Here is a 123,742-nt window from a genome sequence, read left to right on the forward strand (position 1 = left end):
CCAGCTGTCCCCTGGAAAACCCCAGCCTGGGGACAGAAGCATTCCAGACAAAGGCAGGGAGCACGGAGGGGCCGGGGGGAGGCGGGATGATGGATGCACAGGCCGGGGCTGGGGAATCATCTCCGTTGCACGATCGTGTCTCACACTCCATTGCTTGGCAGCGGCGAGAGCAGAACAGGCTCCTGTCAGAGCCCCAGAGATCCCCAGCAACGGCTCCAAATATTACAGCTATAAATTCAGCTCATTTTTCTAACTGCTAAGAGCTGCCAGGGGCTTTGCCTCCATCCATCTCTCCCCAGCCTTCGTGCCAGACCCCGCAGGCTCCCGTCCCTCCGCGGCTCCTCGCCCGGGTCCTGCATCCCAGATCCTGTCTGTCCACGTCCTGCCCCTGCCCTGGGCACCATCCCACCCCACCCAGCTTCCAGCTGTGCTTTCCCACACCTGGACAACCTCAGGCCCCCCAGTCTGCCCTTGGACATCGCCCTCCTGCCGAGTTACCCCCTTTCTCCCACTTTTGCAGCACTTTTGGGGCTACTCAGGGGGCAGTGGCCAGTCCCCAACTCTTTCTGCCTCCCTCACTCTCGCCACAAAACCAAAACCCACCAGCTCTGCCCGGCTTCCTTTCCCCTTTGGAGCCAAATGCTCCATTTTCTCACCTCAACCTCCTTCAAGGAACAAAGATCCCACGGGAAACGTTCCCTTCCCTCCTCCAGAAACACCAGGTGGGGTTTTCCTCTTCTCTTCTTACCCCTCCCCTGAGCTGGGTTATTTCCCTCTCCCACTGGTCATTCCCAAGCATCCAGCCTGCCCAGGGGGTCTCCCAGCCCTCTGCCCTCCCCTGGAGCAGGATGCACAGCGTGTGCAGGGAAGAGTTAACTCCTCCTCACAGGCCCTGCACACGGGTCACTGCTGGAGCAGGGAAGTGTTAGATTTCCCAACCTATTCCAGGAGGTCCTCCAAGGGCTGTATCCTCACACCCCTCTCCCCATAAACACCTCCCTTCCACCTCGGCAGAGAGCAGGGCTGTAATAACCTGGGATCATCCCCAGGCTGGGCAGAGCTGGGAATCATCCAGAACATGGACTCATCCCCCAGCCCTTCCCCTGCCTTTGTCTGGCTGCTCATCACCCAAATATTTGAGGCTCCCTCGGGCAAAGGGGTGGGGAGGAGTCTGCTCAGCCACTGGGGAGGGAGCCCCCAGTTTCCCCTGGATGGGGGTTCAGCCCCTCCTGCGTGGGAGCAGCAGCTCCAGGAGTGTCACCTTCAGGTCTGGAACGCTGGGGCTCACTGGGAAAGCGGGAAGAGATGCTGGATAATATCCCCCAATTCCCTTTATTCAGCCCCTGGAAATGGGGCAGCACCTTCAGGGGGAGAGAATTTGGCCAAGCACCCCGAGACCCCCCCAGCTCCCACCCCAGGGAGCCAAGTGCTGCAAAGACCATCGAGTGTGGGTGAAATCTCATCCCTAAAAACAGCCTCCATTTCCCATTAAGGACTTTGCTGAAGGTAAAAATAGGATTGAAATGTTTTGATTGTATTAAAAAAAAAAAAAAATGTTGCCTTCAACTCCAAAAGAGATTTTTCCAATGGTTCTGTTTCACAGGAAATGTCTTGATTTTGTTTTTGTATTATTCTGGAGTGGAAAAAAAAGCAGAATATGGGGCCTTTCCAGTGAAACTGAAACCCCAGGTCCTGTCCAGCAACAGTCACCCTCCTCTCTCAGAGATCATCCAGTGCCCAGGAATGGAAAAGGCAGGACACAGAGGCTGCTCTGACGGGGTTTCTGCCCCTCCTGGCAGAGCAGGAAATCGCAGATTGGAAGTTGTCCTGGTGAAAATCCCAGCTCGGTCTAAACAAAGTCCAGAGCCCCGACAGCCCGGATTGTCCAGCCCAGGTCGGGCTCCAGGTTTGTTTTGGGGATGGTTTTGCTCCAGCCTCTGTGTGGAGCTGGTCCAGTCCCTGCACAGGCTCAAGGTAAACTCTTGACAAGCCATGATGGAAAGTGGAAGGAAAGGAGATGAAGGGACACAGCAAATAAATCAAACTCCTCCCGTATTTTCCACCTCTGCGAGCTCCATCCCTTGTTGCCCATCTGCCCCCAGCCCTTTCCAGCCATTCCCTGGCACTGCTCCCTGGGCACAGCCTTCATGCTGCCTCCTGACTCCTGGTTCCCCTCCTTTGCTGGAATATCCTTCTCCTCTTTCCTTTCCTGCTTTTCCCAGGTGATCTGGGGTGAGAGGGAGCAGCGAGTTCCTGACACTGGTGTCCCTCGGGACCTGCCCTTGGAACAGGGGTGGCTGTGGATCCAATGTCCACCAGCATCTTGGGCTCTTTCCCATCACTCCAGGGCAGGTTCACTGAGCAGCAGCTCAGACACTCTCCAACCAAGTAGCTCCACTCAGCAGCAACCTGCTTCCAATTATTCCCCCAGACGGGTGTAAGAGAACAACCCCGAGCCTGGGAGAGTTTAACCCCTGGGAGGAGGGAGAGCAGGGAAGGATGAAGGTGTCTGGAGGCTGCAGCTGAGCCCTCCATCCCCAGTGGGGACGGGGATGTGGAAGGTGAAGCTGGGGCGGGGTTAAAACAGGATTTTTTTTGAGTTTTCATGGAGAATCTGGGAATGCAGAGCCCCCAACAGCCTCTTGGTCACCCACTGGAGTTATCCACCTCCCGAGGATGTGGGGAGGGAGGAGAGGGGGCAAGCAAAGCACCTTTGTAGGATTTGGGATCCGATGCTGCAGGTGGCTGGAAGGGATGGATCTCATCCCTCCAGCTCTTCACTCCTGGGGTCCCCATAAAAACCCACCGTGCCCTCCAAAGCCTGGGACCCTTCCTCACCTCGAAGGGCTGGGCAGCCCCTGTCACACTTGCCATGGACGAGGAGCTGGAGCAGCCTCCCTGCATCCCTCCAGTCTGCCAGCACAGCCCGGGAGCCAGGGGTTAAATCCCGGGGCTGGTGAGTCAGAAAATCTTTGATGCAGCCAGAAGGAGCTGAGTAATTTGTGTTTCTGCAGAGGTCACATTGCCTCCTCTCTTCTTATGCCTCTTACTCATTCTGCTCCTTCCCACTCTCCCTCCACAGCCTGGACTCTGCTCTCCTCTCTTCTCTCACCAGCTCTTTTTAATACCGTTGCTATTAATTATTGCCATTAATTATTGCAGCTCCTGGCAGCAGCTGCCCATCCCACCGGGTGCCAGTTCCCATCCAAGGAACCCTCCCAGCCAGAGCTTGCTCTGCTCTTCCCAGGACATCCATCCCTCCCTGCTCTGTGGTTGCAGCTCAGGCCCCCAGATTGCAGCATTTCCCACGGGAGAAACCCGGAGTTCATCTCCCACAAAGTCACGTTGTCCCTGAGCTCCGTGTCACGCCGGGCAGAGGCACAGCCTCCTGCACCCCTGGCTCCCAGCCCGGCACCTTGGCATCCAGGCACCTGCCTGCAGCTCCCCACAAGTGACAAACAAACGAGGCTCATGGCAATTCAAGTGACAAACAAACAATGCTCGTGGCAACCAACCCCCACACAGCCAGCACCGAGTCATCGAGGAGCAGCAGCTCCCAAATACCAGCATGGATATTCCCAGGTTGCTACAAGGCACCAGGGCAGGCAGAACAACTTCCCTGCCTTTAATCAAATCACTTCATTAGGCTGTTTAATAAGCAAGGGAGCTCTGGGAACGCCGGGGTTTCACTGAGCTCGGAGAAGGAATTTATGGCAGACCCATTAAGGGCCAGACAACCTGCCTTTAATCCTCCTGCAGCCCCCTTAAAGCTTCCCACTGACCCCCTTAAAGCTCCCCCCTTTGCCCCCGTTGACCCTTGGCCACCCCATGCAAGGGGACACATCCCAGGAGACGCCAAAATGGATGGGGATGGTCCAGGAAAACCATCAGAGCATCCCCACCACCAGCATCCCCCCGGCTCTCCCAGGCCAGGGGGTTCCTGCACACCAACTGGGGACTCTGTAGCACACGAGGGGTTGTGGAGGGGGGTGCTGAGCCCTGCTGGGTTTGTGGGGCAGAGGGAAGGGTGGCACAGCCCCGAGGGGCTCCTGCCAGCACCTCTCTGCAGAGAGCTCGGCGCTCCCCGAGCCACAGGCACTGCCAAAACCCTGGCTGCTCCCTCAGCCGGGAGCTGAGCCCTTTGGACGAGCTGGGATTAGCACTGACAGAGCCCCTCCGAGCCCCTCTGGCCCCCTGCCCAAAGAGGGGGACACTGAGCAGGCACCCCCCGACCCCTCGCCCGAGGATCTCCCAGCATTCCCGATGTGCCGCTGCCATTCCCTGTTCTCCTCCAGATGGATTTGCTTTGCATTTTCCAAACTGGGCCTTTGTGTTTCCTGTCGATTTTTCTAACCCCTCTGTCCTCTCTGGTATTTGCAAATCCTCCCAGTTCTGCATCCTTGGAGGATTTTGTGCGTGTGTTATTTCCTCCCTCATCCCGGAGCCCAGTAAACAGCCGGTCCCACAGGCCACCACCAGACCTGCACTTTCCATCTTCCCTGACTTGCAGAGCCCTGAAAATCCTCAGATGAAGACGCAAACATTTCCACAGCAAATTCCAGCCCATGAACCCCAAACATCTGCCAGCCACGACATGAAGGCTCCACGCAAGACACAAACCTTACCTGGGGCCGTTCTCTGCTGTCCTGCCTGTCCCCTGCTCCCAGCAAAGCACCAACACCCAGCCTGGGGTGAGGACCTTCCCTGGTTCGTCCCCCAGTGCCTCACCAGTTCCCCCAAGCTTGGAAACTGGCTGCAATCACTGGCTGAAGGAGCTGAGCTGTGCCAGCTCAGGCCATTTATAACCTCCCAGCCAACACCATGACCCACCCTCAGTGGCTGCAGCTGCTTCTCATCCCAATCCTGGGAAGACCCGGGGTCAGGTGTTTGATGTGCCTCGCCTTGGATGTCTCCAACCTCAGCCAGACCTGCTGGCAGGTCACATCCCCCTTCCCAGCCCCTGCTCCCCTCCTTAGCCCCTTCTCTCCCAGCATCCCCAAGCCCCATCCGCTGCGAGTTTGCTCCTGTGGCCTTCAGCCTCCAAAGGAAACCATGGGAAGTTTTCAAAGCAACACTCCTCAGCCTCATCTCATGCCTTCTCTTTCTTTTTCCCTTCTCAAGGGACAGTCCCAGGAGCTGGGCACAGGCAGGAGCTGCCAGGAGGCACTTGCTGTGTCCTGGAGTGCTCCGGGGCTGGGAGCTGCAGCCACAGAGCTCTGCCAGCCCTTCCACCCCGACAAGCAACAACATTTCATCATAAATCCATAGCTCCAGGCTGGAAAATAAACATCTTTCTGTGTCTCTCTGCCTGGGGAGTTCAGCTCCAATACTTCAATATTGCACATTTGCTGTGATGGAAGGGGAAGTGGAGGGACAGCTGAGCTGAGCTGCCAACGCCATAAAATCCACTGTCAGGACCCTCCCCAGGAGCTGCTGTCCTCTGGCCCTGCCCAGCACCGTGTTTTCCACAGGCTGGAGTGGAGCCAGAGGGGCAGAGAGCCAGGAGGGCAGAGCTGTGCCCTGGGGGGCATCACCCCCCCCAGTCTCACCCCAAAAACCTGCCATCTGTTCCCAACAGGGGGATGCTGAATTGCAGCGTGGCCTAAAAGGAGATTAACCCCAAACGGTGACAATCTGCAGGCCTGGGGGTCTCTGGGGGGGCTGAGCTGCAGCCCATGAGGGGATGAGCCCGATGGCATCACCCTGGGGTGTTTGGGCACGGGGAAGGAGGTCGGGATGTGCTCCAGCCCCAGCAGCTCAGCTCTGCCCCTGCACAAAGCATTCACCCCTACCCAGAGCCCCCTCCCACGGGTGGCACAGCCCACGGTGCCCATCAGAGCCTCCAGAAAAGGGTGTTGAGCACCCACCAGCTCAGAGCACCCGCAGAGCCCGTCCCCAGCTGCATCCCAGGCTCCAGACAACCCGCCCAGGTCCGGTCCGGGATAAACAGCCGGTTCCCCGGGCAACAGCAGGGGCGGCTCCTGTCCAGGCTGTCCCGGAGCCAGCGCTGCCCAGCGTCCCCTCCCGCCCCCCGGACCACGAGCTGCCTCTGGGATGGCTCCACTTCAGAGGATCTGGGAGCTCCAGGGAGCTCCGTGGCTCTGCTTTCCCAAATGTCAGGTGGAGGTGGAGGCAGAGGAAGTGTTTTCATCCCGAAGGCATCTGTGCCGCTGCTTCCAGCCGGGGCAGATGCTCCGGGAGCTGCTCCCGTGGCCTCCGAGGAGCTGCCTCTCCTGCCTGGGGATGCTGGGACACTGAGAGGGCTCCAGGCCCCTTCCTGCAGCTCCCAGCACCTTCCCAGCATGGCAAGGGGACAGAACAGCCTGAAAAGGTGTCGCTGTTTCCTTCTCCTTTAGCTGCCATCAAACCTGCCTGAAACAAGGAAGGTTCTGGAAGGGAAGGGGAGGCTCCAGCAATGACCAGGGATGTCTGAGTCCATGTGCCCCTGGAGAGGGGATCCAGCATCCCCCCAGCAGGGTCAAGGAGCAGGGAGAGGAGAGGAGAGGGGTGAAGGCAGCCTGTCCCCCAGAGCCTGTTTATTTTTCAGTGCAGGCCGGGGCTTTGCTGGAGCTGGAGGAATTCATCTCGCTGAAAAAGGCCTTGTTTTTCACGGAGGAAATGAGACAGCGCGCTTTTAATAGGAAATAAAAACACATAAAACGAAGAGAAACTGAGACACAGGCCTGGAAAAAAGCAGAGCCATCCAGCTGTGTCTCGCCAGCAGCCTGGACACTGCCAGCAGCCCCGGCGGCTGCAGCGACACTGCCACGGCCACGCCACGGTCACCCCCGGCCCCCTCACCCTTCCTCAGCACCCAGCACGTGCAGCCACCACATCTCCATCCTCTCCTCGTGGATCCATCTCCCCCTGCCCACGTGGGGTAGCAGAGCCTGCTGGGGGGCAATGGATGGATGGATGGTTGGAGTGATAGATGGGATGGATGGATGGATGGATGGATGGATGGATGGATGGATGGATGGATGGAGTGGTTTCCTCCAAGGAAAAACATTGATGCTTCACAACCAACTTCCCTGACATTTCCAACAAGGAACCATTCCACAACCACCACCACCCCCCCCCCCCACCGAGCGTTGGCTCTGGAAAAAGTCCCACCAGGGTTCAGTGGGTTCCATGCAGGACTGGAAATTAATATTGATACAGCCCTGAAGGGAAAGCTGGGGGTGTTCGAGCCGTCCTGGCATAGGAATCAAACCCCTTATGGAGCCACTGGAGCAAAAGTTGGGATGTTCCCATGCTGGGCTGGCTCCAGCCCCTCCTGGTTGTCCCTGGGCTCCAGCCATGCACAAGGAGGTGGTGGCTTTGCTGATCCTGACCTGGCATTCCCTAAAAACCTGGGGACAGCAGTGCCTTGGGCTGTGCCATCCCCTGGCTCTGCCTGTTCCCAGTCCCACCGGCTGCCTCCATCCACCCTGGAGCTGCAGCAGCTCCCGGCAGCGGCGCGGATTCGGGATCAGAGAGTGGATGAAGCCTTTGAAAGTGCTCCTCAGAGGAGACCTGCTGGGATTTCTGAAGCTGCAGACGCTCCGAGGACAACCTCGCTCGGAAACGTTTAATTGGGAGGGCCGGGAGGGAGGGGGAGGGAGCCCAGGGGGGGAAAGCTGGGAAGGAACTGGCAGTGCAGGGGTTTGGGCTCCAGCGGTTTCCCCGGCCAAGGGGGATTCTCCAGAGCCATGAGGGGCAGCACTGTAAATCCCCCAGGCCCGTGTTCGGGAGGGGCTGGGAGGAGGGAGGCAGGAAGGGAAGTCTGGAAGGAGATTTCAAACGAGTCCTGCAGCCGCTGCCCCACAAAAAGCCCCTTCAGCCGGAGCGGCCGCCCCGCGCGTGTGGCCAAGGGCAACATTTGTGCATGTGGAGCTCTACGGAAACGTGTTTATTTTCCAGCACATTCCCTGACCCGCTGCGTGCTCCGGGAGGGGAGGGGGGAGGAGGCAGCGACCGGGGGCTCCGGGGCTGCTGGGAGGGGGCAGAGCTTTCCCTGGATCAGTGGGACCAGTGCCAGCTCACACCCGCCCCAAAACCCACCCCGGCGCCCCTGGGTGATCCCCGCGACACCCACATCCCTTCCTAATGCTTGGACCCGATGATCTTAGAGGTGTTTTCCAACCTAAATCGTCCCGGGATTCTTTCTCCCCGCAGCGACAGCTGCGTGTGAAGAGACCAATCCTTCCACAGCCGAGAGCAGGGATGGGGGCAGCCAAAAATCCCACGGCACATCGCTCCCGGGAGCACCCGGAGTGGGGAGACGAGTGGGGGCCCCCACTTTTACCTACTCACCCGCGGGCCGTGTCCACTAGAGGGAGAGTGTGGCGGCTGCTTCCCACCTCCGGCACCGCGCAGAGCCCCGGCAGAGCTGGGGCGGGGGGTCCCTGCAGCCCCCCGGAGCTGGGGTCCCCCCCACGCAGCCCCCCGGCTCCAGCTACACCCTCCCAGCCGCCCCGGGGCCCCGCGGAGCGCGGCAGTGGGTGCTGGCCCCGCGGGATGCGGGTGCTGAGCCGGGGGGGCTGCCGGAGGGCAGGGGGGGCCCCCCATGTACCGGCCACGTCACTCGGCAGCTGCTTCCTGGCCGAGGGTGCGTGTAATTACTACCAGACCTCGTTATGCTGCTCGCTAATTAACCCCGCGCTGCTGCGGTTTTCCCTGCGCCCCCCCCCCCCTTTCCTCCGCCGTCGATGAATTTTGGGGGGCAGTGCCAAGGCAGCTGCTGGAAAACCCCCCTCCACGTCCCCCGGGAGTGAGAGGAGCGGTGGGCAGGGAGCAAACAGCCCCGCGGGGTCAAAGTAACGCCATCCCCGGCGCCATCCACCGGGTCAAACTTTTATTGAGTTTAAAAACAAGGAAACGCTTTCCCACCCCTCCCGAGTGGCAGCTGGAGGGAAGAAACCCCGCTGGGATCGAGGCCATTTTCGGGGCTGAATCCCATTCAAATGCTTGGGGGTCTCCTGGAGATCGCACCAGCGGTGACAGTGTTTGCTCACGGGTTCCTGTTAAACACACCTGAATGGAGACATTTACTCAGGATTTCACGTTATTAACAGCCACAGCAGGAAAAGGTCGGGGAAAGCAAAAGCCGATGTTATTTCCCAGAGGAAACGCTCGGGGAAAGGATCCTGCCGGGGGTTCCTCCAGCAGCTGCAGAGCAAAGGGAAATTTTCCTCTTTAAAACACCCGGATTAAAAAGCAGGAAAAAAAAATTCCTAGAGGGAACCCCCCTCAGGGTGAGCGGGATGTGTTGCCGAGAAGGGAATGCCCCGGAGCCATCGCTGGGATCGGGATGCTCCGGAACATCGCCGGGTGCCGCTGGCACCATCCCCATCCATCCCCGGCCCTCGGGGGTGTTACGGGAGAGGATTAATTACATTTTACACACAGAGCTCAGCGCAGGGCTGGGTGTGATCATGCATTATTCATGCGTTCAATAACACAGCTGATTTATTAATGAAAAGGTCAGACTCCCTGCAAGCGGAGGCTTGTCGGAAAATTGCTTTGGGATGGGATGTTTCGGAGGAGCCGCCGGAGCGAAGCCGGCTCCGGGCTCGGCAGTGCCGGGGCTGCACCCGCTGCCGGCAGGGACAGGGCTGAGGCGGTGGGAGCTGCCCTGTTCCTTGCAGCCCAGTAATCCCAGCGCTGCTCTGGAGACGCACGTTCCCGCTCCACACAGCGGTGGAAATGTGTGTGCAGGAGCCGGGAGCAATATGGGAGCGCCTAAAGGGGCGGCTGCCTCCTCCCGGAGCCGCCGAGCCGGCCATGGAGAACCTGGGGAGCCAAGGAGACCCAGAGCTTACACATCAGCATCTCGGGCTCGCAGGGAGCAGGGAGAAAGCCGCAGGCAGCCAACCCCTCCCTCCAGCGCGGCGCCGGCCGGGAGGGAGAGCGGGAGCTGCAGCGCGCTCCAGAATAAAACTGGGAAGGAAGGAAATCCTCAGAGCGGGAGCTGTTTTCCCTGAGGTTACTCCTGGGGACTCACAGCCCACCTGCCTCTCAGCCCCGTGTTTATCTTGGTCGCGGTCCGGGCACCCCCTTCCCTCTCCTCAGCTCCCCGGGAGGGAGCAAACACGGCCCTTGGGGCTAAGCCACAGCCAGCCTGGCCCTTCCCGGGAAATACAGGAACATCTCCAGTGTTTTCACACCCCGGGGCTGTCCCGTGTCCCTGACACGGAGCGTGTGACAGCTGAGGGGACAGGTACCTGCAGACAGCAAAGGGGGCAGTGGGGGCAGCACAGAGAGCATCCCAAATCCAGACCAATTTCTCAGGATCAGCCCTTCCCTCCATTCCCGAGGCAGCTGAGGCCAGGTGTCCGGCTCAGCTCCGCAGTGGATTCCCTCTCTCTTTGAAGGAAGAGATAAAACTGAGCCCAAGAGCCAGGGAGAGGTCCAGGATGTGCTCCACTGTGCAATTCCAAAGGGAAGAATGGAGAGAACGGGGGAGACAAACCCCAGGGGGCTCTGGGAACGGAAACAAGGCAGGAATTAATCAAAGCCCACAGAGCATGGCCTCTCCCAAGCTGGAGAATCAGGCAAGGGCACAGGAGCAGAGGTCTGCCCACCTCTGGCTCGAGGGCAGGGGGTCAGTGCCAGCTCCAGCGGGGATATCCAGTTGGGATAACCCGGGCAGAGCCTGTGGCAGGGACACGGGTGAGCGGGGGGTGCAGGAGGGGCCGGATCCCAGGCTGGGGTGGGTCACACTGCTCAGCCTGCTCCAGCCCTGAGGAGCTTCCAGATTTCCCAGCTCCCTCTTCTCAGAGAGGAGGGATGCCAGGACTGAGGCCTGGACACTGCCAGGCTGGGAGCAGAGCCCCCCACGCCTGTGACCCACACAGAGCTCTGCCCCATGGCGACACTCACCCCCAGCCCCCCGGAATCCCCCCACCGGTGCTGGGGGTCCTGGGAGCGGCTCAGACTCGCCCGCCGACGGGAGCGGGCGTTGTTCCCTCCCTGCCAGCAGCCGGGAGATTTCCAAGCATCCGTATTCAGGGCTGTCGGGAAGGAGCCGCTTTGATCATCGCTAATTATTGCTCGCGGGCTGACAGCACCCGCCGGGGCTCGGCGGCTCCCTGCCCACCCCCAGCTCGGCTGAGCCTGCCCACGGCCCCCCGCAGCCCGGCCCCGCTGCACGGGGGAACATCCACGGCCCCCATCCAGGGGGGAGAGGTGACCAGGGCACCAGGGCTGCGCCCCAAACCCCGGGCCGTGGCAGAGAGGGACTCACGACCCCAAACCCAGGGGGTCAGGTCCATCCAACGCCACCCCCTTCTAGATGCTCTTTTTGTTTCCCTAAATCGCTGCCAGGACCCCAAGTCTCCCCCAGACGAGAGGACTCAATTCAGCTGCACAGCAGCGGCAGCAGCGCCCGCCCACGCTCCGCTTCTCGCTCCTGTTTATCTCCAAAGCCTTTTTTTTCCCGTAAAAAAACCTCCCAAACTCCTCTGCCTTTAATCTGGAGGAGTTCTGCAGCTCAGAAGAAGCCGGAGCAGCGAGGGCAGAGGTTTTTCTGGAGTGGCCCTGGCAGGGCTCAGCTCTGCTCCGGGCAGTGGGATGGTTTGGGAAGCCAGGTGGCAGGAGCAGGCAGGAATGCTGATGGCTTTCCCAGGCAGCTGATGTTCCTCTTTTCTCTTTTTTTTTTTTTTTTCATAGTTTAGATGCTTTAGAGAGAAAAACAGCCCATCTGGGAGGGGAAATCAGTGCCATGACCTTCCCGGATCCTGGGGGCAACCAGGAGGCACCAGGGAAGGGCTGAGCAAGCCATGGGACAGCTGGGATCGGGTGCCCATCGGGCTGTGGGGATGTAACCAGCTGGGACAGGATCTCCCCCTCTCCTGCCAGCTCTGTGCCCCCGCTCCAGAGCTCCCCACTCCCAGGGGAGTGGATTTGGGGCTCTGTACGTTTGCAGAGCATCAGCAGTGACAGATAAAGGCACCCTGGGACAGGGGACATTCAGCCTGCTCCTTTCTGATGGTCCTTGCAGAGCCAGGAGGGCCCCCCAGAGTTTGACTGTGCCCCAGGGCCCTGCCCCTGTTTGCTGCCCAGTGCAGCTCACACTGCTGAGTGATCATTTATTAACCTCTGTATGGATTGAAATTTGTCCTGTGTGGATTTATGTTTGGCTCCCAGTGTGGCTGCAGCCCTGTTTGCAGAGAGCTTTGGGTACCAAACTCACTGAGGAGGACAAAGAGGAAGAGGAGGGGGAGGTTTCCACTAAGCCCTCAAGGCTGGAGAGGAGAGACCTGAGGTTTGGGAACAGGGCTGGGGACACTTTTGGGGACAGCACTTTGCAGGAGGGCTCTGGGGGCTCCCTGCTCATGGGAAACATGACGTGAGATTTTTCCCCATCCAGGAGCCTCAGCCAGGGCTGGAATGAACCTGCTCCCTCCTGCTGTTTGTTCGGGAGAGCTGGGAGGCTTCGCAGAGGAGCCGATCGTTCAAAGGGCCTTTGAAAACATGAATTGAGGGCTCGGAGCAAGGAAACGCTGCGTTTTTTCCTTCTGCTCCCTGGACAGCTGCAGGCAGCACCTGGATGCCTTCAGAGCCTGGATGCCGTGGAGAGGAGGAGGGAGAGGGAGCCGGGACCTTGCTCAGCCTCGGATCACAGAGCCACCATCCCAGCTCTGGAGCTTCCCGTGCCCTTGTCCCCTCCCAGGGTCCAGCAAGGGCCCCATCCTGGGCTGGCTGAGTACAGGGCTCTGGGTGTGCACATCCATCCCCCTGGGGAGCAGGGTGCCAGGCTGGGACTGTCAGCATCCTGCTGGGATTGGTCCTGGCACCACGTGGCACCCACGAGCAGGAGAACAGAGCGATGCCCACCCAGCCCTGGGCACAGACCTGTGTCACAACCCCAATAAACCCAGTTACAGGCAGTAACCCACGGCAGGCTGGGACACCCGATGGCACTTGGGGACCTGGCAGCTCCCTCCTGCCCTCCCGGGGGGATTTGCACTTGGATAATGTCATGGAACCTCTCCTGGCAGCTCTGCAGACCCCAGGGCTCCCGGGCTGTGTCACTGTGTGCTCCAGGCAGGCTCTGCTGGCCAGGGAGGTGTCAGCAGAGCTCAGCACAGGGCCAGGGCCAGGCGAGGGAGCGACGGGAGGAGGAAACGCTTCAGAGTTTCCAGCTCTGTTCCAAATCAAACACTTAACCTTTTCAAACACATTTTACAGCGGCTCTAATGAGCTCTGACCCCCTTTGTGCTGAGCCATCCTCTCCCAGCACGGCCTAGGGCACCAGCCATGCTGTGAGGGGAGAGGCACCAGGGCCTTGGATTTGCAGGGAGGGGGATGAGAGCCCACATGCTGGACCTTAAGAGATCCAGTGCCTTGGATTTGCAGGGAGGGGGATGAGAGCCCACATGCTGAGGCCGTTGGGTATCCAGAGCCACGTCCAGGGGCTTGGGAGCTGTGGAATGGGCTGCAGGGACATTCCTGGGGCTGGGCACTGTGAGGGTTGAGCCCACCCCATAATAATTCCCAGACCCCCAGAGAGCAGGGAGTGATTACTGGAGGCTCCAGAGTGCCAGGGGCAGTCTGTAATTACAGTGGAATGGGGCAAAGGCTTCCCCAGCCTGCTTTGGCTCCCAGCAGTCCCAGTGCCCGCAGCCAAGTCCCAGCTGGGCAGGGGAAGGGGCAGTGGGGGCTTTGCTCTCCCTCCCTCGGCCTGGTCTCAGCCCTCGCAGCTTGTTGCATGCAAGGGAAGTTGTGGAGCACCTCCCCTGGAAATGTGGCGATCCCGGGAGCGCCGGGAGCAGCCGGGGCTGGCCCCTGGGACCCGGGGCCAGAGCATCGCCCGCAGAACCCCGTCAGAGTTTCCAGCAGAGCTCCAGGGCTCGCTCGGCTGTTGCTCCGTCTCCGAGTGACCGACTCCCTCCAGATTCCCTCAAATCTCGGTCCAAGAATGTTGTTTGGGCTGAAGAATGTATTGCTGTAAAAGAAAAAAGGGAACAGGGAGGCCGGGGTGAGCGGGGAGGTCGAGGGAGGGTTCGCTCGGCTCTTCCTCCCTGACCCTTCCCGTCCGGGGAGCGGAGCCGCAGCCGCTGCCGCAGCCGTTTGCCAGATGCTGAGGCTGCTCCCCCCACCCAGCTCAGCTGAGGCTGAGCCCAAAGGCACCCAGCGATCCCTGCACCCCCCCACTGCCTGCACCCCCTCAGGACTCCGTTTCCCTGCCCATCTTTCCTCTGCCTGCTTGTGTTGCAGCCGTGGGGGCTTCCAGGAGAGCTTTTTCCAGCACAGCCCTTTGAGCAGGAGCAGCAGAGCCCTGTGGGGGGGGGGTGTCTGAGGTGATAAAAAGCCACAGGGATGCTCCCCCAGGCACAGGGAATCCCAAGCTGCCCTGTGGACACCAGTGTTCCCAGGGGTTGAACACAGGGCTGCTTGTGCCCTGCCCTGGCTGGTCCTGCAGGTCCCCTCCTGGACCTTGTTCTTTAAAGGCAGATCCCTGGAGGGCGAAGGTCCCAACTGCTCTTTTAGGGGACTCCAGTGACCAGAGTCCAAATAGGAGCCAAGGAATCCATTGGCACCTCCAGCCTTGCTCAGACAGAGCGGGTGGAATAGTTTGGGGCATCACCTGCAGAACGTGCAGGATGGAGGGACTGGGAAGCCACAATCCAGAGCCCTGTGGGACTGGTGACCCCCTCCCAGGACAGGGAAATCAGAGGAAAATAGTGGGAGTGGGGGGACAGAGCAGCCAACAGCTCCAGCAAAGCTGAAACTTCTTGGAACCATGGAAGAGGCAGGAATAACTTTTCCATGAGTAAAAAGGGAAGCTGCCGGAGTAGCCGTGTTTGTGACAGTTGCTGTTGTTGGATGCTCCTGGTGGGTTTAATCCTCCCTTCATCCAGGCAGAACAAGCTCCAGCCTTAGCAGGAGCATCAGAGCAATGTTTTGGTTCTTTGTTATGCCGTGAAGCATCCAGCCCCCGTGCCAAAAGCATCCTGATAAATCCATGTCCATCCACAGGGAAGCCAGTGCTCCCGGCTCCCAGATTTGCAGATTAAAGGCAAACTCGGGCCAGATTCAGTGGTTTCAGCTAAAAAGCTCCAAAGCATTTGATCAAAACAACTGGAACAAACTCAACCAAAATAGTCCTTGTTCACATCAGTTTGGGCTGGAAAACCAAAGCAAAGCAATAGAGGCAGTGATGAGACCCAGACTGGGATCACTGGAATAACCACACCGGATGGGATTATGTGCTGATAAGGACCACTGGCTTCCAGTGAGCAGGACAGCATGTTCCCAGCTCCTGTCACCAGTTCAGGGCTTCCTTTGAACCATCAGCAAAGGGGAATTGGTGTTTACGGGGAAAGATGTCCAAAAAGCTCTGTGGAATCCCTTGGAAGGCGAGAGGAGCTGGTTTGTGCCGGGCTGAAATGAGCAGGAGCATCGAGGTCCCATCAACACCCACCACGTGCCAGGTGAGGGAGCTGTGCCAGCAGCCTGGGAGATGGGGGATAAGTGGAGCATGAGATCCCAAGGCTGGATGGAGAAAAAAGCCAAGACATATGTTGTCCCTCCAACAGCAAGTTTTCACTTCCCTGAGATAGTTCTAATCTGGTCAGAGTGAGACTGAACAGCACGTCCTGGGGACTGCAGGGGACGCACAGACTGAGCTCAAGCACACTGTTATTTCCTGGTTTGGGCTGGGAAGGGGGGATGTGACCTTGGGGAATGGCCCCATTCAGGGCCAGCTCCTGCAGGGAGGGCTCCTCAGCATCCCCCAGGGACCACCAGCCCCTGGCACCCAGGGCAGGTGCCTCCTCTGAGGGGAGCATGTCCTGGATCAGGAATACTTTAAACTTCCAGAAGCTGGGGAGGCCCTGCTCCTGTTCTAACCGAGCTGGGGACTGTCTGCTTTTCCAGAAGAACATCGAGGCCCTGAAAGCCTCGGGGCTGTTGGTCACTGGGACCCCTCGAGCTGCCAGAGGTGTGATGGTGGTTGATACCATCTGAGTGCTGAGCAGCAGAAGGGCCTGGCTGCCACTGCCCTCACACCATTTTCCCTGGAATTCAGCTCCCTGGCAGTGGGAACAAACCCCTCCAAGCAGGGTCAGTCTCCACATCACCTCAAAGCCTCGAGCCCCTCCTTGCCATGGTGAGATCCCTCCTGCAGCTGCCCCACACCACTGCAGCTGCCACGGCAAGGTTTGGAGGGCACAAAGAGTTGCTTCCAAAAAAGCCCCATTTTCCCGGGGTTTTCCTCCCTGGCCTCTTTTCCCACTGTAAGGCATGGCTTCCTCCAGATCCTCTCTCCCTGCAGATCCCGGCACAGTGAGCTGTGCTTTCCAGGCACACTCTTCCTTCCCAAAAAGACAGGATTTCTGGCAAAGTCCCCACTGTACAGTGTGTCCCTCCAGCCCGGCCACCAAGCAGCCTGCACATCCCTCCTCCCTGCACATCCCTCCTCCCTGCACATCCCTCCTCCCTGCACATCCCTCCTCCTCCTCCCAGCAGGGCCTGGGGACTGATAAGGATCTCTGCAAGGCTCCCCAGGGGAACGGGATGTTTTGGCTGGGAAATCTCTGTGGAAATCGAGGAGAGAGCAAGCCCGGAGGGAGCTGGCACCTGCTGAGCCCCACTAAGTAATTCCAGGCTCCTGGGAGGACCCGGGCGTGCTGCTGGAGCCGGGCAGGGGACGGCGATGGGCGGTTTGGGCTCCTCCTTTCCTTTCCTTGTGGGAGGAAATGCTTGGAGAGCCCTGGAAGAGCTGTCTCCAAAGTGCACCGGGAGCCAGGGTGGGGACTGGGGGGGGCTGTGACAGCACCCGCTGAGCCCCCACTTTGCAGGAATCCCCTCAGGGCAAGGCTGGCACTGGGATGAGCCTTGTGGCACAGAGAGCCCCAAACCCTCTGGCCAACCACGGGTCACCCTCAGGACACTCTCCCCTGTCCCATCCCACCACCCCCAGCTCAGCCTCGGGGGGATGGATGAGACCCCTCATCCCTGGGGGGTGGGCACAGCCTGCTGAAATGCCAGCTTGGCATCTCTGTCCTGCCAAGCTGGAGACAAATTCCTGCTGTCACAGTGGCTCTTTGGTAGGCAATTTATTTACCTTGGATGCTGCAGCCTTATCGTTCATGGAAATGTTTATCCCAAATATTTAATAGCGGGACTGCATAAACTGAGGCTTCCTGCAGAGGCAGCCCAGGCTGCCATCGGAGCAGCACTAACGTCTCTTCTCCTGGTACTGTAAAAGTTAAGGATAATTCCTTGTCTCTCCCAAAGAATCCCATCCTCAGCACCTCAAAATCCGATATTTTTTAATCTGGCCAGAGGCCTCCTCATCACTCCCTGATGAGAAACACAGGAGACCTGACAACAGCCCTTTTAAAAACAACATCCCAATTCCACTAAGTCGTTAAACAGAGAGAGCCTGAAAAGTGCCAACACTCCTATGAGAAAAGACGGGAGAGAGAGAGAGAGAGAGAGAGAGGGGGAGAGGGAGGAAAGAAAAAGCAGGTTATTTATAACGCCAGGCAGCATTAGGGTCTCTCCAGTCTCTCCTGCAAACTGGCTGCTGCTGGGAGGTCACTCCCCAAAAACCCTGGCGAGCCCGTGACCTGCAAGCACAATATTTGCTCTGGGATCTGGGGCGGGCACCAGGCTCTGCGGCTCGGGATTCACTCCATGCTGCTTGACACACGGGCGAGCCCGGAGCAGCACAGCCAGGCTTTGGAGAGGAGGATCTCACCTTGGTAAGTCCGGCTCTGTATATATTTATTAGGATTTTTTTTTTTTATTATTACTATTTTTTTTGAAGCCTGATTTCCGTACCTGCGCCTCGGCCGGCGCGGCTGCCACGGGGAGCACACGCCAGCGACACGGGTGGCACAGCTGGGAGAGCCAGAGCTCCCACACCTCTGGGAAAGCCCTTCCCTCCTGCCCACCTCTCCCGCTGCCCACCTCCCATCCCACCCACCGCCCCTCCTGCCCATCTCCCAACCCACCCATCTCTCCTCCTGCCCACTTCTCCTGCTGCCCATCTCCCCTCCTGTCCACCTCCCATCCCACCCACCTCCCCTCCTGCCCCTCTGGCAGCTCCATGCCCGCTCGCCTGGGAGCTGGACACCTTCACCCATGCACACCCAGGGTTGGCAGTGCCTCCCTACCCATCCCATCCCCAGGGAAAGGGGGAGCTGGTTTCGTGCCTGGCACAGCAGCAACGGGCCGAGTCCATGGATGGCCACAGTCCATAAAAGCCCCTTACTCCAAAACCCACTCCTTCTTGGAATGAGGAGCTGACCCCCTTAGCTCAGCAGCCCCTGGCACAGAGCAGGGACACCAGGAGGTGACATAGATCTCAAGGCTGGAACATTCAGGTCAGATCCCACCCCAAAACCAGGGATGAAGCCCACCAGGGAGGGGAGAAGCCACCCATGAATGAAGAGAGGGTCAGTGGTGTCTGCTGGGGACAGGCTTGGGGTCACCAGCAGGTTGAAGGGGGGCACTAGGAAAGGTGGAGGGACTGCATGGCTGGGTCCTGCCCCAGAGGGGCCCCTGGGAAGGGGCTGCCAAGTGGCTCTGCATGGGTGGAGAAGCCGGAGGCTCTGGTATGTCAGCAGGCACAGTGCCCTGGAGCAGCGGGAGGAGGAGGAGGAGGAACTCCTCTGCCACTGCCAAGCTCCCCCGTGGCACACAGCATCCCCAAGGATCACGTCTGCTCTGCTTCCACACAGAGGGGGAAGGAGGGAGAGGAGGAGAAAGCCAGGGAGCCATGTCTGCCCACCACCAGCTCAGTCCCTCTTTTCTTCCCGTGCCAGGGTGGCCACTGCCTCCTGCACACTGTGCCCGCTTTGTCTGCCAGGCCAGACACCCCCTCTGTGCTGCGGGTTGGGGACACGGTGAGGGGTCACCAGGTGACCCCACGGCCACCCCTGGCACGGCGAGGGGGGACACTGGTCCCTGCTCAGCCCTCGCCCGGCCTGCGGCTGCCGGAGCCGAGCTGGCAGGGATGAGCTCCCAGCCACGTATGTAGGAGCCACAGGAGGGAGCGACTCCTCTCCCGCTCCCAACAGCATTTCCTGGAGGGATTTCAAGCTGCCTGGCTCCAGGACACTCCGTGTGCTCATTCAGCCCGGGATGAGCAGCCGTGGCTGGAGTCCCTCCTGCTGCAGCCCCGCCGTGCCCTGGGCATGGCAGGGGGTGGCTGCAAAGCCCACACCAAGCCACGGGGGTCAGGGATGGCTTTGCCTTGCTCCCAGCTCCCAGCCCTGCTCTCCTCTGGATCCCAGCCCTCGTGGCTGGATGTCACAAGCAGAGCCCATCGCCAGGTCTGGTGACACTCCCTGTCCCTGGTCACACCGAGGGCCCGGCGGGTGCTGCCCCTTCTCCTGTCGGGGCTGAGCTGGGGGAATCTCAGCTCGGGAGTGGTTTCATTTCAAAAATAAGGCAGAACTTGTTTACCAGGATTTACATCAGTCCCGAGCATCCTGCGTTTCCGTGGGGGAAGGGAGAGCTGGATGGAACCCACAGCGAGTTGTGTCACCTGCGAGTGTGGCATAAATAGAGCTCCATGAAAGATGCCTTGAGCTCCATCAAAACATGCCTTGAGCTCTCAAATCAACCTGAGCTGGCAGCTTTCCCTCTCGTTCACTCAGCTGGAGAGCTTTCAAGTCCCTTCTCCTCCCTCCATGCAGAGCCAAGCCCAGGGCACCTCGGAGCAAACCTCGTGTGACCTTACACAAATCCAGACCGTGGGTCCTCTATCTCCATCCTCTACTCACTCCTAGCAGAAATATCCATAAACCAGGATTTTGCAGGTAAATCTCCACTGGGGTGGAGGTTTCTCACAGGCTTGAGGTGAAAAGGGGGAAGATCAGGTAACTGCACACAGGAGCTGTCAGCAGCTGTGGGTTTTTTGGGTAGGATTCACTCAGGTTCTCCAGCTCTGCTGCCAAGTACCACCAGGCCCATCCAGCACATCCCACCCCGCTGGATTCCCAGGCAGTGCAAAACCAGACCTGACCCTGCTGACGGTTTCCTCCCCACCTCTCTCTCCCTTGGCAGGTCCCTCCGGCGCCATGTGTTGGGTCACCATCACCATCCTCACCGTGGCCGGGCTCTGCGGGGCCTCGCTGGGCCAGTACAATGAGGAGGAGGACCTGGCCTGGCTGCAGTACTACCTGAGGCAGTCCCGCGTGGCCTCCTACAACTACGTGCCCTACTACGAGGACGAGAGCCCCCCGTACGCGTACTCCTACCCCGCAGCTCCCGACACGGAGCCGGAGCCCGGCCCGGAACCCCAGCAGGCCCCTTCCTGGCAGTGCCCCCAGGAGTGTGACTGTCCCCCCAACTTCTCCTCGGCCATGTACTGCGACACCCGCAACCTGAGGTACCTGCCCTTCGTGCCCTCCCGCATGAAGTACGTCTACTTCCAGAACAACCTCATCACCTCCATCCAGGAGGGCGCCTTTGACAACGCCACGGAGCTGGAGTGGCTGGCGCTGCACAACAACCAGATCAGCAGCGACAGGATGGGCAAGAGGGTCTTCGGGAAGCTCAAGAACCTGGAGAGGCTGTACATGAACAACAACAACCTGACCAAGCTGCCCAGCCCCCTGCCCCGCTCCCTGAGAGAGCTCCACCTGTCTTACAACCAGATCTCCAAGGTGCCCTCCAACGCTCTGGAGGGTCTGGAGAACCTCACGGCCCTGTACCTCAGCCACAACTTCATTTTTGAGATGGGGGCTTCCCTCAAAGGGCTCAAGTCTTTGATCCTTGCTGATCTGAGCTACAACCACCTCAGAAAAGTCCCTGACGGGCTCCCGGTGTCCTTGGAACAGCTTTACCTCGAGTACAACTACATCAACGCCATCCCTGATGACTATTTCCAGGTGTCTCCCAGGCTGCTCTATGTCCGGATGTCCCACAACAGCCTGACAAACCAAGGCCTCTCCTCCAACACGTTCAACAGCAGCAGCATCCTCGAGCTGGACCTCTCCTACAACCGGCTCCAGAAGATCCCCCGGGTCAACACCAACCTGGAGAACCTCTACCTGCAGGGGAACCAGATCAATGGTGAGCAGGAACGTGCCCCCCCAGGCGTGGTGGAGAGGGGTTGGTGGCGCAGGGGATGGATGGAGGTGCAGGAGGGGATGAGGAGATGGGGATGCAGAACATGTGGGAGACCACCTGGGGTAACGGTTTGAGCAGGAAGGTGGAATTTGGGAGACTTGCAGGTGGCCCTGAGCAAGGCAGCAATGGGACCTGTGGCATCCCAACACACACGGAGCCCAGAATGCTGCGGTGTGATCCAGGGGGTCATTGCATTGGTTTTTCTGGCTGTTTATCAGAAGCCTGAACATCTTCTGGTTGGAGATGCCAGAAAGCAGGTGAGGCACCACCTGGGGAGGGGTTTGTGGTTCCAGTCCAGCAGTGCTCACGGGTGGAGGGCTCAGCAGCAGTGGACAGAGGTGGGGTGTCCCCTCTGCCACGGTCACTGCACGTGGGAACACACGTCACCCTGGGCAGCACTAACTCAGGGGTCAGGGATTCCCCTGCAGTGCCCAGGGCCAGCACAGCCCCCTCTGCCCACCTTCCAGGGCCCCACCACAGGCCATGGACCCATCCATGGTCCCAAAGCCCCCCAGGGGTCCCAGCCTGCAGCCCAGGGGCTCGTCCTTGCCAGGGCTGGGCCAGACGGGAGCTCTCAGTGATCAGAGCCCTCCACGCAGCCTCTCCTGCCAGGACTGAAATCCACTCCGCTTAATACACAAATAAATAACAGGAACAGATTGTTCTGGGGCTGCTATTTATAAAAATAAGCTAGAAAAATAAACCCCCAAGCAACCTCCTGGAAAAATCCAGCCTTGCCCCCTCACCTGCCAGACCCCGAGGGCAGGACCCTCCCGGAGCAGCGCTGGAGCCCCCGGGGGTTGGAGTCCCAGGGCTGGGACGGGGATGTGTCAGTGTTGCAGAGAAAACACACAACCCCGCACCGGGGAACTGACAGAAACACAGAAACAAGAACAGATTCCCGAATGTTTGCTTTCAAAATCTGTAGCTGTTGCCGTCTGCCCACAAATGCCACGGAGCCACCGCGGAGCCGCTCGGGCTTGGCAGCAGCTTCTCCTCCCGCTGCACCTTCTGCCACCGACCCTCGCGGCACCCCCGGGTCCAGCTGTGCAGCACCAACCCCTGGGGGTGCCCCCGGGCCGGGGCCGTGCCCCTCCAGCCCCCCAGTCCGTGCGCTCGGGGGTCCCCCCGCATCCCCCCGCCTTCCCCAGCAGCATCCCGGCCTGGAGCTTTGCTGCCCTCTAGTCCCAAATCCTGCACAGAAAAATGTACGTTGGGGTTTGTTCCATCTCCTCCTTCCAAACCCAGTCTGGGCTGGGCTGGAATTTCCCTGCCTGGCGCTGGCAGCATTCGAACGGAGAGGGGATGTCTGGATGGGGACAGGGACATCCTTCCTCCTGGACATGCTGCCTGGGGGTCCCATGGTGGCCAGGGAGGGTCAGGGGATGGAGACTGCAGCCTGTGAAGCCTCCAAAAGGAGCTACAGAGGCAATTCCTGATGAAAGGCGATGTTTTCCATCCTACTCCACCCTATGAGCTCCACCCCGGCTGGGCAATGGAGCCAAGGACCTGCTTCCAAACCCTTGGATAGGCACAAACCTGCCTGCTCCTTCTGCCTGCAGCCAGGGGCATCAGGAACCCTTTCAGTTTAAGAGAGGAGCGTGTTGAGTCTGAATTCACAGCGATTTGGGGTGGCTCTGTTTTGTTCCTTGCCCACCTAAACATAAAGCAGCTCTCAAAGGTTGATACCTCTGACCCAGCAGCCCCTTTGCCATTTCTGACATCAGCCCCCAAAAACCAGCCCCATCAGGGAGGCTGGAGGGGGCTGAAGCCTGTGCTCAGCTCCACCCTCTGTCCTCCACAGAGTTCTCCATCAGCAGTTTCTGCTCCGTGGTGGACGTCATGAACTACTCCCGGCTCCAGGTCCTGCGGCTCGACGGGAACGAGATCAAGCGGAACGCGGTGCCCCCCGACGCCCCCCTGTGCCTGCGCCGGGCCACCGTCATCGAGATCTGACCCGGCCCCTCCCACCCTCAGGACTTGGCTCCCCCGACCCTGGGGAGACCCTCACCCCGTTCCAGTGCAGCTTCTCAGCCTGACTCGGCTTCGCAGTAGTGCAATCAGGGGGCTCCGGCAGCCGGAGCCTCTCGACCCCAAACTCTTTGTCTTCCCAGAATTCTTCCTCTTCCTGACTCTCCAGCCACGCAGGGTGGGATGGATCCCAGCACCGACCCCCCTCTGACCCCACCACAGCCAGCCCCCCCACACCTTCTCCCCCGGCCTGGGGGGGATGCAGCGGGGACGGGGCTCATCCCACCTCTCAAACCTGGCCCTGAGCATCCGACCCCCGGGGGGGGTTCAGGTGGGGGGTCCTGCAGAACCAGCAGCTCTGAACCCCCTGGCCACAGGAGAAGCATCCAGGAGGTTGGGAGCTGCAGCAGTAAAGGGTTAAAATATCAGTCTGAAGCATCCCTCGGTCTGGGATGAGGAAGAGCAAATCCACTCCTTCCCCTCCATTTCCCCCCCCTTCCATCAGCCTCCTGCTCCAGAATTAAAGGAGAGAAACCTTTCCTGCTGCTGGAGTCAGAGAGAAACCCCCTGAGGAACAGCCTGGTTACAGGTCTCAAATCTTCCTCCCAGCCCAGTGGATCAGGGCAGGACGGGGTTGAGGGATGTGGGAATTCCTGGTGCTGTCACTCTCAGCTGCCTGGGCACCCCCCAGCTTGGCTCTGAGCTCCCTCCCTGCCCAGGCAGCCGAGGTACCTCAATTAAAAACCAAAAAAAAATAAAATTCCCGCAGCACCGCGTGCTCCCACAGCACGTTTGAATCCGCCAAAAGCCAAAACCACCCAAGTCGGACCCTTGGGCAGTTCAGTCCGAGGACCAAAAGGGGCAGCTGAGCTTTGGGGATGACCTGCAGGGGTCACCCCGACCCTCCGCGTTGTACCTGCATGCGAAGAGCAAAAACCCCCCCGAGACCCCTGTACCCTCCCGGCATGAACTGTAGGCACCAAACCCGCCAATAAAGCCCTTCCCAAACTGCACCGAGCGCGTCTGAGGAGCCCCTGCCCGGGGCTGCTCCGAGCACCGCAGCCTCCCCTCTCTCAGGCCAGCTCTTTTTCCAGCCACAATCCAGGCTGGAATTGCCGACTAGTGGCTGTCCCAGGCATGGCATGTGCGCACGGAGCCTTCCCCGCGCCGCGGAGCTGCCGCTCCACCGCATCCCGGCGGGGTCCCTGCAAGGACGTTCAGAGGAGGGAAAACACACCTGGAAAAGTGTCAGCGGAGAGAGGGAGGGAGGGCGGCACCGCTGGCTGCTGTTTTCCGGGGGTTCTCCGGGCTTCAGCCCCGCCGGTTTTCAACAGCTGAGCTGGAGGATTTTTAAAAATGGTAATTTCACACGGAGGGGACTAGAAAGTTCCATTTCCCAGCCTATGGGCTCCTCTGGCTCCAGGCTGGGAGCAGCTGGGGAGGCAGAGGCTGCGGGCACTCTGTGGGATGCAGGAGCTGGGCTCCCCAAAAATCCCTGGTCCCTGGCTGGGGGCAGCCCCCCAGCTCCAGCCAAGGCTCCTGCAGGAGCCAGGCAGAAGTGGAGGCCAGAAGATCCCTTGGGCCACCCCTTCCCCATCCCCTCCCACATCCCAGGGCAGCACAGGGACACCCACATCCATCCTCATCACAACCTCCCACAGCCAAAACCCATTCCCTGCAGAGATCCAAATCCTCCTGGAGGCACCAGGACTGGGAACTCCTCCTTTGGGGTCCCACCACGTGCCCAGCTGGCCAAGGACCTGGGGAATGTCACTGGATGTTGGCATTGCCTGTCACAAGGGGTCCTCTCCAGGCTGGAAGGGTCGCTCTGGCTTTCCCTCCCCACAGTCACATCCCCAGGGAGCAGCATCCAGGTTTGGGAGCTGCCCAGCACCCAGGGGTGCCCAGCACGGGCAGGATTTGCTGAAACCCACCTCCTCTTGGTCCTAAGGTCAGGTCTGTGCCCCAGGGCATCCACACTCCTTCCCAAAACACAGCCTGCAGGAGCCAAAGGGGTGGGGGGCGAGCTGGGGGGGGTTGTGGGGTGGCCAAGCTCATCAGCTCAGGAGGGACATGGGAAGAAGTCTGGGGGGAAGGAGGATCTGGGGGGAGCAAACAAAACCCGGGAGAAGCAGCTCCAGTGCTCCTCCAGCAGCTGCTTCCTCCAGGCAGGGCCATGGGATTGCTGATTTACACCAGCTGGGGGGAGGTGAGGGGGCAGAGGGTCAGGGCAGCCCCCTGCCCTGCTTCTCCCCCTCCCCAAAAGAAAGGGAGAGACCCCATTGGTCCTGGGCGAGCCCACAGGCACCCAATCTCTGCCTTGTTGGGGTGGGAATGGCAGGGAAGGGGGCTTGGCCCCCCTCCTCATCCCCTTTCTCCTCCTCCTCCTGTTGCTGGGAAGAGGTGTGGGGTCCGGGGGGCCCCAGCAGCCTGAATCCCACCGGGAAGGAGGGAGGGGAGTGCAGGGTTTTGTCTGGATCCACAGAGCAGGATAAAGAAGGGGGAAACCCCAAACTGACCCAAACCCATCTTCCCCAGCCCCCCTGAAGGTGAGCCCTGAACACGGGGGCTTTGGGGGCTGCTGCAGGGGGGAGCAGCAGCTGCAGCCCCTCAAGGTCTCATTTGGACTGTGGGGTTCTCCCGAGGCCTCTCTCCATCCCCCATGTCCACAGAGGGGCTCGGACCTGGGCACCCACCTTGGGGCTGTCCTTGCACGAGACACCAAAAAGCAGCAGCTCCCACTGGGTGCCCTCCACGGGGTCAGGCAGGATTTCTCCAGAGCTCCCCTGCAGCCCCCAGACTCCACCTCCACTTCTTTCCACCTTTTTTCTCTAATTCTAATTCCTCCCCTTGCTTTTTTCTTTTTCCCCCCTTTGCATCATCCCTCAGCTCCAACACTTCCCAGACTGTTTGTAAACATCCCTTTAGGATGTTTCCTCAGGAAGCGCAAATTTCTGTTTAAAAACAACCCCTCAAAAATATTTTCCTTTGGAGAAACACACACACACACAAAAGCAGCAGGGAGGCAGCAGGTTCCGGGTTTGCCCCAACGCTGCCAGAGGGGCCCAGGGTGGGGCAGAAACCCCCTCACCCACCCAAGGGACACGAGCTCTGGACACGTCCCCGTGCCCCAAACTGAGCGTGGGAGTGTTTGCAGTCCCGGCCCAGGGAAGTGTCACGTCCTCCAGTGCTTCCCTTTGCTCAATTCTTCTCGGATTTAACCCAAACGCTCTGCTGTCGGGGGGAGTCTCGGGGACAAAGGGACGGGCGGGCGGGTCCCGGTGCCGCCGCCACCCCGGGCCATGTGCAGCCGTGCCGGGGCCGGCAATAAAAGTTGATTATTAATAAGCTGCCGGGCTCCGGCCGCAGCAGCTGCCACGTTGCTGGGAAGAGATAAGAAAACTGTGGAGGCAGCGGGAAAAGAGGCCGGGGAGGGGCCCGGGCACAGGGACACCCCCCACCCCCATTGCACAGAGGAACAGGCTGAGCCCTGGGGGAATGAGGGGGTCCTGCTCTCACAGCCCCACATCAGGAGTAAAGAGAGCTGGGAGTTTGGCATTTGGGGTCTCAGGATTTTTCTCTCCACCCACTCCGGGAGGATGAGTAGCTTGGGGTCTTAGAGCATGTGGGGGCCCGGCCCCCTGAAGGGACTGAACATTTTTTGGGGACCACTGGGGAAAGGTGTCCTTGTTCCCCACACGTCCCCAGAAGCGTCTGGGCACAGGGGAGAGGTTTGGGCAGGAAATTCCCAATCTGTTCAGCTCCCATTCTTGCCTCCCCTTTTGTTCCCCGGCCATCTGTCCCCAGCCCCGCTCACCCCACGCTCCCGCCCCCGCCGCACGTGCCATAAATATCAAGCCGGGCTTTGTCTCTGCTCCAAAAGGCAGCGTGGCCCCCACAGCCCAGCCCTGCACGGCCCCTAAAGCTGCTGGGGGCTGGCACAGCCCCGGGGGCTCACGGGGTGGGTCTGGGTTTGGGGGGCACAGGTTCAGCATCGCTCCTCTCCCTCCTCCTGCCCCAGCAGGATTTCGGGTTGGCACTGGGAGGGGGGGTGTTGATCTGCCACCACAACCATCCATGGGATCCATGAGCACGGCCTTGGAGATGGAGATGGACCCCATCACCAAACTCATTCCAAAGGGGGAAAGGAAGGAAAAGGAATTCTCAGCCCGGCAGAGCTCAGACCCCTGGCAGGCTCCCCATCTCTGGGCTGCCCCCCAAAATCATACCCTGGTCTGTGCTGACCACCCAGAGGGGAACCTGCTGGGGCAGATCTCAGCCAGACCCTCTGTGGAATCCCCCCGTGGGGGCTGGGGTGGGGGGACAAGCTTTGAGGGAGCCCCCCAGCCATGTCCCATCCCAATCCAGCCTTTTAATGACAACAAAGCAGCGCCCGAGTCAGCCGGGGCAGCTGCTCCCTCAGCCCTTCCCCTTCCCGGTTTTATCCGGTGCTATAATAGGCACAAACTCCCTGGTAAAAGGGCATTGTCAGAGGGAAGAGGGGCCTCGCCCTTCGTCTGGCAGCTGGGAATGCTGGGATTGGGGGCTCAGGGAGATTGTTTACTCCAACTGGTTCCCAGTAACATCTCCTGGAGGTTCCCCAAAGGAGCGGGTGTCGCGTTCACGGGGGTGTTGTGTCCCCCCAGCAGTGACACCGAGAGCTGCCCCATCCCTGTGGAGCGGGACACTGCTGTGCCAGGCACAGGGATACCCTCAGGGATACCCTCAGGGATGAGTGGCCCTTGCAGAGGGGATGGGGCAGGTACCAGCCTGGATGTTGGGATGTTTGGATGCCCCAAAACATCCCTACACGAGCTGGCAGGTCCTGGGGCACAGATCCCTTAAATCCTTCCCCGTCTGCCTTGTCAGAGCCAGCCAAGACTGGCAGGGATTCTCCATAGCTTTGGTATCCAGGGGAAGAGGGGAGATGCACAAGGGACACGCAGCACCTCACACAGCACCTGTGGGGTTTGGATGCAGCCTGTGGGACACTCCTGGGGTGACTCCTGGAGATGTGGCAGAGGGGGGAGCCCCACGAGCCCCCTGGTGCTCCCGGGAGCTGGGAACATGTTCCCCCAGACAGGCAGGGCCCATCCCAGCCATCAGCTCCAGGCTGGGCCCAGGGACGTGGCCCAGCAGGAAGCAGATGCCGAGCAAAGCAGGGACTCAAAGCCCTGAACAAACCCCGGCAGCTGCTGAGACTCACACAGGGCTGGGACCTGCCCCGGGCTCTGCCTTCCCATCCCAGACACGGCTCCAGGGGAAGGAAAACTGCCCTGAGGAAGTGAATGCAGGCTCTGGCTGCTCCCACCATCCTGCTGCCTGTGCCCTGCCCTCTCCTCACTGCCACTGCCAGGGATGGGGACAGGGGCGTGGTGTTCCTCGGGAATGGGGGCACAGCATCCCTTGGGCATGAGGGCACAGCACTCCTCAGGGATGCCAGGGCACAGCTGTCACTCCAAGACCACCCAGCCTGGGGTCCCCAAGGGCTGCACCCACCCGCACCAGCAGCAGTGGGTTCTGCCCGCTGTGGCACTGAACACGTCAGGACACCTCTCTCCCAGGGTGTGGCACAGGGCTGGGGTGGAGGGGGCTCAGCACCGCGTTGCCCGACCCCGGCAGACCCCTCGAACCACAGTAATTACTGTGACAATCCAGAATAGGAGTCGTACACAACCCTCCCGGCGGGCAGAGCGAGCTCTGCCCTGACCCGTGCGGCGCTGAGGCCTCTTTTCTCCCGGCTCTCAGCCCTTCTCTGGGAAACAAAAGGTGCAAAGTTTAGTGGTGCATGAAAGGAGAAACAAAACCGCGGCCCCGGCTCGGCCCCGGCCCCGCCGGCCCCCCCCGCCCCAGCAGACAGATGGCAACAGTTGGCCCCGCACACCAGTTGCTGCTGCCGCCAACAAGCCCCTTTTATCCCCACCAGGTCATAAATGGGAGCGTTGGAAGCGGCCCCAGCGCCGGGAGCAGCCGCTGAGGAGGGGCCGGGATGGGGATGGAGTGGGGATGGGAATGGGGTGGGGATGGAGTGGGGATGGGAATGGGGATGGGGATGGGGATGGGGATGGGATGGGGATGGGAATGGGGCTGGGGCTGGGGTGGGAATGGGGTTGGCTCTCCCCACGGGATGCTCAGTGGAAAAAAAAAGCAGCTCAAGTGGCTCCTCTCCCCCTGCCCAACTGGCCCCTCACCCAGGCGCTCACAGCAGGGGAGTGGCTGGGATGAGTTGGTCCCCGGGACCCCCAAACCCTTCAGTGACAGCCGGGGAGTGGGGAGGTGTGGGGACCCACTGCAGGGCCAGAGAGAGCCGTCCCTCCCCAGACCCCACTTCTGTCCCATTCCAGCTGCCCACCTCGAGGGGGGATGGCACGGGAGGCAGGGAGCAGGCAGGGAACGGAGCCAAGGCTGGGGCTGGAGCTGCCGACAGGTTTTGTGGTTGTTTGGGGGGAGGTTTCTTTGTTTCAGGCCGGCATTAGGCACGGCCACCGCCCGCCCCATCTGCCGCTGGAGCCCCTCCAAGCGCAGCCGTCGCGGGGGAGGCGAGTGGGCGACGGCGGCTGCGACACACCCGCATCTGCCCGTGACCTCTGGGGAGGAAGAAGGGGGGTTTTCCATCAGGTGGCTCAGTTTTTAGCAAGGATTAGGAAGGCAGAGTGGTTGGTGCCTTTTCCTCGGTGCTGGTTTGGGGGTCCCGGGGGGGTGTGAGGCTGTTGGGGTGCTCGGGGGCGGATGAGATGGGTCGTGGCCTTGGAGAGCTCCAGGTCTGGCCACGGCCACTGTGCAGGGGCAAAGGGGGGCCAGAGAGCTGGGCCAGGGAAGAGGAGGGAGAGGAAGGTCTGTCAGGAGGAAGGGCAGACAGGGAGGGCAGTCCCCAGCCGGGAATCGCTCCGACATCCCAGCCAAGGGACAGAATCCACCAGGAGCCCATGTGCCAACACCGATCCTGACCCGGTGCCTGGCCATGCCCCGGGGGCTGGAGAAGGGCTTGGCTCAACCCTGTGGGGTGCAGGGCTGGTGTGGGGGCTCCACTGTGGCAGCAAACACTGGGAATGCCGGAGTTTGGTGGTGCCAGAGGCTGCTGGCACAGGCAGCAGCGATGCCGGAACGCACTGGAAGTGCCCCAGCCCAAAACGCTGCGGGCTTGGCACAGCACCAACCCCTCCAAACCCCACAAATCACCTCCCCGTTGCCAGGCCACGTGCTCGCAGAGTTCCTACGGCTCTGGTGGATCCTGGGTAGCTCATCCAGGCTCTGGAGCAGCGCAGGTGAGGAGGGAGCACCCCCGAGCCTGCACCTCCTCCCCCCGTTCCCAGGGTGGGTCTGGGCGCTGCCGGCTCTGTCTGCCCAGATACAGCGAGTGTGGCTGCGCCCAGGGAGTGCCGGATTGGCCTCGGCAGGGCTGAGAGAGCCCGTCCTTCCCATGCCCTGCCGGCAGATAACGAGGGCAGGAAGCACCTGGCAGAGCCCGTGGGCGCGGGGGGGAGGCTCAGGGCGCCCGGTTTCGCTTCTGGTCCCCCTCCAGCTGCAGCAGGGAAAACCCAGAGCCGCGGTGCTGCCCCGTCCCCTCTCGCCTTCCTCCCTTCTGAGCAGCCTGGAAGGGACCTGGCTCCCTTCCCTGCTCCATGGTGGGCAGGGGGAAGCGCTTCGAGGCAGGGGTGGTGACAAGAGGACTGGTGGGGGACGAGGTGTGGGTCCTGTGGGAAGAGCAGAAATAACCCCCACGAGCGCTTTCACATCCTAAATGCTGATGTCGCTCCTGTGGTAACTCAGAACTGAGAAACGCCCAATTTCTGCTCAAGGGACCCCGGGGAAGGGAACACACAAACACCCACAAAGCACCCAAACACATGGCCATGTGGGCAGGCAGGTGTGCCGGGCAAAGGGCTGAGCTCTCACCCAGGGCACAGCAAAGGCAAACCCTCGTTTGTGCAACACACGGGTCTCTGATTACAGCGTCTGACCCCGGCTCCTGGGATCGGACACCTCCCTGCCCTGTCTGGATAAAAAAAATCCCAACAGAAACCCAGCAGCAGAAAATGAGCCAAGATTCCAATAGGTGGAGGTGCGTGGATTTAGCTGCTTTCAGTCTTTTCCGGAGCTGCTCCAAGCAGTTTGGGGGCATCCGTGTCCCCAGCTGAGACTCCACATTCCCTGTGTCAGTCCTGGGAGGTGCTCAAGGGTCTCGGAAGGCCTAGAAAGGGCTTTGAGGAGCAGATACAGATGCACAACACTAACCCAGCTTGCACCTGAGGTATCCAGATCCTACCAGAACAAAAATGACGAGCGAGATAAAAATAGCAGCTACGTCAGGGATGCACAGGCTGGGGGGGTCTGGCCGTGCCAAGCGCTGACTCCTCACTCCGATCCATGGCGTAAGAGCTGTATTTTTATCTTGGCTGGGGGCAGCCCAAATTTCAGCTGATCTTGGCCCTGCCTGCTGGCCCAAATGCCAGGCACAGGTCACAGCACGCCGGGCTGGCCACGGCACGGACTGCACCAGCCTGGGAACGGGCCTGGAGCCCGGGATCATGTCCTGGCAGCCCACACTGGTTTGGGCAAGCCAGAGGGAGGAAGGCCACCATCACCTGACTTCCCCAAGCCTTTGAACCCGGGTGACTCCCCAGCTAATCAGCAGCCGAGCCGCCCGTCCCTCCCCACCAGCCCTGTTTCACAAGCAGCAGCAATTGGGGTGTGTTTATGCAAACTAATGAAGGGATGAGCTCAAACGGGAGCGGCTTTGACCCGGCACCCAAATCTGCCCACAAATTGTTTCCCTCTGGGAGGTGGCACGTTGTGACCCAAGCAGGAGGGGAGGAGCTGCTTTGCCCTCTCCAGGGAGAGTGGTGGGACCAGGGCCATGCCCCCCCTTGGCATCCCCACCCCGGGAGGGCAGAGGGAGCAGCCTGGGCTGGGTCAGAGGGACACTCAAGCCCTCCTGAGCTCCATAAAAATGGAGCTTTGGATCAAAAGCAGCACAAGCTGATTTAGCCAGGTCTGCTCCTGGAGGGGGGTCCCTGTCCCGGGGATCAGGGTCACAGCTCCGTGCTGAGGTCACTGACACAGCCAAAACAGGATCTGCCTTGACTCAGCCCCAGGTGCCTTTATCGTGACAGGCCCAGAGCATCGCCCACATGCCTCAGTGCAATCCAGTGATCCCTCACCCTTCCTCCTCTGCTGGCTCAGTCACCGCTGGAAGGACAGTGGGGGCAGGGAGGCTTCACCAGGAACTGCCCCCTGGCTCCCTCAGACCATTAATCCCTTCTTTCCCAGACTCCATTTAAGCTGTTCCTAGGACTGGGTCCATCACACCTTCCCGCCCTGGCAGGACATGGGATTTCCACAATCCAGCGTGGAATTAATCCCCTGCTGCCCAAGCCAGAACCCAGCACAGGGAAGGAGAAGGGCAGGACACCCACAGCCCAGCATTAGTCACCAGACCAATTCCCAGCCTTAATTCCTGCAGTTTAGAGGGTCAGGTTTGGAGTCAGCACGTTGACTAAGCAGCTTTTTGTTAAACCTCCTCCGTGACGCAGCCGGATATTCGCAGTCACCCACACTCCAACCGAGCCCGTGGCATTCCCAGGGTGGGATCTGGGCTGCAATCCCAACCCTCACCCCCTCCACCAGCACAGGGCAGCTCCCAGGAAGAACACAGGCCTTGGTTATAATGCTACATTTTTATTAAAGTAACAAAAGCATCGGTCTGTCAAAGGATCTGTACACTCTGGATATAAAATACTACTGTACATTAGTAACCACCCCACTCCCTCCTCCAAGTCCTTACAGACTTTCTACCATTTTCAACCAAATACAAAAAGCAGGTCCCGTTCAACAGTCCAGCTTGGTTAAAAAAAAAAAAAAAAAAAAAAAAAGACAGAAAACCCCTCAAATACACTGTCTCAAACTCCACAGCACTCGGCTCTGCAGGTGAACATCAGGCTTGTAGGCAGAAGGCAACAGAGCACACGAATTCACAGCTTTTACGTGTAACCAGCTACAAGAGAAAGGGATTATACCCAAATTTGGTTGGTTTTGAAGCTACAAACAGACACCTTTAACATTAGGCTCCTCCACACCAGGGACAACAAGAATGAGGCTATTTTGGGTCTGGAGGTGGGGGCACGTTAGGAGCAGTTATAGTGTATTCCTTTGGTGGGGGCTGTTGTTCCTGGAAAACTCTTCTGGGAAGAGGGAGGGAATAGAGTTAAAAAGGGGGTGTAAATCTTAAGACTGCTTTGATCCTGACAAATTGCAGCCCAAGGAAGTACCAGCCTTCAGGAGCCTCCACAGCCAGCCCAGGAGCCCAGCAAAGCTCCTGCTGGGTGAGGGTCTCATCGTGGGCTTCCCACGCAAGCAGGTCAAGGGAGGACTCCAAAAAGCACCGAGATCCCTTTTCCCTGAAAAGGGAATTTGCTTTTTTGGAAGTTTCCAAGCGCTCCCCTCTCGGTGAGGTCACCTATTGCACAAGTTCACCATGGGAAAAGCCCCAGTGCTTTGTTTCAACTTCTGCTTTGCTGACGTGAGAGATTTTGGTGGCGCAGAGGGAAGTGATGCAACTCCAGGGCCACACTCTGCTCTTACTGCTCAGGGACAAACAACCACTTGACATTTAAAAAGCATTTTAGAGTCGAGGCTGATTTTCCAGTTCTGGAATTGATGATTTGAAGCTTACAAAAGTCAGAACTTTTCCATGTTAGTAGTCAGAGTTGGGAAGCTGTGCTGAATTATTTAATATATTAAAGACCAAGCTAAGAACTGTGGCAGATGGGAGCTTCCTTCCTCTCCCAGAGAGCCCAAGATTTGGAAATATATTGCACAAATGTTTGAGAACTTGAGTCATCATAGGCTGGGCAGGAACAACCCTGTTTTTGCCAGTTAGCTGCCAGGTCAGGAGAGAGGAAGGTTAAGAGTAGGCTGAGAGACAAATCTGGGAAGTTTTGCTACAACCAACCATGTCAATGCCCTTTGCTCCAATCCCTTCTCCTGGGATCAATGGAGGAGCACCAGTGGGTTGGTAAAAAGGCCAAGGACATCCAAATATCCCAGTAAAGGCTCCTTCCCAACAGGCAGGTGAAGTTTGGGGCAGCCCTTTAGCTCCCACCCCATTTGTAGTTTGAAGGCCAAATCCTGAACAACATCTGGGCAGTCTCCCTGAACACAGGTTCCACTGGGACTGCAAAAGGAGCTTTGCTGGAACAGGCAGAGCACAGGACCAGGCATTAATTGTGCAAAAGTTATGTTCCACGAGATCAGAACCAAACCATGCCCTTTACCACGGGGTCATTGGAGACAGGTCCCAGGGACAGGAGAGGAGGAGAGGGAAGTGCTGTGACTTTAAATGCAAAGTTAGGACACCAAAGCATCTGAGCATCCCACACACAGGGGGAAGAGCCCCCCAATACTTCTGATTTTAAGAAATAGGGCAGCAAAGGGGTTCTCACACACTAACCTCTACAGCACAGGGAGAGTTGCTTCAGCTCTTCTGGAGAAGTGACAATCAGGAGCGCTGGACTGGGCAACTTGTGCAGGCAGGAGGCCAAGCCCACGCCCGGGAGCACTGGGAGGCCACACAAGAGCAGGTCTGGGCTGATGTTTGAGCCACACAGAGCAGAGAGGCTTTGTAATTCCCAGCTGTTCCGTGCTGGTCTCGGGCTCTGGAGCGCCCGGCTCCGTGTGCAGCGTGGGAGACAGCCAGGGACTGGGAGCACCAGGGAAAACAGTCCTCCAGTGCCACCACAGCAGCTGCACGAGTCATCCTGGGCACAGCTCTGCATCCCCAGTGCAGCACCTCTGCCTTGCTCCACTTCCAGCGTGGCCCTTCCAGCCCAGCAGTGGACAGGGAAGGTGGAGGGGCTGGAGGCAGGGCAAGCTCCCCTCGCTGTGCTGGGAGTGGGGCAGAGCAGAGCTGCAACACGCACCGAGCAGGTCCAGGAGAAGTGTGAGAGCAAAGGAGAGGGATCCCAGGGTCCCCAGCATCACCCAGCCCCGAGGCAAGGCTCCCCCAGAACTATATCCAGGCCCCAGAGAGATCAAACCAGCTGGGGAGTGAAGCAGTGAAGGGAAGGCAGCACCTCCTTCCCCCCTTCTCAGCAGTATTGCAACACCTGGTGCTACAGCAATAGTGCTGGGAACCAGGACGGGGAGAAGGTGACACATCTCCCACCACCAGCCACACTTCCCAGCCTGGCTCTTCCCCCTCATCCTCCATTCCAAGCTGCCCAAGTGAGCGAGCCAGCCCAAAATTGCCATCCAACACTAATTAGGTAGATATCGGCTTCATAAGAAACACTCACAAGCTTGCAACAGCTTTAAAAAAGGCACCTGGAGCCCCGCCTCTGTTCAGAGCGGCGCCCGATATTTTAATTTTGGATTTTCTTGGATTTTTTTAAAAAATATAAATAGCTCTTCATCTTAAAAATAGATCCTCGGGTGAGGTATTACAGTAGCCTGTGTCTTGGCAGTGTAAGGACAAGAGGAGTATTTAGCTGGAGACAGTCATGATGTAGTTTTTGGAAGGACTGGTGCGGCCCAGCATCATCTGGTTCTTGCAGGTGAGCATCCCGTAGGAGCTGGGGGGCTTCGAGGCCTCGTACAAGACGCAGATGGAGCCGTCCTCGCCGATGCGATAGGACACCTCGTAGGGGTCCACCCAGAGCGTCAGCTCGCTGGGCAGGAGCTGGTAGAGCTGCGGGAGGCTCAGTCCGATCTGGCTCGCTGCCTTGCTGATAATGGGGTCCATTTTGTGGTTGATCCGGATGCAGCGGTACCCGGAGCCTTTGAAGGGTTTCTCGGGGAACCAGTGGTGTTTGTAGTGCTCTGCAAGGGAAGCGACAGGAGCGGTGAGCAGGCGTGGAGGGGGTCTGTGTCCCGCCGTCGTCCCGAGGGCTCCCACGTCTCCTGGAGGGAGCTCGGGGCTCCTCGGGAGTGCTCCTCAGGCTGCCTCCGGAGCCGAGTGCTCGATTCTTTGGTCACTGCTTGTTCCAAGGTGCGGCTCCTTCAAACCCCCGGAGGGCAGTGCAGGGACCCCAAGGCTGCCGGGGTGGCCGGGGCAGATACCCTATCACCCACCCCAAAGCACCGCGGCCCGGGAGCAACATCCAGGTCATTCTCTAAGTTCAGGAGCGCTTTGCTACCTCTTATCTGAGCACAGCAACAAACAAACCATCCCTCCTTCGGGGCGATAACACCCGGCTGTGCCGGGCTGGGAGGGGACCCCTGAACCACCCAGTTCGTGCCGAGCCCAGACGTGCCCGTGGGGAGGGGAGTGCCAGACTCTGCTGACACAGGGAGGGGGCACAGACTGGCTTGGGATCGTCTGTATCCACCCTCAGCAAGGAGGGCTCCAAAAGGGAGCACAAAGCCCTCGGAGGCCGGGCAGGGGATCTGCTCGCTCCCAGGATGAGGCAGTTTCACTCAGGACCCCACAGGGACACAGGTGGGTGCCCTGGGGTCACACGGGTGGGCACCCAGGCAAAGGCACGAAGAGGATCCGGCGTCAAGGACGTCACAGCCGGGTGTCAGGGAAAGGCATCGATGCGTGCCCGACCCCAGGGGACACAGGTGGGCATCCAAAGAGGGACACCGGTTCTGGGAGCAACACAGGGGGGCACCCGGAGGACACCCGGTCTTATCCCAGGTCCTGGGAGCCACATGGGCGAGGGCATCCGGAGAAAGACAACCAGTTCTGGGAGCACCGAGGAAGGACACCAGCGGGCGCCCGGCCCCGAGGGGGACAGGAGGAGCCCGGACACGAGCGGGCTTCTCTCGCCGCACTCACCTGCGAGCGCCTCCCGCAGCGCCCCGCTGAAGACCTGGAGCTGCTGCTCGCTGACGCAGCCCCGCGTGCGCAGCAGGCTGGACACGAAGCCGACGGCGGCGGCGATCTCGGGCACCATGTCAGCGCGGGGCCCGCGGCGGGGGCCGTGGCGGTGGCTCATCCCGGCGCTGGGATCGGGGGTTCCCGCTGGGATCGGGGGGTTCCCGTTCCGAGGGCTCCGCTCCGCCCGTTCTGCGCCGGCGGCGCCGCGCGCGCCTTATGCCCGGCCGGGGAGGGGCGGGGCCACGGCGACGGCGCGCCCCCATTGGCTGAGGCGCTATGCAAACGAAGAGTATGCAAATCGCGGTATGCTAATAGCGCGTGAGCTCAGCGCGCGAGGAGCGGTGACGTCACAGCGCGGGGGGGGCGGTTACGGGGCAGATTCGGGGTGACCCGGGGGGGGGGACAAGGGACAAGGACGGGACAGGGACAAGGACGGGACAGGGACAGGGACGGGACAGGGACACGGACAGGGACACGGACAGGGACACGCTCCCCCCTCGACCCGCGGCACGGCCCCCGTGCGCTCCGGGGGTCGCGGGATTGCGGCTCCTTGGCAGTCACCCACGGCAGAGCTGCCCCGAGCAGTGGAATCATCGAGTCATCGGATGGGTTGGAAGGGACACTAAAGATCATTTCGTTCCAACCCCCCTGCCATGAGCAGGGACACTCTCCACTAGACCAGGTTGCTCCAAGCCCCGTCCTGGCCTTGGACGCTTCCAGGGATGGGGCAGCCACAGCTTCTCTGGGAAATCCATTCCAGTGCCTCACCACCCTCACAGTAAAGAAGTTTTTCCTAATATCCAATCTAGAACTATTTTCTGTCATTTTGAAGCCATCCCCCCTTGTCCTGTCACTCCAGGTCCTTGTCCCAAGCCCCTCTCCAGCTCTCTTGGAGCCCCTTTGAAGAGGCTCTAAGGTCTCCCTTCCAAAACACTCCTCCAGATGCCAGAGCAGCCCAGGTGCCCTTTGTGACCCTAGAGAAACCCCCCTACGGGGGGTCTTTTCTCCCCAGCAATGTTTCCATCACCAAATTTCCTTCCCCAATACACACTCACAGATCCTTGTCTCCCAGACAAGTCCAAACCCTTTCCAGAGATCCCCGAGGAGTGCAGGGAGAACTTGCCATTGCCTGCACTGTCCCAGGCAGGTGAGGGAGATGAGGGGGAGCACTGCCATGACCACCTTCCTCTTGCTGCCTGAGGAGGGTTTGGGGTGAGGGGTGAGGACAGACACCCCGGGACTTGGTGCCTCCTGCCAGCCGAAAGCCAGGCTGGAGGAAGAGCGGGACACAGGAGGACGTGTCCCATCACGGAGCAGGGAGAACAAGCCAAGGCAGGCACGGAGCAGAATGTCCTCGGGTGCCTCCTCCAGCCCAGCAGGAGGGGAGAGCAGAAGCAGCACAAGCCCTGATGCTGTGGGAGATGAAGGAGCACCTTAAAGCCACGACAATGCCGGGAGCTGGCCCAGCTGGCCCAGCTGCCCAGCCACGCTGCCCAGCAGAAACACTGGCCCAGCTCCTGCTGAAACTGGCCCGGAGCTAAAGAACAGTGGGAGGCCAAGCTCTTTGCTTGCCTTTGCTTTGATCAACCATGAGAGAGTTAGTATCAAACCAGGACGGGACTGTGAATGAATATTCCCTGGCAGAGGACCGGGATTGTTCCAGGCCATTGTCTCCCAGCCCCAGATGCCTCCTCAGCGTGCACCGGGGGAGGATCTGAAGCCACAGCTCTGATGTGATCCCCAGCGAGATCTCTTTCTCCTCCCGTGGCTGGGGCCTCATTTGGCATCTCCACAAGCAGTGGGTGCAGCTGGAGCAGATGGGGCAGGGAAGGAGCTCCTGTGGATTTGCCTGTGCCCGTGGAGCAGCGTTCCCACAGTGCTGCTCCTGTCGCTTATCAGGTGCTCCCTGATAAGGATGAGCCTGGGGCTGCTCAGCCCCAGCACATCCCACATCAGTGGGGCTCTCCCCGAGCCCCTCGGGGTCCTGTCCTATGTGGGCACCACGCTTGGCAAGGGGCAGTGAGAGCATCACCCACCCGTGCCCCTCAAAAGGGGGGATGTCACAGACAGGATGGGAGCCTTTCCAGCACCTCTTCACACAACTCTCAAACTCCAATTGTTTCCCATGGCTCCAGGGTCTAATAGGATTTTTTGAGGCCTTTTGCTTGCAGTCTGCAGCTCGTTTTACTCACACCCCTGTCACTCCTGGGCACACACACTGCACACAGGGTGTCACACCCACAGGACGAGCCGGTGGCTGCGCAGCAAAGTGTGACCATCGAGCCAGAGCTGAGGAAGAAAATGGCTTTTGAAGCCATAGAAGAGGTGGATATAACAGATCCTGGCCAAGCAGGGCTCTGTGCTGACCCCGTTTCGTGCTCTGTGCAGCTCGAAGGCAAGTGCAGCAGGCACAGGGTGGGGTCAAGCTTGCAAGGAGATAGAGCCAAGGGTTCCCCGAGTCCTCCCCTCCCTGCTCCATCTGCCGCTCCATTCATCCACAGAGCAGAAGAAATCAAGCAAATCTCTTGCTATAAACCAGATTTGCCTTTGTAAGCTTTGAAATAAACCCAAGGATTAAAGTCTAAGGACTTTTTTTTTTTTTTTCCCCTTAAGTCAGCAACACACATGAAAGAGCCCGTGGGGGCCTGTGAAACCCGGAGCCCAGCACGCTGCAGGGGGTTGGTTATCCTGCAGCCAGAGGCCCCTGGATGAGGCTGGATAAACACCCAGCCCCAGCCTGTCCACGCAGAGCCCCAGTGCTTTAAACACACCTGTGCTGTGAGCCAGCCACGCTCCCAGCGCGTGGGCACAGCCACCGTCAGCACAAACCCAGGGAGCAGGGGAACCATCCCAGGGGAGATGCCTTTGTGCAAAGACAGCAGGAAAAGCCACGGCGAAAATAAACCCTCAACTTTTATTTCTTTTTTTTTTTGGCTCTCCCAAACCCACGGGAGAGGCCTGGGCTGAGCTCTCCATCCAACCAGACCAGCTGGGAACGGGGAGAAGGGCTGGTTTCTCCCATCCAAAAGGAATACTTGGATGGTATCAACCAGTCCTGAGTCACTGGACAGTAGTTGTAGCAAGTCTGTCCTCCAACCTGCCAAGAATAGCACTCATAGCCAGGGCTATTTATTTGCCATTAGGGGTAACTGTGCTCATTAAGTGCTGCTGATGAGCCACCCTGGGCCGGCAGGTTCCCCTGGTCCCCCCTGCTCTGCCAGGGATGGAGTAAGTGGTGGCACCATTCTCCAAATTCAGATCTTCCATTTATCCTTAGTCACCACCTTTCCACAGGCTCCCAGTGCCCAGCTCAGGGCCTTTGTCTGGTGTGTGTTCATCTGGTGGGACACAGGCCCTGGGCTCCCAAATCTGATTGTCTCTGCTAAGCCCTTCCAATAGGAGATTTCCTGTGGAGCTCAAGGACCTCTAAGCGGGTTATGTGCTCATAATTTCTGGCCCTGTTACAAGGCTGCAGTCTTAAAGACAGGGCATGAGGCTTAATGCACGCTTTCAAACTGCTTTGAGGAGTTACAGAGCAAACAAACAATTAGAAAATAAAATTCATTTTAAGAAGAGAAGTTAGAGCTGGGTTTAATGCTGTTCTGGCTGGATTAGTTTCCGCCCTGTGTTTAGCTGGAAATGGCTGAGAGCATTTAGATTTCAACTTAAAAAAAACCAACCCAAACCCAATAAACTTCTCCCCAGCGATTGGCCAGGCTGGGTCTGTAACTGGTTTGACAGGAATCAGGAGTTCGGATAGGCTTTCAAACACTCTGGGCCTGTTTATCCAAATGAGGCTCAAAACCAGTCGAGCTGGAAATTTTACAATAAAAGGGGAACATTTGGCTTTCAATCAAGGGTTAAAACTCGGCAGGGACAGCCCAGGCTGCTCACGGGGACTGAGGCTTTGCAAGTCAGCAACTCGTGGTGTTTTATGTTCACCTAAAAGGCAACAGTTCCCACGCTGCACTCGGGCTCGTTATGCTTTTTTGGGGGTGACGACACCCTTAATTCTGCTGGGCTCAAGTTTATAAGGCATGAGACACAAACCCCAATTTCAAGCCGTCCTGGAACACCATCAGAGCTGTCACATGGCCACAGTGGGAGTCTGCACCCCCTGTTACAGGCAGGAAAACAGTTCCACAGAATCAAGAATTAAGATCCAAATCCTCCTCGTTAGACGTGTCCCCCAGATCACTAAATGAGCTGTCACTTCCCCCAGCCGGGTCCCTCCCAGTCCCCCCAGCCTTTGGGAAGGGTTTGGAGGTTATCTGTGGAGATTTGAGGAGCCAAGGGCTGGCTTTCTTTAAGTTAAGGATGGGGGGGGAACCTCTGGGAACAGTCCAGAACTGTAAAAATAATAGATGTATTGGACCGGCTCAAATCTCATTACGTGGCTGTGCCGGAGGAGGCACAGACAACTGTGCCTGCAGTGCCAGCAGCCACCTGGTTGCTAACACCAGTTAAGCACAATCACTGGGAATTTAAGGGGAAAAAAGCCCAGGGGTAAGCTGGGCTAATATGTTTAATCACAGCTGTAATTGGTAACCCGGGTCTGACCCCAGAAACAGGCCTAGCAGGCAGGGTAAACAATAAAGCAAGACTCTAAAGCCCAGCCTACACTTATAGCTAATAAGTCCTTTCAAAACACACAGTTGTGAAATAAGGCCGTGACTGAACCGTGTGAAATGCGACTGGGGGGAGAGGGAGGGCAGGGGCAGGAAACAAACCCCCTTTAACCCACGAGCTGCTCCCTCAGCCCATGTTCTCCAGCACGTCCCCATTCCCGGCAGTCCAGACCAAGGTCAGGCAGACCAGGCTCCTCAAAGCTTATCTCCCCCCTGGCTCCAGGGCACTGGGCTCTGCTCAGCACCTCGTCACCTATTCTGGTGCCTGGATGTCTTTTGTCAGCTCGACCCTTTGTTTGCTCTTTGTCGCCTGTAACCGGATCCCACTCCTGGGACCTCGGGATGTGCGGACGGGACATGTCAGGACACATTCTGGGCATGTCCAGGCAGTTCCATTTGTCCTACCAAGGACCTTTAAATACTCCCCTCTGCTTCTGTGTGGATGGGAGCTGGATTTCCCCACAGCATTTGCACGCAGTGGCTTTTGCAGCCCAAGCCCAGGGCTGCAGCAGGGGACCAGAGTGTTCCTCAGAGCCCTCTTTCACAGAACACCCTCCCTCTGTTCCACTTCCCTTGCTGCCTGCCTTGTTCCCTCATGGAAAACAACCTATCTGACCCTGTCATATCTGTTCAGAGGTATTTTGGGAAGCAAACATTGCTGTACTCAAGGGAGTAACAGCAGAAAGCGTTGCTTTCCTTCACACTCCTTAGGACTTTGGACCTAGTTTTCCACTGGTGCTGAGCTCCAGCTGCCACAGGGCTTTTCTCCTTGGTCTCACCAGATTTCTGCTGGACCATGTTGATGGTTCAAGAGGACGTTTGTTCAAAGCTCAGTATCATCAAGCAGAGATGAAGCCTCAGAGTTTGGCTCCTCACGAAGCCGCCTCGGTGGGGAAGGTGTGGATTTGACCTCACGCTGATTTCTGAGGTGGTTTCCTGTTCTTTGCATTTGGTTATTGTTTTTTTTCCACGTCCTCTCTGCAGGATGCAACGGCCTCCACCCACCTCTGTCCCTGTGAGGGGGTAGAAAGGGGACCCTGGCACAGGGCCAGGGGACCTGGGGCATGGTGGGGATGGAGCTGTTTGCACAGTCAGGGCCAGGGAAAGTTGTCAGCTGTGAAGCCTGGGTCAGGCTTGTTGGTTTATGAGATAAAACGAGTCCAGAGCCCTGGTTCTCTCTCGGAAACAAGGAGCAGCAGAGCTCCAGGATAAGGCACTGCAGTGAGACGTGCCCTGGACACCCCCTGGTCCTGCTCCACCCCTCTGCCCTTCAGCAGCCCTTGGCGATAACATCTGCCCCCAGTCCTGCTCCAGCCCAGGGTAAACAGCACGTGTGGGACACAGCTGGGCCGCAGAGGCCATTGCCCCTCGCTAATTGTCCCTTATCGCAGCACCCTGGGGTGTGGCCACCTATCCCTGCTCTTTCCCCTCTGGAAACTCCCAGAATAAATCCTGACTCCAGTCAAAACACCATTTCCCCCCCACACACACCTGGGACCAGGTGAACCCAGCACTAACTGTGGTGGCAAACCCAGGGATAACTCGGGACACGGGCGCCAAATCCTCCTCAGCACCGCAAAGGCACCCCCAGACAACCATCCTCGAGGGGGTCTGGGGTCTGACGTGGGAGAGGCACAGCCAGCACAACTGAAAACTGAGCCTGAGAGATGCCAGGTCTTGTTTCCAGGCCAGAGATGCCGTGTCTTGTTCCAAGCCACAAAGCCCAGGCAGGACACAGGGAGCTGTGCCGGTGCTGCTGCCCGCTGGGATAATGGGATAAGGGGCCAGCATTCCTCCCCTTTCCCGGTGTTTTTCGGGCAAACCTTCCTCCTTGGGTCTCTCTCACACCTTTCCTTCTAAGGGAGGCTGGAGGGAGGGATATATTTAGGGATTTCACACTTCACTGACACACAGCCATGCTACGAAAAAGGAATTTTTTTTCTTTTCTTAGAAACAAGAAGTTAAAAAAAACCCAAACCAACGAACCCCTCTGGCTGAAACCACAGGACGGGATTTTTTTTTTAGGTGGTGAGAATGTGACTCGGCTGCCAAACTCCAGCTCAGCCAGGCTGTGAGGAGCTGCCAAGGCAGCACATTGCCGAAATCTGCGTTTATTGCTTATAAAGCATTAACCCAGGGGAACGTTGGTGCAGCTCCATGGCAACCCCAATCACCGGCACAAAAACAAGGGCAGGAGCACCAAAGGCTCTGTGGCTGGAGCAGCTGGTAAGTGAATTTACTGACCCTGTTCAGAGCCGCCCCGAGTCTCTGCTGGGCTTGAATGTGTTTTCTGAAAGGCTGTGAAAAGCAGGTTATTTACTCCCAGTTCGGAGGGGAAGAGCAGGAGACGGTCACAGATTAAAGCGATTTCCATTGTGGCACCACAGACCTGAGCTGCCACCACGGAGCCCTTTGCTCGAGGGTTTTGTGTGACTCAGTGTCAACCAGAAAACGGGACCTTTCTGGGAAGTTCTGTGCTTTCCCACCAGGCTGAAGGGATCCAGTCAGTCCCAGCAGACTTCAAAGACTCGGCGTAGCAGGTGCTGCTTAGCAGAAGAGAGGACAAGTAGGTTTAGAGCTTCAGATCTGGGCCTGCTCTAGTTCATGGCACGCTGACCTGGTCAGGGCTGGCTCCAGATCTCATTCCCCTCACAGACTGTGGATCTGGCCAGATGGATCCGGCTTCCCCTCCTCTCCCTCCCCACCAGCCCACTTCTTAGTCCGCAGCTCAACTGCCCAGCCTGGATTATGTCAGGAATAATCTACAGCTAAAGCTCTGCCCAACCCACCCCTCTCCCTGTGCCCAGACTGCAAATCCAGGGTGGACTTCTGTGCTCCAGCCAGCGAGAGCTGCTGCTGGCCCAGGCCCCAGCGTGGGAGAGCAGGGACAGTGGGAGAAGGTCCTTGGGGTGCTTCTCAGGCTACACCCACAAATATGAAAGAGGCCATTGCTTCCCAGGGCCCAGCAAAGATCCCAGTCCCTGCAAACAGCAATTAGGGCACAAAGAGGCCAAGATAAAGCAGGGCAACACCCTGCCAGAGCTTAGGTCTGGGTGGTGCCTTTTCCCAAGCTGATCCCAGCTTGGAGAGATACCTCCTGGGGAGCAGGTGGACTCTTGCAGGACTGCTCCAGGCTGTTCCCAAGGGTTCCTCGCCCGCCCTGGCGAAGGTGGCTAATTGGTTTTGGTGGGGTGCTGCACCTGGGCAGGGGGAGGCAGGGGCAGGGTGTCCCACAGGGACTCACCCTCCGGGGCTTTGCAAACCTCCCCACCATCCACGAGTCCCCCCCGGCCGGCGTGTTCTCCCAAACCACAGCCCGGCTGCTCCGCAGGGAACACCGAGGGCCAGCTGAGCATCAGAGCACGGGCAGGCTCAGTATCAGCCTTCACACGTCTCTGTCTGTCTGTCTGGCAGCCTCCGAGGAGGAAGCAGATGTGGTTTTCTCCACCCTGCCTGTTGCGAAGTCCCACAGAACGTTCTGTTACTCCAGAAAGCCCGGGAGGCCGGAGCCGAGCTGGGATGTGGGCTCGGAGCTGGAGCTGGCCCTGCACTGCTGGGGGTGGGAGCTGTTCAAGTAGGGGTCATGTACTCAAAAGCCTGGGTTTGGATTGCACACAGAGTTCAGCTGCGTTTGGACCCCAAATTTTGGGTTAGAGCCACGTCTGTTACTCACAGGAGCAGCTCATAAGCTCCCCCTTCATATTTTGGCATTCGAGCAACAGGCAAGGCTTTGGCAGAGGCTCTGGGGGCATTTTTCCACTCAGGAAATGAAGAGAGTCATGATTTTATCTGTGCACAGCTGAGGGGAGGAGGTGGGAGCTGGATTCCTGAGCCATTTTCAGGTCAGGTCTTGGTGCCTGTCCAAGGTTTTGATGTGTTGCTCAGTGTCTGCTCAGGACTTTGGTCTCACTTTACAAAAACCCAAGAGCTCCGAGTGGAAGCAGGTTGGGAACGAACCAGGGACACTTAAACCTGCTTGAGCTAAACATAACTTCAGTATCCTGGCAATAGTCCCCAGGAGGCTGCCCTGAGGTGTGCCAGGGATGTGATGGCCCCAAGGACATCGCAAGGGCAGAGGTGACCACGAGGGACCAGCCACCGGCCCAGGCTGCTCCATCCACTGCTGCCGAGCAGCGTTCCCAAAAATCCTTGGAGTGGTTGTCCTGCACCACTATCTCACACTGTAATTAGTGCTTTGGGGAGCCCAGTCATACCCCAGCCCTGCCCCTCCCCACCCAGCAGTAATGGCAGGGACAGTCCCACTCCCACCCCAGACAGCTCTGTCCCTGTCTCCACAGGGAGGGCAGCGAAGCCGTCTGGGATCTCTCGGCACCTCTGGAATTTGAGCAGGCACCGAGACACAAACAGGGTGGCTCAGCTGTGCCAAGAACAACTGGAAATTCAGCCTATGGACACTGTTCCCCACCAGGAAAAGGCTGTGCAAAGGAGAGCAGAAGGCTCTGGGTGCAGGGGGGGGGTGAGCTGTATCACAACGGGAGGAGCTCCCCGGCTGCAGAAGAAACAACATCGTGGCTGACACAGCTCCCTGTTGGGCACAGCAGCCCCAGGGAGGGCCTGTCGTCACAGCAGGACTCTCCAGAGCCTTTGGCAGCAGGGATTTGCAGCCACATTCCTTAGAAAACAAAAGGATTGGAAAAAAACAGTGAGGACAATAACTCACTTTTCCCTTCCCTTCCTGTAATTCCCTCACGCCGAGGGAATTACACACAGTGCTCTGGAGAAACCTTCCTGACAGCTGGGAAAGCACAGTTGGGGCTGTGGGCAGAGACAGGGCACAGGGACAGAGGTGCCAGGCAGGGACTGACCCCTTTGCTTGAGCAGGATGTGTCCTGCTGCTTCCCTTCCCAGCCAGCCCCGTCCTGGCTGGACACAGAGGGCTCAGCAGCTCCCCCTGACCTGCACAGGGCACCCCAAGGCCTGCACACCTGAAGTGTCCTCAACCCAGCTACCCCCAAAACCAGCCCACAAAGTCAGATGCTGTTTCTCCCCCCGATTCCCAGGAGGTCAGCTGAGTCCCAGGAGAGCAGAACGCCCTGCCTGGGGCAGGCCAGTGGTTTGTGAAGGAGCCAGAGGTTGAAGTGGGATGTCTCCCCAAAACTGGGATTCCAAACCACCCAGTCACACACTCCCAGCAGCTCCAGTACCGATGGGCTCCTGTGTCAGGGCTAGGACCTGCCCACACCGTGTCTGCTCTCCCTGAGCAGGCTCGGGTCTGGATGCAAAATCCTGTTGGTAACCCATGATTTGGAAGCCAAGAATATGGTTAAATTGCTGCCCAAAGGGGTGGATCACCAGCATTTGGGAAATCTGGATCTCAGAACTGGGGATACCATGGCAGGGTCCAACAGGAATTCCAGCTCACGGGCTTTTGTGACCTCCAGGACAGGGTTCTGGGGACATCCATCGAGGTTTTCCACTCTGGAGGATCAAAAACAAACCAGATCCCTGCTACCCATCCCAAGGTGTGCAGCCAGCTGAAATCCCTTGTGTCCCCATCCCATTCCTCCCAGCTGGCTGGAACACTCTCCATAGGGCTGATCCTGCTGCTCCCACCCGCCCGCTCCTGGTTTGCTCCAGCTCGCTGTTCCTCAGTTTCCTGCTGCACAGGGAGGTTCACTTCCCGTTCTGGAAGCACCTGGAGACTTGTGAGCCTGGAAAGGTGCATTGCCAATGAGGGGAAGGAGCTGGGAATGTTGCTGTGAGGCAGCTCCTGCCAGAAAGAGGATGGATGCTGGGAAGATCTCCCCGCAGCAAACATTGCACAGGAGGGGAAGGGAGGGGAAAATCACCTTCCAGCTTCCCTGGAGCAACAGCCAGAAGAAAACACAGAGCCCAGGACTGTTCTTCTGGTCCCTGCAGAGGGGCCTTTCTCAGCCTGGATCATGAACACTCGGGATGGAAATGGCCCAGTGGAGCAGGGAGACATTCCCATGTGCCCCATTAGTCGTGGCTGACAGGGCTCCTGGGATCTCCACTCCCTCCTGTGCCTGCAGCTCTCCCCGAGATAACCAGTTCAGATTGGCCTCCTGCACATGCCCTTGAAACCTGCGGAGGCTGGAAGAGTAAACAGACCTTAAAAGGGTCTCAAATTCCAGCCTTCCACTCCCTCTTCTCAGGAGTGCTCCTGAGGGGAGCAGCTTTCGCAGAGACCAGGCAGCCGGAGGCCTCTTGGTCACACAAAGCAGCTAAGAATAACTGCCAGCCCTGAGCCTGCCTGCTCCAGAGCCCAGGAGGGCCCTTCCTTGGCGTCTGTCCACACTTGTCAGCCATAAATGGCTGTTTTCCCTCTTTCTAGCAAGGCCACATTGTGCTCCCACTGTTGTGCTCCCCCACTAGAAATTCCAGCTCGGAGCTGCCAGCGCTTGAGATCTCGGCACAAGTCTCCTCATGTTTGAGGCTTTTCTTGCTCTCCTGCAAGGGGTGAGACTTTAATTAAAGAAAGGTTATTGCTGAGCAGAAAACTGAAAACAGGAACTGGCTCTGCAGATCCACGCTCGGGTCTGAAACACAGGAGTCAGCTGGAGAACAGACAGATCCTTCCACTGCAAACCAAGTTTTTTCACATCAGCACCGTTTTGTTGGGAAGGTTTCTCAGAACCAGGCTGGAATTTCTCCCCAAACAGCAAGGGAGGAAGGCAGCAAGTGAGCCTCTGCCTAGAGTCACCTGTGGGGTGACAGCTCTCCATGTCAAGTCCCTTCTTCTGGTGTGTCCCACCTGGACCTGGATCACTCCCACCCAGAATCTCAGGTTCTGTCTCCTTCAGAACTAAAAAACTCCTCTTTTTTTTTTTTTTTTTTTTTTTTTTTTTGCAAGAAGGAAGAAAATAAAAAGAGTTCTTCTCCAGCCAGCTTTTTCCCAGCAGGAGCAGAACAAGGGTGTCCACTTCAAAGGTGTCACCTGAGACACACCTAAGCTGAGGCCTTTAGAGGCATCTGAGTGCTTCAGAGACATGTAAGCAAGTAAATCATCTGAAGGGCCACCTTGGACTCTATAAATGCCCCTGGGTATGCGAAAAATTGGCCACAATTACTCTGTGGGGTGCTTACCTTACATGATTGTCTTAATTACACGGGGCTGCCTAATGACACTTTATGCAGCTTTAACTATGCAAAGAAAGGCATCACACGTGGGACAGAAAAGGTTCTGACCACACCAGGGCCAACGTGAGAAAACCAGCAGCCTTCCTGATGGACCCACTTTGCCTCCTGCTCTCTGACCCTGCTCAGCAGGTTCCCAGATAAGATGAAAGCCCTGGGTGTGATCCCAGTGATGGCAACACACGCCTGGATCGGGCTCGGGATACGGGGACTTTCCAGCTGAGCAGCACCGTGACTGTCCTTAGCTGGGGCTCTTTGTGCCGGGGTGGGATCTGTTCCCAGGTGACTCCCTCCTCCTCCTCCCAGCCCTGGAACCTTGGGAGCTGGATTTTTTCCCCCCGTTTCTTTGGGTTTTTTTTGAGGGATGCCACATAGGCCCAGAGCAGAGCGTGTGTCTTATCTCACAGCCACCCACATGAAAGGAGGAACTCTGCAGCCACGTCAGAGCTGCAGGGGAGGCAGGGAGAGCCCAGCCCTGCCGGGCAGGTAGGACGTGTGTGCCGGGGAAAGGTGCCTTGCCAGGGATTCTGCGTCTGGCTTGGGGTTTTCCCAGGAGCTGAGGAGCAGTCAGGTGGGGGTTTGACTTCAGCCTGTCTTAAAGACTTGCTGTAAACTGCTCTCCAAACACCTGAGCAAATATATAACCTGCTCTGAATAACACACCACTGTCAGCATGCTCTGATTTGATGCCCCCTTTTTTTTTTAATCCCCCTTTTCCAGGCATTTCGAAGCCCCAGACTGAAGGTGTGTTATGAAGTGGTTCTGCTTTGCTACCCCAGCTCTTTTTTCTCCACACACAGAGCCTGCTGGATCCCCCAAAAGTGCCCCAGTTTAGGCTCTGCCTCGGGACACGGACCTCCCAAGTTTTGTGGAGGGCAAACGACCCTTTCCACTTCCAAAAAACGACCCAATTGCCTTAGAGAGGGTGGGATGGGGGAGCACCATTGGAGAAGCAAATCCAAATATAACCCTGGAAAAGCATTCCACTCCAATTAATTATTAGCAGCGAAACAACGTTTTTAAAAGAGAAAGGAAAATATTGTGCTGAGCTGAGGAAAAAAAAAAAAAAAGAGGGAGGTCTGCCAGCCCTGGAGTGTGTTTATCCCGGGGGTTGTTTAAGCCCTTAGTGCTGAGTTACTGACAGAACCCAGCTGTTCCCGAATCTCAGCCCTCCCCTGTGCTCTCCAGTGGACTCTGCTCTCGTCTGCACCCAAAAAAGGGCCGCGTTTCCCTTCCCGGCCCTGCCTGACGTGGCTGTTCCCTGCACGTCAGCAGGCCCAGCTCCTCAGCAGGAAGCTGGCGAGAGCTTCTGCAAAACAAGTGACGTAGGAGCAGCCACAGAGCACAGCAAAAGCCTCCCACGAGGGCAGGGGGAGCGGGGCTGGGGAGCAGAGCCGCTTCCAAAGATGGACATCCCTCCGTGGCCGGGGCGCTGGAGCCCCGGGAGCTCCAGGGGTGCTGCTGAGGGGGGGCACAGGCTGGTTTTCCAGTTTTTATGGAGATTGCATGGGAACAAATGGCTCCGAGTGGGAAGCACGTTCAGGGTGCCAGGATGCCTGGAAGAGGGAATGCGTCCAGCCTGGAAGGGAGGAAGGAAGGGAAGGGAGGCACAGAGGGCAGCTCCGTGTGGGGCATCCCAGTCCAGGGCACCTTTCCTCAGGGATAATGGGGATTGTCGGGGTGGGATGGGTGGGGAAAACAGGTCATGTTCCATGTCCCAGCCACGGATGGGACAAGAGGGTGTTCACTCCCCTGCAGGTGAAATAAAGGGTCAGCAAACTGAGGGGGGGCCCTTCCCACCCTCATCCCCGGGTCTGTCCCGTGAGGAGGAATTACGGCTGCTACAAGAAATTATAACATGAACGCTTTTACTTCCGCTTCCCTCTCTCCCCCCCAAGCCCTGGCAGCCTCTCAGGGCTCTCTCAGCCCCGGGCCAGCCTCGGGAGAGTCCCCACAGTGACAGCCAGGAATACAGGATCAAACCCAGGGCAGTGCCCCCAGTGCAGCTTCCCCACTCCCCCGTCAGCCGAACTGGGTTCACACGCTGTTCCCAGTGTTCCCTCCCCGCAGCACAGCCCTGGGCCAGCAGTAATTGGGAGCTTCTTTGATGAATTTCCCTTTTGTTGCTTTCAAGTTCAGAGCAGTTCTCAGCCTAAACGGGTTTTCTCCCATGTCTGCAATATTCAGAATTATTGGCTGAATCCGCTCGGAGTGACACATCAGACCACACACTGGTTTGGGGTGGAAGGGACCTGAAAGATCATCAGCTTGTTCCAACCCCCTGTCCCAGGACAGGAACCTCCTGTATCCAGGAGCTCGTGGAAGGAAAGGCTCTTTCAAAGGTGCTGCTGTACCTTCCCCAGCTCCATTCCCATCTCTGGATATGCTCCAGCACCTCAATGTCTTTCTTGGAGCGAGGGGCCCAGAGCTGGACACAGGATTCAAAGTGTGGAATTTCGTGGCCCCATAAACTCCACACCCTTAAACTCCACATAATCTGCCAACCCTCTCCCTGGATCTTGAGACACACTCAAATATTCTCAATTTCTGAGTTCATTCCTGAGGCTCCTTCGTTTCCATGAAGGTTTTTAGGCTTCCCCCTTCTGCTGCACTAACCTGAGGGAATGGGATATACTGGCAAAGGATCTTGTTCCCTTACTGCCCCAGAAACTCTGAATGGGAAAAAGGGTGGAGGTGCTTGGGGAGATAAACCCCATCCAGCAAGATTGGGAAACAAAACTGTTCTTGCAAAACCAGGCCAGTGGCTGCTGAAGTGTGGGGACAGAGATAACGTCTCTGCTTAGAATTGAGGCCACGTTTCACCCCGTTCAGGAAAGCTGCACTGGGGGTCAGCCTGACTTCTGGGCTATTTTAAGCCCTGTGGGTTGAAGGGCACCTGGAGCTGCTGCTTCAGGACCGAATGTTTAATTTAAAGGCTATTTGGTTGCTCGGGTTTCCAGGGCCTGAAATGCTATTGAATTATTTTAAAAACCTTTATTGTGATGGAGCAAGGGCGTTCGTGGGTGTAAGTGAGAGGAGCTCGTGCCCTGGGGAGGGGGTGTGAGGGTCCACATCTGTTTTCAGACCCCTAAATTTTGTTTTCCTGGTCCCCTGGCACGGTGGCCGCTGGAGGCACAGGATCAGCTGCTCCCACTCCCTGCCTGGGTTGTCTCAGCAACAGTTGCCTCAGTACTCCTGTTGTGTCCTGTAAATGTTTAATGGGAAGCTTATCTCTCTTACCTCCCCAGATGGCTCAGGTTATTGAGCTTGTGAACACGGATTAATTGGAAATGGGCAGATGTTGGCTAACCAGAAAAAGAGCTTAGTAAGTAATTAGATGAGCTGGGATGGTGGTGTGGGGGCAGAGCATCCTCTGAAGGGTTCAGAGGGAAAAGGACGGGGCTGAAAGGAAGTTCCTGTTCCCTGCTCTGAGGTCCTGGCAAGGAGCAGAGCTCCTGAGCACTGGATGAGATGCAGGACAGTGTCCCAACATCCATGTCCAGCCCAGTGGCAGCCACAGTTCAGTGAAGGATTAGTCCCCAGCACTCCCAGCTTGTCTCAGCTCCCAATCCAGGGCATCTGGTTCTTTCCTGATAATGGGGATTGTCGGGGTGGGATGGATGGGGCAAACAGGTCATGTTCCATGGCTGAACCTGCCCCTTGGAACCCTGACTGCAGGGAGTTGGAGATCTGTGTGCTCAGGGCTGACATTTTCCTGAGTAATAGATTATATTAGTTCAGGCTGTAATATGCGTTACCAATCTTAAGTGGATTTTTGAAGATTAAATGCTTTAATAAATCCAATTTTTGAAAGATCAGACTATGAAAAAAATTTCACGGAACGTAAGGTCCACAAAAATAACGAACCATCCAGAGCAGCTGAAAGGAAGCTCCAGTTATCCATGTGATATTTCCTGAGCTGCAATAACACCCCTGTGCAGTCCATCCATGCACATCCAACCTTTCTGCAGCCCCTTGTGCCCACCTGCACCCACCTGTGCTGGGGCACAGACGTTCACGTGCGGGATTTGTGGATCTGTCTCAGGTGAACGCAGGAGCCTTTCCAAGGCCTGTTCTCACCTGCCAACAGACCAGGCAATAACGGAGGGACTAACACTTGGATACAGGACTAGGTGGGAGGATCTGCAGCCCATTCCCAGGCAGACAGAGCACCCTGATCCCTGGGGTTCACCACCACAGGGAGCTGGGGGACGCGTTGCCTCCACCCCGAGCACCAGGGAACGTCAGGGAGATGCCTGCAGTGCAGAGTCAAGGTCTATTTGGGGAACAGGATGGTCAGAAATCGAGTTTGAGTGTTTCACAACATCAGAGAAGCTTGAGATTCGTTTACAGAGCCTAATTATAGCAGTTTAGTGCCAAGAGAGAAAGAGGAAAGATGAAAGATGTGCTGCGAGGGAAGAATATACAATGGGCAATTGCAGCACTGCATCAAATCCTCATGAAAAAAACTCTTCTAAATCCCTATAAAATATCCCTGGGGACAAGAGGTGAGCTAACTACACTCTAGAAGTAGAGGGGTGGGAAATGGCTGCAGCATTTCGTAATCAGAGTGAGTCAGATGGTATTTCTGGGAATGTGCATGCAGGAGGCAGGAATCTCCCTGGGGAGCAGGGAATGGTTGGTATCTGAAAATCAGCACTTCTTTAGTTCCACTCAATGAGCTGTGGAGAGAAGGGAAACCAAATGCCAGAGGAAGACAGTGTGAAGCAGAGCAGATCCAGCCGTTGGAACAAGGAGTTGGGACTGGGGAAAACAGCTTAAAAATAGAGACCTTTCAACAAAGGACCTGATGTCATGAGAATCAGAGAGAGATGAGTCCCTCCTGGCTGCCCTGAACGGTGTCTGCGTGGAGCCTCCTGGCCAAGACCCGTTGTCTTCAGGAGGAGGGAATTTGAGGAGCTTTAAGGCTTTCTTGCCATGAATCTGAACGAAACCAGATGCCAGAGATTTGCTGGATGGAACGTGTTGGTGGTGGAGTCCCCACCCCTGGAGGTGTCCAGGGAACGACTGGACGTGGCCCTCAGTGCTCTGGGCTGGGTGACAAGGTGGGCATCGGGCACAGGGGGGATTCCATGGCCTCGGAGGTCTTTTCCAGCCTGAATGATTCCATGTCTCTGTGTTACACGGTGCTGGATCTTCAGCCAGGGCTTCCCACGGGATGGATCCCACGGCAGCTGCAGCCTGTGCCCTGCAGGCACACCAAATGATCTGTTTGGGAGGAACAGAGAGAAATTTGGCCCAGGCCAGCTCCCAAACCCCTCTGAAAGCCCTCCACGAGGCAGCTGAGCAGATGCCAGCCCTGCTGGTGTTCCAGCCACCTCCCTGCACAGCTCCTGTTACACCATCAGCTCCATCAGCTCCATGTGCTGATGGACACGTGTGGGGGTTCCATGACTGGGAGGTGGGAGAGAGCCTTTTCCTGACTCCATTTACAGGCACTGGGTTGTAGTGGCAGCAGCTCCAGCGAGTGCACACAGACCAGGCTGGATGTGGGCCAGCTCTGCACATATTTGGCCACTGACACTGTGGTTGTATTTCCCTCGTTCTGTCACACTCCTGGAGAGGGGACAGTTTATCTAAGAAGGTCAGTAGTCCCCAAGTACAGCTCAGTTATTAAAAGCTGTTAAGCCATTGAGAGACTGGCAATATCACCACAGGAGGCCCAGACAGGCCTCTTTAACCAGGCTCCATGATTAAATGATGCTCCATGCATCCCTAATCAAGTTTTGGCTTGCATGGCCTATTCCTTCCCCTGCATGTCCCGCTCAGCTCCAATTGGTTTCTATCTTTAAACTGACCCCTCAAGCCCATTTTCCTGCAGTAAATGTTTATTGTGCTGGTAAGGAAAGGCAGAAGAGACAGAAACTGAGCTTAAATTCTTGGTTAGATAGATAAGCAGGTGACTTAAACACTTGAGATGGCCAAAAAGAATGGATTTATCAAAGTGCTCCATTTCTACATGAAGGTGCTAAAAAATTCCTCTTAATCCCAGATCTCTGTTTGAGATTAAACAAAGAGGAATAAGAACTGAGCTTTCTGCCCCACAATCACATTTCCTCTGGAAATGTTAGCAGAAGACTCCTAGAAAATCGCTCCATCCACAGGGCTGGGAAGAGCGGGCAACATTGACACCTGCTGTTGGCGTTTTTAATTGCTGCTGTTCCCAGGCACAGCCCACAGGATTGTTGGGAAGCCGAGAGCATGGAAATAGTCAGGATGAGTTAAAACAGGGAGAATTGTTGCTTTTGCAGAAAGCTTTATTTAATCACTCTTATTGTGTGCAATTAGCTCAGAGGGGTCTGTTGGTTGGAACAGGACTGGAATCTTCATGGCAAGTCCCCTGAATTGCTGCTTCCATGTTTAGGAGCTTGCAGGGACTTGAGGACTGGACTGTTCACAGGTCTTGCAGCCTGAAAAGAAAGCAGGAAGCAGATTGCCTTTGGGAAGGGATACTGTTTGGAAGGGCCCCTCCTCCCTGCCCTCTCTCCATGGCCCCAGGGTGCTCCGAGCACCCCCTGCCCTTTGGAGCTGCTGGAGGGACACCAAGGCCGTGTTCCTGCCGGGACTCACCGCTGGTCACAGACCAAGGCCCTTCTTCAGGGTGGAGATCAGGGGGTATTTGCCTTCATGGCAGAAAGTGCCAGTGAAGTCATCCAGGTCGATGGTCCAAACCATGGCCCCTCCAAAGTTGTTCTGCTTCAGCCAGTCGACCTGTTTGGGGCCGGGCAGAAATCCCGATCAGCCCCGGGAGCTGCTCCTGCAGGAGCCTCCTGCCTCCTTCCCAGCACAGCCCCACGTCCCACCAGACCTTTGCACTGAAGCTCTTTGTGTTGTCGTAGCCAATCCACTCGTTGCCCTTGTAGGCATAGGGCACGTCCTCAGGGGCATCCCAAGACTGGGTGGCTCCGGTGTTCAGGAACGAGCAGATCTAGGAAAGAAGGGCAGAGCGGGACAAGTCAGCGAGTGACCTGCCAAAAAGGGCCTGTGCAATGTTGCCTGGGGTCAGAACTCTTGGCTGGGAAGGCAGAGGATGGTTTGTGCTGCTCTGGGTGTCTGGAGGTGAGGGCCACACGTACCTCGTAGTAAGCCAGAAGCCCGGCCTCCCTGGTGTAAGGTCCTGCTGGCCCAGGGCCCGAGGTTGGGGCCCCAATCCCAGTGTTGGAGGGGTTTTGCAGGGTGAAGGTCTTTCCGTAGGTTGGGAAGCCAACCAGGAGCTTCTGAGCTGGGGCACCATTGTTCTTCCAGTAGTTCATAGCGTATTCCTGTAAAAATCCCACGGTTCAAGTGAGTGCCAGGCTTTGTTGGCAGGAAGGGGAGTTCAGTGACAGAGACTCCCAAAATGTCCTCACCACACTGAAGGTGCTGCCGCTGCTGAACAGGGGGCTGTTCTCGCCAGTGGAGCCGTCCCAGGGGCTGTGGAAGTCGTAGGTCATCACGTGGATGTAGTCCAGGTACCTGTGGAGAGCATTGGCTGTGCCCTGACCCGCTCAGGCACCAGAGCTGACGGTTCCTCCAGCGCTGGCCAGTCACCCCCTGTCCCAGCCCGGCCACGGCCCCACTTCCTGCACATCTGGGTCCCTCAGGGGCTCTTTGCAGCTTTGACTGCAGTGCTTGCAGGACACCAGTGCAGTCCCACAAGTGATCCCAGGCTTTGCTACTCACTTGCCCAGCTCAGCAATCTCGTAGCCGGCCTGGATGGTGGAAAGTCCTCCAGCCACAGCCGCGGTGACCAGGAGACGGGGCTGGTTGGTCTGTTTGGCTTCCTGCTCAAAGGCTGCCAGCAATTCCTGAGGGATGCCAAGGAACAGGGCTCAGCCGGGGGCTCTGGGCTCAGGCTTTGCCTCTGCCTGGGCCTCAGGCCAGAGCTGTGCCAAGCAGAGGCCTTGAGCAAACCCACCTTAACTAGGACAGTGAAGAGCCCCTTGTCCTGGGCTGGGCTGCCCCTGGAGCCGGGGTATTCCCAGTCCAGGTCCAGCCCATCGAATCCATACTGGCGCAGGAATCTGACAACGGAATTGATGAAAGTCTGGCGGTTCTGGGGGGTGGAAACCATCGTAGTGAACCTGGGCAAGCAGAGCAGGAGAGAGTTTCGGTTAGACTGGGGCCTCCTTCCATTCTCCCTCCCTTTCCAGGGCACCATTATTGGAAAGAGACAGTTTGAACTTTACTTTTCTGTGCCAAAATTCCATCCTCCAATGGCCAGCAGGGTCTTCAGGTTTCTGTTCCTGCAAAGGAAGGGACAGCAACCTGTGTTACTGCAAGGCTTTGGTGGAGCTGTGGCCTTTCCAGGCCCTGTCCTTTAGGTGGGAAGCTTGAACAGCAGGTCCCCAACACTCTGAGCCACTGTCCCCGTGCTCAGAGGAGCGGGGCTGTCCCCTTCTCTGCCCTGGCCCAGAGGGAGAACAAGCCCTGCCCTCTGCTCCCAGCACATACTGGTTCTTCAGGCCGTTGAAGGATTTGTAGAGGGTCTCGTCGTTCCATTCATAAGTGGTGATCTCGTTGTTGTTCATCCCGGCGAAGGCGTAGATCAGGTGGCTGCACAGGTTGGGGTCGATGTTCTCGGGTGTGTATTTGCCCAGGCCAGGCCTGTACTGGGCCCAGTTGGTGAAGTAACATGTCAGCACGTAAGCAGTGCCTGTGGGGAGACACAGGAGCTGGGGGGGCTGCCTGCTGCTCCTCAGACACCAGTGGCTTCACACAGAGCATCAGGAGCAGATCTGCTGGGAAGGACTGGGCAGAGTTCCCTTCTGGGGTCAGGAGTTCAGGGCAAGGGCAGTGGGGTTGCTCCTCCCTCACACACTGCCCAGCTCTCCGGGACACCAATGGATTTGTTTCCTTCCTCCTCTGTCTCGGGGGACGGGTCGGCCTCGGGGCCTCTGGTGCCCCAAAACTCACGACTTGGGGTCTCTCCCCCAGGCTGAGCCCCTGTGCTGTGCTGCCCCGGGAGGCAGGAGGGAGGCAGGAGGGCTGGCTGCAGAAGGGCCAGCTTGGTGGGAGGCTCTTGGTGTTGGCTGTGCCGCCTGTTTGCCCTGTCTGGGAGTGCTGGGGCTGGGAAGGGTTGGCAGCAGTTGTTTTAGGGAAGGAAGCACCTACCGAGGTGGGCGTTGAGCAGCAGGGCCAGACCTGGGAGGGCAAAGGGAAGAACAAACCTGTCAGTGTTTGCACTCAGAAACACAAAGTTCTTGTGCAGGACTCTGTATTCCTAAGCTGAGGCACATGAGGGTTTCTAGGGAAGATGGTAAAATTTCTGGAATGATTTCAGGTAAAAGCACAGAAAAGAGAGCAAACAAGCAGTAGTTTGAATGTTAGATTTTTGTTCCAAAGCACATCTCAGTTTCCAAGTGCAATGAACTCTATTCATGTTCAAAGCAGAACAGATCCCCAGCAGCAGCACTAAAGAACAGAACTCTCCCTCCTTAAAGGAGGTTGCGAAATCTCTCATGAAAAGAGGGAGCAGCAGTTTTATACCCCCAAGGCCCTGTGCAGGCACAGTGGGACAGTGACAGAGCCCCAGCACTTGTCAGAAAGGCAGAGAGCCCCGGGCTGAGGCGGCACTTACCGGTGAGCAGAGTGAGCTTGGCCATCTTGGACCAGAACTGATGTGCTGCACAAAGTCTCTGCTTTTATACCCTTCTCCCCTCTGCTGCCAATCTTGGATCAACACGGGTGGGCAAACATTGCGAGACTTGGCAAAGATCAGAATCACCTCAGCTGGTACCCGGACAATGGGCCTGAACACTCCAGCTGGAGACATCACTGGTGGTGGGTCGTGCCATGTGCTGGTGTTGCAAGAGCAGCTGAAGAGCCAGATTAGATTTCTGTCATTGTTTGGAAGTTCGTTCCCAGCCACAGGTTTGTGTCCCCGCTGGGGACGGGGCAGTGACCGGTGGCTGAAGGGTTTGACCTTGTGCTGTCCTTGAGTCCTCCCCTGCCAACAAAAGGGTTGTGCTTTACAAGGGTTTGGTCTCCTTGGTGGGACCAAGTGAAGGCAAAAGTGAGCAGGACTTCAGTCCCCAGCACTGGGCATTTTGGAGGACATGGGAATGGGGCTCACTCCCTGTAGGCACAGTGTCTGTCAGGATAGAGGGGCTTTTGGGTCTGAGTAGGCTCTTGCCCTGGTGTGGTCACCTCAGGGAAGCCCAGGGTATCCCATCACCAAAGGAAAACCAAGTCAGTGTCTGCTGAGTCATTCTCCTCCTTATGAAGAGAATATTCTTCTCAGAGAAGCATTATTTCTTGTCACCCCTGTGATCTAATTGCACACAATAAGAAGGAACCATTCTGAAAGGAACAACTTGAATATCAGGGGCTCCATTCCGTGACCCATCAGAAAAGAGCCCAGGCAGCTGAAGGACAGACAGACTTATTCCAGCACAGCCACAGAATCAGCAGAACGACAATTTTAGTTGGTGTGTGGAGGGAAACTACAGCAGAAACAACCCAGAGTGGTGGATCTCTGCAATCCAACACTTCAGCTGCTGGAATAGTGTGGGAGGTCCCCTTCTGCAGACTTGACCCTTTTTTAACTTGAATCCTTTTATCAGGAACCAATTCTCCTGCCCTTAATTACCTACTGCCATTCCCAGGGAGCCCATGGAAAAACACCTTTCTTTAGACAGAAAGAAGGCAGGGAACGTCCTGAAGGAAAACTCCAGGACTTGACCAACTGCCATTTCTTACCACCACATGCAAATTAGTGTCCTTGAGCTTGCCTTTCCACACGAAAACAGACCTGAAAAGGCTCCAGAGGTTGCTGAGGGTGGGATTTCCCAAATCTATTCCAATTTAATTTATACTATGTTACTTTATCAACCAAGAAACACACTGGAAAAATACCCCTTGGAGGTGGTTGTCTTGTTATCGGTCGCATGACACCCAGTGCCTGCACGAAACCCAAAGGGTCAGGCCAACACACTTTAATCTGCAGGTCATCCAACATGTGACGTGGGCAACTCTGAGGCTGTTTTCCAGGCTCCCATTCAGCCAAGCCTGGGTGACCTACTGGGAAGTCACCTTCATGTCACCTGAACAGGAATAAAGGAACATCTCGGAGCAGGGCCACTGGCCATGTGCCTGCTGTGTGATGGGCTTCCCTGAGGTGACCACACCAGGGCAAGAGCCTACTCAGACCCAAAAGCCCCTCTATCCTGACAGACACTGTGTCTACAGGGAGTGAGCCCCATTCCCATGTCCTCCAAAATGCCCAGTGCTGGGGACTGAAGTCCTGCTCACTTTTGCCTTCACTTGGTCCCACCAAGGAGACCAAACCCTTGTAAAGCACAACCCTTTTGTTGGCAGGGGAGGACTCAAGGACAGCACAAGGTCAAACCCTTCAGCCACCGGTCACTGCCCCGTCCCCAGCGGGGACACAAACCTGTGGCTGGGAACGAACTTCCAAACAATGACAGAAATCTAATCTGGCTCTTCAGCTGCTCTTGCAACACCAGCACATGGCACGACCCACCACCAGTGATGTCTCCAGCTGGAGTGTTCAGGCCCATTGTCCGGGTACCAGCTGAGGTGATTCTGATCTTTGCCAAGTCTCGCAATGTTTGCCCATCCGTGTTGATCCAAGATTGGCAGCAGAGGGGAGAAGGGTATAAAAGCAGAGACTTTGTGCAGCACATCAGTTCTGGTCCAAGATGGCCAAGCTCACTCTGCTCACCGGTAAGTGCCGCCTCAGCCCGGGGCTCTCTGCCTTTCTGACAAGTGCTGGGGCTCTGTCACTGTCCCACTGTGCCTGCACAGGGCCTTGGGGGTATAAAACTGCTGCTCCCTCTTTTCATGAGAGATTTCGCAACCTCCTTTAAGGAGGGAGAGTTCTGTTCTTTAGTGCTGCTGCTGGGGATCTGTTCTGCTTTGAACATGAATAGAGTTCATTGCACTTGGAAACTGAGATGTGCTTTGGAACAAAAATCTAACATTCAGACTACTGCTTGTTTGCTCTCTTTTCTGTGCTTTTACCTGAAATCATTTGACAAATGTTACCCAGGCTGAGGTGCCTCAGCCTGGGAATGCGCAGAGTGTGGTGTGTTTGCTGTAGAACACAGAGGTGACAGGGTAAGGTTATTCTGGGTTCAGCCCAGTCTTGCACAAGAACTTTGTGTTTCTGAGTGCAAACACTGACAGGTTTGTTTTTCCCTTTGCCCTCCCAGGTCTGGCCCTGCTGCTCAACGCCCACCTCGGTAGGTGCTTCCTTCCCTAAAACAACTCCTGCCAACCCTTCCCAGCCCCAGCACTCCCAGACAGGGCAAACAGGCGGCACAGCCAACACCAAGAGCCTCCCACCAAGCTGGCCCTTCTGCAGCCAGCCCTCCTGCCTCCCTCCTGCCTCCCGGGGCAGCACAGCACAGGGGCTCAGCCTGGGGGAGAGACCCCAAGTCGTGAGTTTTGGGGCACCAGAGGCCCCGAGGCCGACCTGTCCCCCGAGACAGAGGAGGAAGGAAACAAATCCATTGGTGTCCCGGAGAGCTGGGCAGTGTGTGAGGGAGGAGCAACCCCACTGCCCTTGCCCTGAACTCCTGACCCCAGAAGGGAACTCTGCCCAGTCCTTCCCAGCAGATCTGCTCCTGATGCTCTGCGTGAAGCCACTGGTGTCTGAGGAGCAGCAGGCAGCCCCCCCAGCTCCTGTGTCTCCCCACAGGCACTGCCTACGTGCTGACATGCTACTTCACCAACTGGGCCCAGTACAGGCCTGGCCTGGGCAAATACACACCTGAAAATATCGATCCCTGCCTGTGCAACCACCTGATCTACGCCTTCGCCGGGATGAACAACAACGAGATCACCACTTATGAATGGAACGACGAGACCCTCTACAAATCCTTCAACGGCCTGAAGAACCAGTATGTGCTGGGAGCAGAGGGCAGGGCTTGTTCTCCCTCTCAGGTCCTGCCTTGTTGTTCACCCTCTGCTCTCTGCACAGCCCTGGGCGAGGGATGCTGAGAGAGAAGGCAGAGATGGGCAGGGCAGGGCAGGGCAGGGTGACAGCCCCGCTCCTCTGACCACAGTGACAGTGGCTCAGGGTACTGTGGACTTGCAGTAACTCTGGTACCTGTCCTTCCTTTGCAGGAACAAGGATCTGAAGACACTCCTGGCCATTGGAGGATGGAATTTTGGCACAGCCAAGTAAGTTCAAACCATGTCCTGCCCATAAAAGCACCCTGGAAAGGAAGGAGAGGAGGAAGATGCTCCAAACAAAGCCCAACACTCTCCTGCTCTGCTTGCCCAGGTTCACTACAATGGTTTCCTCTGCTGAGAACCGCCAGACCTTCATCACGTCTGTCATCAAATTCCTGCGCCAGTACCAGTTTGATGGGTTGGACCTGGACTGGGAATACCCCGGCTCCAGGGGCAGCCCAGCCCAGGACAAGGGGCTCTTCACCGTCCTGGTTAAGGTGAGTTTTGCTCTGCTCAGCACTGCTCTGGCCAGAGCCCTGGGCAGATGTAAAGTCTGAGCCCTGTTCCTTGGCATCCCTCAGGAATTGCTGGCAGCCTTTGAGCAGGAAGCCAAACAGACCAACCAGCCCCGTCTCCTGGTCACCGCGGCTGTGGCTGGAGGACTTTCCACCATCCAGGCCGGCTACGAGATTGCTGAGCTGGGCAAGTGAGTAGCAAAGCCTGGGATCACTTGTGGGACTGCACTGGTGTCCTGCAAGCGCTGCAGTCAAAGCTGCAAAGAGCCCCTGAGGGACCCAGATGTGCAGGAAGTGGGGCCGTGGCCGGGCTGGGACAGGGGGTGACTGGCCAGCGCTGGAGGAACCGTCAGCTCTGGTGCCTGAGCGGGTCAGGGCACAGCCAATGCTCTCCACAGGTACCTGGACTACATCCACGTGATGACCTATGACTTCCACGGCTCCTGGGAGAGAAACACTGGCGAGAACAGCCCCCTGTTCACAGGCCCAGCTGACACTGGGGACTACAAGTACTTCAACGTCGTAAGTGTTTGTGAGACAGAACCCCAGGCCTCAGCTCTGTGATTGCACCACTGAGGAGATATTGAGGAATTCATCATCCTGCCTGCAAACCAGGGCAAAGACTTCAACAGGAGTGTTTTCTTACAGGAATATGCTATGAATTACTGGAAGGATAATGGTGCCCCAGCTGAGAAGCTCCTTGTTGGCTTCCCAACCTACGGAAAAAGCTTCACCCTGCAAAACCCATCTGACACCTCTGTTGGGGCTCCAGCATCAGGCCCTGGACCAGCTGGACCTTACACCAGGGAGGCTGGGACACTGGCTTACTATGAGGTACGTCTGTCTAATCACATTCCTGGTTCAAATCATTTGAAGGAATGTATAAGGAAGGCGCCCATGGAGCTTTCTGAATGGCTGCCTCAGACACAAAACTGTCCATAGAATTGCTAAGAAAAAGTTACTTATTTTCAGGGACCAGACAAGTGACACAAAACTAGAGAATAAAGTCCAGACAATGGCAGAGCCTGGACTTTTCCCTCTTTGAAATTAACATTCCACCTCTTGGTGCTTCTCCCTAGATTTGCTCTCTCCTGAGCTCTGGAGCCACTCAGGCTTGGGATGAACCCCAGGACGTGCCCTATGCCTACAAGGAGAGCGAATGGGTTGGCTATGACAACACAAAGAGCTTCAGCATCAAGGTCTGGTGGGACGTGGGGCTGTGCTGGGAAGGAGGCAGGAGGCTCCTGCGGGAGCAGCTCCCGGGGCTGATCGGGATTTCTTCCTGGCCCCAAACAGGTCGACTGGCTGAAGAAGAATAACTTTGGAGGGGCCATGGTTTGGGCCCTTGACATGGATGATTTCACTGGCACTTTCTGCAATGAAGGCAAATACCCCCTGATCTCCACCCTGAAGAAGGGCCTCGGTCTGCAGAATGGTGGTGAGTGCTTTGAGTGCCTGAGCAGCTCCCTGGTGGGAACTCCCATGAAGGGAGGGGAGGGATGAGACTCTGTCAGCACAACAATAAGCCCTTTCCTGCTTTGGTTGCAGACTGTGTGCCTCCTGCTGAGCCCCTGCCTCCAGTCACTGAGGCTCCCACTACCACCAGTGGAAGTGGGAGCGGTGGCTCTGGTGGGAGCAGCGGCTCTGGTGGGAGCGGCTTCTGCGCCGGGAAAGCCAACGGCATCTACGCAGACCCAGAGAACAGCAACAACTTCTACAACTGCTTGAACGGCCAAACCTTCGTGCAGAGCTGCCAACAGGGCCTCGTCTTCGACCCCGTCTGCTCCTGCTGCAACTGGCCATGAAGTTCCTAATCCTGCTCCAGCCAGCAGAGCCCTCTGATCCAACTGTACACAATAATGATTCAATAAAGCTTTCTGCAAAAGCGACAATCCTCCCTGTTTTAACTCATCTCGTTCTTGATATTTTGATGTTTCATGATTCTCCCATGGTACCAAAACTTGTGCTCGGGGAAGAGATTGAATCCACAAGCTGGATTTAATTCCCATATGGCATTTTCCAGGGCTTTCTTGCTGCCCTACCCCAGGGGCCACAGGGGAGCAGAGAGGAGCCAACGGGGCAGAAGGGTCGTGACATCACAACCCTGGGCTGCTTCCCCCGAGCCAGCACAGCACATTCCACAGGGCCGTTACTCACCCTCCACGTGCTGCCGTGGCCTCCAGCAGCCCCTGCTCTGCATCCACAGTGACTGGAGCACACAAGCAGCCCAGCAGGGCAGGATGTCAGCGGGGCAGGAGACAAGGGGTGAGAGCTGTGCAAGGTGGGGGCACCCGGGGGGGGGACTCTGGGGCTGGAGGCTTTTCTTCTCTCCCAGCTCCCCTACTGGGCTGCTCATCACTCCCTGCCCAGGGAAAAAACCAGGCCTTTGTGGCAGGAGGGAATAGGCATCCAAAGGGTAGATATCCAGGGTCAGGGGAAGCTCCCATCTGGGAGGTGGGGGCGTGGTTGGCCTCAGACAGAGAGCAGCAGACACTTCAGGTAAAAAAGCAGCACGTGGTCACCTCTGTTTTATCTTTTTTGTTGTTGTTGTTTATCACACTGGTGGCACTTCCCCCTCTGGGTCCCTCAGATGTGCAGAAGCATGTCTCATTTGGGACAACTCAGGAAAGGAAGATGTTCCCCTACTACTACGCCCCTGACAGGCTGGGGATCGAGGTGGCAGCCGTCGGGGGAAACCCTCTGGTTGGGCCAGGCTATTACCTGGGCCAGGAGGTGAGTTGTTAAAGTGTTGTGGTCCTTTGCAGAAGACACAGGACAGGAGCAGTAGGGCCATGGCCAGCCCCACACCCGCCCTGCAAACCCACCGCAGGATGTCTCCACACAAACCTGGAAAAAAAATCCCCTCCCTTCCCAACACACCAGTCCTTATGTAGCTCCACAGCAGTGAGAAAATGGGAGAATTAATAGGAGTAGCATCAATAGGAGTAGCATCAATAGGAATAACATCAGTAGGAATAACATCAGTAGGAATAACATCTGCTGCTCCTGTACTTCTGCCCTGCAAATAGTGTCTTTGAAATGCCAGTAAGACACTTCTTCCTTTGGATTGCAGACAACCATCCTGCAACCCTCCCTGAGCACCAGACCCATGAGCAGCAAGGGTTACGTGATGGGAGCGAGGACAGGCCCACGCTTCATGCCGAGGAACCGGGTGAGGAGCGGGGAGTTCTGAGGTTTTAACACTCTCAGGGCAGCCAAAGTGTTGAAGAGCAGGTCTGTAACACCCAGCTGGCTGCTGCCCTGAGCGTGTGGGAATGGTTTGCACAACCAGATGTTCCACACAAATGTTTTCCCCCTGCAGACGGTGACCCCCGGCCCAGCAGCGTACGAGCCCTTCCGGATGGAGAAGAGGAAGTGCCAGCCTGCCTATGCCCCATTTTCCTCCAGTACACCACGATTTCCATCCAGGCCTCCAGATAGAGAACTTTTCCCTGGGTAACATAACTCATTTTCTTACAATTTTCACAATAAGCAGGAGTACTGACAGAGAGAAATGCTGAGACACGGATGGCAGATAGGAGACTGAGTTCTCAGTGAAGCTTTTTTGTCTTCAAAAAGCTCCCCTGCTTTAGTCTTTAGCTTAGCACCATGACTAGAACACCACAACATGCATTTCTCCCATGGATCTCCCCCACATTGCTCTGCTGAAAACAAAAACTCACTTAGAACACAGGCTGAAGTTCTCAACACCATCTCACATCTTTCTTTTCTATGGCACCATCATTGCTATTAACAAATAGCTGTATTTTAGATGACCATGAACAGGTCATTGAGGTAAATTCTGTATTATAAACATCATACACCAGCTCCAGAACTGAGAGACTTTGTGCCTGTTTTCTTTAGGCCTGGAACTTACAACATAGAGCAGCCATTGAACAAAAAAGTCACTTGGCCCATGAGGTTTGGGTCTCCAGACTGGTCTTCAGTGCCCAAGCCACCAAAGAAGATGGTGAAAAGGGAAGTACAGGAGGTAAGGACAGGGATGAGGGGATGTTATTCCTGGCTCAAGGCTTCTGAGAAAGGAAATTTCCTCGTTACTTTGCACCTGCACTAAGTTTTGTTATCCTTTCCTTACCTGCCTGGGGCACAAGATATGAAGTGATTTCCTGTGAGAAAACACCTGTTTGCAAAACCAGCCACAGTCCTTCAAAAAACCCTTCTATTAAGAAATTTCCTCCGGAAGTTTCCCCCCGCAGAGTGAAGCGAAGCAGAGCCTTGACTGCCCCTTTTAGCTCTGCTGGGAGGAAAAACTCACTCAGAACACAGGCTGAGGTTCTCGACACCGTCTCACACCTTCCTTTTCTAACGTGTTGTCTCTGCTGTTAATGCATGGCTGTCTTTCAGATGACCATGGACAAAGAATCCAAAAAGCACCAGGAGCGAGCGGCCTACCTGAAGCTGTACTTCGGCTGAGGGGCTGTGCCCCCTCCTCTGGAGACACCCACCTGCACCACCAGGCTCAAAGAACCAATAAAACGTCTCAAATGTTTTAAAATCCAAATAAAATCGTCTCAAGCAGAGGGATTTGTGGCCGCTGGCTGCCTCGTCTGGCTGTCTCCGGGGCCCTGCTCCCCTCAGCCCTCGCCCAGGGGATGTTGTCTCTGGGTGCAGGTTTGGGCTGGGGGAGAGTTAAAACTTCTTCCCAGTGGCTGCCATGGGGCTGTTTGTGTTTGTGCCGAACACGGGGTTGAGACCACAGTGAGGTTTATTGGTCCTGGGTTTGTTATTGAGTGTGTTATTGCCGGGCAGGGCCTACACGGAGCCAAGGCCTTTCCTGCCCCTCGTGCTGCCTCACTGAGGGGGAAGTCTGGGAGGAGACACGGCCAGGACAGGTGACCCCAGGTGAGCCAAGGGACATTCCAGACCATGGGACAACATGCTCAGTTCATGAAGTGTGGGGAAGACAGAGGAAAGGGGGGACGTTTGGAGTGATGGCGCTGGTCTGCCCGAGTCACCATTATGTGGGATGGGGCCCTGCTCTCCTGGAGGTGCTCAATATGTGCACATGGGAAGCAGGGAATTATTTCCTTGTTTTCCTTTGCTTTCCTATTAAACTGTCTTTATCCCAACCCACGAGTTTTCTAGCTTTTAGCCTTCCAATTCTCTCCCTGATCCCACTGGTGTGGGAGCGAACGAGGGGCTGTGAGGGGCTTGGAAACCACGACACCATGGAAACCCCTCACCTCAGCACCCTCCCCACCAGGGCTTTCCTCACGCTCTTCCCTCTGAAATCCAGCCCTCTCTGGGACAGGAGAGGAGCCAAAAGAACCCATCTAAAGGGCAGCTCAGCTGCTGCTCCATCTCCTTTGTGCTGAGAGTGAGCAGCACCATCTCCCCCTCAGCCCACCCTGGTCTCCTCACCCCCATCTCCTCCTCTCGGGGTTCACCCACAGCCAGAGGAGAGCTGAGGGTGTTTGTGGTACCCTCAGAGAGAGTATAATGGCTTTGTGCACAAAATAACACCCACAAAACACCCCAGGGAAAGATTCCGTGCTGGGCCAGGTCACACCAGACACCTGCAAGATGCACTTTTGCATTCTGGCCTTACAGACATGAAGCTATTCTCAAGAACATGAAGTTATTCTCAATATGAATCTATTCTCAAGCAAGGAGCAAGAAATAGGTTGCTAATTAAGAATCTGGCCACGAAAGTAAATGTAGCCTGAAGCAGAAAGGCCCTGGGGTTCATCTTCAGCTGTTCCTGCACTCGAACCCTGGGGATTTCTATAAATGTTTACAAACCCTCACACACACTGATCACAGCCTTGATGTGGTCCCAGGGGACAACCAAGAGCAGGCAACACTCACTCTGTAACTACAGCCCCAGAGCAGCCTTTCCAACTCCCTGGCTTTATTTACCTGTTTCTGGAGCAAATTTCACCTGCAGTCCAGTTTCAGTTGCAAACCCAAAATACATTCTTCCAATTTCCCACTTTCGGGCTTCGAGAGCTCTCGCAGATGTACCACAACAGCTGCTCACAGGCTTTCTGAGGCACGTTGGTTCCCTCCCTCCCAACCACAAGACTCATCTGCCCAAACGGGGATGGAGCTGTCGATTCACAGCTGCCCCTTTTGGTGCAAGGTTTTGGACAAGGGGGGGTGTGACCCCCTGGAATTTTTACTGTCCTAAAACCTGGGGTTTATGGCTGTTTAAGGCCCTACCTTTGTATTTATGGCAGATGTTGCATTTCACCTCCACCTGATCAGGAGAAAAAGGGGTGTGAGATGATGAACAAAGTCAGCAGCACCTGTGATTTTTCACCATGTTCCACCTATGGCTGGAGAAACCTTCTACTAAAGTTTTTGCCAGACTGCTGGGATTTCAAAGGGCCCTTTGTTGTCATTTCTGATGAAATTCTCAACCTTCTCAGCTATCAAATGTTCCTTAAGAGAAAGGAAGAGGTGCAGAGGGAAAGACAAGATCTCCTACTCTCACACCCCCCCCAGAAAACACACTCAGGCTCCATTCAGGTCCTTTTCCACTCTTAAAACTTGAAGGACTCAGCCAGTTTTGGTCTCAGGAGATAAAATTTCTTTTATTACGAACATAAAAATTACAATTTTCATTCTACTTCCTTCCCCTCCCCAGCGAGGGATTTTCTCATTGCAAAAAAAGCTTAATCCGAGTAAAAAAAGATAGAACTTTTGATATATACATAAATACACAATGTCTCTGTACACCTGTCGTTCTGTACAACCAAGGCACCAGCAGAAGTGACAATGGCACACGCAGAGGATTGTTGAGAGATCTAATTTCAGACTGTCTGTCAGAAACACCTCCATTCTCACTGAAATAATTATTCCCTTTTCTCTTCCTCCTCCCTGGGTGATGGGGGAAGAGGGAAGCCTGGGAGGATCCTCTAACTGCATAGAGGTGAACATGAACACCTGGGGATCCTTGGGAGACTGGACCAAACCACAGGAGTCTTTTGTCAAAAAAATTTCCAGTATTTTCCCTAAGAAAATGTTGAAGGAAAATTAAAGCAAAGCCCTCCAGAACCAGCTCATAATTACAACACTCCCCTCATCAGCCGTTTTCACTGCTGAAATAAAGTCTTCTGCTCAGGGGAAATAAAAGGGTGAAAAAAGAGGAACTTCGGTTGATAAAAGCACATATTTGAGAATGGATAAATGAAAGAAATGTGATCACTAGCACAGCCTTGCAGCCTGCAATCAATGCAGCTTTATTCCATATTCCAAGTTCCAAAACAACTGGTGAAGGCGTGAACTCTCCAAGGGCTTGTGCTGAGTTGAAAGCAACAAGAGAACTGAAAAGCAGCCTGAAGCAGCTGTGAAACGTTGCCAGTCCTTCTGCTGGAAAGTGATCTCAAAGCAGGGCAGGGTAAACACCACACTTAAGAGCTTTTAAGTCCCAAGTGCAGCTGCAGTCAGCAAAGTGAGAATAAAATGCCAACTTAGCTCTGTATTTACACTTCACTCCTTGCTGACACATCAGACACCTTGAGTTTATAAAAGAAAAGTCTGTTTGTTTTTACCTGCCAAGAATGCAAAGTAAGAAACCTCCCTGGGTTTCTTCTGTCTCTGTTAATACACATTCCTCAGAATTAAAGCCTGGCAGGGTTGATGGCAAAGTTTCCTTTCCTGCCTGCCAGGCAGCCACGCACCAGTGATGCCTTTGTGTTCTGCAGAGCCTGCAGGGCAGCAGGAAAAACCTGCTGTGCCCCAGCTCTTCAGAGAGTCAATCCTGCCCACAGTGGAAACAAAGCCCAGTCCTCCCAGACAATCCCACCTGTGATCCCTTCAGTGCCTTTAGGACAACTGACCATCGGCCATTCCAAGGCAGCAGGAGAGCAAAGGGGAAGAGGGAGCGCTGGAAACCAGGATGAGAGTGGAGCTCACTCTGCAGAGACCATTCCTGGGCCACTCAGTTGGATTGCCTCTCCTGAACCCTCCTTCTCTGAGCAGCCAGAGGAACTCCAGCCCCACCTCACTTCTTCCTGCGGATTTTGGGCTTTTTCACTGGCCGGAGGTAGGGATTGTCTATCACGTTCTCCTCCCCATTCCTGCTGCCTGCCAGGGAGGTGTTCTGCTGTAACACTGAGGCGTTTTCCTTCTCAGGTCCTGAATCATCCTGTACAAAAAAACCCACAAACCCAAACAACCAGAGTTACGCAAAACAAGGCTTAGAAATCTTTCTGCCCAGAGGAGCTGTGGCTGCCTCATCCCTGGAAGTGTCCAAGGACAGGCTGGACGGGGCTTGGAGCAAGTTGGGATAGTGGAAGGTGTCCCTGCCCATGGCAGGGGGGTGGAACCAGGTGATGTTTGAGGTCCCTTTCAACCCAAACCATTCCGTAATTCTAAGTTCAAACCACACAACCTGTGGGCAGAAGAGACAGTCAACAGCAGCACACAAGGAGCTGCATTAAGGGTGAGGCTTCCTGATTTCTAGCACAAGAAGATCCCTTGGGGAAGAACGAGGTTGGAAAAGCTCGGGGCAGCAGGGCCCAAGAGCTGTCTCAGGGGGCTGTACCGTGCTCATGTGCAGCGGGAGGTTCTCGGTGTCCGTTTGGTCGTCCTGCTCCGACGAATCCGTCTCTTCCATCTGCTGCATTTCCAGCTCAGAGGGGAGAAGAGCTGTCAGGTAGGGGACAGTGAAAGGCCTGGCAGCAATCACTGGAGTCAGGGAAAAGGCCACAGTCAGCGAGCTGGGAGAAAACCCCTCCCCTCAAAAATTAGGAAGCACAAAGAGAACGAACACTTTCGCTGGTTCTGGCTTAGAACACACACCACCTCTTCCTGCTGCTCCCAGGGATCAGGAATGAAATATGCTGTCCCTACAAGATGGCAGTCTCTAATTTCCTACTTTGTGAGGCCCCTTTATGTTTCCAACATTATTCCAACATGAACAATCCCTCCTGACCTCCACAAAAGTTCCATTATGTCACAGGCTGAAGCATCACTTGGTCCCCCTTTCAGTTAACACTGACACCTGTGCTGTCAGTGAGCCTTGGGAAGGTGGGAATTCTCAGCACTGCTTTGCAGTCAGAGAAACAGGAAAGCCCCCACTACCACTAAAATGTCAGAGACAAGAAATTACTTGTTCCAAGGTTACAGGGAGTGGAGTCAGGACTGGGATAAGCTTTGAATTTAGCCCCTCTCAGCCTTCTCCACGAGCAGAAGACAGTGAGCCATAGTGAGGGTAGAAGCCTTATTTTGGTTTTCATACAAAATTCAAATACGAATTTGTATTTTTAAATACAAAATTCCTCATTTCCTTCAGGGAATAACACAGTGTGATCATTCAGAGCTCACCCCCTGCAGCAGCAAGAACCCCAGTGGGGGGGGGGGGGATGCTCAGGGACACACATTTAGGGCACAGAGGGTCCTGGAAAACTCACGTGGGAATGTGCTGACGTCATCCTTGAAGAGGCTCTGGGTCTCCCCTGTCTTGGCCATGAAGCGTGTGAGGGCCCTCTCCACATCCCGCCGTTGGGAAGCCGCCTTTTCCCGCAGCACCTGGTAGTCGGACACGGGCTCCCGGTACGTCTGTGGAGCAGGGAGGGAAGGAAGGGAACAGCTCACGGTCAAAACACTGCAAGGCTGCAGGAGCTACAGGCAGGCTCTGACCTCTGCTCCTGACAGGCTTTTGGAGAGCTACAGATGTCCATCAGCCAGAAATCCAGGGATTCTGGCTGATTTCTGGACAGCAAGGCATGTCCACAGCCCAAGGAACATATAAACCAGGAGAAGCAATATTTTGGATGGACGGTAGCAGCACTGCAGTAAAAACACACCACTCCTGCTGTTCTGGACTCCAGACAGCCCCCAAACAGCACAAAACTCCTGTTTTCACTCACCGGCGTCTTGATGTAAGTGTGGGGATCTGGGAACTCAGGGAAATGGCCAGGAATGTGGGAGGGGTGAGGCTTGTTCTGTCCAGCTGTCAGGGCCTTGGGGGTCACGGGCTGGTTTGTCACAGGAGCTACAGGAGTTCAAAAGCACAGAAATCAGGGGGGTTCCTCCTGCCCAGGGCCAGGCACAAAGTGCTGCTGCTGAGCTGGGCCCCAGATTCCCAGGCCCTGCCCAAGCACATCCCAGGAGGCTGTTTGGCATCCCAGAGGGGAACAGGGATCACTTGGCCCCTCCCTCCCATACAAGGAGAACAAAACCATCCCGAGGACTCTGGTGTGCAGTGAGGACACTGGTGAGAAGTGACTCTTCCTGCACCTATCACAGGGTCACTACCAAACTGCACTTCCAGGAGCTCTGGAATGAGTCATCCCTCTGGAAGCCAGCAGAGAGGAATGCCAGATTATTCCCGGCTTCCTGTGTAGCAGAAAGGATTTCCCACGTACGGGCAGTGATGACCATCCTCTGGGAGCGCTTGGCATACGCAGGAAGGGTTTCAACATTGAACCCTGCAACACAAAAGAGGAAACAGGAATCACACCAGGAGTTTACCCTGGTCAAAAATCCCTTCTTTCAGTCTTCTCCAGAATTTTTCCAGGGGCTCCCAAGGGCACGAGAAGGAAAACCATGCACTGTATATATTCACACTGCACCACGTCCCCTGCACGAGGCTCAGGACAGGGCTTAGAACACAAACCCCAGAGACGCAGGGGACAGATTTTCCTACCAGCACAGCACATCCAAAGCTGGAATGAGCAGGAACAGCCAACTACTCACCCATTTCCACCAGAGTAACCACGATATCCGAGAGCGTGGGCTGGGTCCTGGCTGTGTGCTCACAGTAGGACTTGGCACTCCTTCCAATTTCTGAGATATCTGGGGGGACAAAACCACCACATATTTGATTCTTACAGTGCCCACACTTGTATCAGCCCAAGCCCAGCTTCAGGGATGGGAATTTTTAACAGATTTGGCAAGGAATGAGAAACAGCTCCCTGAATGGAGCATCCTGCAACCTGGGTATTTAAAATTTGAGCATGGAGACACTAAAGACTAAAGAGTCAGATGTTCTCCACAAACGCAAAAGGCAAATCTGCATCACAGGCATGGAAAAAAAACCAAAAAACAAAACACCCAGAAGTTGATTATTTCTTGATTTCATAAAAATAAGTAGGTTCTCAGCATATCACCCAGAAAGAGAGGAACAGAGGCACTCCATGAACCAATGGCTGGAATTTTGTTGTTCCTCTGTTATTCTGGCAGCATGTCAGCACGTGGAGCCTCTGTGAGTATCTGATGAGTACTCACTGAGTAAGACAAATACATATTTTGGAGCTGGGGCAAACCCAAAGTGTCACAGAGGTGACTCCAGCCACCAACACTCCTAAAACACCCTTTAACACCAGGTAACAAAAATGGAGAAGAAACCCCAACGAACAGTGAAGGAGCAGAGGGCAGTGTGAGGAGGGCCAGGGGCACTCACAGCTCTGGATCATCTCGGTGAGCGTCTCCACCGCCGCCTTCTCGGCGCTCTCGAATCCCGCCTCGGTGAGCAGGGAGCTCACCACGACCTGCAGCGTCCGCCGCCGGGCCAGGTGGTAGTTGTCGGCCGGGGTGCCAGCCTGCTTGCTGCCAGGGCGCTGCCACACCGCGAACCGGCCTCAGCGGCACGGCGGGCACCTCCCCACAGCCCGGCCGGGAGGGCAGGGAATGGGAATGGGAAGGGAATGGGAAGAGACAGGGAGAAGGGCACGGGAAGGGGCAGGGAATGAGAATGGGAAGGGATACGGAGCAGGGTATGGGAAGGGGCAGGGAATGGGGATGGGATAGGGAGCAGGGCATGGGAAGGGGCAGGGAATGGGAACGAGAAGGGACATGGAGCAGGGAATGGGAAGGGGCAGGGAGCAGGGACAGAGAATAGGAAAGGACAGGGAGCAGGGCATAGGAAGGGGCAAGGAATGGGAAGGGACAGGGAGCAGGGCATGGGAAGGGGCAGGAGCAGGGAATGGGAAGGGACAGGGGATAAGGAATGGGAAGGGACAGGGAGCAGGTATTGGGACAGACCCAGGAGTAGGTAATGGGAAGGGTTTGGGAACAGTAATGGGAAGGATTAAGAGCAAGTGATGGGAAGGGGCAGGGAACAGGTGCTGGGAAGGGTCTGGGAGCAGGTACTGCCCTGGCACCCCCAGGGAATGGGGACACGGGTGGGCTGAAGGACTCAAGGGCAGGAACACAGGCACAAGTACCTCAGCATGGACACACGTGCACACACATGTGCACACACATGTGCACACAAGTACATTTAAATCCCCCCCGGATGCCTTTGGGCCGCGGCCCCTTTAAGAACCCGCCGCACGCGCCAATCAAACCCCGCCCCCCTCCGGGCCGTTCAGCCAATCAGCGCCTCCCTCCCTGGGGCCATCGCCCCCGCTCCCCGCGGCCGGACCTGGGCCTGCCCCGCGCCCCGGGGCCACCGGGCACTGCCGCCCCGCCCGACCCCGCCGCCGGCCCCGCCACTGCGGCCCCGAGCCCCGGGGACGAGCCGCCCTCACCGTGCCGGAGCCGCCGGACGCCGCGTCGGCCATCTTGGAGCCATGTGGAGCTGTGCGCATGCGCCAGGGGCGGTGCGAGGGCGGGCGGGCGCGCGGGGCACTGTGGGAGTTGTAGTTCGGGCAGGGAGGGAGCACGTGGGCGGCGGCAACAGCTGGATCCACCGGCACACCTGGATCCCTGCACACCTGGATGTCACATACACACACCTGGATCCCACCTGCACATCTGGATCCCCCCATCCAGTCCAACCCCCCTGCCAAGGCAGGGTCACCTGGAGCAGGTGACACAGGGATGTGTCCAGGTGGGGTTTATAAGGATGATAATTGAGTGTTATAATGTCCAGGTGGGATTTATTGTGTCCAGGTGAGGTTTATAATGATGATAATTGGGTGTTATAATGTCCAGGTGGGATTTATTGTGTCCAGGTGGGATTTATAATGAAGACAGTTCAGCTCTAGGGCATGGGGACCTTGAGGTTTTTGCCAAGTCACCAGTGTCTGCACAAACACTCCTTCTGTCCCTCTGCCCCATCGACATCCTGATTTACTGCCTCCCTAAGGCTTGTTAATTCCGGGATGTCCTGGAGCCAGGGGTGGAACTGCTGCCTGTGCCCCTGAGCAGCTCTCCCTTCCTGCTGGTTAGGCTTGAAAGCACACAAGTTCTTCCATCAAAGAACATCCTGACTCGAGCCAATCCTGTCATATTCCACGTTGTGCAGCAAGCCCAGCCCCTGCCTCTGCAGGGTGACCGGGAACACAAACCTCCTGCCCCGGCATCACGATCCCACTCGGAAATGATTTACTAAACCCCCTTTGGAAGCCCCAGGAGCCCTGTAACCATGGGAGCAGCGAGGGTTTCCTGTTGTAAGTACTGTGTGTTCTGAGCTGCTCCTCGGTGTGACCGCCTCGTGTACTCACGCGTCCGTGATCAAAGCTTTGCTCTCACCAAAGTGTTTCACAAAGACAGCACAGGAAACCACCCCCAACCCCAGCTCCCACCCCTCGCTTCCTGTTTTAGCACATGTGTGGGAGAGCAAGAACAGCGTGAGAACCAATTGCTGCCCGTGAGAGGGAGAGGGGAAAAAAGTGATGTAAACAACAGCTGCCACGCTGGGAATTAAAGGTCCTGAGTGCACTGGGGCTGGGGGGCAGCACAGCTCCCACAGGCTGCTGGTCCTCACGTGCAGGAGCACCAAAACCCCTGCAAAGACAGGGAGAGGAGGAGGCAGAGGAAGGGGGAGGTTGGATCATTCCAGGCAAATGCACCTGCTGGAGCAAAGCAAACTTCTTGATCACCAAAGGTAGGAGGCAAAGTTGTTTCGGGGGCTGCCAGTGTGCTGAGGGGGGAAAATCTGCCTTCTGGGTTCAGGGATGGCAGAGCTGTGGGCAGGGCTGGGGGGGCAGGATTGTGCCAGGGATATTCAAAATTCCCTGGAAGGGCTGGGGTGGGTGGGTCTGGAGGTCTGGCTGTGGTGTGTTCTGCCAGGCTGTGATGCCACCCTGTCCCCTCAGCAGGGAGGGGTTTGTGTGCCAGGGCTGGGGGTGCAGGGGCAGCCCAGCGTGGGCTGAGGGGATGGAGAGCTGAGTTCAGAGGTAGGAACACACGATCCCAGACTGGTTTGGGCGGGAAGAGACCTTGAAGATATCCAGTGCCACCTCCTGCCACGGGCAGGGACACCTTGCACTAGCCCAGGTGGCTCCAAGCCCCGTCCAACCTGGCCTTGGACACTTCCAGGGATGGGGCACCTGTGCTGAGACACTGAGCCCTCCAGCTGAGGAACTTGAGGTGCTTTCAGAGCTGATAAAAAGCAGCAGCTGACATTGAAATACTGCTGTTGGTGGCTCAGTGCCCTTGGAAAGCTCCCCCAGAGCAGTGCTGTCCGTGTGGGATCAGCACAAGCAGGGTCCCCCCAGCCTGGCAGAACTCCCCCAGCCCTACAGTGTTGGTACAACATCCCTGGTGTGGGTGTGTCGCTCTTCCCTCGTGCACAGCTCTCCTCTGACTGATGGGGTGGGAAGAGAAAACGTCCATAGAGGTCCAGGGACGGTGATTGAAGGGTTTGAACCTGTCTCTCAAGGGCTGTGAGATCAGTCAGCTGGCAGCAAAATGAACAATGCAGGGTGGGGACAGCCTGTGTGCCTTCCCATGAGGTGTTTTCCCAAAGGCTGGAACCTTTCCCCTTGTTTCCCATTTTAGCAACAATAAAACCCCTTGAACATTGGTGTCAAACCCAGAAAGGGAAAAGTTTGTGTGGTTTAACCCAGAATTACAGGCAGATGATTTAAAAGGAGAGGCAGGAGTTGGGATTCTCAGGTGCTCTGGCACTGAGCAGTCGAGTGACCCCAGACAGGAGAACATTCACCTTGTTGAGATAGAGCTGAACAGTTGTTTCTGTACATACAGTCCTGGGGGGAGCTGTGACGCTGCTGGAAATTCATCTTTTAAAAGAGTATGATGGGAACTGATGACTTTTTGGGTAGGGAGAGCCCAAGACTTCGTTATTTTTCGAGATGCTCAGCACAGCAGAAGAGCCCACAGAAGGCTGGGGGTGTGACCCTGATGTTTGAAAATCACAGCTTGGAGAGAGGTGGGTGATTAGATGGGAGTCACTGAGCTCAGCGTAGGGGGGGAAATTTTGCAGCCTGTGTCAGGAATTTTTCAGAGTAAAGCTTGAAGAGGTTTATTCCCGTGTCCCTCTGTGCTCTGAACTCCCACTGTGCCCGTGGCTTCCCGAGATGTGCCCCGGTTGGAGCAGTTGGTCCCCGGAGGAGGCAGGTGCCCTCCTGCCCGGGTCTGTCCCAGCCCTGCTGCCACCAGAGGGCACGAGGTGACCACGATGTCCTCATTTCTGAGCCACCTCGTTCGGCAGCCAAAATCACCCACAGTGAAGTCACGTAGATCCTCTCCCCCCTCAGCTGCGAGGGTGCCACCAAAAGCTCCTCTGAGCCCCCCAAATTCCTTGACTGACCAGATCGGGGGGGGTTTGTGGTGCAGTTTGATGAGGACAAACACTTGACAGGCAAAAGAAGCTGCTGCTGCTGGGCAAGGAGGGAATAAACTGCTCCTCTGAGAAGGTTTTGGGGTTTTTCCCCCCTAAGGACATTGGCCTGTGCCTTGCAAGGATGAAAACTCAACCACAGGGAGGTTACAGCCACGTTGGGGCTGCTGGGTTTTATTATTTTGTTTACAGTTTTGAGGAAGTTTTTATATTTGGGGAAGATTGTTTGTTTGTTAGTCCAGAGCAGCAGTGCTGTTGTTGTTGGCAATGTGCCTGGGGGGTTGTTCAAGGCTCTCTAAGTAAAAGATTTCTTGCCGGGTTTGTTTGGTAGAGGAGGCTGATCCAGAAAGGATTTCCCAGCGAGGTGTGGGGGTGTGGATAAACTCTCTGGATAGTTCTGAGAGGTCCCTTCTGGAATTTTTACTCAATTTCCAAAAGATGCAACAGGCACAGGGAGTGGAGGAGAGTTTCCAGAGTGCAAAACACTTCTCAGGGTGTGAGTTAAGTGTTCCAGGGTGGAATTTTCAGAGTAAAGCTTGGAGAGGTTTAGTCAAACCTCCAAATAACCACAGGGGAGAAGGTGTCTGTGGTGGAGGCTCTTTGATCTCACAGAGACATAACAAGATCCAGGTGCTGGGAGTGCAGAGCAGCACTGTGAGAGCACAAAATCAGCTGCTTCCCTCGCAGGGGAAGGGGATTGGGCTCCTGGAGGGTGCAGCATGCTCCCAAAATGCCAGGCTCCACAGGAAAACTGCCTGTCTTTGGAGAGTGTTGTTGTTTACGGGCAGATAAACTGGACAGGTGTTCCCAGCCAGTCCCAGCTGGGTCCCTTCCCAGCTTGTCCTGGCAGTGTCCGTGCTGGAGTCTGACCTCAGAGGGTCCCTGGCTCAGCTCCCCCCACCCCATGTCTCCCTCAGCAAGTCTTGCTCCATAAGGAAGAGCCTGTAGGAGCAAGGAGGTCCCAGGGGCTCTGTCTGGCTGGGCTGGGATGTCAGAGCATCTTTCCTGCTCCCATCACCCATCTCTGGGGTGATTGGTGCTTGCTGGGCCTTTTATTTCAACATTCAGCCGATGTGCAAACTGTCCCTTCCCACTGCCCCCTGAGTCAGGGCCATATCTAATCCTCCAGGCATGTCACCCCCACTCCAGGCTGGGCAGAGCCTCTGCTGTGGATCTTGCTCAGCTCTTCCTGCCTCCCCAATGACTCAGGGGATGTTCTGCTCCTCCTGTCTCTCTGCCCCAGCTCTGGGGTCCAAAGGTGATGAGGAGATGGGTTAAAGCTGCTTTTGTGCAACTGGTTTCACGTGAACTTTGTTTTCTGAGGAAATTCTGAGGTGTTGTTTTGCTGAGAGAACAGGCAGAGGAGCCCTCCAGGTTTAGGGGGTGCTCCCCAGGGCAGATTCCTACAGAAAACATAACGAGGTTTCTGCCCGGTCTCATCTGCAAACTGTCATTGTGACTTCCCATCCTGGCTTTGGGCAAACTGCTGCTGCTGTGCCTTGCCCCTGCTGCAGTCCCTTGGGATCAGGGATGCTCTGGACCATCCCGTCCCCAGCAGTGTCAGGGACAGCTGGTGGCACGTTTGGCACAGCCAGGACTGGCCTGGCCCAGCCTCTCTGCCTTGTGCAGGGGTGATGATGAGCTGGCCCCTTGGGGGATCCTTCAAACCAGCTGGAGGGACTCTGGGAGAGGGGGCACTGCCTCTGCCTCATCCCTGGCATGGATCGAACCCTCCTCTTCTCACTCACTGACTGAGCAGGTGCCAGTACAAGGTGTGGTCACAGCAAACCCAAATTATCCCTCTTTGCTGACCCCTCTGGCCACACGGGGCATATTTTGCCTGGGGCCATGAGCCCATTCCCCACCTCAGGGGGATCCTGCCTGTATTTAAATGTCATTTAAGGCTCAGAGGTTCGGGCTGTCAGAGGAAGTGCTGCACACACAGAGGGCACCCTCGGAACGCAGATGGCAGTGAAGCCAGGCCAGTGCCTGCTGCTGCACACCCCTCTGGCTCACACCTTGCCAGGTGAAGCCCCCTGTGCTCCCAGAGAGCTCCGTGCTGCGTGTTCCCGTGGGATTGTGCAGAGGGAGGTGCTGGTGGCCCCAGGGGGGTCACATTTCCCCCCCTCCCGGAGCAGGAGCCTCACACAGGGCACTCCCCACACTGGGGTTTCTCTGCTGGCTGTGCCAAACCCCACTGGCACTGCAGGAAACCACAGCCAGGGTGGTGCCTCCTCGGGGCAGGCGCGGGGGAAGGAATCCTGCAGCTCCATGCACAGCCCGGGGATGGGGATGGGGGGTGGGATGGGCTGTGGGCAGCTCCCACATTCCCCCTGGAGCATCCAGGGCCAGCTGAGTCATTCCTGCAGTGGATCATGGGCTGACCTGGCTCTGCTTCAGAAGGTTTGGGAAACCCTCCTGGGCCGTGGTGGTGCCCGTGGGTCCTGTCTGAGCATCTCCGAGGGGCAAGGGAAGGGTTTGGGTGGGTTTGAGGAGCCTCAGACGTGGACATGGCTGGTAAATCCTCCCAGGTTGGACTCGGGGGGTCTGGGGGATGTGGTGCAAAATTCCTCTGCTGCTGGGAACTGAGCAGAGCCTTGGAGGGCCTGGCTCTGCTCGTGGGCTTTGTGTCTGACAGTGACCTTCCCTTGCTGAGGGTGTTCTTACCCACCTTTGAAATGGGATGGGGGGAAACAGTGAAGAACCAGCAGTGGTTTGACTGGAAGAGTTGCAGAGTTGGGCAAATGCTTGGAGTTACAGGAGGGGGGTGACAGTAACGGGGTTGAGAGGGACAGTTGTCACCTTTTCTCGCCCATTAAATCTGTCATTTTAATCTACTGGTGTTTCTTAGCAAAGCACTTTGAGCAAATGCCTGTATCCACAAATCTGAGCCCAGAGGCTGATGAAAGGCACTTTTTTCTTCCCAGTGGGATCCTGGAAATACAGAAGCAATAGCAATGGATGAAATGTAGGGACTTGTGTGAACTTATTGGACCTTCTCAACAGCTCAAGCTGAGTTTAGAGCTCGGGTTTGGACCGATTCTTGTTTGATCAAATCAGCTCCTTGTCCCCATTTTCAGATGAAATGAAAATTGTCCCTATCAGGGCAAGAAGCTGATAAAAGATTCTTCCTAAGAACAAAGCCTGAGGTTGATTCATCTGTGCTCAAAAAAAAAAAAAAAAGGATCTTCAGGGAAAGGGGAGGCTTCTTGGGAAAAAAACCCTGAAATAGGCTGTTTGGAAAGTGAGGTTTGTTAAATCACTTGAATAACATTAGTTTTCTTTCAAGGACTTTTTTTTCCTCCCCCCTCAAAAAATGGCTTTTTTTACAGCCCTCCTTGACTTCAGGAGGAACCCTGTTGCTAAAAATCATAGACCCTTCAAAAAAGGATTCCTTTACTGGTGTGGAGGTGCATTCAAACTGGAATTAGGTGCTTAAGGATCTTTGTGCAAATGGATGGAGAGACCTGGCTGGGTCTGTACATCCTCCTCCCTCTACCTGTGCCCATGGAACAATCCCATTGTCCAGGTGGGAGGTGCAGCCAGGCTGCTCCAGGAGAAGCCTTGGGCATTGGAAACACCCTCTCTACCCTCTCCCCTCCTTGAGAGGAAAGGGAGACTCCTGGTCATGTCATGGAATAAGCCTGAGCTGGGAAAACTTCTCCAGAGGGCTCTTGCCAACCCAAAGGCAGTGGGTCTGTGGAGGTCCTCAATCAGCCAGAGGGAACCCAGAGCTGAATCCCCCCCAGAGCTCTGCAGCCCTCGGGGGGTTCTGACACCCCTCCACCCCAGCCTGGCAGGGCAGTTTGGTCTCTGGGGGCTGCAGGAGCAGCAGTGAGACACGAGGGGTGAGGCAGAGATAGGGGGTGGCAGCAGCTGTTCAGGATGTGCCGCTGATTCCGTGACATCTCCCGCCCTTTTTGGACATGGAGAGTTTGGAGCAGGGCAGAGAGAAAGGAGGAGCAGCCCCTGATAAAGGTCCCCAGGGGTGTCCCCTGTGCCCCACAGCCCCGGGGAGCTGCCCCAGCTGGGAGGCCACGATAGGTGCTGTGTGTTCACCTCCCTGCCCGGGCACAGGGACAGAGATCAGCCCCCTCCTCCCTCACGGCTCCGGCTCCTCCTCTCTGGCTGAAGGTTTCTCCAAAACCTCCCTTAACTTTCCCTGGCAGAGTTTCTGCCTTGGCTGCACTCGCTGCCCCTCTTGTGCAATTCCCTGGGGAGTGGCCTTGGTCCCTCTGAGGGTCCCACCTGGTGATGGTGGGCTGGGAAATCCCTGATTCCTCCGTCCCAGGAAAGGCAGTTTTGAAGAGACGGGAAAAAAACTGAGCAAAGACAATGTTTGTGGCTCCAAACTGTTGGTGCTGGATCACATCCCTGGGCAAAGCTTCCCTCTGTGTCACTTGGGTTTGGTGTGAGGAATTCCACCGAGCCAAGGGGATTCTGGGGTCACCCCAAGAACTGATCTGAGCGAGTTTTCTGTGGCTGTGGGACTGTCCAGTTTGGCTGCAGGGAAGGAGATGGAGGGGACAAGGCTGATATTGGCCCGTGGAGATGGGGAAGAGCAGGGCTGTGCTGGGAAAGGCTCCTGGCTGAGCTCTGCCCACACTTCTCAGGGAGGGTTGTGTTTGTACAGGGGGCACGTGGAGCCTGGCAGAGCAGCCACTTCCTCAGCCTCACCCCCAGCAGGGTCTGTTCTGGGGTAAAAAGGCTCTGAAGGGCTGATGAACCGAGTTCCCACGGGGGGCACAGGCCACGCTCCACATGCACACAACTGTCACCACGGGGCACCTCGCTGGGTTTGCCCTTGTCTGTGAGGAGGGGAGGCCCCACATCTGGCTGTGGCAGTTGAACAGGCTCGATTTAATCACAGCCCCAGGGAGAGCAGGGCAGAGGGCTCAGGAGGGAGCACAGGGCACCTGCTCCCCAGGCAGCACCACCCAGCCCAGGGGGAAGGGAAGTGCCCGGATCCTGCCTGGGGAAGGACAGTGGGATGGCTGGGACCTTGTGCCCAGCTCTTCTGCAGTGGCAGGGACGTGGCAAAGGAGCCAGGCCTGGCAGGGAGGGTTTGGGCAGCTCCATATCTTGGCTTCCAAAGGGGCGTTTGCAGGAGGGTGTTGAGTGATGGGACAAATCCGGTATCCCAGATCCTGGAAAACGTGGAATCTCTTCCCCTGTGAGCAGGCTGTTCTTAACTGCCTGCTGGGGCAGCAGGAGCAGCTCGTGTGGATGGCTGAGCTGCAGCTGTGGCTGCTGCATTTCCCTCTGCTCTGCCCCAGTGTCAGGTCTTGAAGGAAATGGGTGAAAAAAGGCTGAAAACTGCCCTGGTTTGGGACATTTTTCCTGCCTATCTTGGATGGCAAAACTGGGACTTCCCAAACTGAAGCCCCCAGGCCAAATCTTTTTCAGACCCTTCACAAAGAGCCAGGGCTGTGCTGACCCTCTGAGCAAACCTAGGGGATGGTTCTCTGGGATGTCCCATGTGCCAGGGGGATTCCTGACCGTGGATCAGTGGCTTCCCTGGGCTCTGCAGTGCTGGCCTACATCTCTCCAGCCCCAGGCTGGCAGGGGACAGGTATTTGGGTCCCTGGATCTGTTCCCAGCTGCAGAAGTGACTCTCACCTAGGCTGGGTGGAAAATACCCTGAAAAGAGGTGAAACTTGGCTCTTTGGTGAGGAGCCCCTCGGAATCAGGATTTGGGGGCTGGAACCCAGAACTGGGAAAGCCTTGGCAATCACCAAGGATCTTCCCAGCAGGAGCCAGGTCTTTTGCTGACAGGGTGATGGGGTTTGCCAGACACTGCTTTTTTCCCCCCTCTCTGCTCCCCTTTGGCAGTGGGTGTGGACACTGAGGCAGCAGCTTTTCCAAACCCCCCCTTTCCTCCATCCCCTCCTCCTTCCAACCTGGTTACTGATGAAATTTGACATGTGATAGGTCCCAAGGCAAAAGCCACATCACAAGAGAACATGAGCAAGAGCTCAGGGAACAAAAAGTCCCCAAAGATCTGAGCAAGGTGAGACCAAGGGATCTGGTGTCAGCCCCTGGCCCGGGTGCAGCTGGAAGGGACCTTCTGGAAAGGGTTAATGCCAGGACCTCTGCGAGGCTCTGGAGCCCTTTGAGCAGCGGTTTTGAAATCTGATTTTCTTTTTTGCAACCAAGTGAGGTTTTTATCAACTTCCTATGTGAGAGCAGAAGTTGGAGTGGGTGCAGGGAGGCTGCTGCAGGAGCCTGCCCTGGCCCCTGCCCCTGGCCCTGCAGTGCAGGAACCTCAGCTTGGGCAAACGGGAGGTTTAGGGCAGGGAACAACCCCAGAGCTCAAATATATGAAGTGTCTTGCTTTATTCTTTGCATCAGAGCCCAGGCCAGCCCTGCTGCCTGTGGAGGTCACTCGCTGGTCTCATCCCACCTGAGTGCAGGGCGTCCTTGGGCTGTGCCAAATTCCTTGGCAAAGCAGCAAAGCAACTGTTTGTGCCCCTGCCTGGAATGCCCAGGGGCTGAGACTTGCACTGGTGCCTGAACTCCCAGATCAGACAAGGCCCAAACCAGCTCTGTGCTGGGTTTGTAGCCAAACCCCCCCTGTGTCAGCACCGAGAGAGGGGAGGAGCAGCATCCCCGTGGAGACACATCCATCCTGCACTCCTGGTCCTGGGAGGCGTTTTGCTGGCACAAGGCTGGCAGTGGAGCTGGGGGATGTGAGTCTGCAAGCTCCAGCCCAGGAGTTCTGTGCAGTTTGTGTTACTCCTTTCCACAGCAACTGGGGATTTGTCTTCCAAGGGCTTTTCACTTGGAAAGAGCCTGTTCTGAACTCAGGTATTCAGGGGCTGGTGCTTTTCAGGCCAGCTCAGGTTTCCATGTGCACATGTTTTATGGGGGAGCTGGGCCCAGGCAAGCACAGATGGACTCCAGGCTTATGGAAAGTACCTTCCAAACCAGTCCTGGGTGAATTTCCAGCCTGAGCCAGGAAATAAATAAATAAAGTGGGAGGTTTGCCCTTTTCTTTGGCTGATGTATTTAATTGCATTGACAGGCAGAGCCCAGGTCAGCCTCCCCACTGGAAATACCCCAGAAAGTCTCAGATTTTCAGAGATTTCCCCAAATTCTTCATCCGGGGAGATGCTGGTTTTTATCTTTACCTCGGCAGTTTTCTGTCCTCCTGCACAGAGGGAGCCAGGCCACCCCTCCAGCCTGCTGGGTACAGGTGTGTAGGTCACTTATCCCGAGTTGTGTGGCTTGGCCAATGCAGGGAGTGACAAAATCCCAGTATTTGGGATGCTCCGAATCCCGAGTGCCATCAGAGCGAGCCCAGGGTTCAGCAGAGGGGATGCTCAGCCCTGGCATCCCAGTGACATGCAAACAGCTGATGGGGTGTGAGAGCAGCAGGGACAGCACCAGGGTGGGGAAAATCTGGCGTGATTCTGGCTGGGACAGCGTGTGGGGAAACTGCTGCCCGGAGCTGTTGTGTAACACTCCTGCCCTGCCTCTCTTCAAAGGCCTCGTGCCACGTTCTTCTGCCTCACTTTCAGTTGGTTTTCAACTCTGATGCAACTGTTAAAGCCCTGTGAAAGCTTTGCAGAGCTCAGGGTTCAGCCCAGGGCGTGAGCAGAGCTCGGAGGCGGCTCAGGACCCCCGGCAGGATCTCTGCTCTCAGCAGTGGTTTGCAGGTTTAGCTCAAAGCACCCAGACACATCTTCAGCACCTCCTGTGCCTGCAAGGGCCTGGCTGAGCCAGGGCTGCAGGTGTGAGGCTGCCAAGACACGGGGAGGGGAAACTGCTCTGCCTTCAGGGCTGCCCTGCTCTCCTCAGCTGTGCATCCGACCATCAGCCTCTGCAGGTGAGCAGAGATCGTTGCTGAGCATCTATTTTTCTCCTTAACTTTTACCCTGCAGGAAGTAAATAAGCTCTTATGAATACTTTTAACGTGTTTGTCAGGTTAAAATAGGTTTGTTTGAATGGGCTTTGTGCCACACGTGGGGACCAACCTCAGTGGGGGCTGCGGGGGATGACTGGTGGCAAACACCAGCCCTGCCTCTGAACCTTTTCCACCCTGCTGTCTCTGCTCTTGGCACCCAGGGAAGGAGCCCTGCAGCCCTGCCACCAGCAGCCACAGGGTAACCATCCTGCCTGTGGGTGTGGAGGGGGCTGAGGGCTCCCCTGTTTGTGTCACGGAAGGAATCATCCAGGATTTTGGTGGTTATAACTACAGAACTTAGGGGTTTGCTCTGTCTTGCAGCATTTCCCAACCCCATCTAGTAGGATAGTCCTGTCAGGATAAATACACAGTCCATGGTTTATAGGTTATTACTAATTAGGGTCATGTGGGTAATCTCCTCTATGCCTGAAGAAGAGGGATCTGCTCTTTCCCTGGATGTCACACTGGTCTCCAGAGCTGAGCCAGCTCCTGACCCAAGCAGGAGTTTCCAGGGCACGTTGTGAGCCTCTGGTTGGTGTGTTCAGAGCAAGAGCTGACACTTGGATGAATGTGTCTCCCCTCTCTCAGACAGATCACAATCTCTGTCCTGAAACAATTCCTGCAGACACTTGGCATCACTTCATACCAACCCAGGAGCGGGGGACAGTGGGACAGAGGAGCTGCCCTGGCAGGGGGCTGAGCAGTCACTGCAGAAGGAGTGCAAATATGAATACTGGAGGTTATTTCCAGTCCCTTATGTGCTGTAGCAGCCCCACTGACACACGAACAGGCAGATTGGACCCCCTGGGCGAAGGGAGGGGGCTGAGCCAACCCATGGGGTGTCCCCTTGAAAACCTGCAGTTCCGTGGCACAGCTGCCTCTGGAAGTGCCCTCAGCTCTTCCCCCCCCTTAATCTTCTCTCTGTGCAGGGGCCTGAGCCTGATGATACCTCAGGGCAGCCTCTCCCCCTTGCCTGGGCATGGGAAGGCAGTGCCAGGGGCTCCCAGCAGCTCTATCAGTCCCCAGCCCCTCGCAGTTGTCTCATTTCTCTTTTGAGAGCAGCTGGATTCCAAGAAACCCAGGCAGGGAGGCAGGAGCACAAAAGGGCCTTTTGCTTATCTGTGACCTGTGTGGTGGCAGGGAGGCCACAGGGCCCTGATAACCCCCCGGGCTGGGATGCAGGATTAGGCACCGAGGTGCATCTGCAAAGATCTGGGGGCAGCCAGACGTGGCACAGCTTCCCAGGCACTGCTCCCCGAGCAGCACAGCTGCCTTCCCACAAAACTGAGGCTCCTGGGGGAGTTCCCTGGGCCCTGGAAGTGTGACCTGAGTCTCTGTGGAGCTGCCTGTTGGTGTGACACTCGGGGGACTGTCCCACCGGGGCACCTCCACCTGGTCAGCCAGGCTTGGCTGAAGTCAGGGAAAGGATGAAGAGTTGATGGGAAAGGGGGGACAGGCACACACAGCTGGCTTGTTTCTTTAGCAAACAGGGCCAGAAGTGCTGAAACGTCTCGGGTTCGTCCTGATGGAGAGCAGGAGGATTTTTGTGGGATGGGAGGAATGTTTGCTGCCCAGCTCCAGTCCGGGCTGCGCCGTGGAGAGACCCACTGTGGTGAGCCTGGGCTGGAGAGCAGCCAGGGCACCACAGGCTGGGGTTGTGTCCTGCAGCCTCAGTCAGAATTCCCCTTCATGGGCATCGCAGCCCAATCCTGCTCCTCCACAAAGGACGGGCAGCCCAGCCTGGCCTCGAGGTGAACAACAGGAGAGATCAGCTGGGCACAATATAACACAGTTATTCTCAGGTAGAAAAATCAAACCCTTCCCAGCCTCTTTGGAGAAAAACATCCTCTGAAGTCTCGTGTTCTGCTGAGGCCTCCCTGTCTCTGGAGCCGTTTCCAGCGGGGCTGTGGTGGGCGGAGGGACAGATCCCCAGTAAGATGCTGGGAGCCACACCCTGCCAGCCCAGTACCCTGGCCTGGGGTGACTCAGGGCCAGCTGGGGTGTAGCCTCTGATGGTTATCTTCATCTGCCCTTGAGAATATTACTATTTTTCCCCAGCTTGTTTTCTGGTCCCCCCAGTGTTTAGGCTCCCAGCTCTGATTTCCGTTTTAATTAATTGCAGGAGTCTCAGTTTCTGTGTTTCTCATAATAATGAGCATTTCTTTATTCCAGCTCTTGCCTATGCAGCACGAGTGTGTGCTCCCAGCAGGGCTGAACCTCTGGGGCTCAGGAGATGGAGATCTGGGCTGTGCTGCAGCGTGTCAGGGGTTCCTGAGCTGGGGGAGCTTTGTTTGCCAGCACAGTCAGAGCAGCAGATGCTCCCCCACAAATATGGTTGTGCTTTACATCGACACAGTTTATTTTACATAGATACTGATTTAAATATAGTTATACTTAAGTGGTTCTGCCACCACAATATCCTTTGCGTGGCGGAAGGAGCAAAGCTTTGATCTGGATGGAGCCCACCTGAGCCTGAGCCTGAGCTGGCCTAACTCTCTCCCAGGCACAGCTTTTCCTGTGGGCACCCTCTGCAGCCAGGCAGGTCCTGTCCCTGGCCTGGCAGAGTTTATCCCCTCAGGCTGGGGCAGGGACAGCGGGACAGACCCTTTGGCAGCCGTGGGACTTCAGTGGCTTCACCCAGGACACAGATCCCACCTGTCCCTGCTTCCCTGGGCTCTTGGGTTCTCAGGCAGATCCTTTGTTTCTGCCTTATCTAGCAAGGTTGGCACCTCCTGAGCCTCTCCCTCTGTGTGTCGGGGCCCAAAGGGCCCTGATTTTGGGGTAGGAGGTGATTTATACCCCTTGTAAGGCAATAATAGCTGTTGGTTCCCAAATCCTGGAGCTTGTGCCACCCCTTGGAGCAGGCAGCCCACTTCAAAGTCCTGCTGGGAATTGTCACTGCAAAAGCCAGCTCTCGGCTATTAAAGTCCCTAAATCCTGTCTGAAGCTGATTAATTTACACCAAGTTAATTACCAGGTGCCTTTCCAAGGGTCTGATCCAGTCATTGCACTGCACGATGGCATTTTCAGGGAAAATTAAATCCTTTGCTTCTGTGTTTATAAAGTTCTTTTGAAGACATAATCTTGTAGCATCTTCCACCATCTCTACCACCTCGAAGGCCTTTAGCATCATTAATAAAGGAACATCATTAATGATTAATCACCTAACTATGAATTGGGGAGGTTTAGTGCCAGGTAGGTGCAGAATAAATGTGTTTGCTGAGCTCCATGTTCACACCTGCTCCCTGGAGTGTCTGGATAAATTCAATGGAGACTTATGGACCTCCTTTATCCCATTTGTCTGGAGGGAAACTGAGGCACAGAGCAGCTACTTGGTCTGCCCAGGCTGCTGAGCAAGGCACAAAAGAGTTGGGAAATCAATCCCTGACACTTCCTGGCTCTTTCCAGTGTGTACTTTTTTCACTGTAAACATTAGTCACGTACACATTTTATCCAGGTGAGTGGGAAAACGCTCATCATTCTCTCTGGGAAACTCGTTCAAGAAACTAGAAAACAGAAATTGCTGTGCTGCTGAAACCTGGGGCTGATTTAACAGTCTGCCCTCTCTGAGAGGCCGGAATTAGCTGAGTCAGGAAGGCAGAAGAACCTGCACAGGCAGACGAGGGATAATTTGCAAGAACCGTTATCGGCGTTGCCTCCGCAGCCCGTGGTTCAACATCTCCCCTCGTGCGTTTGAGAAACGAGACACTCCCGGTATCCAGAGGACATCCAGGCTCTTTCTGGCTTGTAACCTTGCGGGAAGTTGGCATTGCAGGCCCCGAAGGAAGTGGCAGGAGCCAGGAGTGGTTGTCAGCTGTCGGCCCCCGAGGGTCGTGCTCAGGCTGGGGCAGTGGGAGGATGGAGGTGGGAGCTGCTGGGACGGGGAGCATTGCCATGCACTGCACTGGTGTCTCTAGGAAACCTTTCAAGCACTCCCAGGCCCAGCAGTTTGCTAAGAAGACCCAGATCTCATTCCTTTCACTACACTTGCCAGCAGAAAGGGTGTTGTGTTTTTTTTTAAGCACTGCTGCTGGTCACAGCTTTTGTTGGGAAATTAAGCCCTTCCGCATCGGGCCGTGCTTTGGGCAGGAACACATCGCCTGAGCCGGGCTCTGAGGGAGCTCTGTGTGCCTGGGGGGCCTCACTGAGCCCCCAGGGACCCCACAGCTGCACCTTGAGCCAGGCAGCCAAGTGGGGACTGCAAATGTGCTCTGAGCTCCTCTGCCCTGGAGCGTGACCGCAGCAAAGGGGCGAGAGCTGCCCCGATGCCCTTCAGCAGCTCCCCCCGAGCCAAGGATTTCCCAGGGGGACCACAGGCCTTGGCAGGGGGTGCTGGGGCTGGGGGAGGCTCCCGGGGTCTCCTCATTGCTTCTGTGTGGCTTGAAGGAGGTGGGGAGTCCCTTGCAGCCTCTGCTCAGACACCCAGACCCGTGTGTTGCATCAGGATTGAGCTTTAAATCAAACAGAGCTGATCTCGGGGCAATCTCCATCTCAGGCATGGAAGGGAGGGGGCAGGTTTCTAAATCCAGACCCTGGTTATTCCACTGCCTCAAGAGAAAAACCCTTGCTGAGTGCCTTTGAAAACCCAGCCCTTGATCCAGCTCTTAGTTTTCCCTCCTTATCCTCCCTTTCCTTCCTCTCCCCAGCTCCCTGAGCGTGCATCTTCCCAGCCTCTGTCTCTGCCTGGGCTGAGAAGTGAAAATCTCGTGCCAATTTGACATTTGCCTCTTCTGAATGCAAGAAGCCCCTGGAGCTCAGGTGGGAGGAGAAACAAGTCACTCTGCTTCCCATCATGTGCGTGCCCAGGGCTCAGCCTGGGAAACGGGAGCCCCTTGGCTGAGTCTGCCCAGCCGTCTGCTCCTGTCACCTCACACATTTGTCACAGAACAAGCAGAGCAATGTAGTTCATCTTCTCTTTGCCCAGTTCTCTGCTTCCTCCACTTGCTGCTCGCAGCTCTCCTCCCGTTCAGTTCTCTCCTGCTTCCCAGGCGTGCTGGGGGTGAAGGTGTCTCTCTCCTTTTCTTCTCCCGAGGGTCACAGTAACAAGTTCAGCTTGGCCAGGGGACCAGGCTGGTCCAAAACTCAGCAGGAAAAGCCAAAGGAGAGACTCCAGAGATCTCTGCTCCAGAGTCACCCTTGCAGAACAAAGGCAGGGCCATTCCAGGTCAAGGAACAGCAAAGGAACAGCAAAGGAGCCGCCGCTGCACCCACCGGGCCACGACGACCCCGTGTCCTTGTCCCCACGTCCCTCAGTGTTCACCTGTCACGTGCTCCTGATTCCCTCCCAGGCCTTCAGCAGGCAAGGACCTTCCCAGAGAGGTCACAGCCCCAGGCACTGCTCAGTTATGGAATTATGGAATGGTTTGGGTTGGAAGGGACCTTAAAGCTCACCCAGTGCCACCTCCCTGCCATGGGCAGGGACACCTTCCACTAGCCCAGGTCGCTCCAAGCCCCGTCCAACCTGGCCTTGGACACTTCCAGGGATGGGGCAGCCCCAACTTTCTCATCTCCAGGCTGAACAGCCCCAACTCAACAATCCCTGCAGTGCTTGTGACACCCACTTACCTGCCGTGTGACACCCATTTATTTACCTGCTGTGTGACACCTCAGGGGTCCAGAACAGCAGCTGCACTTCCAGCATCTCCAGCTGGGCCAGCATCCCTCAGGGAGGGAGGGGGCAGTTTTGTGGCAGTGCCAGCTCCTGGCAGCCCTGCAGCCCTCCCTGCCCAGCCCCAGCCGTGCGGATAATCCGGCCAGGGCAGCTCAGCAGCTCTGCTCTATCAGTGCCCCGGGGCTGGCTGGGGCTGGCAGGTGGCCGTGCTGCAGGGAGTGTCCCCAGGAGAGGTGCAGAGCCAACAGCAGCTGCCAGCTCCCCTTCTCTGCTGGGCTGTGGAAAACCACCCAGGGAGGAGAGGCTGCTCCGCATCTCTGCCTCCAGAGCAGCGGGAATTCCATCCCAGGGGGTGCCCCCAGGGGTCAGGGCCCTGGGAGAGCTGTGTCACCTGCACCAGGCAGCCCTGGGCAGGACCTGGGGCTGGGGGTGTGCACCAGACCTGGCGGGCTGGGCTCAGTTTGGGGCACACAGAGCACACCACGCTGGGGTTTGGGGGTTGCAGGTGCCCAGCCCGGGCCTGGCACTCGTTGCTGGGGAGGGATGGGCCGGTCAGGTCAGTGCCCCAATTTCCTCAGGGGTACCTGGGGATGTTCCTGCATTCCTTGGGTCTGCTCATCCTCACAGAATCACAGAACATCGAATGGTTTGGGCTGGAAGGGACCTTGAAAATCACCCAGTTCCACCCCCTGCCCTGGGCAGGGACACCTCCCACTATCCCAGCTTGCTCTAAGCACCATCCAACCTGGTCTTCTCTGGGCAACCTGTGCCAGGGCCTCACAGCCCTTCCAGGGAAGACTGTTTTCCTAGTATCCAACCTAAACCTGCTCTGTCAGTGGGAAGCCATTCCCCCTTGCCCTTCCCCAGAGGTGTTGAGCAGTTTGAGAACACCCGTAGCACCAGAGGGTTCCGTGCCATGGATCCATCCCAGTGTCTGCAGCCATCCAGAGCAGAGCACATCCAGCTGGATTTAAGCCCTTTCCCCCTGAAATCCATCTGGACCAGCCCCCAACACCTGCAGCAGGCTCTTCACTGGCCAGATGTTAGCTCTCGTTTTGGGGACGTGCTCTGCCAGCTCACCCTGTGAATGGTGCTGAGGAGCTGCACAAATAACCTGCAGAGCTCTCAGGGCCATTGCAGGGGCTTTGTTTGTCGCTCACAGCGGGAAGGAAGTTCGTGTTTGAGTTGCCACAGCCCTGGCCTGGTCAGAGCCTGGCTCTGGGGTGGCACTGCAGTGCACATCACTCCTGCCTGTGCCTTTCTGGCTCCTTTCTACTCCTTTCTGACCCATTTCTGGCTCCTTTCTGCCCAGACTCGTGTACTCAGGTGAGCAGGATGGTATTTCTGCTCCCAGCACCAGGACAGGAGTTTTTTGGCCCCCAGGGAAGCCTCTCAAGCCTCTCCAAAGCCAGGCTCTCTAGTAAGAACAGTTCAACAGGGCACAACACCATTTTTTTTTCTAACTCAGCCATATTAACCAGTACTGATTTCCACCTGGGGGGTCTCAGAGGGTGCATCTTCAGGGCAGAGTGGGCAGGCAGGAGCAGCAGTGGGCTCAGAGCACAGGTAAGGCAGTAGCTTAGTGCTGAAATAAATGGGGAATATTTCAGGTGACTGCTGGAATCCCTCCACCAAAAATCTCCCTAAATACAGTGGAATACTGCTTGCCCACTGATGTGTTCACAGGGTGAACCTCATTAGCATGTTGTTAATGTCAGTAATTACTGGTGCATTAATGCAGCAGTTTATGCAGATAATACACAGCTGCCAGCACTGCTGGGAGAAATGCATCCATATTTTATTAGGGATAGCAGCATCCCGGGGAGTTTGGTCTCCATGGATCTGCTGGGATATACAGGGGTACCTGGCTGCCACAGTCACAAGAACAGACATTTGTGCCATCAGGGAAAGGTGTTCTGGGAGCAGAGCCCAGGATTTGGACGAGACTCCTCCTCTGGGTTATTGGGACGATGGCTGTGCTGGGGGATTGTCCTTTATTGCCCTTTATTGACACGGGGCTGGCATTGCTCTTCCCCTGCACCTATCACTGTGCTCTGCAGGTCCTGAGAATTCCCTTTCCTTGGCTTTGCAGCCTGAACTGGAGGGAAGGGCTCCTGGGGAGGACACACACGCAGGCGTTGGCTTCGCACGGTGACACCAGCCCGGCAGCTTTGGGGGGTCCCTGGGGGTCAGAGTGGGGGGTCTGCCCCACACACGGCCCCAGCTGCTCTGCTGGCCCCAGCCTGGTGCCCTGGGGCCGGGACAAGATGTTTGCTTTTGGCTGCACCACCGGGAGCCGAGGGCAGGCAGAGCCTCCTGCTCACACTCTGCCTCCAGCCCAAAGCCCCGGTCCCAGCCCAGCCTGAGCTGGGGGTCACAGCCAGGCACGTGCCCCACGAGTGGGGGAGGCAGTGGGGTATCAGAGCCCTTCTACCCCCCAGAACACTCCCGGGCACAGAGCACAGTCCCCCCCCTCCAAGGAACCAAGTCCAGCTCGGACTGGAGTGATGAGACTCCTCCTGCCCATCACTGGCACCCCAGAGCTTGATCCCACAGTATTCCCACTGCACCCCCCTCTGAGCCTTGTCCTGACCTGATTCCTCTGCCCTTCCAGAGGGAACAATCCTCCCAGTCCAGCCTTGGGCACAGACCTGGCCAGGCTCCAGCCCCAGCCAAGCGCAGTTTAAACTCCTTAAATCCATCCTTCCTGCCCAGCCCAAGCTCAGTCCATCACACCCCCTTTCCTCAGGCTGATCCAGCCCTGCTGCCGTGATTTTCCCGCCTGTTTTCCTTTGTGAGCTCCTGGAAAACGTGGCTGGATGCTCCCATGCAGGGATCAGCTGGGACACAGGCCACGGGTGCTGCCCCATCCCACAGCAGACCCAACGTCCAGCAGGAACACCAAGCCCAGCTTCCAAGGATTTTCCTTTCCCCTTGTTCCAGCTGGACCAGACCCCCTTCCTCAGCCCTTCCCTGATCCTTTCTCCAGTCTATCCACGGGAAATTCCCTTTCTGCTGCTGTGCTGGGGAGCCTGGAGCTGGCTGTGCCTCCCTGCCCAGCACCGGAGCCGCCACATCAAATGGAAAATAACCCCAAATTCTTAGAAAAACCCAAGGGCATCTCATGTCCCGCCCAGGCAGAGGCAGCGAGATCAGGGCAGGGCAGGAACGGGCAGGAAGGATGGACAAGGGAAGGGTGTTGTTAAAAGATGTATTTCGTATGTAAAATGTGTCAGGGCAGTGTTTTTTAGCAATTTGCATAATTGGTGACCACAGATAATCCCCTGAAATGACCTAAATATATCCCAGCTGGGGGCTTTCCAGGCCCAGTTTGCTTTATGAAATTCATTGGTTTCAGCTTTGCATTTTTTTTTCCTATGGTCTTTCTTTCTTTCTGTCTTCCCCAGAAGAAGAACCTGAATTTGGCTGGTTTCTAAAATGCTGATTTGGGAGCAAAACCAAACATTCACCTGGGGATGGCTCACTCTGGTTACGAGTTTGAGTCAATGAAAATGCGACTGAATTTTAAGATTTCATCAGGAAAAGGGAACTAAGGCAAAAAAACAGCTGCTAAAATGACAAACTTTTTCAAATGCTTTTCATAAAAAGTCAGGTGAAATGACACTGAAATCTCCTCTGGCCTGAACTGTCTGCTGGGCTGAACTGGGGCTCCACTGGACTCACATCTGCTCCAAAACTGAGACCCTCCAAAGCCATGGCCACTTTAATTAGACATTTTCTAAATTTTACTTAGAAATTTCCTAAAAAAGTAGGAATTTTCTCCTAAATGATTGGCCAAAAGATGTAGCGAGTCGCTTGCTCAGTCCATGTTTACAAATGTCTCTTTTCACCTATTTAATACCTTTCCCATCCCTTCTTTGCTCTGTTCTGGAAGCCACCTCAGCAAAAGGCTTCCCTACATCCAACTGTTCATTTCCTATAATATGATCCTGGTTGAGGAACTCATGATTAAATGGATATACACCCCAGGAACGGGCACAGTTGGATGCAGGCATGAGGGACAGAGTGTGAACCCAAAGAGCAGTCACACTTTTATTTAAATAGAAAATTCCTCCAAATTGGGCCCAAACCTGCTCTAATAAGTGGAATTAAGTCAATGAAAAAGCTGTATTTTGGAATACAAAAGCTTGGAAGCATCAAGGTTTATCCTGCAGGATCCTCATGGATGCCAGTACGGGATATATCTGGGATTGCTGGGATTCAGCATTTGATGACATCACTGGGAGCTAATGAGTTGGACTCAGAAGCCTCCCTTTCAGGGAAAGACATTGGGAAACACGTCCCCTGGGTCAGATGTTCCACTTGTGCTCAACCAAACCTCCCTTTGATTCCGTGGAAGCGTTTTTGTTCCGTTAAGGATGTCTGAGGGATGAGAAGGAGACAGACCCAGCTCTGGTGGGGAGTCAGCAGCTTGAGAGCCATGGAAATCCTTGGCTTTCCAGCCCACTGGAGCAGGGAATGGCTGGATGAGCAGGGAAGATGCCTCAGCTCCCTGTGCCTGGGATTCCTGAGCACGGGAACAAACTCCTGGACGGGCCAACGTGCTGAACCCCTGTGGTGTCCTGGTCTCAGCTGCTCCTCCTGGCCCTTCCTCATGGAATGGTTTGGGTTGGGAAGACCAAAGCTTATCCAGTGCCACCCCCTGCCACGGGCAGGGACACCTTCCACTAGCCCAGGTTGCTCCAAGCCCCGTCCAACCTGGCCTTGGACACTTGCAGGGATGGGGCAGCCACAGCTTCTCTGGGCAACCTGTGCCAGGGCCTCCCCACCCTCCCAGGGAAGGATTCCATCCCAGTATCCAATTCAAACCTGCCCTCCTCCAGCTTAAGGCCATTCCCCCTTGTTCACCAGCACTCTGTGTGTGATGGACCATGATCTGGGCCATCTCCTGCACCAGGAGGTGACACCAAACCCCCCCCAGCCCCCTGTGCCACGGCCCTCGCTCCTTCCAGCCGGGAATAGCTGCACCACCTCCTGCTTAGGGAAAGCTGCGTGTAAACCACGGCAGATTAGAAGGTTTGTGCTTTGAGATCCTCACACCTGAAAGTGTGAAACGCTGCCTTCAGCTCTTTCTCAGCCGGGCACAGAAGGTGCCAGGTTTGCATTTGCTGGGGGGGATTTCCTGCAGCAGAGGACGGAGTGATTTGCTCATTGGACTTGGCTTGCAAGTCCCTCCCGTCTGAGGAGCAGTTTCAGTTTGGTGTCACTGGTGACACCCTGCTCGTGGTATGAGCGAGGAAGAGGAGGGTTCAGCTCTGAGAAGGTCAGAGTTGGACAGATGGTGGATATGAAATATAAGAGATAGAAACCAGGGGAGAAAAGGGGCTGATGGGGTTTGTGACAGTCTTTGGAGCCAGGACTGTGTCCAGAGAGAGATGGGGGGGCTGGAGCCTGTCCAGGGAAGGGGACGGAGCTGGGAAGGGGCTGGAGCAGCAGGAGAACTGAGGGAGCTGGGGGGGCTCAGCCTGGAGAAAAGGAGGCTCAGGGGGGACCTTCTGGCTCTGCAACCCCCTGACAGGAGGGGGGAGCCGGGGGGGGTCGGGCTCTGCTCCCAGGGAACGAGGGACAGGAGGAGAGGGAACGGCCTCCAACTGTGCCAGGGGAGGGTCAGGTTGGACACCAGGAGGAATTTCTCCATGGAAAGGGTGGTCAGGCCTTGGCAGGGGCTGCCCAGGGAGGTGGTGGAGTCCCCACCCCTGGAGGTGTCCAGGGAAGGACTGGACATGGCCCTCAGTGCTCTGGGCTGGGGGACAAGGTGGGGATTGGGCAGAGATTGGACTCAATCCTGGAGGTCTTTTCCTACCTCAGTGATTCCATGATGCAAAGTGACATGGATAAATGGGATTAGCCTCCATCCAAGCCCACGTGTGACACCAGCTGCCATCAGAATCAGACCCACATCTGTGTTGCCCTTTAAAAGCTCCAGCTCTTGGCAACTTTCCAATTTATCATCAATTTACCAAAAAAACAATGATCCCAGTTTTATGATTCAGCAGGAACAGCATCGCTGGGTCGAGCTCCTGGAAGTCTGGAGGCCAGCAGGTTTTTTAATTCTTACTCTGAAGGAATTTCCTTTTTTAATGTTGCTGTGCTCTTGCCCAAGCCCCAGGAAGTCGACTATCTATGGACAGCAGTGACCAAAATTTGGTTTTCCTGGAATTTTCCCTCCTTCCCTCCGCACACCCACACAATGGGCTTTTTAGGATGCCTGCAGTCTGTAATTTGCCTTTCCAGCCTGATAATGTGGCTTGCAGAGGCACCGCTTTTGCCAAGTCATCATCTGGAAGGAACAGTGGCTTGTGCAATGTTCCCTGTGCCCCCGGTGTCCGACGGCCCCGGCAGCCACCGAGCCCCGTTCCTGCCCCTCGGGCAGACTCTGGGAACAGGGGGGAGCCCAGGAAGTCTGGGAAAGGGCCCCAAACTTTCCATTTCAGAAGACGCAGCCCAGAAACCAGAAGGACCAAGAACCCAGTGCTGTGGTTTCCCTTTGCCTGACTAAAGAAAAGAGCTGCTATTTTTACTAAAAATGTGGGACGTGAGGCCCTTCCCTTCCCCTGCTCGAAGGGGGGACGCTGCTCACAAGGAGAGGGTGGGGGGGTCACCCCGGATTAAAACCAGCTGACTGATCCACACAACTCTCTCCCATAGATTCCTCAAATATTTCTTGCCCACACCATGGGAAGATTTATTTGTAAGGTGAGAGGAAGTTAGTTGGGAAAAGGGAATCTGATCTCACCTACAAAAATCCCCCTTTTTCATTTTAAGGCAGTGGGATTGATGTAATTCTCTGCCCCTTTCTCTTCTCTAGTCCTGCATCACCGTGGGCTTCTCGGGGCCTTCAGCAACACAAATCAATGCCACGACATCATTAAAAGTTTCCAGTGTATCACAGGAATGGCAGTAAATTAAAGCCACCTGCCCAGGGGAGGAATGGGATTCCAGCGTGTGATTCCAGGGTGTGTGACCTCTGTGTTCACTGTCATGAGGAGGATTCTGAACCTCTAAACCTCTGATCAAAAAGATGCTTTTCATTTTCAGCAACCAAAACAATCCTGAGCAGGGAGAACAAAGACTTGGGTCTTGTCTTACTTAGAGGCTTATTAACTTTGTGTGTTTGTTCATCATTAAAAGACTCTTCAGATGACAAGAGAATACTAAACTCATCAAAATGGCACATGTAGAAGTGACTTCAGGGGTGGGGGAGTAGCTGTTGTGGCACATCCCTCCTTTGGTTCTTTGTTCCTTTGCCTAAAAATGCATGTGAGTGTATTTACAGAGGAATATTCCAGCAGGGCCGGTCAGAGGTGTCCAGCTGAGTCCCCTTTGTGTGGCCCTGCATCCTTTTGGGATGCAGGATTTTGGATCAGGATTTTGGATACGACTTCCATTGCTCTGTTCCCTTCAGAACGGAGTTTTGTGTGGAGTGGGTCCTCCCCAGGAGTGCAGATGGGGGGTATTGCTGTGAGATGAATTTGGGTTTGTCTCCATCCACTCCCCTGTGTCCCGATGTCATCCTGCCAGTACTGCCCTGGGCAGGGATTCCAGGAGTGCAGGAGGCAGGCAGACTGGGCTGATTTCATCTACCAAGAGATGAGGGTGCTCTGGAAGGTATTTCCCACCTCTCCCATTTGTGATTAGAATCGTTTGGTCCCACCCGGTCACCCCTTGGGGCACAGGGGCCTCCAACTGGCCTTGGAAACTCAGTAGAAATGGACCTTCTGAGCCAATCCTCTCAACTCGGGGGGGACCTTTTAATGTGCAAGTTTGAAGGCAGTTCAACTTGCCAGTTAGACTGTTGTGCATTTTATACTGTTTTCTGGCACTTCTCGGTAGCCAAGTCAAGACATTGCAGCTCCTGTAGCCAGAGACAAACATCAGAGAGCAATGGGGCCAGTTACAGCTTTCCAGACCAGTCTGCAGCTTCCCAGACCAGTAAGCAATTCCAGTGGATCAAGGAGAAGCAGCCTCAGGTATCAGAGGCTGGGGAAGTCACCGTGCAAAATTAACCGAAAGACTTTGAAATTCCTTTGAAATTCCTACAGTAAGCAGCCAGACAGTGAACTTCTGAAAGGTGTTCCCAAACAATTGCTAATTATTCGGAAGAACCAGCCAGGGCTGACAAAGCCTTATCTCTGCAGCCCCCGCGGTTGTTATCTCCCATGGAGCCGCACCAGGGGAAATTATGGAAAGCGGCAGGCTCCAAGCCTGCGCACAGCTGATTATTTCCACAGCCTTGAAAAACTTCGCTGAGACACTAAAAAAAAAAAAAAAAAAAAAAAAAAAAGAAAAAGTTATAGGACTTAAACGCTGAAAAAAACACACTCTTGGAAACGCGTCGCGGGGTTGACAGCGGGCTGGCCGGAAGCAGAGGGGTGCGGGGGGAATGTGTGGTGGCTGGGGGAGCCCCGGGCTGGGGGGTCCCGTGTCCCCCCATATCCCCCCCCAACATGGCAGCGCCGCCCGCGCCCCCATGTGCTCCGGTCCCGCCGGCCCGCTCCGGGCCCCGCCCCCGGGGGCGTGGCCACCGCTTGCATTCGGTGCGGATTGGCTGGGCCTTGAGCTGGCCCCGCCCCTCAGCTCTCGGGGCTCGGCCGTCCCGGCCGCGGATTGGCCGAGGCGGGCGCTGGCCCCGCCCCCCGGCGCGCGGCGGAGCCCCGAGCTCGGCGGGGCCGCCCGGGGAGCGCGGCCAGTCCGGGAAGAGCGGCCGCGGCCGCTCCGTCCGCCTGTCCCTCCGTCCCTCCGTCCGTCCGGCTGTCCCGCACCGCCAGCCCCCGGCCCTCCCGTCCCTGCCCCTTCAGCCCCCCGTGTCCGTCCCTCCGTTCCCCTGCCTGTCCCTCCAGCCCCCTGTCCGTCCGTCCGTCCGTCCGTCCGTCTGTCTGTCCTTCCTTCCCCCCGCCTGCCCCTTGTCCGTCCTTCTTCCTGCCCCTCCGGTCCCCGTGTCCGTCCGCCCCTGCCGCCTCCATCCCGGCCTCCCCGCCGCCCATGGAGCTGCTGTGCGTGGAGTCCGCGTCCCGCGTGCCCCGCGCGGGGCGCGACCCGCAGCTCCTGGAGGACCGGCGGGTGCTGCAGAACCTGCTGAGCCTGGAGGAGCGGTACAGCCCCCGCGTGTCCTACTTCCAGTGCGTGCAGCGGGACATCCAGCCCTACATGCGGAGGATGTTGGCCGTCTGGATGCTGGAGGTACGGGACGCGCCGCCGCCCCGCTCCCCCTGCGCCGACACCGGCGCTGCTCCTGCCCCGGCGGGGGGAGCGCAGGGCAGGACCCCCGGCCCGCGTGTGCTGGGGGGGTCAGGGGTGCCGGGGACAAGCCAGGGGACACGCCAGCCCGGAGGTCTGTGCTCAGGGCAGGGGGTGATGCCGGTGGGCAGCGCGGGGGCTGCGCGCGTCGCTCCTTTGCAGGCGCTTTGCTCCGTGAGCGCCGGCTGGGCTAAAACACGTGTTCGCCCCGTGCAGGAGGAGCAGGACCCCTCTCCCCCCCAAGAACCCACAGCTCACCCCACCCCTGTGCTGAGAGACCCCCAAAAGCTCCGGGCAGAGCTGGGCTGTCAGAGCCTCGGGCTCGGGGCTGCAAGTGCCTGGTTAGAGGGGGAAATAATAACGCTACTATTTACTTCCCCAAATTAAAAATGAGTGTGGCTCGCTGCAGGATGGAGTTCGGGGCGGGGGAATCTCAGGGGGCTCTGCATGAGGTGGTCGCAGTGAAGAGTCTCGATAAAGAACGATTTGCAGAGGAGCGGTGAGGTCGGGATGGAGCTTCCCCGTCCTCCAGCCCGGCGGCTGCTGCAGGGAAGCTCCGTCAAAAGAAATAACGAACGTTTGCTTTTTAAAGGGCTTTTTCCCCCCCCCTCTCCTGTTATTTTGTTTCTGCCGTTCCCTTTACGAGAAGGGTGTTAAATAAATGCTGCTTTGGGACCTGTCCCTGTGAAGCGCTGAAGGGGTGACAAGCGGGTGACAAGTGGCAGTTGTCACACCCGCGTCGGTGTCGCCGGCGCTGGGGCAGCCGGGGCTGGGAGGAGGATGGTGTTTGCTGCAGAATGGGGAGAAACCGCAATGTTTTTATGGTCGTGTTGAAAGAAGGAAGTTAAATATGACAAGTGTTTTGATACTGTTGGGAGATAAGGGCAGAGGGCTGAAATTTGGAGCTGCTGGATTCTGTGGCTGAGGGAGGAGGACTTTTGGACCCAGCATTGATTTGGGTTCTGCCACTGACTCTTCTTGTGTCTCTGGAGCACTCGAGGTGGAGTTGCCAGCAGGGGATCCTGCTCTGTTAAGTCTCCAGCTGGGGATATGCTGGAACTGCTCACTTTCTCCAGAGATCCCCCGTCCCCACAGGGCAGGAGGTGGCAGCTTTGCTGTCCAGCTGGCTGGAGACATCTCCAGCAGGGCAGATCAGAAACGGGGCCAAATCAGGCCGGTTTGGTCTCATTTGTGCACTCTTTCTAGCTGCACCTGAGTTCTGCTGCTTTCCCCAGGAAGCTGAAGTCTTGAGGCCTTGGGGAAGCTCCTTGCTGGTGTAAGCCCAGGGATGTCACCAGAGTTAACACCTGGAGCTCATTCACCCCAGGCCTCCAGAGCCCTGGCAGGTGTGAAACACCAGAGGCTTTGGAGCTGCGGTGCAGGCAGGGGCTGGGGAGCCCTGCCTTTACTTTGTGTCTCTGCCACTGGGTTTTGCCAGGTGTGTGAGGAGCAGAAGTGTGAGGAAGAGGTTTTCCCCCTGGCCATGAATTACCTGGATCGGTTCCTGTCGTCGGTGCCCGTGCAGAAGAATCGCCTGCAGCTTCTGGGGGCTGTGTGCATGCTGCTGGCCTCCAAACTGAGAGAAACCATGCCCCTGACCGTGGAGAAACTCTGCATTTACACAGACAACTCCATCACACCTCAGCAGCTCCTGGTAACCACCCTCTACCTCCTCCCCAGCTCTTCTGCATCCTGCTGCCTGCCATCCCACCTGCCTCCCTGTCCCTGCTCTTCCTCCCATTCCCTCACCTCCCCCTGCATTCCAGCCTTCTCTCCTCCCTGTCCCTGCTCTTCCTCCCATTCCCTCACCTCCCCCTGCATTCCAACCTTCTCTCCTCCCTGTCCTGCAGGGTGTGGTGCCTGTTGGTGGAGACCTTTCCACCTTCCCTGTTGTGGGGAGCAGAATTGTCCCCTCCAGGTCGTAGAGGAAGTTCCTTGTGCCTGCAGTGCTCGTTCCCAGCCCTGGGCTGTCACCCTGGGCTGTCACCCTGGGCTGTCACCCTGGGCTGTCACCCTGCACGCTCAGGCAGAAGTTCAGTTCTGAGGCTTTGAAAGGCAAAGTGTTTTCGTGTCTGTTCAGAGATCCAACTCCCTTGATTTCCACTCCCCCAGTGCAGGAGGAAACTGGAGAGCCCCTTTTCTTGGGGCCTTCCATGCTGGTGGCTCAGGGCCCCGGGGAGGAAACGGTCACCTGGGCTGAGAACCATCCCTGGGGACCGTTTGCCCCCGAGAATTTCTCAGGGTTACTCATCACCTTATTAAGTGTCTCTGTTTTTTTGGGGCTGGGCTGGGGTGATCTGAGTGTGATTTGTCCCCAAGGTGGGGAGTGAACCCACAAAACTTTCAGGTGTGAACCGAGGGCAGTTCTGGTAACTGGGGAGCTCTGGTATGAACGTGGTTTTTCCAAGTGCCAGTGAAAGGCTGGGGAAAATCCCCTCACCTCCATGCCCCTGTAGTCATTTGTGGGTGGTGATTGTCTCAATTAGCACTCACGGGTGGGTGATTAATCGTGGGGAGGGGTGGGAATGCACAGAGGAAACAGTAGCAGTTGTTTCTTCCCTGGATGCTGAGTCCTGTCGACATCCCTGAGACAGGAGGGAGTCACAGCCAGTTCTGGTGACTCCTGCAGCCCAGACCTCGGGTGGGCACCTGGTGCCTGCATCCTGTGAGTCCCAGGCATATTTCATTCTGATTTATTTGGCGAATTCTTGGGCAGGATTTGCTGTTCCCAGTTGAATTTGGGACCTGTTTGCAGCAGGCTCCTCCCAAAGGAGAGTGGAGAGGTGCAGGTGGGGAATGGGCAGAGCACGTGCAGCATCCCTGGAGACTCTCCTTCCCCCTCAGACTCCAGTGTTAATTCCTCCTTGCTCAGAGTCTTTCTTATTTCTTCCCCCGAGGTTTGTCAGCAGGAAGCTGTGGCCAGGCAGCACCACAATGTTCATCTTCCCTTCTCCCTCCTCCTGGGGTGGAGCTGGAGGAGGAAAGCGCTGTCTGATGCCTGTTCTTCACTGCTGATCCTTCAGGTCTCAGTCCTGGGGTTCTCCCTCCCTGGATCCTGGGGTTCTCCCTCCCTGGATCCTGGGGTTCTCCCTCCCTGGATCCTGGGGTTCTCCCTCCCTGGATCCTGGGTTGCTCTCAGGAGGCACAGATGGATGGCTGGCACAGATCTCTTGGATCTCTCTGCTCCAGAATCAATTTGGAGTTGAGGTGGATGAAAATGGCTTCATTTTGAGGGTCAAAAGTCCTTTTTTGGACTTTACCTAGCTGAAGGTAGCTTTTCCAGGCAAATAGAATCCCTTTCCCACTCAGCAGTGCAGGGGTTTATTCCTGGTCATCCAAGGGCTGAGCAGAGGCATCAGGAGCCCGCCTGGCCCTTCCAGAGGGGACCTGAGGCAGTGGCACATCTCTGGGCAGGAGCTGCTCCACAGTCCATCACCTGGTGGTCAGCTTTCCCTGCCCACCACGATTTCCATGGATTTTAACCCCGTTTGGAGCACATCCCGCTCCAGTCTCCCATTGTCCTCACTGCAGAGAGGGAGGGGAGGGAACATCTGAGGACCTGTGAAGGATTTGGGCTTTGGGACCCGCTGGAGTTAGTGCTGGATTACAACACCCAGGGGCTGCTCTTCCCCCTCTGTGCTAATCAGGGGATGTTGCTGCTCTTTCACAACCTCCCAGGGTGGGGAGGGGAAGGGGAGCTTCTTCATCAAGGTTTGGACAATGGTTCATCCTGGCCTCTTCCCATGGATCGCTGCCACCTGGACTCTGGGGGTGCTGGCTCACATTCCCAGCAGGTTTGCTTCCTTCTCCTGCTGGGATGCTTGGCACCAGCTCAGCAGCTGAGAAGGGACACACTTGGAACAAACTCTTGAGGAGGTTATTCTAGGGAGAAGGAAATGATGCAAGGAGGGACTTGTCCATTTGGAGGAAGTTGGATTTCCGTCAGGGGCATTATCTGACCTACCTTTCCTTTTTTTCTTTTTTTTTTTTTTCCCTTTTTTTATCTTTTAATGAAGGCTTTTCTGGCCTGTGCAAGAGGGTGTTCAGCTGCTTGGGGAGAGCAGTTGTAAGTCACCTCCATCTGCCTGCTTTGCTCCTAATACGTTGGCTTGTCTTGGAAATCTTCAACCTAAAGGTCAGTTTTGCCAACAGCCAGGAATTTCCTGGCAAAGCCTGAGGAGGATGGAGCCTCCAGGCAGATGATGAGGGGAGCAGCAGTGGCCCCGAGGGCCACGAAGAGTGAAAATAAGAGAAGTAAGAGCTGGGTAGAGAAGGATGTTCACTTGTGGTTTTCCAGAAGACACTCTGGTGTTTCCCTGCTTTCCCTTCTGCTTGTGGCACAGGTGGGACAGACGGGGCTGTTTCTCCATCTGGAGTTGGTCCCTTTGCCTTGACATCCAGGCTGGAACGTGCCCAGGGGATGGCAAACAGGGACCCTGTTTCCCATTTGCAAATGGCCTTTGGAGGCTGCTCATTTCTGTAGCTGCTCTGGGGGTGGGTAACAGGCTGCTCTCTCCACCCTCTCTGTGAGTCACCTCAGGAGCACTGAGTGTGTCACCGGGGCTGTGACAGTGTCCCTTGGTCCCTTCTCAGCTGCAGGGACAATCCAGCACAGCTCCCTTCCCTCCTGCTGCTGGGGGGGGTGGGCTCTGCTCCCAGATGGATGTCCAGGCTCCTGCAGGCACAGCGGGTGTGGGGGTGTTGGGAAGGCAGAGCTTGATGTGGCTGTCACTGCATGGCAGGGGGAGCTGCCGGGACTGGCACATCCCAGACAGTCTGCAGAGCTGGGAATGGAGTCAGGCAGTCCCTGCCTGTGGCTCGGGTCTGTCTGAGGGGGCAGTTTGGCTGCAGGACTTTGCTCACCTGCTCCGAGCAGGGGAGGCAGCGGGAATTCTGCTGTCCTGCCTTCTCTCCTGTCTCTCTGCTTTGGGATGCAGCCAGGAGGGATCAGACTTGCAGAGGAGAAGCTCTGCTCTGTGGTTTCCACCCCCTGAGATGCTGGCCAGGCACGGAGAGCCCTGCCCTGGGGGGTGGTCTTGCAGAAGGGGATCTGATGCGTTCCCAGTGCTGGGATGCTCCACGAGCAGTGCTGGCAGCTTTCAGCCCTTCCACGAGGAGGGTGAACTCTGCAGGCTGGAGAAACAAAGGGACATTTTCCACTTTTCTTCCTCTCTTTCATTACCCGGGCAGGGACTGATTGAACGAGGTGCAAAACAAAATGCCAGGAAGAGGATGTTTGTTCCATCAGCAAACCTGCCTGTCCTGTCCCTCGCTGCTTTTGTTCTGCTCCTTCCACAGATAAAGTGATTCAGAGGTTCTGACACTGATCTGAGGGCGGACAGTCCCCAGGGTTAGCAGGAGAGAAGCGAGGAGCAGGGTGGTTTGGCAGGAGAGAGGCTTCCCTGAGCTAAATCCTGTGAGCTGGTGACAGTCCTTGGCGCCGGGCGCCTTCAGCTGCCGTCCCTGGAGCCGGCGGGGCCCTGGGCTCAGCCTCTTGGAACAGCCAGGGCTTGGGGCTGATGGTGAGGAACCTGTGTCTGGAAAAGAGCTGCTGTGGTGCCTTGCAGAGGGACAGGCTGTCCCAGATCAGTCCGTGTCCCAGGTGAGGTCTCGTGGCTGAGCTGCACCTGGATCTGGATGTTCTCCTTGGGACAATATCCCAACAGGAACAGGCTCTGCCACTCCAGAGAGGGTGTTGTGTGTCAGGGACACACAGTGACATGTTGGGTTGCAGCTCTGGGAGGACAGGCAGGAGTGATGATGGGCTGTGTCCCCTCTGCTCTGAGCTCCCCTCTCAGACTCCAAGATTCCTTTGGGATTTGCTGGTTGTGAGGAGGGATTTCCAGGTCCTCCTGACCTCCCTGGGCCTGGGCTGTGCTCCCAGCTCAGGGCAGTGACTGCCAAAGGTGTCAGCTGTGTCCTGTGTCCCTTCCCAGGGAACTGGGCTGATGCAGGAGGAGGCATCCAGCTCTCCCAACCCTCTGGAGCCCTTGGAGGCTCCAGGTGAGCGACAGGCACAGAGCTCTCCATTCCCAGTGGCTCTTTCCTGTGTGGCTGCAATTTAACCAGTGTCCAGCTCCCACTTTGATCCCTGTGGGTCCCTTCCCACTCAGGATATTCTAAACCTCTGTTTCCTTCTTTTCCCAAACCTGATCTCTCCCCTTTGCTCCAATCCCACCTCAAACCAGGCACTCCGTGACCTGTGCTGGGATCCTCAGGCTCTGGAGCTCTTTGCAAGGTTTCTTCTTGCTTTTATCCTTTGGATTTGGCTGAAAACTCCAGCAGGCCTGGCAGGCTGGCCATCCATATGGGAGGTGGGAGCCTGTGGAGGCGAGGAATGGCTTCCTGGGTGGAAAAGTGCAGGCTGTGAAGTGGCAACCAGCACACAGGGCCTCAGGGAGGGAGTTTGGAGCAGGTTGAGCAATGCTGCTCATTTAGACAACTCAAAGCTGGTTTGCTGTGTAAGGAGAAAGAGGGGGTTTGCAAAGAAAGGAGAAAATGAAGGTCTGACCTTGTGTACACCCTGGCTGGGTGCTGGCCCTGGGACCTGCTGGGTGCTGGCTCTGCCAAGGGCTGTTCCAGGGCTGCCCTGCACTGTGTGTCCATGCCAGGGCTGATGCCAGGGCTGGCAGAGCCAGGAGAGGCTCAGCAGGTGCCTGGAGCAGCCAGAGCTCCAGCTCAAACCCATGCAGGGCACCCAGCCTTGCCACCATCTGCTCCCCAGCTCACAGCCAGCACTGACTGGCCCGTGGAGATGCCACAGAAGTCCCTGTTGGGTGCCTGGAGGGGGCACCTCAGCTGGGATGGAGATGTTGGCAGTCACTGGGAAGCATCAGTAGCCTTTGGCTGTATGTTGGTGGCAGAGGTGGGAGCTGGTGTGGCTGTTCAGTGCCTCTTGCTCTGCTGAGCACACTGAAGGCTCTCTTGGTGGAGAAGAGGTGGGATGAGTAGGGGAAGTTCTGCCAAAATGCTGCATTCCCAGCCTGGGACCCCCATTCCCAGCCCCCGAGCTCTGTTCCCTTTGCTGTAACAGGGATACCCTGGGCTGAACTGTTCTGGGAGCCTGGACAGCAGCCTGTCCCCTTGGGAGTGGAGAAGGGATATGGGAATGCTGTGCCTGCTGCTCCCTGCCCTGGTGTTCCCTCGGGGGCTGCAGCAGCAGCGGGACCAGAGAGGGGTGTCAGTGGCTGATCCCTCTGCTCCCTGGAAAGGAGAAACCACATTTATTGCTTCCTCTTCTGAGCTGTGCCCCCAGCTCTGCAGCTGGAATTGTGCCACAGGCTGGGCACAGAGTGGGGACAGTCCCTCTTCCCTCCCCTGTCCCTGGGGTTGTGCTGAGCTGTCCCTCGAGCGCTCCCGCCCTGCTCCCAACTGTCTGTCCTCCCTCTGCAGCACTGGGAGCTTCTGGTCCTGGAGAAGCTGAAGTGGGACCTGGTGTCAGTGATAGCCAACGATTTCCTGCCCCACATCCTGCACCGCCTCCCGCTGCCCCCGGACAACGTGGAGCTGGTGAAGAAACACGCCCAGACCTTCATCGCCCTGTGTGCCACAGGTGGGTGCTGCCTCGCCAGGGCTGCTCCCCCCTGCCCTTTTGGGGAGCTGAGTGCCTGCCTGCATTCCAGTCAGAGCCATTCGAGGTGGGATAATGGCCTTGGGTGCCTGAGAGATGCCAGGAAAGCAGAGCTGTGTGCCAGCCCCTTGCTGTGCCTGTGGGAGGGTGTCTGGGCCTGAATCCGAGCTTTTCGCAGCCTCTCCCTCAGTCTCTAGAGCCACCTCATCTCAGCACTTCTGGAGCTGTTGCTCTGTGGAGCTGTTGCTCAGCCTGTTTTCTTTTCCTTCACCCCCATTTCTCCCTCCTAAGCTGCAGAGCCCCCTCTGTCAGCCCCTCTCGAGTTTTCCGGGGAAATCACGATCCCAAGCGCCGCGTGCACGCTCACTAAGGGCCCCTCTCTCCCCCGTGTCCCTGTGCTGCTGCAGACTCCACGTTTGTGATGTACCCCCCGTCCATGATCGCCACGGGCAGCATCGGGGCCGCCATCCACGGGCTGAGCGTGTCCGTGAGCGACGAGGCCATGACGGAGCTGCTGGCCGGGATCACGGGCACCGACGTGGTGAGTGGGCACAGGGAACAGCTGCTGCAGCTGCTGGGAGCCCTCCCTCTCCTGCCGCTCCTTCTGAGAGGAAGCACTTTTCCGTGGAGGGTGGCAGAGCGCTGGGACGGGGGAGCTGTGCAGTCTCACTCTCTGGAAACGTCCCAAACCCACCCGGATACGTCCCTGCGTCACCTCCAGGTGACCCTGCCTTGGCAGGGGGGTGGGACTGGGTGGACTCGAGAGGACCTTTCCAACCCAAACTGGTCTGTGAGTCTTTGCAATTGGGCTGTTGATGATGGTGCTGACCCTGGTCTGAGCAGAGCCAGGGGAAGAGGGAGCATCCCTAAAACAGCTGCCTCCGGCAGCCCCGTGGCCACAGTGGCTCCTGCCTGGGCAGGGCAGGGTGGGCTGGGCAGCCTTTGAAATGCCACACAAAGGGCAGCGTCTGTTCCCTGCACAGGCAGGTGTTGGCAGGATCGGGTTGATGGGGTGGGAAGGGGCAGAGGGAGGCTCCGGGCTCGGCATCTGCTCCCCTCTGCGGTGTCTGGTTGCAGGTGCCCAGGGCTGGGAGGGAAGGGGGGCATCTGCCAGCCCCTGCACTGCCCTTGGAGAAGGGAAGGAGGATCCTGTTGGGCTCCCCAGGTCGCTCCTGCTGCAGCAATGGGGAGCTTTCCCTCTGCCAGGGCCCCCTTTGATCTCTTCTCGTGCTGCAGGGTCGGTTACAGTCCCCTGGCAGGGCTGGGCGGGCTGGGCTGGGCGGGCTGGGGGGGTTCCACGAGCCTTTGTCCGGGCAGGAGGACGGGCGGGAGGCTCCCGAGCCGCCTGTGCCGATGGAATGGTTTTGTTTTCAGGAGAATCAGTGCAGCCACCTGCTCACAAGCTGCTGCGGGCACGGGGCAGGGGCTGCAACCTGCTCCAGGTCAGGGCTGGGGGGGAACAGGTGGGAAGCAGGGAGGGAACCGAAATGGAGCCGAAATGGAGCCCGGCACAGCCCTGCCACCCTCCCTCCCTCCCCAGGGCATCTGCTGTGCCCCCAGCAAACAGCCCCTGCCCAGGCAGGATTATGGCAGCTCCTGGAGGATCCCAGGATGTATCCACAGTCTTGCAGGGCTCCCTGTGGAGCCCCTGGCCGTGGCCTCCCGTGTCTGTTGGTGCAGATGCTTCTCCTTGAGCCTTGTGGTGTCCCCGGGCTGTGACTCAGTTTCCCCCCTGGCTCCAGCTGGAAGGGTGACCCCCTTCCTGCAGCTGCCGAGGCCCAGCAGGGTAGTGCTGGGGGCGCAGGGCTGGGCCAGCTCCGTGGCCAGCAGGAGTCTGGTGGTGCGTGGCCAGGCTGGCTTTGGCATCTGCCAAAATTGCCAACGGAGAGCCCGGGGATGGGTGGCTGTGGGGATGGGTTTGCAGTGGGGATGGAGAGCCTGGGGATGGGTTTGCAGTGGGGATGGAGAGCCTGGGGATGGGTTTGCAGTGGGGATGGAGAGCCTGGGGATGGGTTTGCAGTGGGGATGGAGAGCCTGGGGATGGGTTTGCAGTGGGGATGGAGAGCCTGGGGGTGGACTGTCCCTGGTGCTCCCAGCCCGGCTGGCAGGAGGAGGCTGTGCTGACGGGAAGCCGGGCCGGGGGAGCGGGCAGGGGGAGTTGGGCGTTGCTATTTTCGCTCGCCACATCCTCTGTCGGTTTCTAAGAACCGCCGGCGGATTCCTGGTAAGAGATTTCGGGGTGTGACAATGTCCCCGAGGTGTGAGCTGCCCCCGAGCTCCCCGGGCTGGGCCGTGCCCGGCGCTGACGCGTCCGGGGGGCTCCGGCATCCGAGTGGGAGTTTCCTCCTCTGGTTACAGCTCGTGGGGGGGGAAAATACACGGTGGGATTTGCATTTGTGATGAGTGGTGGTGCTGCCTGCAGCCCCCTGAGCCTCCCTGTGAGCGGGGCTGGTGTGTCCCCCGGCACTGGGGTGGGTCCCTGGGGGATGCACGGGGGGGGGAACACGGGAAACCTGGTGAGAAGGAAACCTTGTGAGAAGCTGTGTGGCCACAGGATCGTCCTCCCAGCGTGTTGGGGTGTGGTGGTGTGGGTACACTTGGGTGGTTCTTGGGTCAGGGAGGTCCCTGCCTCAGAGACCCCCAGAGTGAGGCAGTGCCCATCAACCAGTGCATCCAGCAGGATTCCTGTTCCCAGCTCTGCTGCAGGAGCACCCCAAGCTCTGGGAGAGCTGGGCTGAAGAGCCTGGGGAGGCAGGGGGGCTCCATGGGCTCCATGTGCTGCAGGCCACTGTGGATCTGGGAAGTTTGGGTTGTAAAAGCCAATTCTGGCCTGTGCAGAGCTGCTCCGCCCTTGCCACGATCCTGAAATCACACCCTGCTTCCAGGCACGAGGCCGGATGCTTTGGGAAGCTCTGATGGGCACAATGTTTCTTCCTGGAGAATGTGCTCAAACAGGGAGGTGGGGAGAGGACAACCAGAGCGTGGGGCTTCGCCTAGGGAGGGGCCCAAAGCACAGACAAGCTGGAGATTCCCCTTGGTGGAGAAAAGCTCCTTTGTCCTGTGTGTTTGGATGCTCCCGGGGTCGGAGATGCAGCCCAGCAGCTGCTCGGAGCGATTCCTAAGGCTCCCACCTCCGAGGAGCAGAGAACTGAAGCCTCTTGTCTGTCTCTCCCTCTCCCCAGGACTGCCTGAAGGCCTGCCAGGAGCAGATCGAGGCAGCCTTAGCCGAGAGCCTGAAGCAGGCGTCCCAGTGCCAGCAGGAGTTCAGCGCCAAGGCGGCGGCGTACGGGGGCAGCCAGCCCACGGGCACCCCCACGGACGTCACCGACGTCAACCTGTGACCAGCCCCGGCCCCGAGAGCCGCCCCTCGCCCTGGGCACCCCCAGCTCTCCGCATCCCACCCGCCCAGCCCGTGCCCGCCGGGGATCCCACCCCTGCCACCCGCGGGGAGCAGGAGCCGCGCTCGGAGCCGCTCGGGTGGCTTGGGGTGAAGCGACTGGTTTTGTGGTGTCAGGGCACCAGAATGCTGGGGAGGGGAGCAGGACCCCAGAAGAAGTTGGAGTTGTTTCTCTGTTGGTGCTTCCCTGGCTCTCGGGGGTGTTTACGGTGACTTCCAGCCCCACGTGGGGCACAAATCATGGACGGCGAGCCCCGACCTGCCCTGCGGGACCAAACCCCTCACAGCCCCCAACTCCTCCCCCAGCCGGGGCTGTGGGGCCGTGGGAGGGACCTGCATGTCCTGGAGCAGGGAGGTACTCCCCAGTTTTCCCCCTGGGCAGGGGGGCTCTGGACCCACAGGGTTCCCTTCAGGAGGGAGCAGCTGCTCAGTGGCCCCTCGGTCCCCGTTGCTTCGTGCCAGATTCCTGCAGCTCCGGGAGGAGTTGTGTGGCTGCTTCTGCTTGGAGGGGAACTGTGGGGCTTGTTATTGCTGTTGGATATGGGATTTCTGGGGACGTGCTCCCTGTCTGTGTGGACAGCAGGAGGGTCCTGGCCTTGGGAGGGGGCAGGTTTGGGCGCTGGCCCCTCGGATTTCGCTGGCCCATGGAGGCTGCTTAATTTATTAACTGCTGGGAAATAGGGAGGGAGGAGACGTGGCATTCCTTGCTGTGGGGCCTTGATGCTGCTCTCCTCTCCTCCCAAAAAAGTGCCTTCCCCCTTCGCCCCTTCCCTGGCTCCCTGGGCAATGGGAGACTCTCACTTGGAAGCTGGTTGGTCCTTTGGTAGCTTAGGCATCAGACTAGGATTTAAGGAATACCTTTGAATGTGCTGCTATAGTCTGGGATGCATCTCCACCTTCCCAGGGCAGGGATCTCGGATCACACTCAGGAGGGGGGGCTGTGTTATGTGTATCCATGTGGATCCGAGCTGTACCCTGAGAGGGTGGAAAACTTGCTGCGCACTTGAGTTGGAAAAGCAATTACTGCGTTTTTTGTATTGTTGTTGTTGATCCTGTTAGTTTTTTATAAAAAGTGTTTTTTAAAAAAATAATGCTGCTTTTCTATGAGAGAACCATTACAGAGTGGAATTGTATTAACCAGGAGGAGCCAGAGACTCCGCAGGGATGGGAGGCAGACGCTGCTGCCTGGGGACCTCTGGACATGTGGCTCCATGGCTGTTGCCCTCCCGTGGGAGATGTGGAGAAGGAGATAGAAATCTACCCTTTTGGATGCCACTAGATACAAAAAAACAGGCAGAAAAAGGTGGGGCTGCTGCTCCTCCCTGAGCCTGCCTTGTCCAGAAGGGCCCCGGAGCCGCTGCCTCCTGCCAGCAGGAGGGCTGGGACAGAGCCTGGCTGTGCAAAAGGAAATGTTTTTTATATATAAATGAATTTTAATTTAAGAGTAAACTGGTTTGGTGTTCACTCCGCTGCTGGGAGAGCCAGAGAACCCTGTGATGTTGCAATAAAGTATTTTAAAGAAGACTGAGAGGCTTGAGGGTTTCCCTGTGTGATTCCCAGGGCAGAGCTCAGATCCCTGTCCCTCAAAGTGCTGGGCTGGGCCCCCCATCACCTGGGGGACCCCTCAGGGGGCTCCAGCCTTGTGTTTCCCAGGATGGAACGGGGAGAGGGCAGGCAGGGCACCCCCAGCCCCACTAAGACGTTCCCAGGTAAGTGCAGCCTCGTGGGACACGGGGGGAAGGTCCCCCCTGGGTTTTCCAGCAAAGGTGGCACATGAGAGGTGCCACGAGCAGGCTGGGCATGAGGCCTCGATGGGCAGGGGAGGACAGTGGCCCCATGGCTTCACCAGCCTTGCCAAGAGGAGGTAAATAAACCCCATGAGTGTGGGGGGGAAATCCCTGGGGCAGGGAGGGGGCCAGCATTCCAGAGGCTGGTGGGGACAGGGACAGGGGACGGGTCAGCTGGGGCAGGGACAGTCCAGGACCACACAGGGATGTGGCTGCAGGGCAGAACCAGCCCTGACTGACCAACATGGCTCTGGTTTTATTTTCCAGTCCAGGAACAAGCCAAACTCAGTGCTGGTGGCACCAGGACCCTGGGTGGGACAGGGGCTGCCTCGTCCTGTGACAAGCAGCACAGGGAGCTCAGTCCAGCCCCGTGGGCACAGTCCGTTCCCAATGACCGCTCGGAGCAGGAGGATCCAGGACGGATGTTCCTGCATCCAGCAGCATCCCGGGAGCAGGTGAGGCCGCAGCTTTTCCCTGGCCCTGCTCACTCCATGGCCACGGGCTCCTGCCCCTCCACGTCCCGCGTCTTGGAGTTCATGAGCTCCCTGCGGATCTCGGGCGAGATCTGCGGGTGGCTGTGGAACTTGAGCAGCTCCAGCAGGGCCTCCTTCTGCTCCGAGGACAGGTCCTCCTTGTAGCGCTGGGCGAAGGCCAGGAAGCTCTGGTGCCACAGCACAGGCAGCACCCGCTGGTCCGTGCGGAAGGCCAGGAAGTGGAACACGAGGGCGTCGACCACGCGGAAGGGCAGCGCGTACTTCTTGTCGATGAGCAGGCGCAGGAAGATGCTGTTGGCACCGCTGTACTGCATCTCTGCCAGCTTGAGCATGGCAGCACTGTGGGCACAGGGAGAGGGGTCGGGGGGCTGGGGGCACAGGGGACAGGAGCCACAGGGACAGAAGAGGAGGCCAGGCAGGAGCCACGGAGAGCAAGGAGGGAGCACAGGGGTCAGAGGGGCTGGAGCCACGGGGAGGGAGGAGGGAGCATGGGGGGGGAGTGGGGCCAGGCAGGAGCCACAGGGACCAAGGAGAGGGTCGGGGGGCTGGGCTGGAGGCACGGGGCACCAGGCACCCGGACGCAAAGCTGAGCCTTGACTCTCAACCCCAGAGGGAGCTGAGTGACCCCACCACCACCTCCAAGGGGCTGGAGAGGCTGAGGGCTAGATCCAAGGTGCTTCCCAGTGTGCCTGAAGGAGAAGCTTTGCCCCACACACCCCCCAGCCCCTCACCTGGAGTGCAGGACGGGGATGGAGCACTTGGTGAGGATGCTGCCGATGATGATGGCCTCCCGCAGCGTGCACGTGCCCGACTCACACAGGGGCAGGAGGATCCCTGCGGAGGGGAGAGTCAGGCAAACCCCACCAGGCACCCAGACAAGCCCCAGATCAGCCCCTGCAGGAGCCCCTACCCTTGAACCAGGCTGCTGGTTTGAACAGGGCCTTCTTCAGAGCCATGTACAGGTGGAAGTTGAGCCGCTTGTACTCGGCGATGTCGTCCCGGACCCGCGGCAGCAGCACCAGGTTGTAGAACCTCTGGGCCATCCTCTCCTTCAGGTTGGATGAAAATATCCTGGGAACACCAAAGCATGGAGGGAGGAGGGGTGGGGAAAGGGGGCCAAATAGGGAAAGGATGGTGTTCTGCAAATCTGATTCCAACTATGGAAAGGAAAAGCAAAGTGAGTCAGGGGCTCATGTCAGAGGCTCCCTGGGGTGACCTGACCTTACCTGGTGGCCTGGTACATGGCAGCAGCTGTCCACGCCTCTGGCTCGGTGATGTAGAGGATCTGCTCCCAGTTGGACAAGGCAGGAATGATTTTAAATGCCTTGGGGAGCTTCCCACTCCTGTATTTGGACAGCACCTTCAAAGACACAGATACAGGCCATGGCTGTGGGCACTGCCAGCAGGGCTGTCCCCTCCCTCAGCACCTCAGGGGGGTGACTGTGGGTTCAGCTGCTCTGGCCTCACCTCCCTGACCCCTCTGTAGACCTCCAGGACACGGGGATCCAGCTGGGGCATGGGGCAGCCTGAGAGCTCCGACAACACCGTCTCCACCTCCGTCTTCTTCTCCGTGAGCTTCTCCATGATGATGTCAGCCAGGGTGCGCCTGGGCCGGCACGGGACAGGGTGAGCGGGGGGCCAGGAGGGGCTGGCAGGGGATGGGGTGAGTCGGGGGCTGGCAGGGGGCAGGGAGCGAGTCGAGGGTCGTGTGGGACTGACATGGGACGAGGGTGAGTCGGGGACTGTCACAAGATGGGGATGAGTTGGGGTCTGACAAGGGACAGGGAGTGAGCCGGGGGCTGTGTGGGACTGACAGGGGATGGGGTGAGCAGGGGCCGGGGTCGGCTGACAGGGGACAAGGTGAATTGGGGGCTGACATGGGGCACGAGTCAGGTGGGGGCAGTGCAGGGAAGCAGCCCCTGCCCCGGTGCAGCCCCTTCCCCGGCGGTTCCTCACCTCAGCGGCGGGTTCTTGTTCATGAACATCTCGATTGCCTTCTCGTCCTCGGGGTCCACCTCCACCTCCCCGCCGTACTCCCCGCCCCGTCCCGCCGCCGCCGCCTTCTCCAGCGAGGGCCATTCCTCATCGTCCTCCGAGTCCGAGCCGGGACCTGCGGGGAGCGCCGGGGGCTGAGCCGGGGCCGCGCACCCTCGGGGATGCCGGGGGGTCCCGGGGGGCTCGGGGGTCTCACCCAAGGCCGCGCTGCGCTGCCGGGGGGCTGCGGGCGCCCCGGGGCCGTGCTCGGCCTCCAGCTCCTCCTGCTGCCGCCGCGCCTGCTCCAGGATGCGCCGGGACAGCCGCGCGTCCACGAACCCGTCCCCGCCGTCCTCCCCCTCCTCCCGGCCGGCCCCGCCGCGCTTCCCCCGCGCCCGGGCCCGCGGGGCCGCGTCCTGCAGGATCTGCTCGGCCAAGGGCAGCGCCGGGGCAGGGCCGGAGCCCCGCGCCCGCCGGGCCTTGGGCATCGCGGGGGTCCGGGAGGGGAAAGCGGGCCCGGGCTGGGAACGGGGAAGGGGAACAGACACGTGGGTGCTCGCCCCGCCCGTTCCGGGGTGGCCCCTTCCCGGGGCCTGTTCGTCCCGCCCGTTCCGGCGGCGGCACCGGGACCATGGGGGTCACCTGGTGAGGGCGGGGGGCTCCGGGAGGGACGGGGCAGCCCCGGGGCCGCGGCGGGGGGGGCTCCCGGTGGAGGTGGGACCGGCACCGGGCAGGGGCTCCCGGCGGGCGGGGGGTGCCCGGGGCGGGGGGCCAGCCCCGAGGACGCGGTGAGGGGCTCCCGGCGGTGGGAGGGCAGCGCCCGTGACCCCCCGGCCCCGTGTCCCAGCGTGTCGCAGGTGCCGGTGGCCGAGGGCAAGAGCGTGCAGCAGACGGTGGAGCTGCTGGCGCGGCGGCTGGAGGCGCTGGGCGCGGACAAGCAGGGCACGTTCGGCGTGGACTGCGAGACCTACCACACGGCCGGGGCCATCGGCACCCAGGGTGAGCACCGGCACGGCCCCGGCGGGGGGCTCCGCCGGGCTTCTCACCTCCTTCCCCCACTTTTGGTTTTTTCCCCATTTCCCTCTCCCTCTTCCCCTTCTCCTTCCCTTCCTTTTCGTCCTTTCTCTTTTCTCCTTACCTTCCTTCTCCTTCCCTGCCTTCCCTGGAGGTGTTAAAGAGGCACCGTCAGTCACTGGGTGATGTGTTCGCTGGGTGATGTGGTTCAATGGGTTAGAGGTTACAGTGGCAGTGTGGGGCTGGTGGTTGGACTTGAAGATCTTGAAGGTCTCCTCCAACTTTGACGATTCTGTGATTCCACTATTCCTTTTCCTTCCTTTCCCCTTTTCCCTTCTCCTTCCTTCCCCCTGGACTCCCACGTCCTTTCCAGACCCTGCTGTGACAGTCAGAGGTGGCTCAGTGGCCCTGAGCCCGTGCAGCCCCAGGCTCTGCTCAGCCAGTGTTCCTGAACAGAGCAGTTTGGAGCTTCCAGAGCAGCTTTTTCCTCCTTTTTCTGCAGCTGGAACTTGCACATCTCCATGGAGGAGAGGCTGAGCCCAGGCTCCCTTTGTGCCTGTGGGCAGGGGGTGCCCAGCCAGGGATGGGGGCTGGGTGCTCTTGGCTGATCCCCTCCAGACTCCAGAGTCGCGCTGGTGTTGTCCTGAGGCACCAGAGCATTTAGTTTTCCCAGTAAACCTTCAGAATGAAATCCCATCTATTCCCTGAATGGCTGGATAACATAACATCCGTGTGGAGATGCAGAGTTAAAGCACCAAGGGGGACACAGGTGCTGTGTCAGGCGGGTACAAGCACAGGAGTGCTGGTTTCCCAGCCCGGATCCCCTGGCTGTCGTTCCAGGGCAGACAGGGAAGCTGATGTACGTGATGCACAACTCTGAGTACCCCCTGAGCTGCTTCGCCCTCTTCGAGAACGGGCCCTGCCTCGTGGCCGACGCCAACTTCGACACCCTCATGGTGAAGCTCAAGGGCTTCTTCCAGAACGCCAAGGCCAACAAGATCGAGAGCCGCGGCACCCGCTACCAGTACTGCGACTTCCTGGTGAAACTGGGCACCGTCACCATGGGGCCCAGCGCCAGGGGCATATCCGTGGAGGTGAGGGGCCTCTGGGAAGAGTGGGGAATACAAGGACACGCAGGGAAATTCCATGAGGGAGGACAGAGGAGGAGGGTTTAGGGGTGACTGAATTGTGGCTGTCCAGTGAGCTGAAAAGGAAGATGGAGAGACACTATTTTACAAGGTCCTGGAGGGGCAGGACAAGGGGGAATGGCTTCACACTGACAGAGGGCAGGCTTAGATGGGATATTGGGAAGGAATTCTTGGCTGGGAGGGTGGAGAGGCCCTGGCACGGGTTGCCCAGAGAAGCTGTGGATGCCCCAACCCTGGGGCGAGGCCAGGTTGGATGGGGTTACCCCTCCGTGTTACATGCTAAACATTCTGGGATGTTTTCATGGAAAGCACACCCTGCAGCGAGGCAGGGAGCAGGGCACTGCCCCTCCTGCCAGCTCCAGGGCTGTGGGCTGTGTTCCCAGGTGGAATACTGCCCCTGTGTGATCGCCAACGACTGCTGGAACCTGCTCATGGAGTTCATGCAGAGCTTCATGGGCAGCCACACGCCCGGGATCCCGTCGGTGTTCGGGGCCAAGCACGACAGCGTGTACAGCCCCGGGGACACCATGGTGCAGTACATGGAGCTCTTCAACAAGATCCGCAAGCAGCAGCAGGTGCCTGTGGCTGGGATCAGGTGAGAGGATTCCCTGGAGCTCCTCCTGGGAGTACATCCTCCTTGCTGCCCGCCCAGCAGGATCGGGAGTCCCTCTGAAACGCGGCATGGGATGGTTTTTTTCCTTCTGCATCTCCTTCCCCTGGTTCAAAGCAGAGTTTTCCAGTGCTGTGTGTGTTTCTGGTTGTTCTCTGTGGTTTGGAGCGTGTCTGGGATTGGATCCACGGTTCTGCGGATTGGATCCGTGGTTCTCTGGTTCTTTGGGCAGTGCTTTGTGCAGGAATCAGTGTCCATCAGCAGGAAACTGCAGGAAAAGGAGAAATTCCAGCCAAACACAAGGGCAGAGCTTCTGTGACTGCAAACAGCTACGGAACAGAGCTTTTAATTTTTTACTTCTTTTTTTAATATCCACATAAAGGTGTCTTCTTGTATTTCACCCCAATAAACCTGTATTTTTGAGGAGTCTCTGCCGTGTTCTGCTTCCAATTACCCCCTTGACGTCAGTGGGTTTCCACGGGGGAGAGGATGAGGAGGACTTAGTCATTCATGTCTCAGCAAAGCCTATTGGTCTCCATTCTGGGATCGGCTGCCTCGTGTTACTCTGGGGCTTTTTGACTTTATTGATGGACAAAATTACTCTTTTGAGGTCCCCATCACCTCAGAGACCCTGTGGGGTTCCCCCCCATCACCTCAGAGCCCCCGCGGCCCCCCATCACTTCAGGGTCCCCCATCACCTCGAGCCCACCCTGTCACCTCAGGGACCCCGCGAGGTGCCTCCCGCCACCACGCAGCCCCCCGAGGAGCCCCCGCGCTGCCCCTTTAAGAGCCTCTTTGTCTCCGAGACACCTTTATTTACCCTCCCGCGACTCGCCCGAAGTTCGGCCCCGCGGTTCACAAAGCGCGGCGCGTCACGGGCGGGGGGCGGGACTCGAACCCGCGCCGTCCCCCCCGGCGCCCATTGAGCAGCGCCCCCTGGCGGCCGCGCAGACTGCGTACGGCCCGCCGGCGGCGAGCCCGCTACGCAAAGGGCGCGCGTGCCCTACGCAAACGGCGCGCGGGGCCCCGTAGGGAGCAACGGGCGCTGCGCTGCGCAATTGGCGTAAGCGGCGGGCAGCGGGGGGCGGGAGCCGGCGCTGAGTGACGCGCGCCCCGGCCAATGGCGGAGCGGGGCGGGGCGGGGCGGCCAATGGGCGGGGAGGGGGCGTGGCCGGCGCGGGCGTCTCGCGCTGGGTGACAGCTCGCGCGTGCTGGTGATGGCGGTAAATAAAGGGGACGGGGGGGGGACACACGGGACGCGACCCCCCCCGAGGGCACGGAGGGGGGAGAGCCGTGAGGGGCTGCGGGAGGTGAGGGGGGTGAGGAGGGTGCTGAGGGGTCCTTGCTGCCCCCCTGCTCCTCAAAGCGACGCCCCCCCCCCCTTTGCCCCCCCGCGCGGTGCGGTTGCGGGGGGGTTGGAGGCGGACCCCTTTATTACCCCTTTATTACCCCTTCTCTCCCCAGCACGGGGGTCGCCGCCTTTGTGTGCGGGCGGGACCCCCTCGCCGGGCTCGGCGGCTCCGCAACTTTCCCTTTGTTGAGGGACACCCCCCCCGCCATCCCCGGGACCCCCGTCTCCAAACCCCCCATCCTGCCCTGGAATGTCGTCGGGACCCTCCCCGCCTTCCTCGGGACCCCCCTCCTGACCCCCTTCCACCCCCGGGGCCCCCCTCTCCACAATTCCCCCCTCTGGCACCGACCCCTTGCTCCATCCCCCCCTCTTCCCCAGGACCCCCCCGTCCCAAGGATTGACTCCCCCCCCAGACCCCTTCCCCTCCCCGGGACCCTGGGGGGGTGCTGGGGGTCGTGGCTTTGCTGGGAGGGGGGAGAAACGCGCCTTAAAAATATCCCCCTTAAACCCCCGTGCTGTGCTTGGAGGGGGGGGGGGGAGGAGGGCACCAGAATGAGGAAAATCTGTGCGGGTTTGTATTTATTTAGGAGAAAAAAACACATACAAAAGAACCCCAAAAAAGCCGCGGGTTTGTGTCTCGCACGGAGGGAAGGAGCAGAAGTTAATCCGGGGGGGCCTGGGTGCACCTCGGGGTTGGGTTTGTTGGTGAGAAATGTCCACCCCGGGAGAGAAACTGCTTCAAAATCCCCTTTTAAACCTCGAAAAGGGTCGCAGCAGTGACAACCCCCCCGCCCGCCACGAGGGCTCCCAGAGCCGAGGGAATAGCGGATAAGGGATAACTGAGCCCCTGGAACGGGGAGTCAGTGCTGGAAAAGGTGCTAATTTTAGGAAAGGCGCCCGTTAATCGCGTTACCGGCGGTCGGACGGAGGGAACGAGCCCGATCCGAGCGTCAGGACAGCTCCGGGTCTCCAGCAGGAGAACACTGAGTGGGGAGAGCATCCCGTTATCCCGAAACGTTGGAGCGGGAGGGTGGGAAGCGCCTTTACTTTGCGGAGTTACTCCTGTACTCTTAGTCACGGAGAGATGCTGCGAACTCCTGGAGTCGCTGAGCTCGTCTGGTGTGAAATGATGCAAAATTCGGTCCTTTCACACGCTGCCGCCTCGGGGAAGATGCTCGTGGAAACCCGGGAAAGAGCTGCTGATTCCTCGTTCCAGGGAAGACTCTGACTTCGGCAGGAGCTTCTCCTGGAGGAGAATCGATTGGCAAGGCAGGAAATAGGGAGCAGATTAAATGGGATGATAAGGAGAGTGAAAATAAGGTTTTAGGGAGGGGGCTGAGAGCTGAGCTGCTGCTGGAGCTGAGGAATGAAGGGGCACGGGAATGAGGAGCAGGTAAATCGGTGGAATGGTGAATTAAAAGCTCCGCGTGGGTGTGAACAGTGTGGATTAGGCTTGGATTAAACAAGTGTCCCTGTGAACTGGCTGGAGCTGCACCGTATCGAATTTTCCCTGGATTTCTGCTGCTCTGCCTTGGGCAGCTGCACCCGGGGGTTGCTGCAGTTGATCCAGTGTCAGAGAGGTTGGACGATGTTTTAAAAGGAACGGGCAACAAAAGCGTTTGGCGTTTTATTTGGTTTCAAAACAGGCTGGGTGCAAATATTTGGAAACGATGTGCCAAGCGTGAGCAGCATTTGATGTCTCCGGGCTTTCAGCACGAGGCTGCAAACCATAAATGTGTGTTTATTCCTCCCCTGATTATTCTCCCTACGAATAGGAGCTGGCTCCAAGTGGAAGGGGTGTTTTGAAGTTGGCAGATTTTCCGCTCTGGAATAATTCTTGGTCTTGTGCAAGTTGGGTCTGTTACAGAGAATTCTGCTTGTTCAGGAGCGGGGCTGGACAATAGTCACATATGCAACAGTTTAGGGGCTGTTAGAGCCGGGAAGCCAAAACTGAGGATTTATTTGGCTGTTGTGTGTCCAAGGATTGTTAGTGAGGAATCTCCTGCTGCAATTCCTGTGGAGATTCCAGCTGCATGTGGTACAAAGCCCTGGGCTCCACAAGAGGCCTGTGAGGATGAGGAATTGGGGATCAGCCTGCGGAATGAACCGGGGCTGGGGATCGTCTGGATTGGGATGTATCCATGGGGGGTTGTGCTGCTGGTCCCTGGGACAGAAAAAGGCACCTTTGGGTTCTGTGTCTCCCCTCTGCTCTGGGGTTTTTTGCTGCAGTGGATTTGTTGCTGGTCCTTGCTGCCTTAAACCCAGCTCTGTCCACATCACACCCTGCAGGTTGTTTTCTGCAGTGCTAAAACACTCACTTGTTAATTATTATTTTTAAGTAGTTCTGTTTTGTCTCAGAACAAGTGACAAGAAGCACTTTCTCAGCAGCAAAGATGGTTTTTTCAGCATAAATTACTGAAAGTGCATTTTAAGATCCTGGGTTTTTTTGGCCTTTTTCCCTTTTGTTACCTGTTTTTATACTGAAATGTCTTAGGCCTTTTGCTGAGACTCCTAAATTGAAATTTAGTGTTTTCTCAGCCCTTAGAAGATGTTACTGGATTGATTTAGAACAGTTAATAAGTGGAAATACTACAAAATTCAGCTTCTGTCCCATGAGGTCCTCGTGGATTCTTTCACACAAGTTTTTTGCTTTGGGGAAGTGTAAGAGGGTTTCTGAAGTTGTTGTCAGCTCTGAGGCAAAACAAAACTAAGAGGTTTGGTTTCAAATTGTTGTAAATGAACAGAGAGATACTCAGTGAGCTGCTTGGAATCTTTGTGGATAACTGGGAGCAGCAGGTGAGGTGGAAGGGGGGAATGGGGAGCTGGGGTCACCCTGAGCTGCCTGGTGGGACAAAAGACCCCAAAGATCCCCCCAGTCCTTTATTTTTGGCAGGAATCCTCTCCAGTGAATGAGAAGTTTCTCTCACTTCGTTTAACAACCTTTGTGGTTTTCATGTTGAATATTTCATCGGGGGTTGGTTTTGTTGTTGGGTTTTTCCCCTTTGGGGAGATGTTCCTGTTGTTAATGGCTCGGTGGGTAAACACTTCACCTTTCCCAAACACTTCACCGCGGGCTGTTTGGTAGGAAAAAAGCCCCCCTTCAATGCCAGTGAAAGGAAGACCATCCTCGTTAGTGTGAAACCCTTAACGAGTCATTGCTCTGGAGGGAGCAAATCCAAATTGTTTAACAGAAACCATTTAAAAATCTGATTTACAGGTGAGAATATCCCAGGTTTTTTGTTGATGTGGACCAGCCCTAATGCTCTTCACCTTGGTTTTATGAGACTTTAGCTGAAAGATGGCTCGTGTGAGGCTGTAGAGTCGTTTGTGGCTCAGGAGCCGGGGAATTACAGCTCTGGCACCCAGGGAAACAAAACAGATTAAAGGGGGAGCGAGGGGACAGGAGGTAAAAACAGGGGTGAGGTTCTGCCCTTTGCCAGTGTCACAGGGAAATAATTTCTGAGTGAACTAAAGCTGATTATTTGTGTGTTTGCAGTAATTTATATCCTGGTGTGCTGAGGAAAATGCAGATTAAAAGGCACTGCTAAAATACACTGTTCTGCTGGGTTTGAAAGGAAAAAAACCTCTTTTTTTTTGCAACGGTGTTGAGAAGTGTCTGTAGCAGACAGGAGACAGGCAAAAAAAATGAAGCTGGCTGCATTGTGCTAAGTGTCGTTAATGAGCTTTTTGCTTACAGTGTGGCAGTGAGTGCATATGAACTATTACACCTTCAGTACATGACAAAAATCAGTTGAAATGCCTCAGAAAGTGGCAAATTGTTGGGACAAACCCTGAGATTTTTGAAAGCACGCTCACTAGGTAGGTTCCTTTAATTAGGTAATTATAAAGTAATTCACTGAGAAGTCTGGCTTTTTAAAAGCTTTGCTGAGAGAGTAGAAAATACCTGAAAACCAGGAGCTTTTCTTGTTCCTCCCCACGGTGCTCACACTTGCTTTCTTGTCTCACTGCTTGGCTCTGTAATTCAGCTGCGTTTTCAAATGGAGACAGAGAACTGAAATCCTGGGATCTGACAGCTCCCAGTTACTCTGAAATGTGTCTTGTGTAACGTGTCAGTCATGACAAATGCACTATTTAAAGAAAAATTCAGACTAAGGAGGTGCGTTCGAGTGTT

General features: G+C 57.0%; 9 protein-coding genes across 10 annotated transcripts; 5 read left to right on the forward strand and 4 right to left on the reverse strand.

The window, feature by feature from the left end:
- Window positions 1–17,444: 17,444 nt before the first annotated feature.
- On the forward strand, window positions 17,445–24,059 carry FMOD (fibromodulin). Its single transcript, XM_027746980.2, has 3 exons — window positions 17,445–17,696; window positions 20,008–21,018; window positions 22,880–24,059. The coding sequence occupies exons 2-3, from the start codon at window positions 20,022–20,024 to the stop codon at window positions 23,029–23,031; spliced, it is 1,149 nt and encodes a 382-aa protein (XP_027602781.2). The 5' UTR covers window positions 17,445–17,696; window positions 20,008–20,021; the 3' UTR covers window positions 23,032–24,059.
- Window positions 24,060–35,353: 11,294 nt separating this feature from the next.
- Window positions 35,354–37,071, reverse strand: BTG2 (BTG anti-proliferation factor 2). The gene is made up of 2 exons (XM_027747000.2): window positions 36,824–37,071; window positions 35,354–35,862 (listed from the first exon to the last, which is right to left on the reverse strand). The coding sequence occupies exons 1-2, from the start codon at window positions 36,981–36,983 to the stop codon at window positions 35,528–35,530; spliced, it is 495 nt and encodes a 164-aa protein (XP_027602801.1). The 5' UTR covers window positions 36,984–37,071; the 3' UTR covers window positions 35,354–35,527.
- A 17,817-nt stretch (window positions 37,072–54,888) lies between these two features.
- On the reverse strand, window positions 54,889–58,217 carry LOC114001648 (acidic mammalian chitinase-like). The gene is made up of 11 exons (XM_039382315.1): window positions 58,193–58,217; window positions 57,723–57,756; window positions 57,067–57,303; window positions 56,802–56,858; window positions 56,531–56,696; window positions 56,296–56,420; window positions 55,983–56,088; window positions 55,710–55,895; window positions 55,442–55,561; window positions 55,204–55,344; window positions 54,889–55,043 (listed from the first exon to the last, which is right to left on the reverse strand). Exons 1-10 carry the CDS (start codon window positions 58,215–58,217, stop codon window positions 55,210–55,212), a joined length of 1,191 nt encoding a protein of 396 aa, XP_039238249.1. The 3' UTR covers window positions 54,889–55,043; window positions 55,204–55,209.
- Window positions 58,218–61,307: 3,090 nt separating this feature from the next.
- LOC114001646 (acidic mammalian chitinase-like) lies at window positions 61,308–63,942 on the forward strand. The gene is made up of 9 exons (XM_027746954.2): window positions 61,308–61,478; window positions 61,705–61,761; window positions 61,865–62,030; window positions 62,115–62,239; window positions 62,447–62,570; window positions 62,697–62,882; window positions 63,128–63,247; window positions 63,345–63,486; window positions 63,597–63,942. Exons 1-9 carry the CDS (start codon window positions 61,402–61,404, stop codon window positions 63,851–63,853), a joined length of 1,254 nt encoding a protein of 417 aa, XP_027602755.2. The 5' UTR covers window positions 61,308–61,401; the 3' UTR covers window positions 63,854–63,942.
- A 246-nt stretch (window positions 63,943–64,188) lies between these two features.
- PIFO (primary cilia formation) lies at window positions 64,189–66,601 on the forward strand. Its single transcript, XM_027746959.2, has 6 exons — window positions 64,189–64,313; window positions 64,639–64,781; window positions 65,122–65,220; window positions 65,371–65,504; window positions 65,913–66,039; window positions 66,414–66,601. The coding sequence occupies exons 1-6, from the start codon at window positions 64,289–64,291 to the stop codon at window positions 66,480–66,482; spliced, it is 597 nt and encodes a 198-aa protein (XP_027602760.1). The 5' UTR covers window positions 64,189–64,288; the 3' UTR covers window positions 66,483–66,601.
- A 1,978-nt stretch (window positions 66,602–68,579) lies between these two features.
- Window positions 68,580–74,551, reverse strand: TAF8 (TATA-box binding protein associated factor 8). Its single transcript, XM_027746961.2, has 8 exons — window positions 74,492–74,551; window positions 73,423–73,579; window positions 72,717–72,815; window positions 72,386–72,448; window positions 71,888–72,012; window positions 71,429–71,576; window positions 70,561–70,703; window positions 68,580–70,161 (listed from the first exon to the last, which is right to left on the reverse strand). Exons 1-8 carry the CDS (start codon window positions 74,549–74,551, stop codon window positions 70,018–70,020), a joined length of 939 nt encoding a protein of 312 aa, XP_027602762.1. The 3' UTR covers window positions 68,580–70,017.
- A 1,043-nt stretch (window positions 74,552–75,594) lies between these two features.
- CCND3 (cyclin D3) lies at window positions 75,595–112,756 on the forward strand. 2 transcript variants are annotated; one of them, XM_027747026.2, is made up of 5 exons: window positions 75,595–75,792; window positions 101,704–101,919; window positions 107,658–107,817; window positions 108,243–108,376; window positions 111,018–112,756. In XM_027747026.2, exons 2-5 carry the CDS (start codon window positions 101,749–101,751, stop codon window positions 111,174–111,176), a joined length of 624 nt encoding a protein of 207 aa, XP_027602827.1. In that variant the 5' UTR covers window positions 75,595–75,792; window positions 101,704–101,748; the 3' UTR covers window positions 111,177–112,756. The 2 variants fall into 2 exon arrangements, with proteins under 2 accessions (XP_027602827.1, XP_027602826.1); XM_027747025.2 differs by lacking the exon at window positions 75,595–75,792 and adding an exon at window positions 99,913–100,208.
- Window positions 112,757–113,226: 470 nt separating this feature from the next.
- On the reverse strand, window positions 113,227–116,152 carry BYSL (bystin like). The gene is made up of 7 exons (XM_027747018.2): window positions 115,705–116,152; window positions 115,470–115,623; window positions 114,981–115,119; window positions 114,740–114,873; window positions 114,424–114,584; window positions 114,245–114,347; window positions 113,227–113,852 (listed from the first exon to the last, which is right to left on the reverse strand). The coding sequence occupies exons 1-7, from the start codon at window positions 115,973–115,975 to the stop codon at window positions 113,504–113,506; spliced, it is 1,311 nt and encodes a 436-aa protein (XP_027602819.1). The 5' UTR covers window positions 115,976–116,152; the 3' UTR covers window positions 113,227–113,503.
- Window positions 116,019–118,688, forward strand: MED20 (mediator complex subunit 20). The gene is made up of 4 exons (XM_027747019.2): window positions 116,019–116,132; window positions 116,335–116,486; window positions 117,342–117,595; window positions 118,033–118,688. Exons 1-4 carry the CDS (start codon window positions 116,119–116,121, stop codon window positions 118,246–118,248), a joined length of 636 nt encoding a protein of 211 aa, XP_027602820.1. The 5' UTR covers window positions 116,019–116,118; the 3' UTR covers window positions 118,249–118,688.
- The last annotated feature ends 5,054 nt before the right edge of the window (window positions 118,689–123,742 follow it).

The sequence above is a fragment of the Pipra filicauda genome, unplaced genomic scaffold, assembly GCF_003945595.2.
Source record: "Pipra filicauda isolate LSUMZ 115617 unplaced genomic scaffold, ASM394559v2 scaffold264_size1072897_pilon, whole genome shotgun sequence".
NCBI lineage: Eukaryota > Metazoa > Chordata > Aves > Passeriformes > Pipridae > Pipra > Pipra filicauda.

Coding starts and splice junctions, on each gene's coding strand:
- CCND3 (XM_027747025.2), top strand. CDS start 100,011: ATGGAGCTGCTGTGCGTGGAGTCCGCGTCCCGCGTGCCCCGCGCGGGG. Junction 101,920..107,657: donor TCACACCTCAGCAGCTCCTG/GTAACCACCCTC, acceptor CTCCCTCTGCAG/CACTGGGAGCTTCTGGTCCT. Junction 107,818..108,242: donor CATCGCCCTGTGTGCCACAG/GTGGGTGCTGCC, acceptor GTGCTGCTGCAG/ACTCCACGTTTGTGATGTAC.
- FMOD (XM_027746980.2), top strand. CDS start 20,022: ATGTGTTGGGTCACCATCACCATCCTCACCGTGGCCGGGCTCTGCGGG. Junction 21,019..22,879: donor GCAGGGGAACCAGATCAATG/GTGAGCAGGAAC, acceptor TGTCCTCCACAG/AGTTCTCCATCAGCAGTTTC.
- LOC114001648 (XM_039382315.1), bottom strand. CDS start 58,217: ATGGCCAAGCTCACTCTGCTCACCG. Junction 55,562..55,709: donor GGCTTCTGGCTTACTACGAG/GTACGTGTGGCC, acceptor CTTCTTTCCTAG/ATCTGCTCGTTCCTGAACAC. Junction 55,345..55,441: donor CAAAGAGCTTCAGTGCAAAG/GTCTGGTGGGAC, acceptor GGCCCCAAACAG/GTCGACTGGCTGAAGCAGAA.
- TAF8 (XM_027746961.2), bottom strand. CDS start 74,551: ATGCGCACAGCTCCACATGGCTCCAAGATGGCCGACGCGGCGTCCGGC. Junction 72,013..72,385: donor GAGGATGGTCATCACTGCCC/GTACGTGGGAAA, acceptor GAACTCCTGTAG/CTCCTGTGACAAACCAGCCC. Junction 70,704..71,428: donor TGACGTCAGCACATTCCCAC/GTGAGTTTTCCA, acceptor CCCTGACTCCAG/TGATTGCTGCCAGGCCTTTC.
- BYSL (XM_027747018.2), bottom strand. CDS start 115,975: ATGCCCAAGGCCCGGCGGGCGCGGGGCTCCGGCCCTGCCCCGGCGCTG. Junction 114,348..114,423: donor ACCAGCAGCCTGGTTCAAGG/GTAGGGGCTCCT, acceptor TCCCCTCCGCAG/GGATCCTCCTGCCCCTGTGT. Junction 113,853..114,244: donor ATCCCCGTCCTGCACTCCAG/GTGAGGGGCTGG, acceptor CTGTGCCCACAG/TGCTGCCATGCTCAAGCTGG.
- MED20 (XM_027747019.2), top strand. Junction 116,487..117,341: donor CGGGGCCATCGGCACCCAGG/GTGAGCACCGGC, acceptor CTGTCGTTCCAG/GGCAGACAGGGAAGCTGATG. Junction 117,596..118,032: donor CCAGGGGCATATCCGTGGAG/GTGAGGGGCCTC, acceptor CTGTGTTCCCAG/GTGGAATACTGCCCCTGTGT.
- LOC114001646 (XM_027746954.2), top strand. CDS start 61,402: ATGAACAACAACGAGATCACCACTTATGAATGGAACGACGAGACCCTC. Junction 62,571..62,696: donor ACTACAAGTACTTCAACGTC/GTAAGTGTTTGT, acceptor GTTTTCTTACAG/GAATATGCTATGAATTACTG. Junction 63,248..63,344: donor CAAAGAGCTTCAGCATCAAG/GTCTGGTGGGAC, acceptor GGCCCCAAACAG/GTCGACTGGCTGAAGAAGAA.
- BTG2 (XM_027747000.2), bottom strand. CDS start 36,983: ATGAGCCACCGCCACGGCCCCCGCCGCGGGCCCCGCGCTGACATGGTG. Junction 35,863..36,823: donor GCTGCGGGAGGCGCTCGCAG/GTGAGTGCGGCG, acceptor CTTCCCTTGCAG/AGCACTACAAACACCACTGG.
- PIFO (XM_027746959.2), top strand. CDS start 64,289: ATGTCAGCGGGGCAGGAGACAAGGG. Junction 65,221..65,370: donor GCTTCATGCCGAGGAACCGG/GTGAGGAGCGGG, acceptor TTCCCCCTGCAG/ACGGTGACCCCCGGCCCAGC. Junction 66,040..66,413: donor TGAAAAGGGAAGTACAGGAG/GTAAGGACAGGG, acceptor GCTGTCTTTCAG/ATGACCATGGACAAAGAATC.